The sequence below is a fragment of the Pelmatolapia mariae genome, linkage group LG16_19 (assembly GCF_036321145.2).
Source record: "Pelmatolapia mariae isolate MD_Pm_ZW linkage group LG16_19, Pm_UMD_F_2, whole genome shotgun sequence".
NCBI lineage: Eukaryota > Metazoa > Chordata > Actinopteri > Cichliformes > Cichlidae > Pelmatolapia > Pelmatolapia mariae.
The window spans coordinates 28,449,395-28,566,876 of NC_086241.1; the positions used below are offsets into that span (position 1 = coordinate 28,449,395).

General features: G+C 40.8%; 6 protein-coding genes and 2 pseudogenes across 6 annotated transcripts; 7 read left to right on the top strand and 1 right to left on the bottom strand.

The window, feature by feature from the left end:
* Positions 1-29,523: 29,523 nt before the first annotated feature.
* On the top strand, positions 29,524-30,654 carry LOC134644507 (olfactory receptor 10J4-like). Its single transcript, XM_065469439.1, has 2 exons — positions 29,524-30,311; positions 30,648-30,654. The coding sequence occupies exons 1-2, from the start codon at positions 29,524-29,526 to the stop codon at positions 30,652-30,654; spliced, it is 795 nt and encodes a 264-aa protein (XP_065325511.1).
* Positions 30,655-45,652: 14,998 nt separating this feature from the next.
* Positions 45,653-46,573, bottom strand: LOC134645648 (olfactory receptor 10AG1-like; annotated as a pseudogene).
* A 2,451-nt stretch (positions 46,574-49,024) lies between these two features.
* LOC134644508 (olfactory receptor-like protein OLF4) lies at positions 49,025-49,954 on the top strand. The gene has a single exon (XM_063497595.1). It carries the CDS (start codon positions 49,025-49,027, stop codon positions 49,952-49,954), a length of 930 nt encoding a protein of 309 aa, XP_063353665.1.
* Positions 49,955-53,189: 3,235 nt separating this feature from the next.
* LOC134644509 (olfactory receptor 5F1-like) lies at positions 53,190-54,137 on the top strand. Its single transcript, XM_063497596.1, has one exon. The coding sequence runs from the start codon at positions 53,190-53,192 to the stop codon at positions 54,135-54,137; it is 948 nt and encodes a 315-aa protein (XP_063353666.1).
* Positions 54,138-61,166: 7,029 nt separating this feature from the next.
* Positions 61,167-62,108, top strand: LOC134644510 (olfactory receptor 6N2-like; annotated as a pseudogene).
* Positions 62,109-82,963: 20,855 nt separating this feature from the next.
* On the top strand, positions 82,964-83,887 carry LOC134644511 (olfactory receptor 6N2-like). Its single transcript, XM_063497598.1, has one exon. It carries the CDS (start codon positions 82,964-82,966, stop codon positions 83,885-83,887), a length of 924 nt encoding a protein of 307 aa, XP_063353668.1.
* A 15,587-nt stretch (positions 83,888-99,474) lies between these two features.
* On the top strand, positions 99,475-100,401 carry LOC134644512 (olfactory receptor 4B13-like). The gene has a single exon (XM_063497599.1). It carries the CDS (start codon positions 99,475-99,477, stop codon positions 100,399-100,401), a length of 927 nt encoding a protein of 308 aa, XP_063353669.1.
* A 5,495-nt stretch (positions 100,402-105,896) lies between these two features.
* On the top strand, positions 105,897-106,844 carry LOC134644513 (olfactory receptor-like protein OLF4). Its single transcript, XM_063497600.1, has one exon. It carries the CDS (start codon positions 105,897-105,899, stop codon positions 106,842-106,844), a length of 948 nt encoding a protein of 315 aa, XP_063353670.1.
* The last annotated feature ends 10,638 nt before the right edge of the window (positions 106,845-117,482 follow it).

Sequence of the window (117,482 nt, forward strand, 5' to 3'; positions counted from 1 at the left end):
GTCTGCTTAATGTAAATATCTTGTACTTGTTTGAACACCTTTTAATGTTAAAGTTGGCTTTTGTGCTTTTCATTGTTGGAAAGACACTTTGTTGCACTGAGGTCTGCTTATTGTCAATATCTTGTACTTGTTTGAACACCTTTTAATGTTAAAGTTGGCCTTTGTGCTTTTCAGTGTTTGAAAGACACTTTGTTGCACTGAGGTCTGCTTAATGTAAATATCTTGTACTTGTTTGAACACCTTTTAATGTTAAAGTTGGCTTTTGTGCTTTTCAGTGTTGGAAAGACACTTTGTTGCACTGAGGTCTGCTTATTGTCAATATCTTGTACTTGTTTGAACACCTTTTAATGTTAAAGTTGGCCTTTGTGCTTTTCAGTGTTTGAAAGACACTTTGTTGCACTGAGGTCTGCTAATTGTAAATATCTTGTACTTGTTTGAACACCTTTTAATGTTAAAGTTGGCCTTTGTGCTTTTCAGTGTTGTAGAGACACTTTGTTGCACTGAGGTCTGCTTATTGTCAATATCTTGTACTTGTTTGAACACCTTTTAATGTTAAAGTTGGCCTTTGTGCTTTTCAGTGTTTGAAAGACACTTTGTTGCACTGAGGTCTGCTTATTGTAAATATCTTGTACTTGTTTGAACACCTTTTAATGTTAAAGTTGGCCTTTGTGCTTTTCAGTGTTGGAAAGACACTTTGTTGCACTGAGGTCTGCTTATTGTCAATATCTTGTACTTGTTTTTACACCTTTTAATGTTAAAGTTGGCCTTTGTGCTTTTCAGTGCTGGACAGACACTTTGTTGCACTGAGGTCTGCTTATTGTCAATATCTTGTACTTGTTTGAACACCTTTTAATGTTAAAGTTGGCCCTTGTGCTTTTCAGTATTTGAAAGACACTTTGTTGCACTGAGGTCTGCTTATTGTCAATATCTTGTACTTGTTTTTAAACCTTTTAATGTTAAAGTTGGCCCTTGTGCTTTTCATGTGTTTGAAAGACACTTTGTTGCACTGAGGTCTGCTTATTGTCAATATCTTGTACTTGTTTTTACACCTTTTAATGTTAAAGTTGGCCTTTGTGCTTTTCAGTGTTTGAAAGACACTTTGTTGCACTGAGGTCTGCGTATTGTCAATATCTTGTACTTGTTTTAACACCTTTTAATGTTAAAGTTGGCCTTTGTGCTTTTCAGTGTTGGAAAGACACTTTGTTGCACTGAGGTCTGCTTATTGTCAATATCTTATACTTGTTTTAACACCTTTTAATGTTAAAGTTGGCCTTTGTGCTTTTCAGTGTTTGAAAGACACTTTGTTTCACTTCGGTCTGCTTATTGTCAATATCTTGTACTTGTTTTTACACCTTTTAATGTTAAAGTTGGCCTTTGTGCTTTTCAGTGTTTGAAAGACACTTTGTTGCACTGAGGTCTGCTTATTGTAAATATCTTGTACTTGTTTGAACACCTTTTAATGTTAAAGTTGGCCTTTGTGCTTTTCAGTGTTTGAAAGACACTTTGTTGCACTGAGGTCTGCTTATTGTAAATATCTTGTACTTGTTTGAACACCTTTTAATGTTAAAGTTGGCCTTTGTGCTTTTCAGTGTTGGACAGACACTTTGGTGCACTGAGGTCTGCTTATTGTCAATATCTTGTACTTGTTTGAACACCTTTTAATGTTAACGTTGGCCTTTGTGCTTTTCAGTGTTTGAAAGACACTTTGTTGCACTGCGGTCTGCTTATTGTAAATATCTTGTACTTGTTTGAACACCTTTTAATGTTAACGTTGGCCTTTGTGCTTTTCAGTGTTTGAAAGACACTTTGTTGCACTGCGGTCTGCTTATTGTAAATATCTTGTACTTGTTTGAACACCTTTTAATGTTAACGTTGGCCTTTGTGCTTTTCAGTGTTTGAAAGACACTTTGTTGCACTGAGGTCTGCTTATTGTCAATATCTTGTACTTGTTTGAACACCTTTTAATGTTAAAGTTGGCCTTTGTGCTTTTCAGTTTTGGACAGACACTTTGTTGCACTGAGGTCTGCTTATTGTAAATATCTTGTACTTGTTTTTACACCTTTTAATGTTAAAGTTGGCCTTTGTGCTTTTCAGTGTTTGAAAGACACTTTGTTTCACTTCGGTCTGCTTATTGTCAATATCTTGTACTTGTTTTTACACCTTTTAATGTTAAAGTTGGCCTTTGTGCTTTTCAGTGTTTGAAAGACACTTTGTTGCACTGAGGTCTGCGTATTGTCAATATCTTGTACTTGTTTGAACACCTTTTAATGTTAAAGTTGGCCTTTGTGCTTTTCAGTGTTTGAAAGACACTTTGTTGCACTGAGGTCTGCTTATTGTAAATATCTTGTACTTGTTTGAACACCTTTTAATGTTAAAGTTGGCCTTTGTGCTTTTCAGTGTTTGAAAGACACTTTGTTGCACTGAGGTCTGCTTATTGTAAATATCTTGTACTTGTTTGAACACCTTTTAATGTTAAAGTTGGCCTTTGTGCTTTTCAGTGTTGGACAGACACTTTGGTGCACTGAGGTCTGCTTATTGTCAATATCTTGTACTTGTTTGAACACCTTTTAATGTTAACGTTGGCCTTTGTGCTTTTCAGTGTTTGAAAGACACTTTGTTGCACTGCGGTCTGCTTATTGTAAATATCTTGTACTTGTTTGAACACCTTTTAATGTTAAAGTTGGCCTTTGTGCTTTTCAGTGTTGGAAAGACACTTTGTTGCACTGAGGTCTGCTTATTGTCAATATCTTGTACTTGTTTGAACACCTTTTAATGTTAAAGTTGGCCTTTGTGCTTTTCAGTTTTGGAGAGACACTTTGTTGCACTGAGGTCTGCTTATTGTAAATATCTTGTACTTGTTTGAACACCTTTTAATGTTAAAGTTGGCCTTTGTGCTTTTCAGTGCTGGACAGACACTTTGTTGCACTGAGATCTGCTTATTGTAAATATCTTGTACTTGTTTTTACACCTTTTAATGTTAAAGTTGGCCTTTGTGCTTTTCAGTGCTGGACAGACACTTTGTTGCACTGAGATCTGCTTATTGTAAATATCTTGTACTTGTTTGAACACCTTTTAATGTTAAAGTTGGCCTTTGTGCTTTTCAGTGCTGGACAGACACTTTCTTGCACTGAGGTCAGCTTATTGTCAATATCTTGTACTTGTTTTTACACCTTTTAATTTTAAATTTGGCCTTTGTGCTTTTCAGTGCTGGACAGACACTTTGTTGCACTGAGGTCTGCTTATTGTCAATATCTTGTACTTGTTTGAACACCTTTTAATGTTAAAGTTGGCTTTTGTGCTTTTCAGTGTTTGAAAGACACTTTCTCACACTGAGGTCTGCTTATTGTCAATATCTTGTACTTGTTTTTACACCTTTTAATGTTAAAGTTGGCCTTTGTGCTTTTCAGTGTTTGAAAGACACTTTGTTGCACTGAGGTCTGCGTATTGTCAATATCTTGTACTTGTTTTAACACCTTTTAATGTTAAAGTTGGCCTTTGTGCTTTTCAGTGTTGGAAAGACACTTTGTTGCACTGAGGTCTGCTTATTGTCAATATCTTATACTTGTTTTAACACCTTTTAATGTTAAAGTTGGCCTTTGTGCTTTTCAGTGTTTGAAAGACACTTTGTTTCACTTCGGTCTGCTTATTGTCAATATCTTGTACTTGTTTTTACACCTTTTAATGTTAAAGTTGGCCTTTGTGCTTTTCAGTGTTGGACAGACACTTTGTTGCACTGAGGTCTGCTTATTGTAAATATCTTGTACTTGTTTGAACACCTTTTAATGTTAAAGTTGGCCTTTGTGCTTTTCAGTGTTGGAAAGACACTTTGTTGCACTGAGGTCTGCTTATTGTCAATATCTTGTACTTGTTTTTACACCTTTTAATGTTAAAGTTGGCCTTTGTGCTTTTCAGTTTTGGACAGACACTTTGTTGCACTGAGGTCTGCTTATTGTAAATATCTTGTATTTGTTTGAACACCTTTTAATGTTAAAGTTGGCCTTTGTGCTTTTCAGTTTTGGAGAGACACTTTGTTGCACTGAGGTCTGCTTATTGTAAATATCTTGTACTTGTTTGAACACCTTTTAATGTTAAAGTTGGCCTTTGTGCTTTTCAGTGCTGGACAGACACTTTGTTGCACTGAGATCTGCTTATTGTAAATATCTTGTACTTGTTTTTACACCTTTTAATGTTAAAGTTGGCCTTTGTGCTTTTCAGTGCTGGACAGACACTTTGTTGCACTGAGATCTGCTTATTGTAAATATCTTGTACTTGTTTGAACACCTTTTAATGTTAAAGTTGGCCTTTGTGCTTTTCAGTGCTGGACAGACACTTTCTTGCACTGAGGTCAGCTTATTGTCAATATCTTGTACTTGTTTTTACACCTTTTAATTTTAAATTTGGCCTTTGTGCTTTTCAGTGCTGGACAGACACTTTGTTGCACTGAGGTCTGCTTATTGTCAATATCTTGTACTTGTTTGAACACCTTTTAATGTTAAAGTTGGCTTTTGTGCTTTTCAGTGTTTGAAAGACACTTTCTCACACTGAGGTCTGCTTATTGTCAATATCTTGTACTTGTTTTTACACCTTTTAATGTTAAAGTTGGCCTTTGTGCTTTTCAGTGTTTGAAAGACACTTTGTTGCACTGAGGTCTGCGTATTGTCAATATCTTGTACTTGTTTTAACACCTTTTAATGTTAAAGTTGGCCTTTGTGCTTTTCAGTGTTGGAAAGACACTTTGTTGCACTGAGGTCTGCTTATTGTCAATATCTTATACTTGTTTTAACACCTTTTAATGTTAAAGTTGGCCTTTGTGCTTTTCAGTGTTTGAAAGACACTTTGTTTCACTGAGGTCTGCTTATTGTCAATATCTTGTACTTGTTTTTACACCTTTTAATGTTAAAGTTGGCCTTTGTGCTTTTCAGTGTTGGACAGACACTTTGTTGCACTGAGGTCTGCTTATTGTCAATATCTTGTACTTGTTTGAACACCTTTTAATGTTAAAGTTGGCCTTTGTGCTTTTCAGTTTTGGACAGACACTTTGTTGCACTGAGGTCTGCTTATTGTAAATATCTTGTACTTGTTTGAACACCTTTTAATGTTAAAGTTGGCCTTTGTGCTTTTCAGTTTTGGAGAGACACTTTGTTGCACTGAGGTCTGCTTATTGTCAATATCTTGTACTTGTTTGAACACCTTTTAATTTTAAAGTTGGCCTTTGTGCTTTTCAGTGTTGGACAGACACTTTGTTGCACTGAGGTCTGCTTATTGTCAATATCTTGTACTTGTTTGAACACCTTTTAATGTTAAAGTTGGCCTTTGTGCTTTTCAGTGTTTGAAAGACACTTTGTTGCACTGCGGTCTGCTTATTGTAAATATCTTGTACTTGTTTGAACACCTTTTAATGTTAAAGTTGGCCTTTGTGCTTTTCAGTTTTGGAGAGACACTTTGTTGCACTGAGGTCTGCTTATTGTCAATATCTTGTACTTGTTTGAACACCTTTTAATTTTAAAGTTGGCCTTTGTGCTTTTCAGTGTTGGACAGACACTTTGTTGCACTGAGGTCTGCTTATTGTCAATATCTTGTACTTGTTTGAACACCTTTTAATGTTAAAGTTGGCCTTTGTGCTTTTCAGTGTTTGAAAGACACTTTGTTGCACTGCGGTCTGCTTATTGTAAATATCTTGTACTTGTTTGAACACCTTTTAATGTTAAAGTTGGCCTTTGTGCTTTTCAGTGTTGGAAAGACACTTTGTTGCACTGAGGTCTGCTTATTGTCAATATATTGTACTTGTTTGAACACCTTTTAATGTTAAAGTTGGCCTTTGTGCTTTTCAGTGTTGGAGAGACACTTTGTTGCACTGAGGTCTGCTTATTGTCAATATCTTGTACTTGTTTGAACACCTTTTAATGTTAAAGTTGGCCTTTGTGCTTTTCAGTTTTGGACAGACACTTTGTTGCACTGAGGTCTGCTTATTGTAAATATCTTGTACTTGTTTGAACACCTTTTAATGTTAAAGTTGGCCTTTGTGCTTTTCAGTTTTGGAGAGACACTTTGTTGCACTGAGTTCTGCTTATTGTCAATATCTTGTACTTGTTTTTACTAGAGATGGCACGATACCACTTTTTATGTCCGATACCGATACCGATATCATAAATTTGGATATCTGCCGATACCGATATTAATCCGATATAGTGTGTTTTTTAATCAATAAAACTGTTTTTTTTTAATATCTTGCTGCATTTTGTATAAGTTCATACTCAAGTTTAAATAAACAACAACACTAAAGCTATTCTGTTATACCTGTATGTAAAACATACACTGCATCCAAAATATTTCATAGTTCAGCAATACTGATCAATCTAATAAACTTAAACCTACTCCATCCTTACTAATCTGGTATTTTAAAAAGTACTTAGCAGAAATATTAAGCAACCTAACTAATAGGGTTGCAAACTCCCAGCAAAAAAAAAAAAGGGAACCACCCCCACCCTCCACCTCATGATGCTTAATCGACGTAATCAACTTTAATTTGATGCAGTGTGAAAAAAATGCACAGAAATAAATTATTTTTCAAGAATAATTAAATATATTCAACATCTTTCTTCTACAGAATTGCAGACTGCACAGATGGTACTTTCCCAAAGGAAAAAGTACTATAGCTTACTAGGGTATATTAGACTTAACAGTTACTATATACAGTAATGGACTTCTATACATTTTACATCAGATTAAAACTTTGGGTGTAAGATTCAGATAATTATTTATTAAAAGCTAGACATTTTAAATGAGAATAAGAAAGATAAGTATGTCTTTGTGCCCCCTTTTCCCTGTTAATGCCCTATCGGCCCCCCTGGCTAAACTTTGCTAGATCCGCCCCTGCACAGTTACCAGCTGTCAGCTACGTAGAAAAGGATCCTGGTCTAGAAAGTAATATTAAATAAATTCTAACAACAGCTTATCAAGGTTAAACGTGCTGCTGTTGTTCAGCCGCTGGTTTCCTCTTTCTGGTGCAAAGTGGGCCAAAAACAAAGAAGAGAGACGGACTCGCGACAGAAAAGCCGATCAGCTGATCATTAAGCAGTTTCACGATTGAAGTAGCAGCAAGAGAGGGAGAGAGAAGAGGCTCCATATATCGGTTGTTAAGCTTAACGTAGGTACGCTTTACAAACATTCAGAGATGAACTTACACACTTGCTTTACTTCTCTCTGGGATAAAATCCTCGGAGATGAAATGCTGGATTGCTAGCGAGGCTACAAATAAACACAGCCGCTCTATCACGTGAGCACACTGCTTCGACGTGCTACGGTTACAAGCCGAGTTACGTCGTGTCACAAGTTTTGTGAGGTGCTTTTTTGATATTTAATGGATCGGATTACATTTTTTAATTTCTCGCCGATATCCGATCCAGTAATTTAGGTCAGTATCGGACCGATACCGATACGTAATATCGGATCGGTCCATCTCTAGTTTTTACACCTTTTAATGTTAAAGTTGGCCTTTGTGCTTTTCAGTGTTTGAAAGACACTTTCTCACACTGAGGTCTGCTTATTGTCAATATCTTGTACTTGTTTGAACACCTTTTAATGTTAAATTTGGCCTTTGTGCTTTTCATGTGTTTGAAAGACACTTTGTTGCACTGAGGTCTGCGTATTGTCAATATCTTGTACTTGGTTTTACAGCTTTTAATGTTAAAGTTGACCTTTGTGCTTTTCAGTGTTGGAAAGACACTTTGTTGCACTGAGTTCTGCTTATTGTCAATATCTTGTACTTGTTTTTACACCTTTTAATGTTAAAGTTGGCCTTTGTGCTTTTCAGTGTTTGAAAGACACTTTGTTGCACTGAGGTCTGCGTATTGTCAATATCTTGTACTTGGTTTTACAGCTTTTAATGTTAAAGTTGGCCTTTGTGCTTTTCAGTGTTTGAAAGACACTTTGTTGCACTGAGGTCTGCTTACTGTAAATATCTTGTACTTGTTTGAACACCTTTTAATGTTAAAGTTGGCCTTTGTGCTTTTCAGTGTTGGAAAGACACTTTGTTGCACTGAGGCCTCCTTATTGTCAATATCTTGTACTTGTTTGAACACCTTTTAATGTTAAAGTTGGCCTTTGTGCTTTTCAGTGTTTGAAAGACACTTTGTTGCACTGAGGTCTGCTTACTGTAAATATCTTGTACTTGTTTGAACACCTTTTAATGTTAAAGTTGGCCTTTGTGCTTTTCAGTGTTGGAAAGACACTTTGTTGCACTGAGGCCTCCTTATTGTCAATATCTTGTACTTGTTTGAACACCTTTTAATGTTAAAGTTGGCCTTTGTGCTTTTCAGTGTTTGAAAGACACTTTGTTGCACTGAGGTCTGCTTATTGTAAATATCTTGTACTTGTTTGAACACCTTTTAATGTTAAAGTTGGCCTTTGTGCTTTTCAGTGTTTGAAAGACACTTTGTTGCACTGAGGTCTGCTTATTGTAAATATCTTGTACTTGTTTGAACACCTTTTAATGTTAAAGTTGGCCTTTGTGCTTTTCAGTGTTGGAGAGACACTTTGTTGCACTGAGGTCTGCTTATTGTCAATATCTTGTACTTGTTTGAACACCTTTTAATGTTAAAGTTGGCCTTTGTGCTTTTCAGTGTTGGAGAGACACTTTGTTGCACTGAGGTCTGCTTATTGTAAATATCTTGTACTTGTTTGAACACCTTTTAATGTTAAAGTTGGCCTTTGTGCTTTTCAGTGTTGGAGAGACACTTTGTTGCACTGAGGTCTGCTTATTGTAAATATCTTGTACTTGTTTGAACACCTTTTAATGTTAAAGTTGGCCTTTGTGCTTTTCAGTGTTTGAAAGACACTTTCTCACACTGAGGTCTGCTTATTGTCAATATCTTGTACTTGTTTGAACACCTTTTAATGTTAAAGTTGGCCTTTGTGCTTTTCAGTGTTTGAAAGACACTTTGTTGCACTGCGGTCTGCTTATTGTCAATATCTTGTACTTGTTTGAACACCTTTTAATGTTAAAGTTGGCCTTTGTGCTTTTCAGTGCTGGACAGACACTTTGTTGCACTGAGGTCTGCTTATTGTCAATATCTTGTACTTGTTTGAACACCTTTTAATTTTAAAGTTGGCCTTTGTGCTTTTCAGTGTTGGACAGACACTTTGTTGCACTGAGGTCTGCTTATTGTCAATATCTTGTACTTGTTTGAACACCTTTTAATGTTAAAGTTGGTGTTAAGGTTCAGATATTGAGGAGGTAGACCAAAATAATGACCACTGATCCGGCCGGGTGCAATTAGACGACATTTTAATGAATACACGCAGCATGGAGCCAACACTGTACAGATTCAGTGTTGAACTCCCTTACAATAGTCAGAACCCAATATTTATAGGGGTGAAACAGTACAGCCCCCCCCCTTTCTGTTGCCAGGCAGAAACCAAAACCACAATGACTTTTAACATAGTTTAAAAAGAACATCGTCGCGTCTCCATCCAGGTGCCTTCCTGTTGTCCCCGGACGCTCGCCTTCGCTGTCACTTGTCTCTGGAACATCCTGCACCTGCTTCTTCATCAAACAGTCACATATGCACGCACAATTTTTGCAGTTGCAAGCAAAACATAATTAACTTTTACCTATATAACTGAGTCTATCTACGATGTGTGTGTATGTGGGTGTATGTGTGTGTCAGCTTCTGCTTGCACTTAGACTCTGGTTTCAGTTTCGCTTCTGCAGAAGCATACTCTGCACAAGCCTGTGTCTCCTGTCAAGACCGTGTAGGCCTAAAGTTAGACCTTCTCTTCTATAAAATAATGTGGCCAGGAAGTACGTATTCAGATTATAAATTTAAATCTCAATAATTCCCCCTTTTTGTGTTTCCCTAGAAACACAACACAATTCCTAGTTTTCACCCTATCTGTCCCCTCAAAGGGTTGTATGTTTTCAATGTTTCCTCATTATTTTGTCATAATTACTTCTATCCACAACAAATAAATCAAACAAATAAGCTGTGACCGGTCCTAAATCTACTTCCTTCACCCCCTTTTCACCCAGTTTAGTTTTCTTTCAATCCTACTTTAAACTCTTCCTGACTTCTATTCATATATAGTCTTAAACAGCACTTATTGTAATCTACAACATTCTAACAGTCTTAAAGCACTGCTTTCACGCCCCCGCATATATTTCCTGCTGCTCCCCTTATCTGATCATCAACATCCTGTACTGTCGCAGCGGCATGTAACTCTCATCTAAAATCACCTTTCACAAGAAAAATCATCAGAAACTCCTATTCTACTAAAGGATTTAAGAAAAAACAACCATTCTAATCAACTAGATATAAGCATATAATCAATTACTATGTGTTAACCCTAACTTCATTTTAAACTCACATTTCCTGTGTTATTCCGGTTCTTGGTATAACATTTTATTGCACTTTGCTGCTCCTAATGTAAGGGTACATTCTAATTTATACTTTATCAGACTTAACCAAAATATATAAGCTTTCCCCATTTACGTCTGTTTTAAAACAAAAAACTTGGTCACTTCACCAAGCATTTGTTATTCTGTAACTGCATTTTATATAATAAGACTAATTTAGAGCTGCATGTGTTATCGCAATATTTTACATGTCACACAGTTTAGTTACAAGCAAAACTCCTATTCAAACAGAGACTAAATGGATTTGAGGCCTTTGGCCTGGAATCAATACTGTCATGTGTGGTTATGGACTCTATATGTCTGTAAGCGTGTGCGGCCTTCCATGCTCTGTCATCTTGCACAATAAATTGCTTGGACATCGTGCCAAACAAAGCTTCTGACCTTCAGTTATTGACTTGAGCAACATTTCTTTAATAAGCACAAAATGCAATGTGTATGAAATCATTTCTATGTATGTAATCTTCAATGCTATTCCTTTGGGTCAGTGACACTTTTAACATCGTCATAAAAAGCTCTCCTCTACCCTAGAAATAAATCTATTTAATATCTGTTTCTAAAGCCTACATTATAACAGCTTATTCTACAAATAAAAATAAATCAAACATTTTCTACTCCTAAAATCTTCACTAGTTTTCCCCAAATTATCTAAGCCTATCTTTTATTCCCACAGTTTCCCTTTAAATTTGGTGTACAACTTCTCATGGACACCATTTATCTTCTGAACAGAATTCAGTTCATTTTACTCCTTTAGCTTAGACATAAAAATAACAATTCCTGCCTCAGTTTTACCATATCTAAATTATCACAAAAAACCCCATAATTATAAACTCATCCTAAAACCCATTTCAAATTAAATCCCCCTTTTTATTTGGACTTCACATGTGTGTCCAAATAAAACTCAAAATGCATCACCCAGGCTTAAGAAATTAAAGGGAAAAAAGGTTAGTCATATCATCTCTCTAAACACTCAAACACTACAGCCATCCTCCTCCCAGGTATTTTGCCCTAAAAACCTGTGTTTAAGGAATAAAATCAATCTATTCATTATGTCAAATCTTCTCAAACTCCTTGCTCCATGCAAAGTCTGGATCCTTGGAACTTCCTGGAAACAAAAACCTGTACTTTACATTTCATAACCAACTCTCCCCCTTTATGATCCAATCTGTGTTATAAGAAAGAAACCCCAAAACAGCACAATCATCAAACAAATAGATTATAAAAAATAGCAGCAGAAATATCAGCAAAATACGAATCTAACCCCAGTCAGTAAAACAGAAATTCCCTCAAAGCAACTCAAAAGTCAGCATCCCCCGAATTAAGTCTCCCCCTTGTCCTGCTTATGACAAAAGCAAAACAAAGCCTCCCATCTTCCTGGCATGGTAAATTGGTTGTCCACATTTATTCACCCCCACCTTGGTCCAGTCACTCACATTCACTCACACGCATTCACACATGATGTTTGCTGATATCGAGCCTTCAAATAATCAGATACTCCACATCAGCAAAATGAGCTCAATCATTTGTTTTATTTCGTTGTCCTTTTTAGGAAAATAGTCCTTTAGGCTTTTGACTGGATTGAATCGCTACAATCCTTTTAGACAGAGACTCACAGCCAATCAGGTCCCCACGATGGACTCCTCTTCAGCCAATTACAATCTGAAAAGCCCACCTTACATTTTGTTCTCCCGAGAATTTTGTCAGCGCTGCTCACCCTCTTCCAGGCCTGCTTCAGAACAAAAAATGAGAAAAAGAGAGCTGCTTATTAGCTCATCAAAGTACAAAACAAAATCACCTGACAGGTTTTTTCTAAGTGCACTACTACAAAAACTATGGGCCCTTTTCGACATGTCCATGTTTATTAAAACTCCTTCTATTAAAATAAAAACAGCAACCTCACAAATCTTAACCAATCCCAAATGTCACCCGTTCAACACACCGAAAACCCCGTCAAAAGCTGCACCGTTTTCCACACAACAATGTCTCCCTAGACACTTCACCATACTTAGATTCAGCATAAGATATACACCCATTACAACAACGTATCATCACTACATTATAAATTTCCTGTCCAAATCTGCATCTCTGAACAGACCTGACCACCATAATCAATTATCCTGTTACTTTACCATTATATATTTCGCCCAATAATCCTTCTCAGTCACTGCTCCGTTTGCTCACTGAAAGCCTGAGTCTCACACGCACACAGGAAGTGTCTTCTTCACCACTCACTCCAGCTAATTTGCATACTGAGTCATCTCTCAAGAAGTTACTGTGACAAGAAAAATGCATGTTTAAACCTTATCACATCATTCAATTATTTTCATTTTCTTTCTATACTAATCACTTGCTTTGATCATTCAGTGCAAAAGCACTCCTAACTCACTCTTATAAAAACTACTTTAATCACTGTTCTGTTTGTTTTTTCCATAACTCACTCCCTTGTCATACAGCTTCTTTTGAGTCAACTTCAAGCTTTAATCTATCTTATTAAACATTCACACCATTCTATCACTCATACAATTAGCAAGCTGATTTAATTGCATGTGTTTGTGTCCTTTAGCCAAGTTTAATCACTATCTTTGCATTACTCTTCACAAGCTTGTCTCTATCTTCTTAAGGTTAGTGCATTTTCTGTTTGTATGTATGGTTTTGCATATGTTGCTTTGCAGTATTTCAGACTCCTTCACAATTCTCCAGTTAAACAGTCAGTTTTCTCCTTCCCCGAATTACTAGCCCAAACTTTTCGATTTCCCACCTTAAATAACAGCCCTCCTGGTCTTCAGCCAGGAGTTAGGGCTTGCTTTCAGGTTCCTGGACACCTCATGCTGTGAACAATTCAACCAGAAACTTGCCTTAACATATCCATTGATGTTAACCTATAATTTCTTCCGACCGCTGCTGTGGAGAATTGGTCCAGGTCTGCTTTGCTCCTGAAAATAACAAAACTGAGACATGTTCATTATTATCACGGGTACCTAAAGACCCATTTCTCTCTCTCTGGTCAGAAATACCAACTTATGTCATGTATGTAAGCGTGTTCTTCCTTGCGTTATGGGGTCATGTAAATGCAGTGTAAGCTGTTTCTTCATTGCCTCTTAAATTGTAATCAGCTTTACTTAATGCGTCTTTCCTCTGAGTTCTAGATTCAAACTATCTCACTTCTGCTTCTCTCCAAAAATACTTTCACATGTAACAATTTGTGCATATGTGTTTTCTATTCATTAATGTAGTTGTCAGTTTTTTACTTTCATTATTTTTACCTTTTGTATTGTTTACCTCTTTGTTGTGACGTGGTGGACCTCCCTAAACCATCATAAGTCCAGCCTTCAATTTCAACCCAATCATATCCTATATACTCGCAGTCAAACTTGTCCTGCTTCACCTGACCTTGGTCCCTCTCTTCACAGTGTCCTGTCCGGCCTTCAAAGCTCCAACAAACACAGTCTGTTTCTTCTCTGTTTTGATGTTTCAGTATTCTTCTTTTAAGTTGAGTTCCAGTCTGGCAAAATATCACGTTCAGTGCCTTCGACTCAGTGCCCCCCAGTCCAGTCACACTGCTCTTTACCAGCAACGGGGCATATTGCATCACGTGCTTTCATTCATACTGCTGGACTCATCAGTCGTCGTCAGTGTTAATGCTTTCACTTGCACTGCCTTTTGGCTGCAGTCAATTCTTCCATGATGTTCTGTCGGTCTTCCTCATGAGATTAACTGTCCTTTAAGCTTCTTCTCAGAGTCCGGACAAAGTGACAGGTGAAGCTATCAACTTTTAGCCAAAAAACTGGCCTGTTTTCCCAATTGTGTTGATCTATACTTTTGCTGCTGTACTCAGGGTTCCAGGTTGAAAGAACTCCACCTGTATTAACACACTAAAGCATACAATTAATATCCTTTTCATTTCTTTTCTTTTCTGTGCTTTCTCCACCCAGAGTTTAACTCGTCTCTCTCTCTGGGTTCTCTCTTCACACACTCCGTTCCTTTTATGGGCATGCAGCCCCGGTTACACACACACACACAGGCACACAGAGCCATATTTCCTGTTTCTTCAGACTAATCTAACTCTTTTGTTTTTCATCGTATTTATAGTCTACAGACCCTCTTTAATTCTACTAATCTTAATCTAAAATACACCTTTATTTCCTGCACACTTTTAACTATTCTAACCTCTTTCAGACATCATGAATCGTCTCACACACACTGCCTTTTCTCTCACACTTCCACTTTTTCGCTCACTCTACTATCAACCTCCTGAGTGTTATTATTACCTATTTACTTATTTTATACAAATCACGCACAGTCACTCAAATACTTACATCATTCACACAGTTAAAATCACTCCACATACACTCTCCTAGGAGTATTTTAGACATGCTTTTCATAATCATAAAAGCAAGTCAAAGAAAAACAATTTAAACCTCTAATCATTCTCACAGCACACACATAACTGAACAAATAAAACACACCAGCATTTGTGGCTCAAGATAGGTTACTACTTTAAAATAATATATTGGTCTTAGGTACTGTACAATGCACTCAATCTATATATATCTATCAAAAGTCAGTCAACTCCTATACATCTACAGTAATCAATTCACACTCTATTTATACAATTGTAGTGAGCAAAACCAGCATCTCAGTCACAGGCTTTTGAAAACATCTACAAACAATAGTTATCAAGCTAGATAACACACAAAACCGAAAGCAACCATGTTCCTACACGTCACGGCTCCTCATTTGCATTCTCACACACACACCATCAGTGCACATCCGGCAGTGCACTGCTGACACAGAAACTCCTCTCAGACAAAGATCTCATAGTTTATATTACAGAGACGTCTCACAATTACAACTGCACAGATTTTAGGCCTTTTAAAAACCTATATAATTTTGACAAATTTAAGTTAACGGTCCAACCGATAAAGTCCCAGACTTTTTTGCGTCCACTTCACCAGAACAGACTTCAACTGCTCCGTCCAGATTTTCTAGCCCTAACTTAATTTACCAGTGCCCAAAAAAGCGCAGAAATAGGAGACTTTAACTCCTAGCAGTTTTGAAGGTTCCCAACATTCCTTCCCCGCTGTCGACGGTACTATCCCTACTCGCCGGTAGGTCAAGGGTCAGCGTCCTGCCCAGGCGCAAGCGTTACCAAGGAGAAAAGTGCGCTTCTTAAGGGTCCCAGACTCCTCGTCCTAAAGTAATTTAGAACAATTTGAAACAACAATCTACACCCAAAACAGGATTAAGATTGAGGCAGATCTCCCGTTGTGGACATAGGGGACTCTAACCCACAAAAATGACCATCACACGTAGACCAAATGACCAACGGACTTTAACCCACACAATGACCAAATTCCCTATCACTCTAAGTTCACTTAGCAGTCCAACTGCTTTCTCTTTTCATTCCTTTATTCTCATTACTCAGTACTGTCACTTATACTTCATTATCATTACTTCAACCGGTAAGCCTCATGAAAACTTCACCAAAATCAAAACAGACATTCACCAGTAATTTCAGTGATTAGGCTTTAATTTGACATGCCCAATGTGACACCTTTTGGAAATATATTTCAACAGGCAGTGTCTTACCTTTAAATGCCCCGGGGAATGCCTCCTCACTTTCACCACTGACTAGCGTCTGCCCGTCTAATCACCACGGACCCCGGATCTCTCCGTCTACACCTCCAAAATTCCCCCTCTCACCGGACGATGCCCCCAAATGTTAAGGTTCAGATATTGAGGAGGTAGACCAAAATAATGACCACTGATCCGGCCGGGTGCAATTAGACGACATTTTAATGAATACACGCAGCGTGGAGCCAACACTGTACAGATTCAGTGTTGAACTCCCTTACAATAGTCAGAACCCAATATTTATAGGGGTGAAACAGTACAGCCCCCCCCTTTCTGTTGCCAGGCAGAAACCAAAACCACAATGACTTTTAACATAGTTTAAAAAGAACATCGTCGCGTCTCCATCCAGGTGCCTTCCTGTTGTCCCCGGACGCTCGCCTTCGCTGTCACTTGTCTCTGGAACATCCTGCACCTGCTTCTTCATCAAACAGTCACATATGCACGCACAATTTTTGCAGTTGCAAGCAAAACATAATTAACTTTTACCTATATAACTGAGTCTATCTACGATGTGTGTGTATGTGGGTGTATGTGTGTGTCAGCTTCTGCTTGCACTTAGACTCTGGTTTCAGTTTCGCTTCTGCAGAAGCATACTCTGCACAAGCCTGTGTCTCCTGTCAAGACCGTGTAGGCCTAAAGTTAGACCTTCTCTTCTATAAAATAATGTGGCCAGGAAGTACGTATTCAGATTATAAATTTAAATCTCAATATTGGCTTTTGTGCTGTTACGGCCTCTGGCCTCAGGTGGCCCCGCCTTCCTCCATGCAAATCACAGTGTTCCAGGACTCGCGGGGGATTGGCTGGCCCCGGACCTATGCCCGCCTCAACTACATGCAGATTAGAGTGTGCAAGACCACTCACTCCATTGGCTGCTGCAGGAGCCTTGAACACAACGCACCAATGACACGGCTGCCTGCATTTACCGGGGAATACAAAAGGCTGGAGGTCCTTCACTCAGTGGCTGCTGCTTAGGACTGAACATGCAGTTTGCCCTTCGTCCTTCCCTCGTCAACCTTTGTTGAACTTGTTCATATTGCTGAACTTTGACAAACCTTGGTGCATGCTTGAACTTAGCCTGATTAGAGCTTTGAGCTGCTAGTTGGCTGTGAGTAGAATATTGTGATGCTGGCTCGCCTTAGTTTACTCTTAGCGTTTATTTTGTGTGCCGCCAGCTTGCCTTAGGTAACCTTTAGCTTTTACTCTTGTCTTTTCTGTTGTCTTTATATAATTGTTTGCCCAGCGGTCTGTTGAACAGCCCTGTCGGTTTTCTGTTTAAAGTTTGTTATTAAAACCCTTCTTTACTCAGTTTTGTGTTCGGGGCTTGTGTATGTTACTCCTCCCCTGACGCCTAGCAGAGGGGGTCGTAACATAAGTGGGGGCTCGTCCGGGATCCCTCATAGGGGGTCTTTGTTCCTGGGAGGGGGGTTAAGAAGAGAGGAAAAAAAAAAAAAAAAAAAGGGGGTGTTTGTGTTAGAGGACCTCTATCACTTTAGGCGCTATGTCGGCTGTGTTTTGTTTACAGCACTTTATAGATGCCCCATCTCTTGAGGTTATTAATAGCTGTCGCAAAAATGATTTGCTGCAGATTGTGGATCACTTTCAGCTGCAGGTTTCAAAAACCCTTCGTAAGTGTGACTTAAAAGCTTTGGTGGTGGACAAATTGGTGGGAGCTGGGGTGCTTCAAGCGCCTGTTTCGCCTGTGGTCTCTGGTGTGCCAAGCCAAGCTGCCGTAGTTGAAGAGGGCCAAAATGGTTCTTGTGGGGATGGTGAGGGGGATGAGTGGGGAAAAACGCCGCGCACGTTTCCTCGCTATGATCCACTCTCCTCTGGGAGTTCAGAGGGCAGAGAAGGAGCTCGGCTGAAGGTGCGGCTGGCACGTCTCCAATTGGAGGCTGAGGAGAAGGCCCAGAACAGGCGGGCTCAGTTAGAGCTTGAAATAAGAAGGCTGGAGATAGAGGCAGACAAAGCCATTAAGCTGGGAAAGCTTGAGCTGGAGTCGCAGTCTCAAGCCTCGTCTGTCTCTGCTGACAATTCCGGTCCCACCTCCCCGTCCACTTCTGCTTTTAAAATTGATAAGTGCATTTCTTTAGTGCCCACTTTTAGAGAAACTGAGGTTGATACATACTTTGCAGCATTTGAACGTATCGCTGGGGCATTGCAGTGGCCTAGGGATATTTGGCCTCTTTTGTTACAGTGCAAACTGTCCGGCAAAGCCCAAGAGGTGGTGGCTGCGCTTTCTTTAAAGGACAGTTTAGATTACTCGTGTGTCAAAACAGCTGTTTTGCAGGCATATGAGTTAGTCCCCGAAGCCTATAGGCAGAGGTTTCGCCAGCAAAAGAAATTGCCAACCCAAACTTATGTGGAGTTTGCTAGAGAAAAGGGGATTCTCTTTGATAAGTGGTGTGTTGCTTCAAAAGCAAGTGACTATGATGTCTGCTGCTGTTCTTGCTGATGAGTTCGTGCTCACTCATAAAGCCTCGTTTACTGGCAGTGAGAAGCCACGGGTTAGCACTGTGCAACAGCCCCACACGGCTAAAGTGTCTGGTTCCAGGGAAAACCGTGAATTTTTTTACTGTCACAAAACTGGCCATGTGATTGCTGACTGTTTAGCTTTAAAACGCAAATCGTCAAATGCTCAGCAACCAAAAGGGGTGGGTTTTGTAAAAGCTGAGGCCCATAATGAGGTCCATGGTTGTGGTGGTAAGGTGCCGGACCCCTGTTTTGAACCATTCATTTTTGATGGCTCAGTATCGCTAACAGACAATCCATCTGATTTAAAACCTGTGCGTATTTTAAGGGACACTGGAGGTTCTCAAACTGTCATCCTCGCAAGTGTTTTACCTTTTTCTGCTGACAGTGAATGTGGGTTTAATTCTGTTCTACGGGGGATAGAAATGGGTTACGCTCCCAGACCTGTTCACAGAGTTTTTATAAAATCAGAACTTGTAACAGGATTTTTCCCTGTTGCTGTTTGCCCGGCCTTGCCAATAGAGGGCGTGGCCATGTTGTTGGGCAATGATATTGCAGGAGGGTTAGTGCTCCCTCGTCTGGAGGTTTTAGACAACCCCCTAAATCAGAAGATTTCTGATGTTTCCGTGCACTCTGGGCTGTATCCAGCCTGTGTGATTACTCGAGCACAAGCTCGTAAAGATACTGATGTTGACCTCTCTGATTCGGTGTTGTGGTCCTCATTTTCTGAGGAGAATAATGTACCAACTAACAGAAACAATGTTCTGTCACCCCCAGACTCAGTGAAACCTGAGGAGCCTGATCCATTTCCTAAGGTCTCTTCGTTGCCCTTGACTAGAGACCAGCTGTCAGCAGCTCAATTAGCTGATGAAACACTGCAGAGTTGTTTCAAACATACGGTAAGTGCTGAGCAAGTCAATAAAGAGCAACAAGCCTATTTTGTAGAACATGATGTTCTAATGCGTCAGTGGTCTCCACCAGGTGCAGAAGGTGCAGAATGGAGTAAAGTCAAGCAGACTGTCGTGCCCTCTGTGTACCGGCGGAAAATCCTGGCTCTTGCCCATGAAAGCCAGTGGTCAGGACACTTGGGCATCACAAAAACATACCAGCTACTATTAAAACATTTCTTTTGGCCTGGTATGAAGCGTGATGTTTCTAAATTTTCCCGCAGTTGCCATGTATGCCAGATTGCAGGTAAACCTAACCAGGTCATACCCCCAGCTCCGTTGTGTCCCATTCCTGTAGTGGATCAGCCATTTGACCATGTCATAGTAGACTGTGTGGGTCCACTACCTAGAACAAAATCAGGAAAGCAATACCTTCTCACGATCATGTGTGCAGCTACCCGTTTCCCCGAGGCTGTCCCATTACATAAGGTTACAGCAAAATCAGTTGTTAAGGCGTTGACAACATTCTTTTCAGTGTTTGGCCTGCCAAAGGTCATACAGACTGACCAGGGCTCAAACTTTCAGTCTAGGTTATTCAAACAAGTGGCTAGCACTCTAGGTGTCAAGCATGTCGTGTCCTCTGCTTATCATCCTGAATCGCAAGGTGCGTTAGAGCGGTGGCATCAGACCTTAAAGGCGATGCTACGCAAATACTGCCTGAAGTCTGAAAAGAGCTGGGATGAGGGTGTTCCATTTGTGTTATTTGCTGCCCGTGACGCTGTTCAGGAGTCACTTGGTTTTAGTCCTTCCGAGCTGGTATTTGGCCATAGGCCACGCGGACCCCTCAAAGCTCTGAAAGAGGCATTTTTGAGCCCACATGGGGTTTCCAAAGTAAATGTAAGCAGGTATGTAAAACACTTCCGTGAGCGTTTGAACCAAGCCAACGCTCTGGCTAAACAGCACCTTGCCGTTTCACAGGGAAAGATGAAACGCCATTATGATAAGGCTTCTGTTAAAAGAACCTTTCAGGTGGGTGACCAGGTTCTTGTGCTCTTGCCTGTTCCAGGCTCAGCCTTGTCTGCTAGGTATAGCGGCCCCTTTAAAGTCTGTGAAAAGAGAGGGGAGACTGACTATGTAATTTGCACTCCCGACCGCAGACGCAAATTGACTGACCTACTCAGCCCAAAGGTTGAGTTTATATGGTCATGTGAGTGTCAAGATGCTTTTGAGAGTGCCAAAGCCCTCCTCTGCCACACTCCTGTGTTAGCTGCACCTGATTTGACGCGACCGTTCAAACTTGAGGTTGATGCCTGTGCTGTCGAGGCTGGGGCAGTGCTGTTGCAAGAAGACTTGCAGGGTTTGGACCACCCCGTTTGTTACTTTTCCCGCAAGTTCAATAAAAATCAGTTAAACTACTCCACCATTGAAAAGGAGACCCTGGCTTTGTTGTTGGCTCTTCAGCACTTTCACGTTTACCTGGGGTCCAGCATGTTACCTCTTGTTGTATACACTGACCACAACCCACTCGTGTTCCTTGCTCGCATGTTTAATCATAACCAGCGCCTTATGCGCTGGGCTCTGTTGTTGCAGGAATACAACTTAAGTATTCACCACAAAAAGGGGTCTGAAAATGTTTTAGCTGATGGTCTGTCCCGGTTGTAAACATGTTTTGGTGTGTTTGTTCTTTGTTTTTGTTCGCACTCTGTAATGTCTGCTTCTGCCCAACATAGTTGGTATTTTAAGGGGAGGGGTGTTACGGCCTCTGGCCTCAGGTGGCCCCGCCTTCCTCCATGCAAATCACAGTGTTCCAGGACTCGCAGGGGATTGGCTGGCCCCGGACCTATGCCCGCCTCAACTACATGCAGATTAGAGTGTGCAAGACCACTCACTCCATTGGCTGCTGCAGGAGCCTTGAACACAACGCACCAATGACACGGCTGCCTGCATTTACCGGGGAATACAAAAGGCTGGAGGTCCTTCACTCAGTGGCTGCTGCTTAGGACTGAACATGCAGTTTGCCCTTCGTCCTTCCCTCGTCAACCTTTGTTGAACTTGTTCATATTGCTGAACTTTGACAAACCTTGGTGCATGCTTGAACTTAGCCTGATTAGAGCTTTGAGCTGCTAGTTGGCTGTGAGTAGAATATTGTGATGCTGGCTCGCCTTAGTTTACTCTTAGCGTTTATTTTGTGTGCCGCCAGCTTGCCTTAGGTAACCTTTAGCTTTTACTCTTGTCTTTTCTGTTGTCTTTATATAATAATTGTTTGCCCAGCGGTCTGTTGAACAGCCCTGTCGGTTTTCTGTTTAAAGTTTGTTATTAAAACCCTTCTTTACTCAGTTTTGTGTTCGGGGCTTGTGTATGTTACTCCTCCCCTGACGCATAGCAGAGGGGGTCGTAACAGTGCTTTTCAGTGTTTGAAAGACACTTTGTTGCACTGAGGTCTGCTTATTGTCAATATCTTGTACTTGTTTGAACACCTTTTAATGTTAAAGTTGGCCTTTGTGCTTTTCAGTGTTTAAAAGACACTTTCTGACATTGAGGTCTGCTTATTGTCAATATCTTGTACTTGTTTGAACACCTTTTAATGTTAAAGTTGGCCTTTGTGCTTTTCAATGTTGGAAAGACACTTTGTTGCACTGCGGTCTGCTTATTGTCAATATCTTGTACTTGTTTGAACACCTTTTAATGTTAAAGTTGGCCTTTGTGCTTTTCAATGTTGGAAAGACACTTTGTTGCACTGCGGTCTGCTTATTGTCAATATCTTGTACTTGTTTGAACACCTTTTAATGTTAAAGTTGGCCTTTGTGCTTTTCAGTGTTGGAAAGACACTTTGTTGCACTGAGATCTGCTTATTGTCAATATCTTGTACTTGTTTGAACACCTTTTAATGTTAAAGTTGGCCTTTGTGCTTTTCAGTGTTGGAGAGACACTTTGGCTACGTTCACACTGCAGGCGAAAGCGCATCAAATCCGATTTTTTTCGCCCCTATGCGACCCGTATCCGATCTTGGTATGACAGTGTGAACGGCACAAATCCGATATTTTCAAATCCGATCTGGGTCACTTTCGTATGTGGTACTGAATCCGATACGTATCCGATGTTTTAGAAAGCGACTGCTGTGTGAACGGTCAAGTCGCATTAAATCCGTCTTTTACGTCACTGATACAAGACAGACGCCAATTATCAGTGCCGGAGAAGCGCCCGATAGGACATCGCGAACGATTTCCTACCATCCGGTGAAACTGTTGGGAAGACCACGTTGGAGAAATGTGAAAATTTTATTTTTACTGTATTTTCTGCAGATTCTGACAGAAATCTGCAACAATCCTTTAAAGCACCGCTCCTCTAAAACAGCAAAAAGGATCATTATTAGGTCATCTACATTATTATGTAAATAACAAAATAACTTAAAGCAAAAATCTGGAAACATAAAGTCCGAAGTCTTTATATTAAGGGCAATCAGTCAAACAATACTGTTTGCTCTGGGTCTAAACAGAGCGAGTTGTGTGTGACATCTTCTTTTGCGCATGCGGGCCGCTTTGAGCGTTCACACTAGAGCGCGTTTGATGTCGCATTTTATGTGTAGTGTGAACAAGCAGACAAAAAAATCGGATTTGATCAAAAAATCGGAATTGAGCATTAAGACCTGCAGTGTGAACGTAGCCTTAGTTGCACTGAGGTCTGCTTATTGTCAATATCTTGTACTTGTTTGAACACCTTTTAATGTTAAAGTTGGCCTTTGTGCTTTTCAGTGTTTGAGAGACACTTTCTCATACTGAGGTCTGCTTATTGTTAATATCTTGTACTTGTTTGAACACCTTTTAATGTTAAAGTTGGCCTTTGTGCTTTTCAGTGTTTGAAAGACACTTTCTCACACTGAGGTCTGCTTATTGTTAATATCTTGTACTTGTTTTTACACCTTTTAATGTTAAAGTTGGCCTTTGTGCTTTTCAGTGTTGGAAAGACACTTTGTTTCACTGAGGTCTGCTTATTGTAAATATCTTGTACTTGTTTGAACACCTTTTAATGTTAAAGTTGGCCTTTGCGCTTTTCAGTGTTTGAAAGACACTTTCTCACACTGAGGTCTGCTTATTGTCAATATCTTGTACTTGTTTGAACACCTTTTAATGTTAAAGTTGGCCTTTGTGCCAACTTACCATCGTATTCTGTATCACTTTTTTTGGCCAGGGTTAAAAACTGATGTAACCAAGAACTGCCGTTCTTGCCACATTTGCCAGGTCAGTGGAAACCCAACCAGGTTATTCCTCCCGCTCCATTGCATCCAATCCCGGCTTTAGGGGAACCATTTGAGTACATAATCATTGATTGTGTAGGTCCTCTTCCAAAAACAAAGTCAGGACATCAGTACATCTTGACTTTGATGTACTGATGTCCTGAATTTGTGGTACTACGCACTATCAAAGTCAAAGCATTGGTAAACTTTTTCTCCACTTTCGGTTTGCCAAAATCTGTTCAAACGGACCAAGGGTTTAATTTTATGTCCAAAATATTTGCTCAGGTCTTAAAATTGCTGTGCATCAAGCATCAAAAATCCAGTGCGTAACATCCCGAATCACAGGGTGCGTTTGAGCGTTTCCACCAAACATTAAAAGCCATGATGAGGAAGTTCTGCCTCGAGTCAGGAAGAGAGTGGGACGAGGGTCTGCCACTTCTCCTTCTAGCGGTTAGAGAGAGTGTGCAGGAGTCCACAGGTTTCAGTCCCACTGAGCTGGTGTTTGGACAAACAGTGAGTGGTCCCCTGCGGCTGCTTAAAGAGAAATATCTGTCCGACACAGATATCCCCGAGCAGAACGTTCTAGATTACCAAAGTTGTTTTAGGGAGCGTCTGCATAGACCCTTTACTGACTTACCCGTCCCTGTTTGCTGACACTCCCTCTCGCACTACTGTCCTCGAACATGACATAGATGTAGGTGACCACCCTCCGATCAAACAACACGCTTATCGTGTGAACCCTACCAAACACGCACTTTTTCAGTAAGAAGTTTCCTGCTTGCTGGAAAATGGTCTAGCTGTCCCGAGTTCTCCCGAATGCATGGAGTTCCCCATGCCTTCTTGTGCCGAAGGAAGACAAAACCCCACGTTTTTGTACTGATTTTCGAAAAGTGAACAGTGTGACCAAACCTGACTCCTATCCTCTTCCCCGCATGGAAGACTGTGTTGATAGGGTTGCCTCCGCAAAGTTTGTCACCAAGCTGGATTTATTAAAGGGTTATTGGCAAGTCCCCCTCACTCCACGTGCATCTGAAATTTCTGCTTTTGTCATCCCTGATCACTTTACACCGTCATGCCTTTTGGCCTTCGAAATGCCCCTGCCTTATGCACATTGTGTTAGGTGGTGTCAAAAATTGTGAAGTGTACTTAGATGACATTGTAGCTTATTCAGAGACCTGGTCAGAACACCTTGGAACACTCACTGAAATTTTTGGAAGGTAAAAAAGAGGGATCCCTTACCCTTTATCTTGCCAAATGTGACTTTGGTAAAGCCACTGTGACTTATCTAGGGAAGCCTGTGGGCCAGGGTCAGGTGCACCCCCTTCTGGCCAAAATTCAGGCTATCCTAGATTTCCCTGTGCCTCGCACTAGACGTGAGCTTCGCCGTTTCCTTGGAATGGCCGGCTATTATCGTGGCTTCTGCAAAACGTTTTAACCTTTCACCAGTCTCACAAGTGTGTCAAAACCATTCATGTGGTCGCCCACAAAATTCTAATCAGAGGCTCATGAGATGGTCCCTCTTAGTGCAGGATTTTAATTTGGAGATCCATCACAAAAAAGGAACCGATAATGTAATGGCAGATGCACTGTCGCGTGGTTTTCTCCATTCCTAAGTGCCAAACATCTATAGGGGAGATGTTTGGTCTTGGGAAGGGGGGTGTTACGGACCTGGCCATAATGTGTCTTGGTGGCTGTTTTTTGTTCTGCCTGTCTGTGTCTTTAAGAGTCTATGCGGATGGTGAAAATAACAAAAGCAAGGACAGCACTAAACATAAAAAAGGAGTTGGTACAAAAGATAGACCAAGTTCAAGCACTGATAGCTGAGCGGGGTCAAAGCAGTGTTACTCAAGTTGACAACAGCTGACTTCTTCCCCGGAATTGGGATCGTCCATGGATGGTTCAGTGAGTCTTTTCCTTTTTCCCTGCCGTGTGCATTTGCATTTGGGCCTCTTCTGGATGGAGGTTCCAGGGGGGGAAACTCTGTTTGGTCCAAAAAAGGATATTTGGACTGGTTGGGTAATTTGTGCTGTGGCTTTTTCTTATTTGTGGTAGTTGAAGGAAGTCTTGGTCTTGGATGAGTTTTCTTAAACCAAAATTTCTGTTGTGTTTGGCATGGTTCAGTGGTTGTTGCAGCATTGACAACTGAGTTATGGGTATCTTTGGACCACGGGTATATGAATCCCTTTTTGTAGTCTCTCTCATCTCTCAGGAATTTAGTTCTTTTGAGGTCCTTTATTTCATTTTCATATTCCATTAGTCTTAGATCACTTTCCTCCATTTGTTTCAGTACATCATTCTTGTCTCTTGCCATCACCTCGAGGTGCTGTTCAGTCTGTAATATTTCATTTTGTATCTTACTCTCTTCCTCATTCAAATACCTAATAGTAATAGCCATCAATGCAGTAGTGAAAGCAGGATTGTCCTTACCAAAAGATGGTGGCTTGAGAATACGTAGTCCTCTTGGGATCCTTCCTGATGTAGTTTGATAAGGTGATGGCATGCCATTTGTTACGGAGTATCTTTTGGCGTGCGAAATACAACTTCCTCAGGTGATCTGTTGCTTCCTGATTGGTGTCTTGTTCAAAGAGTGAGGAATTCCTCAAAACTTCTATAGGATTGAAGCAACAGAAAGCTGATGCTCCTTGAATGTCATCATCTCTTGTGGTCAAGTAGGACGTGTTGTAATTCTAATGTTGTTGCTCCATGGTAAGTGTGTCAGCAAAATGAGGACCTTTCCACAAATGTCTTTCCATGTGATGATGTCTTCTTGCTTTTTAATCTAACTACTGCACTGCCTTCTTTTTTATTAAATGCTTTTCTTTGTAATCTTTTTTTTTTGTAATATTCTTTTTATGTATGTCATGCATGTATTATTTTAAGACAGGTGGGGATTATGTGTCCTTACCCCTGTCTTCACCATTAATGACCTAGTCCAGTATTTACTTGGGCGTGACTTAATCAATTAACCAATACTAACCTGTTATATGTCAGCTGGTTTATCCATGAAGATGTGATTGGTTAATTTGATTTTTTTTCTGTTTCCTGTTTTTAATTTAAGCACACTTCTACTATGTGTTACTATGACCCTGAAGAAGGCCACAAGCCAAAACGCGTTGGTCAGTCAATGAAGTTGTTCCTCTTCCTTTCAAGTGTTGCTGGAGTTCCTGCATTGTAATTTTTTCATCCTCTTCACGCACCTTGGAAGTAGGTGAAGTTGTGCCAAAAATTTTTTTTGTGATTTTGTCTGGAAGTAGAAAAGAATAAATGTTTGTATTTAAATTGTAGTTTTTTAGCATATCTGTAAAAAAGTTACCCAAGCTGCTTAAAATATTGACTTTTTTGTGTCACTAACCTTTGCTGCTGTAAGGTCAAATGGGTGCAAGCGTTTTAAATGTTTTTATTTTAACAGGAGTGAATGTAAAGACAAGAGATGTACTACATAAAGCTTTAGCCTGTAGTGTTTCAGTAGTTCCACCCTTTTGCCTCATAAGTGAATTAAAAAAAAATCAAACAAACTCACCTAAATGTCAAAGAAAACAGACGCGTCAATAAGATACAAATTATTTTCCATAAAATAAAAGTATAATCAAGTATAAACTTCCACAGGTGGTGCAAGAAGAAGACACAAATGCAATGACTCTAATGAGAACTTAAACAAGATATAGAATGCAATTAAACCAGAAATGGTTGAATGCAGGAGTCCCTTGAGCAGCAAGAAACAAATCAAGTAAGAGGAAACAAATTCTCAACAGAAATCATGAACACACAAAAGGATGCAAACACACACTCAGACAGAACAAAGGAAGTTCAGAGCTATAAATGCACATATCAATGGAAGTGAATGTAAAAAGGTAAGGAGACACAGTAGATACCAATGAGGATAATGAGCCAATGGAAGCAAAACAAAATGCAAGACACAGGAAACAAATGACTATCAGTGGGAAACAATAACTGAAACAATAATCCTGAGTACAAGATGTATTACAAAAATTTAAAACAGAGTCAAACACTGAGTAAAAAGCTGAATACTCAATTGGCAACAAGGATTGGCAAAATGATAGTCGCAGTGCACTGGGAAAAACTTAACAAGTGAATAAATTTGCCTGCAACTGGAGGTTCACAAGAAGGGGAGGTAAGCTCGGGAAAATCCGGGTGAGCATGTGAGTGATCCAATCCAAAAAAGTTCCAATGGTAAAACAATACCCCTAACCAAGGGAACCCTAAAATGAGAAGAGCAGTAGGTGACTGGAATGTAAAAGGTGAGTGTCTCCCTATGATTTCCAGACGTAACTAGTGTGAGGAGTTCGGTTTGGCGTGTGATATGGGCAAAGATGCGGTCATCAACGCCATAGCTGGAATGGGAGGATTGAGCTCATGTAGTGGAAGGTTCAGTTGTTGCACAAGCCCCGAATCAATGAGATTTTGATCCACCCACGAGTCGACTAAAGCTTATAGTGAATGAGTATTTTACTGCTGCGTTAATCAGGTGCGGCTCCCGCAAGAAATGAGGAATCTCTGCCTGCTGAAACACAGCAGGAAAAAACACTGCCACTCACCCAGACCATGATAACTATTTACCAAATGGAAACCATAAAGAGGCCATTAGGAAAGCTGCCACAGCCATGTACTTGGCAAATCATAAGGAGTCAGCTGAATGGGAAGAACATTTTCTGGGCAATCAACACCTACGCCCTAGCTATGATCAGATACACTGTTGAGATAATAAGTTAGCCAAAGGAGGCGATAGGAGTCACTGACATCAATATAAGGAAAACTCTTTACATACATGGGGGGGTTTAACCCAAGGTCCTGTACCCTGAGACTGTAAGCTAAGAGGAAGGAAGGAGCTGAGGACTAGTGAGTATCAGAAACACAATCCAGGATGAGTCAATGAACATCCATGAGTACATATGGAAGATGGCCATGTGTGCTTAGTGAATACGTCAGGCAGCCAAACCTTAGAAAGAATAGGAGCAAGGAGATGAACCATCATGGAAGGACAGATCCCCGTACAGTATGGACCACCAGCACATAGAAAACATGGCTGACATCCAGAAATCCTACCAGTGGCTGGACAAGGCTGAACCGAAAGACAAAACACAGAGGCATGAATCATGGCAGCACAGCAACGAGCTCTAAGCATAGGATCCATAGAGGCTTAGGTCTACTACCCCAGGCAAAACCCTGGGTGCAGACTGTGCAAAGATGCCCCTGAAACAATCCAGTACATAACAGCAGGTGCAGGTTGGCCGGAAGTATATCAATTAACATTTGTGCAGCAATGTCCTGGAAGTCCAGAGGTCAAAACGGGATACATCCCCCAAGGTAGCTGAAAATGACCAAGCTAAGTGTGGGTCTTCCTGATATAGACAGACAAACTGGTGATATCTATCCAACCAGACGCAATAGTGGTGGACAAGCAGAGGGAGATGACTGTAGTGATAGATATAGCTATATCAAGTGATAACAACATGAGGATGAAGGAACACAATACGCTTGAGACTTATCATAGGCTGAGAAGAGAGCTTGAGAAAATGTTGAGCGTGAAGGCAGTAGTGGTTTCCGTGACTTTTTCGCTTTTATACTAAGCCTATACTAGTTCCGTGGATTTAAAAAAATGCATGGGCAAACACAATGAAGGGCATAAACGTCAATTCGTCAGATTCCCTGAAGTTGTTTACATGTTAGTGGAGAACTTAATGAGTCCCATAGAGGATGGAAGGTTTTCTGATAAAACAAAGCCACAGAGTCAGTCACTTACCTTCTCAGTTCGGTTTTTGAAATATATTAATACAGTACTTTAAGGCTTATCTTTCATTTGTTATTCTTGAATACCATTTATGTAATCAAATTCTATAGTCAGTATACATACTTTTTTTTTTTATTCAATGGATGTTAAATTAAATGTAACATTGTTAACTCTTGGTGGGTTTGCAGAATTGCACAAATACAGATACCTTTATTTTGTGGTTATATTCACGTTATATATTCTGATACTCTGCTTTAATTCCACTATAGTGTGCCTTATTTGGACTCACAAAAACCTTCATGAGCCAATGTACATTTTTATTGCAGCTTTGTTAATCAACTCTGTTCTTTACAGCATGATTATCTATCCGAAGCTCTTATCTGATGTTTTGTCTGAAAAACAGACTATATCGTATCCACTCTGTCTTTTCCAAGGATTTACGTATTATGCCTCAGCTGGGTCAGAGTTTTTACTGTTGGCAGCAATGTCATATGACAGGTATGTGTCTATATGCAAACCCCTGCAATATCCAGTTATTATGAATAGAATAACTATATATGTGTTTCTGATTTTAGCTTGGCTTATACCTGCTTTTGAGACAGCAGTGTCAGTTGTGCTTTATTTTAATGTAAAACTCTGTAGTTTTACTCTGACAGGAATATTTTGTAACAATTCAATTTACAAGCTTCAGTGTGTGCCCTCAGTCGCAATATCTATATATGGTGTGGTCACTTTGATAAATATTGCCCTTCTACCTTTGCTTTTCATACTTTTTACATACATAAGGATTCTTAGAATATCTTACCATTGTTGTAGAGAAACAAGGAGAAAAGCTCTAAAGACATGTTTACCCCACTTGCTGGTGTTAATCAACTTTTCATGTTTTATTGTTTTTGATTCAGTTATAATTAGACTGGATTCCGATCTGTCGAAAACTCTTCGCTTGACATTGACGTTTCAGTCAATTTTATTCCATCCTCTTTTAAATCCAATCATATATGGACTCAAAATGAATGAGATTTTTAAACATATCAAGACATTGTTGTGTCAAGTTTAATAACACTGGTATTACTGCACCATTATCAAATGAATGGCATTTCAGATAATGGAGTACTTTAGCTCTGATTTCACATGCAAGATTGATAGCAAACATAATGGTCATTATACAAAGATAAACAATTTATTAAACTGTTGCTGGTAATCTTTGAAGTCTAAATAGTTCATATGCCTGTGTTTCACATTTTCCTGTCTGTTTTGTCACAGATTATAATTTACTATTGTGTAAATGAATAAAGCTAATTTAGTAAAATTAATCAATTGCTACCAGTCTATTATGCTGACAAGCATTTTTTGTATTGTAACTGACATATCAATGTCAATGAAAGAAAGTTTTTCAAATTCTATAAATTATAACAAAATATTACATATACATATAGCTCGGGTCCTCTACCAGAGGTCTGGGAGCTTGAGGATTCTGCGCAGTATCCTTTCTGTTCCTTGGATTGCGCTCTTCTGGACAGAGATCTTGGATCTCCAAGTGCTCTAATTACTACTGGAACCACTGTTACCTTCACCCTTCACATCTTCTCGAGCTCTTCTCTGAGCCTTTGGTACTTCTTCACCTTCTTGTGTTCCTTCTTTCTGATGTTACTGTCATTCGGTGCCGCCACATCTATCACTACAGCCCCCTTCCTCTGCTTGTCCACCACTATGTCCAGTTGGTTAGCCATCACTATTTTGTCCGTCTGTTTCTGGAAGTCCCACAAGATCTTAGCTCAGCTAATTCTTGACCACCCTAGGGGGAGTCTCTCTATTTTTGACGTCAGGACTTCCAGGCCATACACGGCACAGATGTTTCTGTATAATATGCCGGCCACTTGGTTATGGCATGCTATGTATGCCCTGCCTGCTAGCATTTTGCACCTTCCTGTTATGTGTTGGATTGTCTCAGGTGCATCTTTGCACACCCTGCACCAGGGGTCTTGCCTAGGGTGGTAGGCACACAATTCATACAGCACTTTTGCATATGCCTAAGTGCTTTCTAACGTTTAGACACACTAATATGGTGGTTTTTACTATCATTTTCCTCTAGTTTCATTGATATTTTATTTGTATAATTGTTCCAGGATTCAAAATATATTTTCAAAATGATTATGAGATAAACAGTCTTGGATTTTGAAATCCCTTGTCAACAAATCATTTTGCTGCTAGGAATTTTTCACCTATACCTTAACAAATTTCACTTAATGACTCCAAATCTGAAAACCATTTTCATATAAGTATGTCCTGTTTATTGCTTGTGATGTTACAAGTATTGGACAACTATGATGACAGGACAGGATTTGTGATGCATTTTCAGCAGTTAATAAATTTTGTGGGTGAGCTCCTTAGAAGAATGAAAAAAATAATAACTGTGTGATGGTATAAAAAGTAAACTGACAGCCCACAGGTGATATAAGGATTCTGTAATGAGTGTCATTAGTGAGCATGCATCGGTGCCACCTGCGCTGTGTAAAACAACAGGCCAAGCCTCAGAGGAGTGGCTTGACTACAGCCAGTCTCTAAACAGCTAATTGCTAAGTTAAGACTAGTAAATGTCAAAATGGTCAACAGGTCATTATGTCTTTGGCCCTAGAGAGCAATTAAACTTCAGCTTTGGTACCGTTCAACAACAACAATAAAAATAGTGTCTATAATATCTGTTTACTTTGACTATGTGGCTCATTAAAACAAGTACTAATAAAAAAGTATAAAAAGTTTAACTAATCAAGTAAATCTTACTGCTGTCATCATTGGTCATATAATGTCATTAAATATTATGACAATATTATAAACCTAAAAACCTAAAACAAGCAGTGGAAAGGAGCAGAACTTAAAACCATTGTGTATATTTTTACTGCTAGAAGAAAAGTGGCCTAACTGCATAATTTTGCACTGAGGCAGCAAACCAAAACATGCTGTTTTGGTAAATCTGTCTATAAACAACTGAAAATAATTCATTAGATATTCTTCTGCATGCACATATTTTTTAAAAATACAGTTAATTCAATTTAAACATGAATAAAAATGTTTTTAGTCTTAGCAGTAGCTAGCACTGTGCCATATGCAGATTTGGCACATGAAAGAATTGCCCAAGGTCAAAGGTCAAATCATCTGCTACTCCTCATTTTACTCAACACTGAGGTATTTTGTGTCACAAAATAAGTAAATACATAATAAAGGGACAGTGTAATAACCAAAAATTTGGTTTGCTGCCTAAGAGCAACACCATGCTATAGAGGGCTAACAGTTGACTGTGGAGAATTTGGTAGTGACAAAACTTCATGACTGGACGTGTTGCAAAGGTATCATTCCATCAGCCATGTTGGCATTCCATGAGCTCCTGCTATTGCCCCTGTCTGGGTGTTTGATTTTATACACCTGTGGACATGGAAGTGACTGGAACACCTGAATTCAATGATATGGATGGGTGAGATAATTATTTTGGCAATATGGTGTGTACACTACTAAAAAAAAAAAGACAAAGGAAAAGAAATCATGCTGGATCTCTGTACTGATATGGACTGGATAATGTTTTAGGAAAAGAACACATTTGGTGGAAATGAAAATTATCAATATACAAAGGGCTGAACGCTGACTAATCCATTTTGTCCATTTTGAAAGTTCATTGGCACATTGTAGTAACTCAGGCATGTATACAACTACCACTTGCATGCATGCCTGATAATGTTGACATATACACATAATGAGACGAGGTTTGGTGTCCTGTGGGAAGGAGGTGAGATCTCCTTACATATCTCACCAGGCCACACGCCTCTCACACGCCTGGACAGTATAAGGCTACATTCACACTGCAGGCGAAAGCGCATCAAATCTGATTTTTTTGACCCTATGCGACCCATATCCGATCATGGTATGACAGTGTGAACGGCACAAATCCGATATTTTCAAATCCGATCTGGGTCACTTTGGTATGTGGTACTGAATCCGATACATATCCGATGTTTTAGAAAGCGACTGCTGTTTGAATGGTCATGTCGCATTAAATCCGTCTTTTACGTCACTGACACAAGACAGACACCAATTATCAGCGCCGGAGAAGTGCCCGAGAAGACATCGCGAACGCTTCCTGGCCATCCAGTGTAGATGTTAGTGAAACTGTTGGGAAGACAACGTTGAAGAAACGTGAACATTTTATTTGTACTGTATAATCTGCAGATTCTGATAGAAATCTGCAACTATCCTTTGAAGCACCGCTCCTCTCAGCAATAAGGATAATTATTAGGTTATTTACATTATTATGTAAATAACAAAATAAATTAAAGCAAAAATTGGGAAAGTAAAGTCCGAAGTCTTTATATTAAGGGCCATCAGTCAAACAATATTGTTTGTTCTGGGTCTAAACAGACCGTTGCGTGTGACGTCTTCTTTTGCGCATGCGGGCCGCTTTGAGGGTTCACACTAGAGCGCGTTTGCTGTCGCATTTTATTTGTAGTGTGAACAAGCAGACAAAAAAATTGGATTTGATCAAAAAATCGGAATTGAGCATTAAGACCTGCAGTGTGAACGTAGCCTAAGGTTCAACCTGATGGCATGGGAAGGACTGAAACATAATCTCCCAGAGAGAGGCCTGTTGGATTTAGGTCATGTGAGCGAGGGGGACAGCCAGTAATATCAATTCCTTTATCGTCCTGGAACTGCATGAATACCCTCGCCACATGAGGCCAGACACTGTTGTTCACCCACAGGAACCCAGGACCCACTGCAACAGTGTAGGGTTTGACAATGGGTCCCAGGATTTGATCCCAAAACCTAATGTTAGTTTGTGTGCTGTTGCCAAACCTGTAAAGGTCAGTGAGTACCTCTGTGTATTTACTTCCCCAGACTATCACTGACCCACCACAAAAACAGTCATGCTGAACAATGTTACAGGCAGCATAACATTCTCTATGGTTTTTCCAGAACCTTGCGTGCCTGTTATACGTACTTAAGGTGAACCTGCTCTCATCTGTGAAAAGTCCAGGGCTTTTGGGGGGGTTGTCTCATTGTTGCACTTCTAGTATAACTGCTAACATTATTAACATCAAAGAAACTGAAATTGATTAACAACCTCCTCTGCAACTTAACTGACTAGATCAATATACAAAAAATTTAAATGACTTGATATTTTACTCTGATTAAAAAGTATTTCAGAAATTGAGCAGTGTATTAGATATCATTCTTATTACTCTATTATAATGTATTATAATATAATTGTAATGTACTCTTCATAAGCAGGTGAGGTCACAATTATTTGTCTCCATTTTAAAGTTAAGGTTTTATAAATTTTCCTAGTGTTTTTTTAAAAGAGCAAACATTTTTCAAAGAAACATTTCTAAACCTGAAAGTTTTCTTTAGAAAGCACAAATTATTATTTTTATTCGTGCACAATAACAGAATTATTTCAGACCAGCATGCGGACCGATAAAAACTCAACTTTTGCTGATGAGACATTGTGAAGCCAGTCTGACGTATGCTAAAGACAACCTGGAGAAAAATTATTCAAACTGGAGAGGTGTACAACCCAAAAAGAACACCATCCCCACACTAAAAAAGTGGAGTGAGTATTATGCTGTTTGGTTGATTCAGTGCATCTGGAACTGGGAATCTCATCAAGGTGGAACTAATCATGAAGAAAGAAAGAAATGTGAAAATCTTGATCAGTCGACAGCTGGGTCGTCGCATTGTCTTCCAACATGAAACAACCCAAACATACATCAATCCTGGTGAATAACTACCTGAATGATGAATGCTTTAGCATTCAGGAATTGAATTGACTGGCACTGACTGACTGTAGAAATCACTGAGTTGAATCCCATTGAAAATCTGTGGGATGATCTAAAGGACTAATAATGCTTACCCTAGCAGTTTCTGAGTTTTGTGAAATATTTTGTTTCTGCATGCCAAGTAAGTGTAAGCATCCAAAATAAAATAATGACATATAGAAAAGTTATGTTAAATATTCCCTGGTCTGTTTAGCGGCACTTGGTGTTACAAATACACTCAAGAGGGATGATCAGGATTTCATCAGGAGCTGGTTGTGAGGTGTTAATCACTTCTCATTACCCCATGTATACTGCACGATGCAGAACACACGATTAAGGCAAAACTTGGGGCAATCCCCAAAATAGTCGCACAAGTGAAAAATCGTCTCAAAATGGGCCAGAAAAATCGCACAGTGTATGCCCAGCTTTAGTGGTAAGTTGGTAGCTCAATACTTAGCTGCTCCAGTCAACATGCCAAAGCATTCATGCGCAAGAAAGGGAAACTTGATTGGATTTTACATGATGAATTTGTGAGTATGTGAGACAGAAAACAGATGTTAAAAAAAGTACTTTTATGAATGTGTGTTTGTGAGATGTGGTTTGCTAAGTAAGAACCACTCCATTTACATGCAGGTGACCACAATGCAATAAGACTGGAAACATGCACTGTCAGTCAGCTACATTTAAAAAGTACCCACAACTCAAAGTTTAAATATTATACTGGATATTATCAGTGTTGGGAAGGTTACTTTTAAAATGTATTCCACTACAGATTACAGAATACATGCCCCAAAATGTATTTTGTAACGTATTCCGTTACGTTACTCAATGGGAGTAACGTATTCTGAATACTTTGGATTACTTAATATATTATCATGCTTTTTACAACTACATGAATGTGGTTTATTACTATTACTGAAGGTCCGCGGCTCTGAACCGTAGTAAAGGGACCTCTGGCTAATACGTCGGGTTCCGTGTCGGGCTCGTAGCCGAAAAATAGCTTTACTTTGTTGTCTGGGTCAAGTTTGCTAGCGAGAGACAGAGAGAGGCGTTGAAATGCTGCTCCAACGGAACTTATTTTTTCGGAGGAAAACACGAACACGGTGTACAGTCGAGTCTTAATAGCTTACTTACAGCTGGGGTCCTCAGGCACTCTTCTTGGCTGCAGTGGTTATTATTATATTTACATGCTTCCAGCTCCCATTTCTGCTCGATGACAACTCGTACTTTTCCACTCTCCTTTTTCTCCCTCCTCGCGCTCACAGACACATAACGGGTATGGCAGTCCATTCTCCCTGCAGCACGGACTACACTGCCCATGAGGCTACATTCTTTAGGGCTATGCCTGTAGCATTCTGCCTATTAGCTTAGCACAACAACAACAACAACAACAACAACAAAAAGGCGCTCTCTCACCCAGGAAACACACAGTCGCAGAGAAAGCGCATGTCACCCTGTAACCATGGCAACCGTAATGCTGCCGCCTGGAACAACAGAACATAGCTGTCAAACAAACCCAAACAGTCCTGACCCGCGACAATATGAAACAGGAAAATACCGCCATGTAATCCATTTATTTCAACAAAGTAACTGTATTCTATATACCACCTTTTTAAACGGTAACTGTAACGGAATACAGTTACTCATATTTTGTATTTTAAATACGTAACGGCGGTACATGTATTCCGTTACTCCCCAACACTGGATATTATACTGTTATGTCAGTTGTCAGCAGAAGTGTATGTTGAAAACGCAGAACTTTACAACCTGAAGTCTGTCAGGATAAGAAAGGATCAGATCTTTTCCGGTTTGAGATAAACTTGACAGCAGTTTGTAATGATTCTTTTCTCTTTGTGATTATAGGCGCTACTCTCAGATTCAGACCTCAGCACCACCCAGTGACAAAAGACTGGGTGGTGCTATATGTCCACTCTTTATGTCAAATGCACATTTTTGTAAAATATTTGAATACTTTTGTAATAACCCTAAAATTAACCAATGAAAGAGTGCAAAAGCTAAGCTATTATGTACATATGCTGTAGCTGTTTTACTGAGAAAATTAAAGACAAAAAGTCAAAAGAGATCATACAATCATGTAACTGGTATTTTCTGTGAAGTAATTAACCATGACACAGAGTAACCAAAGAGGGCAATATATATATTTTAAATATATATAGGCTTTAAACAGGGTAAAATATTCTTTTAAGTCACTGAAGTTTGAAAGTGTTTTCATGGTCATTTTTGATTGCCTGATTGAAGGACAATGTGATATAGTCATGCCTGCTGAAACTGAAATAAAGGAATGTTTTTATTTATCTTCCTGATGTGTAAAACTCTAAACTGACCTGCTGTGCTGTGTTGTGTGATTCAGGTCTTTGGGGCATATTGAGCCGAAAGGTAAACTGCAGATACAGCTGAATACCTCAGGATCTTTCAGACTTCCAGAACTCATGTAGAGGGTTTTAAAAGCAGAAACAGATGTATGACAGCACTTCAGAAAACTCTGCTCATACTGATGTGACAATAACTTTAATTTGTATTTTCTGTTAACATCACTAGGGCAATTGGATGGTCTCCATCAGTGACATCTGCCAGGATTTCTGCTGCTACCTCACCTGCTTTTTCCCAACTCCATACCTGATAATGAAAGTTGAATGCTATGTTGAGCTTCTTTGTTAAATATGTTCATGGTTAATACAGCATCTTTCTACTCGTGGTCCTCATGGTCTAAATTAAGTGTGTGTATAGTTTTTACTCACTTGTCAAATTGAGATGCAGTTTTAATGGTAAGTAGATTTTGGTATCATTATTTAAGTCCTTTACCTCTCATTACATCTGAGAGAGTTTTAAAACATCTTAACATCCTAACATCTATACTTAATATCTAGCTTTTTTTTGGAGATTAAGTATCGGAATTTCAGGAGCAGGACCACGCCTCCAAACACACTCCTTCCGGCTGTCATCTATTTAGGTTCCCCCTGTTCTGCAAGCTGATCATTCTCGTTTATGTGCCCCACCGTCCCTCCCTCCTTGTTCTCTATTCTTTAACTTCTTCGCTTCTATTTAGTACATGGGAATCTGCCAGGCCCGGGAGCCATCGCCAGTCCCCTTCGAGGCCTTCCCCAAACTGCAGCTCAATTCATGTCAAAGCATTCACCTTTACCTACTAAAACGCTGTCAAACCTAAAATAAGGATGTGGGCCCAGCCAGTGAATTGGAATTTCAGGAGTGGGACCACGCCTACAAACACGCTCCTTCCGGTTGTCATCTATATAGGTTACCCCTGTTCTGCAAGCTGTTCATTCTCATTTACGTGCCCCACCCTCCCTCCCTCCTTGTTCTCAATTCTTTAACTTCTTCATTTCTATTTAGTACATGGGGATCTGCCAGGCCCGGGAGCCATCGCCAGTCCCCTTTCCCAAACCGCAGCTCAATTCATGTCAAAGCATTCACTTTTACCTACTAAAACCCTTTAAACCTAAAATGAGGATGTGGGCCCAGCTAGTGAAATGTTCAAGTGATACAGAGTGCTACAACAGGGTCTATCTGTATGTGCTTTTGCTAATAGTAGATCATCTTTTTAATCAAAAATACATAGTATAAGTCCAATTAGTATGTTGAATAAGAAATGCAGAGTAAATCAAATTATTCTGATGTCTAGATTTTATGTGTGTAGACATGATTCAGCTTCAAGCTTGGCTGATAAGTGTCATGGTGAACTACCTGTGTTTTTCCACTGTTTCCTAGTGTATCCACCTCTGGGTGGAGTCCTCATCAGTCCACCTACTCAGCTCACCCGATATAGATCGAGGACAATCAGCACAGCAGTATTTAGGACCAAGTCTTCTCCACCAGTTTGTCAGCTAACCTCACATTAGTAACAGGCTGCCTTTGCTTCATGCTCTTTGTTTCTGTGTTGTGCCTCTAGTCATCTCTTGAAGCCATCATCACACTTACCTAAGGCTTGCATTCTAAGGATGTTGGTCACTACGTTAAGACTCTCAATTCTTTACACCTGTCTGCCCCCCTGCCCTTGCACCTCTCTGGATAAACCAGGTTGGACTCTCTCCAATCACCCACCTTCCAGGATGCTCACTTGGCCATTACCTCTCCCCCCTGACCCACACACAATCCACCTGCCAAGTAAGATGCAAACACACAGTTGCAGATTCTGTGTAGCAGTATTTGGGTGGAGTTACTTGGGTCAAATTCTTGCCTACACACCAAACTGACGTACCTGTGATCACACCCGCCTAGACTTTTTATACATGCATTGTGCTGGGCAGAATTAACACCAGTTTGCGTTACAGGATAAATTTGAAAAATTAAAAAAAAACCCATGAATTCTGACCTTGAGGGCAAGGGTCACAGAGATTCAAACTTGTCTGAGACTTTTATTAGATGCAGCTATGGTGTTAATTTGAAAGTCCTTTGTACGTTCTTATATTACTGTGATTACAAGACTTTTGGAAAACTTGATCCTGACTTTGTGCTCCCTCATGTCAAGGCCACTGAAATTCAAACATCTGCAAGATTTTTAGTAAATACTTAATGCACCGATGGTAAAAAATAGAAAATTATAGGTGACTTTTTTCTTCGTCTGTTCTCAAGGTGTTCAGAAAGAAACTTTTATTCACGCCTTTAGGACAAATGACCTGTGATGACATCCACACAGGTATTTATGCCTGCATATATCCCCCTGTTATTACAGCCATCTCTTAGTTAGTTGCTCTTCATTGAGCCAAGCTACAAGGCATGGAAATCTTGTGTTTAACATTGTTCCTCTCCTTCAGGGAATACAAGTTATAGATATAACTGTTTGTTCCCTTTCAGATGATTCACTCGGTGCAACACATATATATGGGACATATATACACACCCCATAGAGCAACCTGTGGTCGCAAATTTTGAAGCCATCCTGATAACCTTCTCCCACCAAGGATGTGATCTTTAGAGCCAATTAAAATCGAGACACTTAAAAAGATGCTCTGGAAAAGAGTAGAATTCTTGGAACAGAGTTTAATACACTGAATCAGTTCAGTTCAGTTCAGTTCATTTTTATTTCAAACATGTGCCTTCACAATCATTTCCAAATATCATTCCATTATTTGTTTGAAAAGGAGTAGGCAGAAGTATTTACTTATTTGTCCCTACCCCCTCAAGTTTTACCTCTCATTCATTTAATTTTCTTTTAGTCTTAAATTAAACAAACAACATATGAAACAAAAGTAAAGCAAAACAAAACAAAACATACTGTTAGGATTCAGAAATTCTTTTATTTCTGCCATTTAATCTGCCTTATGATAATTGCATTAATAACATGTTTTATAGCATTATTTTATCAGTAATATTTCTTACAGGGTTATATTGAAGATGTTTGTCACCATATTGACCTTTCTATTTACAGGTTGTGTTTCTATACACATTGCTTATCTGTGCTTGTTTAGAGTTGGTGTTCCATTCAGGAGGGTTGCAAGCTTCACTGACGCGATGTTCAGGTGATACATGTTGAGGGAGGTTGAGAACATAGCAGGTTAATTGCATGCAGGCTTACATTACACATATTAATCTAGTACTAGGCCTGAGCGAAGGCCCAAGTGTCTTCTGCTTCTTTCTGAGACCTGCGGCAGTTCTGTCTACTTAGTGATTGGTGACGAGGGTCAATAATTTAGCCACTAGAGACCCTGAAGTTTATTACCTTAAAAGGCAAGTGTTATAGAAAAGAGAAGTTATATGTCTGATTATAGCTATTAAAAATGTACAAGATGTACCCATGTCTGTCAACAATGTATTTTTGACCTGTACTTGACGTGTACGTGGGGGCGTACATTTTCTGTCCTATAAAACCCCCATTCAGTGTATTCTTGTCAGAAGAGGACATATGCTGATGCTTCTTCTCCTGTGTAATAAACTCATAGTTTGATTGCACTTTTCTGGAGCCTCCATCATTTGTTGTCTGGTCTGCAGTTGATTGATCTCGCTTCAATACATAAATCAAAAACAAGAAATTAGCAAGCCCCACCACAGTATAGTTTCTTTTATATGAAAAATACAGAATGTGTATATTTGCAGATTCACAAGTTATGGAAAAACAAACAAACCAAAAAAACCAAAAAAGAACCACAACACCATTACCAGCAACATTACCGCCCTGGGTTAACCCCGTTTTCTTCATTCTTATACTTATTTAAAATTTGGTTTTTATATTTTACTTTAAGCTGGTTTATGTTTTTACTTTCTTTTATTTCTTCTGTTAGACTGTTCCATAATTTAACTCCTGCAATTGAGATAGACATAGTTCTTAAAGTTGTTCTAGCACTTTGTATTTTGAAATTCCATTTCCCTCTTAAGTTATACCCACCTTCTCTTTCTATGAACAATTTACAGATTTCTTTTGGAAGCAATTTATTTCTTACTTTATACATTATTTGCGCTGTTTTAAGCTTCACCAAGTCTTGGAATTTAATAACTTGCATTTTGACAAAGAGTGCATTTGTATGGTCCCTGTACCCCACATCATTTATTAATCTAATGGCCCTTTTCTGTATTATAGTTATTGTTTGTGTGTTACTTTTGTATGTGTTTCCCCAGACCTCTACACAGTAGCTCATATATGGCAGTAGTAAAGCACAGTATAAAATGTGCAGTGCTTTCTGATCCAACATATGCTTTGCTTTCCCCAGGACGGCAATGCCCCGTGCCAGTTTCCCCCGAACATAAGTAATGTGTGGCTTCCAACAGAGCTTGTGGTCAATGATCACCCCAAGAAATTTTATTTCATTTACTCTTTCTAAATATACATTGTCAACACATATTTCTATTTTGATGTTTTTCTTTTTGTTTCCAAAAAACATAAATTTGGTTTTATCTAGATTCAATGATAATTTATTTATATCAAACCACTTCTTTAATATCGTTAATCACATGAACAGCAGGGAAAATACATACAGACATTTAGCAAGAGAGTTACATAGCAGAAAGCAAGCAAAGCAAAACCCCGGGGTGTACAGCCTTAAGCACAGACAGTAGAGCAACACAGAAACGGACAGAGAGTAACAGAAGGGGAAAAAAGTGCTGGGGGTGTCCTCTGGTCCTCTAATATACAGGGACCAGTATCCCCGCCCCCTGCTGCTGAGTAAATTTCCCACAGCTGCAGGGGTCAGGTAGCGGCCAAGGTCTTGGCCAAAGGCCAGTCAGGACTCTGACTACCCCTTGCTCTGGCTTATCACAATAGGTCATGACACAGTCAAACATCACACATTAATCCTAATTACTAAATCTTACACAGCAAGTGGCACAATCTTATAATATATAATCTTATAACTACATAGGTTAAATGCTTAAAACACTTCAGTGTAGTTCAAAGTATATGTGTGTGTGTGTGTGTGTGTGTGTGTGTGTGTGTGTGTGTGTGTGTGTGTGTGTGTGTGTGATTATATCGTATGATATTTTATTGTGATGTGTTCAGGATCTCTGTTACAATGTTACTGTTTTGGTTTTGCTGCATGAAAGACGTTGAGTGTGTATTAGGGAAGGTTAGTTACCGGAGAGTAAATTATTCAGGAGAACTCTCCCCTTACATTAACTGCCCTGTTACTGTACCACCTTAATAAACCTCGGTGAAGCAAAATGTCTTGTGCTTAAGACTCCACATGAAAGTTAGAATATATATGTTCAGTGCTCATAGATATATAGTGTATATAGTTACATAGTTATACATATCATACAAAAATCCACCACAAACCACCAAACTGAAGTTGGACCACCAGCACCTTAGAGTGTGGTAGAACCAGCAGAGAGGACAGCATGAGTTGTAACGTCCAAACAATAGAGCTGAACAAAAATATACGGTCATGTCCAACTGCAGCACAAATATCACCTATGGGGACCCATTTAATAAGAGTTCATAAGGTTGCCATTACTCTGGTGAAATGAGTTTTCACCCCATGGGGCAAAGCAAGACCCCTGGTGCTGTACGTCAGTGAGATAACTTCTATAATCCAGTGGGGCAGCCTCTGGCTGGATTAGCGAAGCAGACAAACAACTTGTCACATAAGCACACATTCTGAGTGTGCTCAACGTAGTTACGTAGAACACAGAGAATGCATCCTCCTCTCCTCCACACAACACTCGAAAGGAGGGAAGCAAAAGCTCAGCAGCTCAAATTCCACCACTGCAGGAATGACTTTGGGTAAATAAGCAGTATTTGGGCGAAATACTCATCTCGGGCCATCATGAGAAAACTGCAGGGATGCATGGACAGAGCATGAAAGTCACCCGCTTTCTTTGCAGTAGCCAAAGTGAGAAGCAATGCAGTCTTATATCAAACAAAATTTCATGTTTACCTGCCTCTCAGCAGGTAAACATGAAGGCACCACAGATCTGTGCATGGATGAATCACTTCTCCTCCTACCTGAAGGGGGAGGCAAAAAGATCTACTTGCACCTTGCCAAATAGATCCCAAATCTGGGCCACGATCAAAGGGTGCAACCTCCAACATTGCAACCTCAACTCCCAGGTTCAGATGGCCCAGAGCATGGGTGACTCTTAGAGACACCCATGCACCATAACAGGTTTCTTCTCTGCCTGTTTATGTAAAAGATCACTGTTGAACTGTTGGTCCTGACTAGGAAATGCTGGCCCCTCAGTACCAGACAAAAAAGCTTGAGGGCTAAGAACACTGCTAGCAGCTGTAAGTGACAGATGTGCAGGGTGTGCTGCGCTGTGGTCCAGGTCCCTCTCACTGATGTACAAATGCATAGAGCTCCCCACCCTCTTAGGGAAGCATCTGTGGACACCACCTTGTGAAACAACACCCTCCCAATCCAAGAGCCCTGGTGAAATGCGGCCACTCTGTGCTACGACAAATGTTTGCAACTGGAAAACGAGCATATTTCCAAAACGAGGAAAGAAATCTGCTGAATCTGAATCTGTTAAAGTGGTCACACTGTGCAACTAACTGCAACCAGTTTGTGTGTTTTTTGATGTTTGCACATGTTTGCTCATCGCAGCCCCTGAGTATAAACGCTACATGTAGAAAGTAAAAGTAACAAGTTTACAAAAAAATGGTTAAGTTAAGTATGGATACCTGAATATTCTATTTAAATACAGTAACAAATTATTATACTTTGTAAGGAAGTATTTGTACTTCTTTATGTCCCACCTCTGCTAAATACTGCAACAGAAGGAGGTCAGAGATCAAGTTTTCTGAACATCTTGTGAATGCCAGACGAAAGAAGTTACCTAGGATTTTCAAATCAATACCACAGGTGCATCTACTAAAAATTTCAGACATGTTTGAATGTTCGAGAATGAGGCAATGTAGAATGTTCTAATTGATAGCTTAGTCTCAGATGAATTCAAATCCCACTGACCTTAGCTTCAACGTCAAAGGTCAAGTTTTTTCAAGGATCACCTTGGATTTTCACAATTATGCTAAAAGTGCATCTATTAGGAGGTTGAGTGCTAACACTGCTTCTGTTGGTATTTTTAAATATAGTGATATGATTGCATTTCCCTCAATTTAACAAGTCACAGTAAAATCACCAGCAGTAATCACTAAAATTGGAGCATCAAGGATGCGTAAAAAGTGCCGGGAGGTGTGATCACAGTCACAAAGATTTGGTGTGTGGGCAGGAATTCAACCCAGTAACTTCACCCCAAATCGACATTACACAGATCCTGCCTTGGAATCCGCAAGAGAGCAACCTTCACAAGCACAAAATTATGGCTTGACTTTTGTACAGTGGAAGAAAGTGGAGCCTTATTGTCCATGTCTTATAAATTTTTGCATCGGATTTGATGGTAACCAATGTTTTTGCAGTTTAATCCTTTTGCCTTTATTGAAAATGGACAGTGGAGAGAGAGAGAGAGGGGGGAATACGTTCAGCAAGGGGACACGGGTCAGACTCGGACCTGGACTGCTTTCTGGCCATGTATAATTGGTGACTAGATCACCTACTGAGCTAAGCTGGTGCTTTATGTTCTTCTACACATAGTACAGGTCAGCTGTTACAAACGGTTTTCATGTTCATTCAATGCACTGCTCAATTTTGATGCAGTAATTTTCGCTGGTCTCTGCTCTCTTAGCAGAATGCTGGTCATTACTAAAATGAAATTAGTGCATTGTCAATGGATCACAAGCAGAACTTTCTTTCTCCATCTCTGCATTTTTTCAGTTGTGGCATCTTGATAATCTAGTGGTTACCAAAAAGGCAGTACGATTCCAAACACACACAAACAAAATATTATGCTATAATTCTTCACATTTAACAACTTAACTGTAATAGAGGCATGCAGGTAAGAGTCTGCTTTTTAAAGAAAGTTTTTAAGAAAGTATGAACACAGATACATCTATATTATATAAAGAATATCTCATGGGATAAATACATAATAACACTTTTTGATATGAAAAATTTGTTTTAAGGATCGAGCAACTTATGTATATATATATATCTTTTTACATCACTTTAATTTGCAGAACAACCTCTTTAGGTGTTTAGTAATTTCTTTCATTTTTAATCCATATATGATTGGATTAAATAGTGGATGATATAAAACCACTTGCAAAGTCATTATTAAACCTACAGTCTGTGAAATATTAGATTCCAGTCGAAGTACAATAATATCATATGCACAGAAGAATGAATAGTTGAATAAAACCAGCAGGTGAGGTAAGCAGGTCTGTGCAGCCTTTTTCTTGACTTCTCTACAGCTTTGATAAGATATTACAAGTATCTTTGTGTAAGTGAAAACTATGAAGAGCATAGGAAGAAATGCAACATTGAGCAAAACAATCACACCATAAATAGCCAAAACTATTGAACTCACACAATGAAGTTTGTACACTGAATTATTACAAAATATCCCTTGCAGAGTAAAGTTACACACTTTTCTAGTAGCACTTAGTGATGTTGTTCCTGCAACCTGACAAGCAGGCACAAGCCACGCTAAGACCAAGAAAACAGAGATGGTAGTTTTTTTCATGATTACAGGATATTGCAAAGGTTTGCATATAGACACATATCTGTCATAGGCCATGACTGCCAACAGTAAAAATTATGAACCTCCTGAAGTGTAAAATAAAAAAAATTGAAAGTGGCACATTGTGTGTGATATAATCTGTTTTTCAGATAAAACATCAAACAAAAGCTTTGGGTAGATGGTTGTGCTGCAAAAAATAGAGTTAATCAGCAAAGCTGCAATAAAAATATACATGGGCTCATGAAGGCTTTGATGAAACACAATAAGACAAATAATGGTGGAATTAGAGAAAATTACTAGAGCATATATTGTAAAAATAATCAGAAAATAGACATATCTGTACTTTTCCACCTCTACATATCCATTAAGTGTTATGTAAGTTAAATTTAGTTTGCTCTCCATTTTAAATAGTCAGAAATGTACCTCTAAATTAAACTGCAGATATTCAACCTACCTAAAATATTGAGTGAAGTCTTTATTATCTATATTTGAAATGATCTACAGTTACCTGGGTTTGAATTGCACACATGGAATCCTATCCAGAGTTCTGATGCAGTATTTTTTTGTCACACTGCTTCATCCTTCATTGATTTCAGTGAACGCAGGCATTTACATGACCTTTGTCAATCTCTGGAGAGTTGGTAGGTAGTTAGGCAAATTATTTCATTTGAATCTAATATTGATCATAACACTTTAAGCCAAAAAAGTAGTATTGCTAAATCTTGAGTCTGATTTCATATAAAAATAATGGAATAGATTCCTTTATAGGATTAAAGTTTAATATATAAACATAATAAAGCCCATGGGACTGAGTTGCCCTGACCAGGATATCAATCTGGGCCACTGGATGGCAGCTTTTCCTTATAACTACCCTCCTTCCTGATGCCATTGCCTTTCATTGTACACCAATGTAAGTAACAGAGAGACAGAAACAATTAAATGATAGAAAAGTTATTTTTTTTAAATGTCTACCATAGCAATGAGTGTGGTTTTTTTTGTCTTATTGTTTATTGTAAGTTTACATTTACAGGTACAGAGGCACCTGTAAATGTAATGGCTTCATGGCAGCACAGGGACAAGTTCTGAGCACAAGATCCATCGGGCTGGGGTCCACTGCACAAGGCAAGACCTCAGGTGCAGACAGTGTAAAAATGCCCCTGAGACAATCCAGCACATAACAGCAGAGTGCAAGATGCTAGCAGTGAGGGCATATATGGACCGCCATAACCAAGTGGCTGGCGTAGTATACAGAAACATCTGTGCCGAATATAACCTGGAAGGCCACCTATATTTAGGAAACTTCGTTTTTTGTTTATCTGTGTTATCTTTGTCTGATATTAACATTTGGTTTGATGACCTGAAATATTTAGGTGTGACAAAAATACAAAAAATAGGAAATCAAAAAGGGCCAAACACTTTTTACACCACTATAGTTGCCTGCAAATAGACTTACTGAATCTAATCTCCTAACTCCTGCCATTTTCCATTGTGCAGTCTGCGCTCCTTGCCTGTTTCCTAGTTAACTTTCAAAACTTTTTGCTCGCCCATCTGAACTTTGTCCTGTGTTCCTGTAAGGAGTTCAGAATCGACAGGCGGTTACTCACTTCCTAGAATCCGCTCATTTCCATTTAATTCAGATTTATTGATATTTTGCCAAATTAACAGTTGCCCCATAGTGCTTTATATTGTAAGGTAAAGATAATACAATGCAACAATACATAGAAACAGTCAGGTGACCCCTATGAGCAAGCACTTGGCGACAGTGGGAAGAAAATAAACCCCCTTTAAACAAGAAGAATCAGGCTTATGTAGGGGCAACCATCTGCCATTACCAGTTGGGGTGAGGGGAGGAAGACAGGACAAAAATCATTCTGTAGAAGAGAGACAGAGATTAATAATAACTCTTTAAATGCAGAGTGGTGTACAAGCACATAGTGAGTGAAAAGAGGTGAGTAAAGGAGAAGTGCATCATCTAAAGCCCCCAAAATTCTAGGCCTATTGCAGCACAAAAAGTGAGGATGTTGTGTTACCTGATCCAGCCCTAACTGTATGCTTTGTTCTGTAAGAACTACTCCAATGTTTAACATTGGCAAATGCTAAAGTCAAGTGTGATGGATTGTCAAAAACCAAGTGTAGCCGCTCACATAGACAGAAATCTCTCTAAAAGAGATTGCAGTTATTCACAGTGAGACTTCAGCTGTTTGGAGAAAGGTTGCCTCCTATCAGACGAAATGAGTCATGATACTCATAGTATCCCCAGGCTATTTTAATGTATTTAATAAAAATATTGATTGATTGATTGATTGATTAGTATCACTGTATCTATACAATACAAAATAGTGTGATACTATACTGTATCAGGGGTCTCAAACTCCAGACCTCTAGGGCCGGTGTCCTGAAACTTTTCCATGTGTGCCTGTTGCAACCCACCTGAATACAATTAGGTAGGTAGAAAACCATAATTCAAAGAGTATAACTTAGACAAAAAAACACAAACACTGGGTCACCAGACCCAGGACCGTGACATGACAGAAAAAACACATTACTTGTAGATACTAAAGATTAAAGTAAAAGAGGCTGAACAAATGAGTGACAGACCTTCACAGTACAGTTCCCTGGTGGACAAAGCAAACTGATAAAAACTTTCCACTGGCTGAGATGATTCACTGTGTGCATTTGTTTCGTGAATATACCTCAAGGTATATTTCAAGTTCAAATCACTTTAAATTTATATGACACACAGCATGAGTTGCATGTTGTACGGATTTTGATTGGTTTTTGCTTATGCATTTAACGTGGCTATGTTGCTTTGCATCTGTTTTATAATTTAAACATTTTTTTTCCAAAGCATTAATGGATGAGGTGTTAAATGCTACATATTTAACTTTAGATGGGTATGTTGAAGTTAACAAGTACAGATATGTTTATTTTTTTATTTTCTTTATATTATATAGTTTAATAATCTTCAGTAATTCTACTATTGTGTACATAATCTGGATTCATAAAAACCTTCATGAGCCGATGTACATTTTCATTGCAGCTTTGCTACTGAACTGTCTCCTTTACAGCACAACTATTTACCCAAAACTGCTGATTGACTTTTTATCTGAAAAACAAGTCATAACATATTCAGCCTGTATCTTTCAGTTGTTTATGTTTTACACTCTAGGTGGTTCTGAGTTCTTTCTCTTGGTAGCCATGGCCTATGACAGATATGTGGCTATTTGTAAACCTCTTGAATATCCAACTATCATGAACAAAACCACTGTGAGTATTTTCCTGTTCATAGCTTGGCTTGTACCTGCTTGTCATATTGCAGTCCCAGCAATAGGGAGTGCTGAAGCAACATTGTGTAACATTAATTTAAAGGGAATATTTTGTAATAATGCAATTTACACTCTTCAGTGTGTAAGGTCAAAGTTAAATACTGCATTTGGAGTGGTTAGTTTAATAGATCTTGTAATACTTCCTATGGTCTTTGTAGTTTTCACATACACAAAAATATTTATCGTGTCTTATCAAAGTTGTAAAGAAATTAGAAAAAAAGCTGCTGAGACGTGTTTACCCCACCTGTTAGTTTTAATCAATTTCTCCTGTTTAAGTATCTATGATGTAAGCATAGCTCGAGTGGAGTCAGATTTTCCCAAAACTGCGCGATTGATAATGACATTACAAATAGTGCTCTATCATCCATTGTTTAATCCATTCATTTATGGGCTCAAAATGAAGGAAATTTCTAAACAGCTAAAAAGATTTTTCTGTCATGATAAAATCATTTTATGAAAGCTATGTTCCTGCAATTTGTTCTGTAATTACTCTGCTGCTATTACTGAAAACACTTTTTATTTAATATAATCAAGTGGTCCAAACTGCCATTTGGTAAATGTTCATGTTTACTGCATCTGTGGAAAAGGGGGAATAAGTAAAACATAAAAATGTAATTATAACCAATTTGATCAGGAAAGTGTAACTGCATTTATGAAAATAGGAAGCTTGTATCATTTGCTTTGGGTATAGTAAGGTACATGGTTGTCCAGGTTGACTGTATTGTTTTATAGATAGATAGATAGATAGATAGATAGATAGATAGATAGATAGATAGATAGATAGATAGATAGATAGATAGATAGATAGACTGTTTGATCCAGTGTACAGTCCTTATCGTATTGACTGTATTGGCTTTCCTCTCTGTCTTTCTGTACTCTCAGGGGAAAAGGTTGATTCAGGTTCATTTTGACTTGGCCTTTCCAAGACTTGCATTAACCATTTAGGCCCTTATAAATAAACTAACCTATTGCAAAACCTGTTGTAACAAATCTGACAGTTCTTGGCATAAGCATGTACAAACAAACAACTATTTAAATGCCAAAAGTGCTGCAGAAAAAATAATGTAAAGTATATATATATATATATATATATATATATATATATATATATAGATAGATAGATATAGATATAGATATATAAGACAACATGCATTTTGCAGTATTTTCCCATCAACTGAAATGTCAGCACTCGACAATAACTCTCTTATCACAGTTATCCACAGGCCACTGACCCCAGATAAGTGACTGTGACTCTTCAATTGGCCCCACACCCAGTGCATAAAAACTTAACAAATTTACACCAGGTGCACATATCAACTCAACTGGCCCAATCACTCTGCCCCACCTTGTGGGAATCGCAAGACATACCATACTACGATACCATATTGCAATTTTCTAGCATTTTTAGTATGCTGAGTATTACACAAGTATTCCCATTCTGTTTTCATTTATTTAATAAAATATTGATATTTGGTGTCAATGGATCAATGCAATATTGCTATATAAAATATACTATATATACACAACACTATCTCGATTCCCCCCCCCCCTCCCCTCCCCCCCGAGGTGTCTAAGGCTACGTTCACACTGCAGATGAAAGCACATCAAATCCGACATTTTTGACCCTATGTGACCCATATCCGATCATGGTATGACAGTTTGAACAGCACAAATCTGATATTTTCAAATCCGACCTAGGTCACTTTCGTATGTGGTACTGAATCCGATACATATCTGATGTTTTAGAAAGCGACTGCTGTTTGAATGGTCATGTCGCGTTAAATCAGTCTTTTATGTCACTGACACAAGACAGACGGCAATTATCAGCGATGGACAAGACAAACGAGAAAGCATGGCGGCAGAAACTGGAGACGGAGCGAGTCAATGGACAGAAACTAAGGTTTTGGACTTGATTAGCATATGGGGAGACAATTCTATTCAAGCTAACCTTGAATCCCACTACTCCTGGTTCCAACTCAGTGTCCATATATACCTCTGCATGGAGGTAGCAGCCACTGCTCCAAACAAAGCCATTGTTAAAGCATGGGCTCTCTCTTTTCTCAGTGTCCTTCTTTCTCTAATTAATTTGTAAAAAATTCTGTCGGTTACGACTGTGCAGAAATTGATAGACTGCTGCAACAACATCTACTAGCTCTGTAGCCGCAATTTTTACTTCCGTAAACAGAGCGCGTTGTGTGTGACGTCTTCTTTTGCGCATGCAGGCCGCTTGAGGGCCAGAAACCGTTCACACTAGAGCGCGTTTGCTGTCACATTTATTTGTAGTGTGAACAACCAGACAAAAAAAATCGGATTTGATGAAAAAATCTGAATTGAGCATTAAGGCCTGCAGTGAGGAAAATAGTGGTTTGTACAGCAAACAGTACAAACTTTGGATGTAGCATATTAATGTGTAGATGTGCAAGGCAGGTAGGATTGGACCCAAAAAGCAAGACTCACAAGCAGCACTGAATTCAAACTCAGTTTTATTGCTGGAATTACAGAGCACATGAACTGAGAAAAACACAAGAAACCTAAACTGATTCAAACTAACGAGATAGGACAGCCAGTGGATGAGGGAGATCATGAAACTGGACGGAGGGCGACATAGACAATTTATGCAGGAGGGAATCAGGCAAAGAGGAAGCACCTGGCGAACACAGCTGGCAACGATCTAACAGACGAGACAGGGGGAATAAAAACTGAACATTATGCATACAAGACAGAAGACTATCGAAGTAAAAACAGAATGCACAGGAAACTGAGACGCAGACTGTCGAAACCCAGGGAACAGAGGGAAAAGACAGAGAGGACGAGGAAGCATGGGAAAGAGAGGGCGAGAGAGCGATGGACGACACACACACACACACACACACACACACACACACACACACACACACACACACACACACACACACACACAGACATATAACTTGGGAAACTGGCAACTAAAAGACAAGGGGCTTTACAGGGAGGCACACATAACACAGGAAATTCAGGGCAGGACACAGAGGAAAGACTAAGACAAACAGGACGTGAAAGGGAACAGGCTAAATGAACAAGTGCCTGAGACTAGAAATACAAATTATGAAACTAAGAAGCACAAAAAGACTAACCAATACCAAATAAAGGCTAAAAAAAACAGATCACCACAATAATAAACAAGGTTCAAAAATCCAAAACCCAAAAAGCTGGGTCAACGACCCAGGTACCAATTACAACATTGTTTAATGTTTCACTTGCCACAATACAACAATTTCAGAGCTTCCTTCTAGCCATGATGCCAGCGAGACCTCATCCAACCAGATTCATTCAATATACAACAGAATCGTTCTAGGGTACTAAAATTTTGGTGTTGAAATAGAACACAAGTTATGGCAGCTAAATAAATGAGTAATTTGTAGTATCAACTAAAGCCTCATTATTCAGCCACTTGTGAGGCTGAACAATCACGTTACAGACCTTTACAGTTCAGCTCCCTGGAGGACGAGGTAACCTGATAAAACCTTTCACAGAGTAAGATGATTCACTGTGCACATTTGACTGATGAATGTACTCCAAGATATTTTTCAAGTTCAAATACCTACAAATGAGTGAAGGAAAGACAACACAGGTTGCATATTGGTGCAGTTTTGTTTTGTTATTTGTTATTCTTCATTAACACTGCTTGTTTAATTTTTTTTTTCAAAGCATTAATGGATGAGGTGTTAAATGCTACATATTTAACTTTAGATGGGTATGTTGAAGTTAACAAGTACAGATATGTTTATTTTTTCATTTTCTTTATATTATATAGTTTAATAATCTTCAGTAATTCTACTATTGTGTACATAATCTGGATTCATAAAAACCTTCATGAGCCGATGTACACTTTCATTGCTGCTTTGCTGCTGAACTGTCTCCTTTACAGCACAACTGTTTACCCCAAACTGCTGATTGACTTTTTATCTGAAAAACAAGTCACAACATATTCAGCCTGTCTCTTTCAGTTTTTTATGTTTTACACTTTAGGCAGTTCAGAGTTCTTTCTCTTGGCAGCCATGGCCTATGACAGATATGTGGCTATTTGTAAACCTCTACAATATCAAACTATCATGAGTAAAACCACTGTGAGTATTTTCTTGGCTGTAGCATGGCTTGTACCTGTTTGTCATATTGCAGTCTTAACAGCTGGGAGTGCTGAAGCAACATTGTGTAACTTTAACTTAAAAGGAATATTTTGTAATAATGCAGTTTACACTCTTCAGTGTGTAAAGTCACGATTAATTACTGTATTTGGAGTAGTTGCTTTAATAGATCTTGTAATATTACCTATGCTCTTCATAGTTTTTACATACTCAAACATTTTTATCCTCACTTATCAAAGCTGTAAAGAAGTGAGGAAGAAAGCTGTGGAGACCTGTTTACCCCATTTGTTAGTTTTATTTAGCTTCTCCTGTTTAAGTATCTACGATGTAAGCATAGCTCGAGTAGAATCAGATTTTCCCAAAACTGCGCGATTAATAATGACATTACAAATAGTGCTCTATCATCCATTGCTTAATCCATTCATTTATGGGCTCAAAATGAAGGAAATTTCTAAACAGCTAAAAAATATTTTCTATCATGATAAAATCATTTCATGTATTAACTCTGAATGCTAAGGTGCCACAATTTGTTTTGTAATAATTTTCCTGCCATCATTGAAAATGCTTTTCATTTAACAAAGTCATTCAAACTATTATTCAGAAAAGTACAGGAAAAAATAAAACATGCCATGTTCATCTGTATTTGTAAATAAACTGAACATATATGTTCAATTTATTAATATTATAATATTCTAATATTATATATTATAATATTATTATTATTATATTATTATTAACGTGCATTGAAGTCTGTTGTTAAGCTCAGTAAAATGCTCATGTGAATAGGGTTTAAGACCTATGGTTAATTTACATTAACAGCTTTTGGTGAAGTATTTAAATACAAATATAAATTGCCTTCTTTTATGAAAGGTTCACCAATTCCAAGATAGGTAAGAGGATAGGTAATCAAATAAACTATCAGATTAGTTTTGTCAGACTTTCATATTTTATTTTGGATTTTTATAACATTATTGGTGATTCTTATATTCTATGCTGTGTAATAAAGATTTTCCACTAAAGGAATGGGTGGTAACACTTTATAAAACTGTGATAGCTGCAATAGCTTTATAATAACTACATCTTCCTCCCTTGTCACAAATCATGGGCCAGTTATTGTCATCTATCTTGAATGTGCATAAAACATTTGAAAAAGTACAATCCTAATTCCAAAAAAGTTGGCATATAAGAAAAGAACCCAATAATTTGCAAATTATTTACTGTCATGGCCCTGTGCCTCCCCGGCTAGCCCAGTCTGGCTACAAGTGTTTTTGCCTCTATTGTCCCTTCTCTCTTCCCTCTCGCACCCAGCGCACCACCAGGGCGGAGTTCTCTGTGGGCTCCCGCCCCTGGCTCCCGCACCTGCAAACAATCTCTGGTGATCAGCACTCACACTAGCTCGGTACTTAAGGAGGTGGCTGGAGGTGCCTCATCGCTGGATTATTGTGTAACACTCGTCAGTGTCATTGCAAGTCAAGCTTTCTCTGAGTTTCACTCGTGCCGCAACTTACCTGTTCTCCTTTCCTGTGCCAGACTTCTTGCCAGACTGAGGATCGCCGTTTAGTGAGCCAAAGCCGGAGTCCGAGCTAGCCTGAGCGTCCGTGGAGGATTGTGCATAGCCCATGTGTTCCTTCCCCGTGCCTGTGTTCCTGGAGACCCCCCTTCCCGTGACCCCCCCCCCCCCCAACTTGTATATATTCGCACCTGGTGTCTGTTGTAAATAAATTGTGAACTTTTGAGACGGTCTGCCTCTGAGTCTCTCCTGAGCCTGACAGAATTATCCAGCCACGAAATGGACTCCGCAGACCCCACACCTGCTGCGGCAGCCCCGATCCCTCTAGAGGAAATACTGCAACGTCACGAACAGATGTTAATTCAACTCGGCAGAGAAGTGGCAGCGTTAACTCAGCGGCATCTTCGCAGGTAACTCCCGCTGCCGTCGCTACGCCTGGTGCTGCAGCCGCTCAGGCAGCTGGCGTCATAGCCCCGTTAGCTTCGGCCTTTTCACTAGATAAACTGTTGCCTACACCTGAGCCTTTTTCTGGGGAACTGGGGAAATGTGCGGGATTTTTAACACAATGTACGATGCAGTTCCAACAGTTGCCTAATATGTTCGCTAGCGACGGGGTCAAAATTGCCTTCCTGACCCAGCTGCTTCGTGACCGAGCTTTGACCTGGGCTCAGGCACTGCTGCAGGCCAGCCCCGGAATTTCTTATGATGACTTTCTGGCCCGTTTCAAGGCAGTGTTTGATAAGGGCTCTAGTGCGGAGGCCGCCGGCCACCGTTTAATCAACCTAAAACAAGGTAGGCACAGTATGGCGGACTATTCCATTGATTTTTGGACACTGGCGGTGCAAGCTAAGTGGGACTCTGAGGCTCTAAAAAACGCCCTGTTAAATAATGTCAATGAGGAGCTGAAAGATGAAATTATGATGCGTGAAATCCCTTCCTCTCTGGAGGCGCTTATGTCACTATGCATCCAGGTGGATGACCGCCTACGGACGCGCCGGACCTCACGGAAACAGCTGTTTCGGGAACTTCCAGCGTCGAGAGAAGACCAGTCTGAGTCACGGGAAGCCCGGAGTGCCAGGGAGGAGGAGGGGGAACAACCAATGCAGCTTGGTCGCTCACGGCTCTCACCTGCGGAACGACAGTGCCGCTTTGCAGCGGGTGAGTGTTTATATTGTGGCCGTAAGGGTCATTTCATCTCCGCCTGTCCCGCATTGGCAAAAGGGCGCGCCCACCAGTAATTGAGAGGCTACTGGTGGGCGACCTGTCTGGCAAACACCCTCTTCCACGTTTGTTATTGGCCGCTAGACTCTCTTTTCAGAATGAAGCACATTCACTCTCCGCTCTGGTAGATTCAGGAGCGGAACAAAACTTTATTGATGCCTCACCAGTTGCTAAGCTTCACATTCACACCAAGTCTCTGCCTCACCCCCTCCGGGTGTCAGCTTTATCCGGTCAACGTTTGCCAGACATAACTCTTGTCACCTTACCCATCGCCCTCACCCTCTCTGGCAATCACACGGAGAACATTTGCTTTCGTGTTTTCAAGGCTCCTGTCACCCCCCTCGTGTTAGGCTACCCATGGCTCATGCAACACAATCACATTGATTGGCAAAAGAAGCAGGTTACGGGATGGAGCACTGAATGCCATATGAACTGCCTTCGGGCTGCCATTCCACCTGTGCCTCTCTCCTCCCCAGGGGAGCCCTCTCTGCCTGCAGACCTGTCGTCAGTACCCAGTGGCTATCATGATCTAGCAGCGGTGTTCAGTAAAGATAAAGCTCTATCCCTCCCACCTCACCGGCCTTACGATTGCGCCATTGACCGCCATCGCCTGTCATCATCTCCGGTGGGAGCAGGTTTCTTGCTTGAGGAATGGAAGACGGCGTTCAACACACCCCTTGGGCACTTCGAATATCTGGTGATGCCCTTCGGACTGACCAATGCTCCAGCAGTATTCCAAGCTCTCGTTAACGATGTGCTAAGAGATTTCATTAATCAATGTGCCTTTGTTTATTTGGATGATATTCTGATCTTCTCCAAGTCTCAGGCAGAACACGAGGTCCATGTCCGACAGATCCTTCAACGTCTCCTGGAGAACAGACTGTACGTGAAAGGTGAGAAATGCGAATTCCATGTTGACACTGTGGCTTTTCGAAGATACATCATCGCCCGGGGAGATCTGAAGCCTGACCCGGAGAAGATTCGGGTAGTAGTGGACTGGCCTCGACCCCCCAACCGTCTCCAGCTCCAGCGCTTCCTTGGATTCGCCAATTTCTATCGGCGCTTCATTAGAGACTTCAGTAAGATCGCCTTACCTCTCACCAAACTCACCTCTCCAAAAATCCCCTTTCAGTGGGACCCACCTGCTCAGGAAGCCTTCGATCTCCTGAAAAAGAAGTTTGCCACTGCTCCTATCCTCCGTCAGCCTAACCTCCAGCAGCAGTTCGTGGTTGAGGTGGATGCGTCTGACACTGGGGCTGGGACAGTTCTTTCCCAGATGTTTGAAGGTAAACTTCACCCTTGTGCTTTCTTTTCACGTCGCTTCTCGTCCGCAGAACGCAATTACGACATTGGGGACCGGGAGTTATTGGCAGTTAAGCTTGCCCTAGAGGAGTGGCGGCACTGGCTAGAGGGCGCTGAACAGCCTTTCATCGTATGGACTGACCATAAAAATCTGGAGTACATCCGATCGGCCAAGCGCCTCAACTCACGACAAGCTAGGTGGGCACTCTTTTTCTCTCGATTCAATTTCTCTATCACCTACAGGCCCGGATCCCGTAATGTAAAGCCAGATGCGCTCTCCCGGCTGTTCACCAACACTGAGGAGTGCACTGACCCTGAGCCCATCCTTCCTGCTGCCTGTGTGATCAGAGCTGTCACATGGGAGATCGAAACTCTAGTTCGCCAGGCTCAGGACACTGACCCTGACCCAGGTACAGGGCCCCCTGGCCGGCTGTTCGTCCCTACCTCCGTCCGTGCCCAAGTTCTTCAGTGGGCTCACATCACCCGATTCACCTGCCACCCGGGGATCCAACGCACTATCACCTTTCTTCAACTGTATTTTTGGTGGCCGACTTTGGAGAAAGACGCTAGAGAGTATGTTTCCGCCTGCACCACATGCACTCGGGGCAAACGCCCCAATTGCCCACCATCCGGACTGCTTCAACCTCTGCCCACGCCCTGCCAACCTTGGTCACACATAGCCCTGGATTTCATCACCGGCCTTTCACCTTCTTCGGGTAATTCCACTATTCTAACCATTGTAGATCGTTTTTCTAAAGCTGTCCATTTTGTTGCCCTCCCAAAGCTTCCGTCTGCCTTGGAAACAGCACAGTTACTTACCACCCACGTCTTCTGACTCCATGGTATCCCAGCAGACATCGTCTCGGACAGAGGACCGCAGTTCACTTCCAGAGTGTGAAAGGAATTCTGCACACAGCTTGGGACAAAGGTTAGTCTCTCCTCTGGCTTTCATCCCCAGAGCAATGGACAAGCTGAGAGGACAAACCAGGAACTCGAAGCGGCCCTGCGGTGCATAGTCTCCCACAACCAAACCACCTGGAGTGAGCAGTTACCGTGGATTGAGTATGCCCACAACAGTCTCACCTCATCTGCTACAGGACTATCCCCATTCGATGCCTCCATGGGTTATCAACCACCCCTGTTCCCCGCTATTGAAGCTTAGCACACCGTTCCCTCTGTGCAACATCATCTCCGCAGGTGCTGCCGGGCCTGGCGGGCGACCTGGGCAGCTCTGCTATGAACAAAAGAACGCAACAAGGTTCTTGCTGACCGCCGCCGGATCCCAGCCCCAGAATTTACGGTTGGTCAGAAGGTTTGGCTCTCCACCCGTTTTGTGCCCGTTCGTACAGAATCCAAGAAACTCTCTCCTGCCTTCATTGGTCCATTCGAAATCGAAGCTCTGATCAATCCTGTGTCTGTCCGGTTGAAGCTACCTCGCAATATGCGTATTCATAACGTGTTCGATGTTTCGCAGATCAAACCTGTGCTCTCCAGCCCGTTGTTGAGTCTCTCCTGAGCCTGACAATTTACCACCGATAATTTATTCACAATAGATCATACAGTAACAAACATGTAAAATGCTTAACATGAGATTACTACTTATTTTACAATATATTAGCTCATCCTAAAAAAAGATAGGATGTGAGCAAAAAAATGGCTGGAAAAGCAATCCACCATCCATCCATCCATTTTCTTCCACTTATCCATGGCAGAGTGATGGGGGCAGCAGCCTAAGAAGAGAAGCCCAGACCTTCCTGTCCCCAGCCACCCCCCAGCTTGTCCGGGGGAACAGCAAGGCATTCCCTGGACAGCCAAGAAATATAATCTCTCCAGCATGTCTGCCCCAGGGCCTCCTCCCAGTGGGACATGCCTGGAACACCTCACCCAGGAAGCATCTAGGAGGCAACCTTGTCAGATGCCTGAACCACCTCAGTTGGCTCCTTTCGATGTGAAGGAGCAGTGACTCTACTCTGTGCCCCTCCCAAGATGCTTAAACTCCCCCCCTTAAAGCAGGAACTTGTCCCTGGCACGGAGTGGGCACTCCAACCTTTCCTGGCTAAGGGCCATGGCCTCAGATTTGGAAGTGCTGATTGTCATTCCCACCGCTTCACACTCGGCTGCCAACCATTCCAGTGTGAGCTGGAGGCCATCACCTGATGAAGCAAACAGAACCACATCACCTGCCAAAAGGAGAATTGAGATTTTGAGACCACCCAAATGGGAGCCACTTGGTTATGCCTAGAAATACTGTCCATAAAAATTATGAACAGAAAAAGGGCAAAGGGCAGCCCTGGCGAAGTGCAACACCCACCTCATGGTTCCCTTTACCTCTGGTGCCTACCATATGGTTCAGGGGTTACCACCATGACAGGCACCAACCACCTTCTGGTCGCAGCTCAGTACAGCAGCTTCAGCAATGGAGGTGCTGAACATTGTCCGTTTGGACTCAATGTCTCCGACCTCCCTAGGAATGCTGTTGAAGCTCTGCCAGAGTGAGAGTTGAGGGTCTCTGCCCCTGGCTGCTGCCCAGCACACATTGCACCTGACCCCTACGGCACCTACTGCGCGTGGTGGGACTACAGGAGACGGCACCTCCTGCAGGTGATGAGCTTACAGGCCAAAGGACCCAAAACATGTTAGGTGTGTTTTATCATGATTCATATAATACTGATGACGGATTTTTAGGCTAATAGTTAGGCTAACACACTTACCTCTCATCTTTTTTTTCCTTACAAAACCGATAGATCATCCACTTCTTTTAAGTGTCTCTCAGCACAATTCTTAGCATATTTTGGTTCCTGCAACTGGTCCGTCGGGTTATTGTCTCCCCAGAAACACTTCCCTTGTGCTTTTGGAAATCTGTTTTTTCCTATTTCTGTTTTGTTTTTTCCTATTTCCATTGTCGTTTTTCCTATTTCTGTTTTGTTTTTTCCTATTTCCGTTGTGTTTTGTGTGCTTTTGCAGCGTTTTTCTTATTGCTGGTGTTTTCTTAAGTTGCAGTCCATTTGGCCTCTCAGGGCCACCGTAAATTATCTTAAAGTGCATTAACTATTTTGTCTCCCCACATTGCATTGCAGTGTGCATGATGTAGATCTACATTAAATTGTCTTAGCCTGAACAGAATTACATATTTAAATATAGCACTATATTTGCTGTTATTTTATTATCATTTCTAATTTTTTCTTCTTTTAAATTTGTTTTTCAATTAATACCCATGTATGTATGTAGTAAAAGAGGAGGAGCCAGAAAATGTACCCGTGTAAGTAAGGGCTAACCACTGTCGGCTTATGTCTCCAGAGGTTGAACATGGTAATAGGTCTTTGTGGAGAGTTGAATGAGATATATGGAGCTTGAAGTTTCATTTTCATCATATATTTGGTCTGACTTGAACAGTTCACTTTCTAAAGATGAGCACACACCATGTTTAGGTATCTATGAATAATAATATTTTACATGTACTACATTTAAACATTCTGCCTGTTTAAAATTTTAGTTTATAATATCTGATCTTCATGAATGCTGAAATGAATATAACATATATAACTTTTGGTGGTCACGTGGAAGTGGAGAAATACAGATATATTTATTTTGTAATTATGTTTATGGTATACGTTCTAATAATTTGCAGCAATTCCACTATTGTGTGGGTCATCATAGTTCAAAAAAGCCTTCATGAGCCTATGTACATTTTCATTGCTGCTTTGTTAGTGAACTCTATTCTTTTGAGCACTGTGATCTACCCGAAGCTTTTGATTGACTTCTTATCTGAAAAACAGATTATTTTGTATCACGCCTGTCTTTTTCAAGTATTCATGTTTTATGTTTTAAGCAGTTCAGAATTCTTACTGCTGTCAGCCATGGCTTATGACAGATATGTGTCTATATGTAAACCTCTGCAATATCCAACTATCATGAGAAGAACAACAGTCAGTATTTTCCTGATTTTGTCCTGGTTTTTACCTGCTATTCAGATTGTAGTGCCAGTACTAAGAAATTCTATTACACCACTCTGTAACTTTACTTTGAAAGGTATATTTTGTAACAATTCTGTCAACCATCTTTATTGTGTAACTTCAAAAGCACTATCTATATATGGTATGGTTGTTCTATTTAATGGTGCACTTTTCCCCATGCTTTTTATACTTTTTACATACATAAAGATAATTATAGTTGCCTGTCAGAGTTGTGGAAACGTCAGAAAAAAAGCTGCACAAACCTGTTTGCCTCATGTGCTAGTTCTAATTAACTATTCTTGTTTGGTTACTTATGATATGGTTATAGTTAGACTGGAATCAGAGTTTCCTAAAACTGCACGTTTTATAATGACATTGCAGTTTGTAACATATAACCCTCTTTGTAATCCACTAATATATGGACTAAAAATGAAAGAAATCTCTAAAAACCTCAAAAGGCTGTTCTCCTGAACTAAAGTAAACTATTGTAGACTTTTATAGTCTTTTTTTAAAAATTGTTTTTTAGTGTTTATTTAAGAGGTGTTAAATGATATCTGATCTTTGGTAGGTCTTTAATAAGACCTATCATTTCTGAGAAATATTCTTTTCAGTGTAAAAACTGATAAACTTCTCCAGCTATTCAAAGCATTTGATTCTGTTCAGTAATTTTTGGATTATTCATTAAAAAATATTACTATCATTACTCCTATTCATAATATTGTTTCTTAATATACAGTTTAAGGACATTTGAAATGACTGATTGAATGAAAACCAAAAATATATAGCTTTTTCTCTTTTGTATTATAATATCACAGATTTCTGTGGTCATAGTGTGAGATTCAAAAACTGGGCCTTTTCCTTGTGCAAGAGAGAGCGGATCATTATTTAAAATTCTAAATGAAAGTAAGAAAATAGTAAGATCCTAACTGTCTGATATCACTTTCCTCATATAGATTTCTGAATAAAGAAATGTGTTAATAATTTTATACTGTGATTTCATATTTATTGGTTCTCACGATCAAATCCAAAAGCTGAGACTATGTATGAAGATAACTGAAAATATGGAAGACGTAGTTTGACATGAGGATGAGTACATAAGGAAGTGAGAGAATTAACATGCTCAGGTTTTTGTATCTGCATTGCAGCCCTCTGTAAATGAAATAGGGTTCAGAATGCATATTGAAAACATATAGATTGACAACTTCAAATCACCAAAAAATTGTGGGTCTGAGTAAAGTATATATTTTCCATTTGATTTATATTTAGGTTTATGTGATTCAGAATTTCATTATGTGGTGTGACTATTGCAAAATGAGCAGTTTTTATGGAGATATAATCAGGGCTCTAGACTAACTTTTTGCCATGGGTGCACCGGTGCGCCTAAAGTTAGGTGCACCGGCACAAAAGTTAGGCGCACTCAACTTTTTCAACCGCATCGCTTAACACCGGAGTTTTACATGTGCACTTTTTTGGGGGGGAAGTTGCAGTCCATACAGACAATATTCATTTCTAAATTATTAACTAACAATCTTGTGCTTAAAGTGCTTTGTCAATATTGTAGAAAATGTTATTGTAGAAAACTTAATCATCATCTCGGCCTCCTCTGACGACCTGTTTGCTGTTGCATGCTGCTGAAAGGCAGTGGGGAGAGGGGACACTTGGGCAGTGCATTTATTGCAGCATATAATGTGTTTTCTGGATACACTGTGCTTTTTCAGCATTCAAAGATTGATGGCACCGTGTCAGACCACTGGCTATGAATTTCAGACAGATCAGGCCTTAACTTAACAAAAAAGTTATCAATAGTTCTTTTCATCTTTTCTTATTACCCACAGCTACATCCACTTCTGTCGGGCGTAGGCTGCTCACTAGGGCTGGGTATCATCACTGATTTCTATATTCCATTCGATTTCGGTTCTTAAACTGATTCGATTCAATTTAGCCTCAGACAGTCAGAAATATTATAATTCTGATCATTTATCAGTACTGATACACGTGAGACTTCATCAGAATTGTGAACATCACAGCAGATGCCTTTGTGTCAAAGTAACTGACAATAAAACACAGAAAAACATCAAGGAGATTTTTCTGGCCTGGCTTTTTATAGCAGATAACCTTAAAAATATTCTGCAATTTTGCACAATTTTAAAAAGTTTACATTTCTTCAGTATTGAACAGCAGAAAATAGGCTTTCTTGTCCGAGGTCATTTAAGTGAAAAAAAGAAAAAGAAAAGAAAAAGACAGCGGCCGACAGCGCTGTAAACAACGGTAGACTGGTGGGTAATAAGCGAATGGATAATGCAGAAAACAGAGATTTGAGATGGGAAACTGTTCTTGAAGTACACAGAGAAAGAGCGAGCTGTGCATCGTGATGGAAGCAAAACAGCAAAACTCAGAGGGAATGCATGACGATGTTTATCAAATGTGAAGGGTAGTTTGCTGCTTCTTTTGCTGCTGGCTCGGTGAATTTTGGTTGGAGAGAGACAAAACCTGCAGCTCAGAATCAGCGCAAAAAGACGTAAACACAGCGCGGACCAGATGCATCAGAATCGGTGAGCCCCGAGGGTGTGTCCATTTACGTGCCGTCGGGTGAGAAAGCCGAGAAAGACAAAGCTGATTCTGATGCGTCGGGTCCGCTCTGTGTTTACGTCTTTGTGTGGAATCCGTGTACCTGCTCTCATTTGCTGTTTGGTGGTTGTTGAAATAGTTTTGTGAGCTGTAATCTGAGAAACTGGCGTTTCTGGCAAAACACAGTTATATTTAAAAGTCAATTCAGGATTTAATGAATTGATATCGCTTTATTCAAGCTACTCACCTCCCTCTATCCACCTGCACTTTCAACTGGACCACGGCCAATCAAAGAGGTCCCGCCCCTGACTATCTCTGATTGGTTTAGTCCACGATAGGGACATAATGTGTGTCTGTTGTTGACCACACGGAGAGTTGCAGAGATTTTTTATTTTTTTTTGTTACCCGAACAGTTGGTCGCACCGGTGCGACCAAATACTTTTTTTAGTCGCACCATTGAAAAATTTGGTCGCATTTGCGACCAAATTGGTCGCACTCTAGAGGCCTGATAATGGTCAAATCTTGTAACGCTTAAGAGTAGTTTAAAGGATTTTGTTTTAATTACCTCACATGAAAGTAAAAATTTGAATTAAATACATTTTATAGTATAGCCAGTAAATATATTTTACTGAATTTCTAAATTCACATAATCAAATACAGGAAAAAAAGTCTAAAAATAACTATAATAAAAATAATTTTCTAAATGAATGTTAGATATATTCCAGTATTACACTTAGAGCTGGGCGATAGAACGATAACGATATGTATTGCGAAATAACTTTTTCTCGATAGAAAAATTAAACTATTCTACTACTCTCTCTTGTCCTCTTAAAAAAAAGAAGAACGGCCAATCCAAATTAAGTAGCGCAGAGCCGAACCAATCACAGCCGCACCGTCACGTCACGTGACTTGTTACGTACAGCACAAGTGCCAAGCCGCACATGTGTATTTGTTTGGGAAGCAGCTGCCAAGCGCCGTGCCGCCCGGTTAATGGAGGAAATGAGTTTGCCAACTAGAGAAAAATCAACCGAGAGCGTGACCGAAGGTTACCGAAGAGAAAACAGATGATGGTTCCAATGCCGGAGAGATTGTCGAACGGAAGGGCCATAGAAGTTCCGTAGTGTGAAGGTATTTCGGCTATTTGAAGTCTGACAAAAAACAGAGTAGCGCGCACTGTAAATTGTGCCGAAAGCAAGTCTGGAAATACAATAAACCGGTGCATGCTCAATCTCTGACTGAAAGCGCTAATTCGTCATTCGGCTTTTGTCAGACTAAAGTAACTGTTAAAACTGTTTGAAAAGCTAAGCTATACAACAAAGAGAGATTGAGAATTTCCTTTTAGTTCTCAGTTTATTTGATATTGACAAAAGTTAGTGAATTTTGTCTGTTCTTCTGTAAAACAAACTAAGATTTATTTTTAGAATTAATATTTTGTTTCTAAGTGGAATTGACAATTTAGTAGTCTGTTTTGTTTGTTCTATTTTGAAACTTAAATGCTTTAGTGGCTGCCTTTTGTGTACTTTGCAATATTTGCCTTTATTTATCTGAAAAAGTCTCATGTTCCTTAAGTACATCTACCCTGTTGAACTTATTATGGGAAATAAATATTTAAATCAAAACAAGCTGCTGATTATTTCACATTTTACTTGTGAGCAACGGCACATTTAAATCTTACAAATATAGTTATTTGACTTATATCGTGATATATATCGTTATCGCCTGAAATGAAAAAAACATATCGTGATATGAAAAAATCTTATATCACCCAGCTCTAATTACACTATTAATTAGTGTACCTGTGTACCACAGACCTCTAAGCTGGGAGTAGTACTTAGAAGACCATCTCTTCACTTAGATGTTTTAGCTAATAATAGACTAATAGGCAACCTTACTGTTATATCAAAAAATGTCGTAATTGTAAAAAATAGTTGTAAAATATGTAACTGTTCATCGTCAGAGAAATGGCTTATTTGAACTGTTTCAGTCATGTTTCAGAGCTCATCACAAGACAGAAACAGCTTTAGTGAAGGTTACAAATTATTTTCTAATGGCCTCTGACAGTCAACTCATCTCTGTGGTTGTCCTGCTTTACCTCAATGCAGTAAATTTAAATTTCACACACCAAGGTTATCACTCATAAATGAGGAGCAGGACTCATCATTACTCATCACCAAATAATTTTCCAATATTAAATAACGCTCTTTCGATCAGTGCTCTTTTTATGTAATTGGTCTACAACTAGTTTCATTTTTTATTTTTTTCCACTGATGAATTGATGGTTTTTTAGATTTATTCCTGTAGGGCTGTAAAATTTTGGAAGCCAAACAAAGGTTATATATCCTTGTGTAAGGTTATATTGTGTGCGCTTGTGTGTTTTTGTGTGTGTGTGTGTGTGTGTGTGTGTGTGTGTGTGGTCTTAGAAGAAAAAAGTAAGTTCCAACTGTATTATGCAATTTTACTTCAGGATTAGGTGACAGAAATTAAGTTGACAGTCCATAGGTGATATAAGGCTACTGTAATGAGTATCATTAGTGAGCTTGCATCCCACCTGCACTGTGTAAAACAACAGGCCAAGCCTCAGAGGAGTGGCCTGACTACAGCCAGTCTCTAAACAACTAATTATCTCACAGTAGCTACTATGATGGACTTTTGGGATGTTCTCCCATGTATCACTGTCATTAGCAGGATCTGTGAACCTGATCTAATGTAGTATATCACAACAAATATTCAGTATACCTTTGGGTCTTCACACCAGAGAGAAAAGAGAGACGGAGATAATTTATTATTTCAATGGCCTCCACAATGTGTCACTAAGTTGTAACTATCACAGACGTAACTGTCAAAAGGATAAAGTGGTCAACAAGTCATTTTGTCTTTTGGCCTAAGAGAGCAATTAAACTTGCCTTGTATTAAAAAGTTTGGTATTAATTATCAGAAACAGGAGCTTTAAAGAGTAGCCTTCAAAGCGTACCTGACTATGGTGTAAACTAGTATAGTGGCTTTTAAATAAACAAGATGTGATTCAAGTACAGATTTTGAACAAGTTTTACCTTCTGAAGTCAAAGTCATCACATGTGCTAACCCTAACCCTCCCCCATACCCAGCAACAACCATTGCTAGCAGACTGTGCTCTGCAATAGCCAACTAAAATGAATACTTGAATCCCGAATATGTATTGAGATGACACTCAGTACACTCAAATATAACACTAAACGTGAATAGGAACAATTTTGCTTTTGTATTATTCCACTTAGTTTAAAAGTGTCATTATCACATAATGATACAATATCTAAAAAATCTTAGTGTTATTTACAGTAAGATGTGTCCACGACATGTTTTGATGCCTCATTATGTTGGCTTCAATCTATTAATTTGGTGGAGTTAATCAAACTGTCAAAGTTACTGACAGCGGAGAATCAGCGAGGTTCCTTCTTTCTACTGGTTCATCTTAAATTGGCCATGCGATCATCAGATATTATCCCAGAGGGTAAATGAGTATTGTGCTGTTTATTAATTACACCCATTGTTTTTACACAGTGCACCATTTTCAGAGAGCCAAAAAGTATTTGGAGAAACTGTCCTGTCCTGTCCAGTGTTTTTGAGTTTTCTTATATTTTGATATTCATTGTTTATGTTTAAGTCTCATTTAGATTTCCTGATTCTCACTATTGCTGCTTCACGCTCGGCTGCAAACCGCTCCAGTGCAAGCTGGAGGCCATTACCTAATAAAGCAAACAGAACCACATCATCTCAAGAGGGTAAAGAGCTGGTCCGCGACTGGGATGAGTTTCCTGGGGAGGCTAAGGAGTGTGATCCTCCTATTGTTGGAGCACACCCTCCTGGGGTTGGGGGCTATGGTTCCCCACACCCTCCATCAGATAGTTGTAATAACTTAAAAGTTAAAATAAATAAATATCAAGTTGACCAGTTTGGCAAAGCCATAATGATCCACTTGGAAAAATATATCCATTGGGCATCTTTCTTGGCCTTCAGACAACAATTCTGATTGATTCAGTGCTGAACGGGACAGGCAAAAAAAAAAAAAAAAATAGCAACATACCGTTGTGTTGACAAGACATAAAGCAAGACATAGTTCCTGGGTGGAAACTCAAGGCAGTGTTGTCTATGCAGAAACATGACAATAAAAATAAGATTCTAATTAAAACTTTTTTCCATGTTGATTACGTAATCTTCCTAATCTTTCCTGTGCTAAACTTTGTCTGCCTGTGTCTGTGTCCCTGTGTCCCTGCCCCTATCCCTGAGATCACTCTATTCAATAAACGTTTCACTGTTTGGAATTTTCAGTCTATTGTGTCTGCTTTTGGGTCCAACCTCCACACTTGGCTGCACAGCCTTGATAATATAATCTGGCAAGGAATAAACCAAGCGGACCCAACACGCACCATAATTTTTAAACAGGCTCTCCAGGTCCTAGATAAGAAATGGCAAACTATCATTGATAAGCAGGAGGAACTACTCGCTTTAGTTCAAGAGATGTATTCTAGTGTAACCCCTTGCCTCTGCATAGGATCCACCAGCTATGGCCCAATCCCACTCTGACTCACGTAAAGCCACCACCCAGTTATTTCCCAATGTGAACTTCATGGTTTCCGCCACAGTATTATGTGATGCTGTTTTTCACACACCTGAAACATTCTCCTGTAAGTCAGGACGATGTTGGGGGTTTCTGTCTTTCCCCAGTGATGCCTCTAAGCTGTTCCATGTAAGCAATTTATTAAGGGAAAGAGCACTGGCATGGGCTGAGGCTTGTTAAGGTTTTGTTCATTTCTACCTCTCCATATGATGTTTTCCTGAAGGGCATTTGCTCATCCTGTGTCTGAGATTCAGTTCAGCCAAAAAATTGCTTAATCTCCACCAGGGAAACTGCTGAGTAGGGATGGGTATCGTTTAGGTTTCATCCGATACCGGTGCCAAACCGGTACTTTTGAAACGGTGCCGGTGCTTAAACGGTGCTCGAACCGGTGCTTAAAGAATGGAGAACACAAAATTGGTCCAAAAACCTCTCATATTTAGCTGTTTTTTTGTAAAAAGATAACAATGTTAGCCTTTTCTGCTTCGGCTTTAAAAAAAAAACGCTATGCGTCGCCAGGTGTTTCATCGGATTCGAGGTGTTACCTCCTTTGCACAGTATCACAGTATTAGCTTAAAGCACTTGTTGCAGACTGCTGAGTTTGCATCTTTTGCTGTGAAGTACAGCTGGACTGGCCATTGGGCATACCGGGCATTTGCCCGGTGGGCCACTGGCGATTTTTTGTTTTTATGGGCCGATGGATTTTTTTTTTTTTTTTAGGAAGGGTATATATAATGAAAGGTGTTGGATTGGCCAATTGGTCATGATCGACTCTGGGCTGGACCAATTACAGCCGAGGAGGCCGGATGCACCCTCCCCCTTGTTTAGCAATCTTATAGACGAACTAAAGAAAATGGAGAACAAAAAAAGGAAAGGAGGTGTTTATGAAAATATCACTAAATCTGTCATTTATTAATTTTAATATTAATTAATGATCATGTCTCACCTCTAGTGTTCTTGGTCTTAATTTAAGACATTTTAAGGCATTTTCAACTCCTCACTGCAGGCATGTCATGTGCCTGCCTGCTTCAAGTCCTCTACCATAATCCCTGTCCCCAAGAAACCTAGGATTACTGGACTAAATGACTACAGACCTGTGGCTCTGACATCTGTGGTCATGAAGTCATTTGAGCGCCTGGTTCTCTCCTACCTCAAGACCCTCACGGCCCCCCTCCTGGACCCCCTGCAGTTTGCATACAGAGCCAACAGGTCTGTAGACGACGCTATCAACATGGCTCTACACTTCATCCTGCAGCATCTGGACTCCCCAGGAACCTACGCCAGGATCCTGTTTGTGGACTTCAGCTCTGCCTTCAACACTATCCTTCCAGACCATCTCCAAGGCAAGCTTTCCCAGATGAATGTGCCTGATCCCATCTGCTGGTGGATCACTGACTTCCTGACGGACAGGAAGCAGCATGTGAGGCTGGGAAAGAATGTCTCGGACTCCCGGACCATCAGCACCGGCTCCCCTCAGGGCTGTGTTCTTTCTCCTCTGCTCTTCTCCCTGTACACCAACTGCTGCACCTCCACCCACCAGTCTGTCAAGCTAATCAAGTTTGCGGATGACACCACCGTTATTGGACTCATCTCGGATGGGGATGAGTCTGCCTACAAGAAGGAGGTTGAACGTCTGGTGTCCTGGTGCAGCCACAACAACCTGGTGCTGAATGCCCAGAAGACAGTGGAGATTATTGTGGACTTCAGGAAGCACACAGCCCCACTCCCCCCCATCATCCTGACTGACACCCTCATCACCTCTGTGGACTCATTCCGCTTCCTGGGTACCACCATCACCCAGGACCTGAAGTGGGAGCCCACCATCACCTCCGTCATTAAGAAAGCCCAGCAGAGGATGTACTTCCTGAGGCAGCTGAAGAAATTCAACCTGCCAACACGGACGATGATGCAATTCTACACCGCAATCATCGAGTCCATCCTCACTTCCTCCATCACCGTGTGGTACGCTGGAGCCACTATCAGGGACAAACAGAGACTGCAGCGTGTTGTGCGCTCTGCTAAGAAGGTGATTGGCTGCAGACTCCCATCTCTGCAGGACCTGTACACCTCCAGGACACTGGGGCGTGCAGCTCGGATCACAGCTGACCCTTCTCACCCTGGACACAGTCTGTTTGACCTGCTCCCCTCAGGCAGGAGGCTCCGGTCCATTCGCACCAGAACCTCTCGCCACAAGAACAGTTTCTTCCCCTCTGCTGTTGGACTCATGAACAATAACCATATGACTGTTCCCACCACTAACACATGACCCTACACTGTGTTCACTGCATCTCATTCCATGTTTGGCACTGATCACCACCTGCACTCATGTATATATCTATCTACTTAGCACTTTTAATTCTTTAATTCTTATTTTTATGTCTATTTAAGTGTTATCTGACAGTAGGTTTGCACTAAGTACCGCAGCAATTTCCTAATGTTGTAAACCTGCTCAACATTTGGCAATAAAACCCCTTCTGATTCTGATTCTAAGGGTTTTCCTATAGCGATTGACAGATCACGTGACTTTCGCGCATTGCATGCCGGGAACTCGAGGCAAAACAATCCAAGTACCGCATCAAATGCAAGCATTTGCAGCACCGCCAAACGTTCATTCTCCGGTTCCAATACCTTCTTGGTTTTTCTTTGCCGCACAAAAAAGGAATGTACAAAACTAAGGAGAACAATGCCGGTCCGTACAAAGACAGACTCGACAGACTGGACAAAAGACATCAGCATGCTGCCCAACTTTCACCACGCTCAGATTTATAATTATATGGTTCTTGGAGTGAGTGCATACACTCATGAAGTTTTTAGTAACTTCAGGTCACTGCAACAAGCCCAGGTACAGTTTACCGACGGATGGGTACAGGACCTTGAAATGCACCGTGTAGAACGAAAGACCATCGTACAAACAAAGGTAAGTTTACCAGTCTCACAAATCGTCGTCATAAATACACATTCGTTAACCGTTTATTAATATAACCTTTGAGCTCAACGGTAATTAATTAGTAGTGGAAACAATTTCTGGTACGCATTACAGAAATGTAGCAGTGACAATTATATTGTATGTTGTAATCGCACTGGGCAATTAGTGATACAAAACAACTGTTTTATCCTGTGAATAAAAGTATATGTTTTTGTCAATGTACCGTGGTAATAACAAAAGCGAAACGCAATATTCTGTCAGGACAATTCACTATTTATGCACAATAAATAAAGGAGCATAGCACGACAATTTCTGTTCAGCGCCAGACTTGCTTGTAACCTATATCACCAATTATGTTAAGAAAAATGACATATTAACTACTACAAAACACTGACCTTTGTGGGAATGCTTGGAGCAGACTAACATGTGAGCTGGAGTGTTCTGAGACGTTATATTTGGTATATCCAGACCATCCGTCGGCTCTTACATCGGAAACATGTCTTAAAAAATTTCTCTTCAACGACGTAATCTGATAAAAAAAAAACGATCTCTTTACCCGTCGGCTTCCTGTGGCTGTCATGCGACCGGCTATTGCAGTTAATAATACAACAGCTTCTTGCCATTTTTTGGGTTTCTTTTTATCGCTGTGTAACTGAGTTCAATTGAAAGCCTGCGTGCGCTAGTACCTCTTGCCTCAAGTTCCCAGAATCCTTTGCGGTTTTACCCCTGAATGACGTCACATTTTCAATCTCTATCATGGTGGGCCGGTCTCTAGTCAAAATGCCCGGGCCGATTTTTTGTCCCAGTCCAGCCCTGCTGCGAAGTACAGCCAGACTTTTGACCGCTTCGCCTTGGGCATTTTTAATCTGTAGCTCTGCTCTAAAAGAACGTACGTACCTGGGCCCGCCTACTATCCTCGGAAACGTAAAATGATTGGCTAGAATTGGCTCAGGAAAAAAAGCACCGAAATAAAGCACCGAAATGTGCGCTGCTTTTCGGTCTGGTTACTACCGTTTATGTCAGATGGCACTGGACACCGGTACCCATCCCTACTGCTGAGTAGGTGAGTTTTTAGCTGAGTTTCACACCAATGCCACTGAGGCAGGCTGGCCAGATTATGCTTTACACAGTATTTCTCCAGGCTTTATATTTGAGGAGCTAATCTCTCTCCCGTCACAATCAACAACTGGCTGGGAGACAGGGAGTCAGAAAAGAGTTCTAAGACCTTGAGATGATTCTTTCAGCCCGTCTGCCCCAACTATCTCATCTCCAGCTATTGTTTCAGTTTCAGTGTCCTCCTGTTCTTCTTCGGAGCTGCAGCACATACAAATCGGGCATTTGCGCTTGACTCCAGAGGAGAGAGAGAATTTCCGTGCTTGGGTTTGTTTCTTTTGCACTTTCTGCTCTCCTTGATCCCATGCTGAACAGAACCTCATTGATTACAAATTACTCGATCAGGTAGGCCTCTGACTCTATGGAACCTTCCATTTCTACCACTGGACAAACAGATGTTTGCCAGTATTACGCAGCGGACTGAGCCCATTTGTTTAGTCTCCTCTGGTAGCCACTGCGAATCCATCTCCTTCTTCACCTTCTTCTCTCCTGACAAACCCCTCATCTTAGGTTATTCCTGGCTGGAAAAACATAACCTCCATATGGTCTGGTCTGGTGTTACGACCCGGCTCGTAATGACCGTAACCAGCGCAGGACGTCCCGCGACTTCCCACGCCCAAACAGACACAGCCACAGCGTTAGATTCTTAACAATAATTTATTTACAATAATGGCATAATGGGGGGAGTATATACTTCGGGGTGAGCCAAGGCCAAAACAATAAACAAAACTCAACCTATGCTTCGGTTCCCCTCTAACCTATCCACGGAAAAGAAAACAAAGGAATAACACAGACTGACCTCCCTGGTCTAAAAAACACAGGAGAAAAGAAGGCATCTCAAAATAATCGGCAGCTCACCCCTACTTACTCCGCACCTCACACACATGCCCGACTTTATACTAAAAGACTGTAGCTGCGGCCGCGCCGTCAGGGCCAGAGGCAGGTGCATGGGAAGTCTGCCACACATCCCACCAGTGCAGCTCTTCAGTCGCCCTTTTGTAGCTCACGGCCACCGCAGGAACCAGTCACATCAGGCCGGTCATCAGGTCCACCAATCACAGCCGAGTCCCTGCACAGGTGAATTTACATACACACGTCACACAACAGAGAAACCAACAGCACACGTAACACCCCCCACCATAAGAATTAAATAATCCCTTGCTTATTTAATTCACATCTAGTTATACTGCTCTAGATAAGGCATCAGCGAAGACATTATCAAGGCCCTTTTTATGACTGATCTGAAGGTTGAAGTCTTGTAACAGAAGGGGCCAGCGCATGAGTCGCTGATTGGAATTTTGCATCCGCGAAAGAAACACAAGTGGGTTGTGATCTGTGAAAACCTGAACGGGCACGGAGCTAGACCCCAGGTAGACCTCGAAGTGTTGCAGGGCTAGCAACAATGCAAGCGCTTCCTTCTCGATGGTGCTGTAGTTTTTTTGGTGCTGATTGAATTTCCTCGAAAAATAGCAGATCGGACGGTCCACTCCGTGTTGATCTGCCTGCAGCAGAACCGCACCCGCTGCGGTTGCGCTGGCATCCACCTCCAACTTAAACGGAGAGTCAAAGTTAGGGGCTGCTAAAACTGGAGCACTGCACAGTAAAGCTTTCACTGACTCAAAAGCAGTTTGGCATGCCGCAGTCCAAGTGAAGGATTTGGTCGGGCTGACTAGGTCAGTCAGGGGGGCGACCACGGAGGCAAAGTTTTTACAGAATCCGCGGTAGTAACCACACATCCCCAGGAAGCGGCGTAACGCCCTCCTTGTTTGTGGGACCGGGTACTCGATAATAGCCTCCACCTTTGCGGTTACGGGGCATACTTTCCCGTGACCCACCTGCTTTCCGAGGTAGGTGATGGTGGCTTTCCCAAACTCACATTTAGTCAGGTTTACAGTGAGCGATGCTTCCTCGAAACGCCTGAAAACAGTGGAGAGAGTTTGGAGATGACTGCTCCAGGAAGTAGAATAAATGACCACATCATCTAAGTAGGCGTCACAGTTTGGGACCCCGGCCAGAACCTTGGCCATCAGGCGCTGAAAGGTCGCCGGCGCATTACGCAAGCCAAAAGGCATCACGGTATACTGAAGGAAGTGATCGGGGGTAACGAATGCAGAGATCTCAGACGCTCTTGCCGATAAAGGGACCTGCCAATATCCCTTCAATAAATCCAATTTGGTCACATAAGTAGCGGACCCCACCCGATCAACACAATCATCCATCCTAGGTAACGGGAAAGAGTCGGCTTTAGTGGCTGCATTCACCTTTCGATAATCTGTGCAGAATCGAGGAGTGTTGTCTGATTTGGGCACTAACACGCATGGTGAGCTCCACGCGCTAGCACTAGGAACGGCCAAGCCATGCTCTAGGAGATAATTAACTTCTCTCTGCATTATCTCCCTTTTCAGTGGGTTCACCCGGTACGCATGTTGTTTAATTGGTTTATGCCCCTCCACATCAATGTCATGACATAACACAGTCGTTTGGCGCGGGTGATCAGAGAAAAGCGACAAGTTGTTCCTTATCAGAGTTATGATGTCAGTCTGAGCAGCTTCAGGTAATTCGGCAACAAATGATTCAAGATCATTTAAAACCACTGAGTTCTTCAGCCCACTACCTAAGACATCTTCCTTCCCAGATAACCCATCATCCGATGGTTTGTAAGCGGAGAGGGTGGCAACAGCGCACACCGAGGGCACTGTTGTATTCTGCTTGCGAGGATGGAACAGTTTCAAGGTGTTCACATGGCAAACCCTGGTTTTTCGCCGCCGATTCGGAGTGCGTATCACATAATGGCTGTTGTCGAGTTTACGTTCAACACTGTAAGGACCAGTGAACTGCGTAGATAAACTGGACCCCACTACAGGCAATAACAACAGCACCTTCTCCCCTGGTTGAAAACTTCTGTCTACAGCTTTCTTGTCAAAACGAGTTTTCATTTTGGTTTGCACTTGCTTTAGGTTTTCCCCGGCTAATTTCCACGCCAGGCGAAGCCTGTCTCGAAGCTGGCTTACGTAGTCATGTACACTACACGGCTCCTCCGGAGCCTCCGACAACCATTTTTCCCTCAAAAGTCGGAGAGGGCCTCGGACTACATGTCCGAAAACCAACTCCGCGGGGCTAAAACCCAGCGACTCCTGTCTAGCCTCCCTAATGGCAAATAACAGTAAGGGCAACCCCTCATCCCATTCTTTACCAGACTCCAAACAAAACTTACGTAGCATAACTTTAAGGGTTTGATGGAACCTTTCCAAAGCCCCTTGACTTTCGGGGTGGTATGGACTGGATGTAACATGCTTAGCATGTAGTACATCAACAACCTGCGCAAAAACTCTGGACATGAAGTTGGTGCCTTGGTCCGTTTGAATAATTTTCGGCAACCCAAACACAGAAAAGAATCTGATCATAGCTTTAATGACCGCTTTGGCTTTCACAGTACGCAGCGGAATGGCTTCCGGAAATCTCGTTGCTGAGCACATTATAGTAAGAATGTACTGATTACCGGCTTTTGTTCTCGGCAACGGTCCCACACAATCCAGTATTACCTTCTCAAAAGGTTCACTCATCACTGGAATAGGTGATAACGGCGCAGGTGGAATGGGTTTGTTAGGTTTGCCCACCAACTGGCAGGTGGCACAAGACCGACAGTAAGCAGCCACATGTTTCTTTAAGCCAGGCCAAAAGAAATTACGCAGCACTCGGTAATAAGTTTTATTCACTCCGAGATGCCCAGCCATGCCGGCATCATGTGCTAAACTTAGCACCTGATCACGATGTTGAGATGGTACCACCACCTGTGTAACACTTGATGTGCCACTCTGATCAGAGGACCACCGCCTCATTAACACGCCATCCTGCAGAAAAAAACGGGGAAGGCTGCTTTCCTCAGCCGTGGCAACGGCTGCAAAACAGGGATTCAAAGACCTGTCATTTTCCTGAGCACTTATCAATGCTTCTTTATTCATATCTCCGCTCAACGCCGGTGTTAAATTTAGCACACTGCATTTATCCCCCACACTGTCTTTCACCCCAACACAAGGTTTTTGCTCCCCAGCCACAAACGTATCTGCGATATTAATGACATCCGCAAACTTGCGCGCTTGCGCCCGTGTAACAGCGCAAACGGGAAAAACTGTCGCTTTTGACTCGGTAACATCTGAGGCAGCCACAGGGGTATCCGTCACCTCAGGCGGTGGAAACACTTTTCCCCCAGCCAGATCGTTGCCCAAAATAAATGACACACCTTTAAACGGTAACTGTCGTCTTATGGCAACCTTCACAGGCCCAGTTGTGATAGGTGAGTGTAAATATACTCGGTGGAGGGGCGCCCGAAGAACATTCATCTCAATCCCCCACACTAACACATCCGTGTGGCAGGCAGTTTTATCCGACAGTGGTAACACATCGTCTAACATAAAAGATTGATGCGCCCCGGTGTCTCGGAGAATAGTAATGGGAACCCTGTCCTCTTTCCCTGCCACCGAAACGAAGCCGTGGGAAAGGAAAGGTTTAAAACGTGAATCTTCCTCCATTTCTGGGTCACACCGCTGCACCTGTTCAGGACAGGTAGGTGGGGAGACTACTTTAATGAACCCCACGGGTCCCTTAGACCCCCTGCGCTGCTCTTTCCTCCGCAGCGCAGGACAACTGGCGATCAGGTGACCAGACTCACGGCAATAAAAACATTCCCGCCTGTCAGTTTCCTCCTGCCTCGCCCTTTGGGTCTGTTTAGGGAATTTCTGTCTCTTTTCCTGTACCCCTCCCACTTCTCGTGCCGTCCCGGGCGAAAAAACAACTTTATGTGTGAGGATGAACTCATCCGCTAAAACCGCTGCTTTTGCTAGGGACGTCACCTTCTGCTCATTTAAATACACTACCAGCTGACCCGGGAGACACTTTTTAAATTCTTCTAAAAGAACCAACTCCTTCAATCCCTCAACATCCTTCACACTGCTGGCTTGCATCCAGCGTTCAAACAAGCGCTGTTTCTCTCGGGCAAACTCCACAAAGGTTTGTTCGGCGGTCTTTTCACTCTTACGAAATTTCTGTCGATAAGCCTCAGGAACTAATTCATACGCGTGCATAATTGATTTCTTCACAATATCATATTGGAGGCTGTCGTTAACGGAAAGGCTAGTACATACTTCCTGAGCCTTGCCGATTAACTTACACTGAAGTAGCAGCGCCCAAAACTCCTTAGGCCAACTCAAAGCAGCTGCTATACGCTCAAAAGCGCTAAAATAGGAATCAACCTCAGCCTCCCGAAACGGAGGCACTAGTCTAACGTGTTTGGTGATGTCAAAACCTGGTGGAGAAACTGTGGATGCGTCAGGGTGACCTGAGACGGGCGTGGAGGCAGCGGCCACAGGTGTTAAGACAACGGCGGGCTTGCGCTCCAGCTCCAGAGCTCTAACACGGAGGTGCATAGCCTGCACTTCAAGCTCCTTAGCACGCACCTCCGCCTCCCTAATACGGAGGGTCAAACGGAGGTCCGCCGCAGCAGACCCCACTGCCTGAGGCTCCACCTCAGCTACATCAGACTCCACCTCAGCCGCGTCCGACTCCACCTCAGCCGCGTCCGACTCCACCTCAGCCGGGGGAACATTAGCCGGCCGTTTGGCATCCGGCTCCGGTCCAGGCACCGGAGCCACCTCCACGCCGCCCCCGCCAGGCTGCTTTACAGCTGCCTTCAGGGGAGGGAGAATGCCCCGCTCCACCAAACCTGCACACAAGGCAGCCCTCACCTCTGCTTTACGGGCATTGTAAGATACTTTAATATCAAAAAAACTCGCCACAATAAGCAAATCCGCCTTTCGACACACCTCTATCTTATCCCAGGAAGGGGAGGTGACAAAATCATCTAACGAGAACTCCATCCTCCCATACACACACACACACACACACCCCCACACACAAAAGAAAAGCCGACCAAACAAACCACAGACCACAAAACGGGACAAAGGGACGAGCCCCCAAAATTGTTACGACCCGGCTCGTAATGACCGTAACCAGCGCAGGACGTCCCGCGACTTCCCACGCCCAAACAGACACAGCCACAGCGTTAGATTCTTAACAATAATTTATTTACAATAATGGCATAATGGGGGGAGTATATACTTCGGGGTGAGCCAAGGCCAAAACAATAAACAAAACTCAACCTATGCTTCGGTTCCCCTCTAACCTATCCACGGAAAAGAAAACAAAGGAATAACACAGACTGACCTCCCTGGTCTAAAAAACACAGGAGAAAAGAAGGCATCTCAAAATAATCGGCAGCTCACCCCTACTTACTCCGCACCTCACACACATGCCCGACTTTATACTAAAAGACTGTAGCTGCGGCCGCGCCGTCAGGGCCAGAGGCAGGTGCATGGGAAGTCTGCCACACATCCCACCAGTGCAGCTCTTCAGTCGCCCTTTTGTAGCTCACGGCCACCGCAGGAACCAGTCACATCAGGCCGGTCATCAGGTCCACCAATCACAGCCGAGTCCCTGCACAGGTGAATTTACATACACACGTCACACAACAGAGAAACCAACAGCACACGTAACATCTGGCAATAAAATAAATAGCTGGAGTCTGTTTTGTTTAGCCAACTCTGTACAATCTGCACTACCCCCCAGCTCTAAGGGCTCCGGTTCGATTCACTCCCCCCGCGCTGATTGGCTGAGGAAGAAGTAGCCATGGTAAACCAATCACATGACCTATATTTAGTGTGTAGTGTAACCAATAGTTTTGTTTTGTTTTTTTGTATGTTATAACAATGAGGCGACTGCTGAATGTCGCACTTGCTGCCAAAACGCCACCAAAGGCAGACTGCAGTGTAAACGCTGTCTCCAGGTGAAAAACAGGAGGAGTGATACACCGTCTACAGTAGGGCTGGGTATCGTCACTGATTTCTAGAATCGATTCGATTCCGATTCACAAGGTCCCGAATCGATTCGATCCACGATTCGATTCAATTCGATTTGATTCTGGGAAATTTTGACAGTCAGAAATATTATAATTCAGATCAGTACATTTACATATTTTTGTATCTATAAAAAGGAAGCTGACACACGCAAGACTTTATCAAAGGTGTAAGCGTCACAGCAGATGCCTTTGTGTCAAAGTAGCTGAAGATAAAACACAGAAAAACATGAAGGTGATTTTTCCTGGCCTGGGATTTTATAAAAAAATATTCTGCAGTACATCAAAAACGAAAGAAAACCATTAATCAACATATGAATGTTGATTGGAAGTTCCAGTGGTTTTATTAGAGACACAGCTAAGCGTTTTGCATTTTGCATAATTTTAAAAAGTTTGAATTTGTTCAGTATTGAACGGCAGAAATTAGGTTTCCTTTTCGGAAGTATGTAAAACGAGAAAAAAAAAAAAAACAGCGTCCGACAGCGCTGTAAACAACAGTAGACTTGTGCATAACAAGCAAGCGAATAATGCAGAAAACAGATTTTAAACGGGAAACTGTTCTTGAAGTACAGAGAGAGAGAGAGAGAGAGCTGTGCATGACGTGTGATTTTATCGTGGTGGAAGCAAAACAGTAAACGTCAGAGGGAATTCATGACGATGTTTATGTGAAGTGTAGTTTGGATCTTCTTTTGCTGCTGGTTCGGTCAATATTGTTTGGAGAGAGATAAAACTAACAGCTTTAGAATCAGCGCAAAACGGCGTGAAAACAAAGCGTGGACCCGCCGACAGATCAGAATCAGCGAGCTCTCGGCTTTCAGCCCCGATCGTGTCTGTGCCGTCAGGTGAAAAAGGCGACATCTCACTGATTCTGATCCGCGGGTCTGCGCTTTGTGTTTACGTCTTTGTGCAGAATCCGTGTTCCTGCTCTCATTTACTGTCTTAGCTGTTTGGTGGTTGTTGAAATTTTGTGAGGTTTCACCTGAGATTCTGGCATTTCGGGCAAAATAAATTTATATTAAAAAATTTTAATGAATCGATTTCACGTTATCCAAGCCAGAATCGATTTTAATCGATAAATCGATTATAAAAACCCACCCCTAGTCTACAGGTATTAGGCTAGTGATGGCTCCTTTATCTTATAGTGAACAGAAATAATTTTTTGGAGTGAAACAAATAATTTATGTGGCATCTTATTTGATGCAGAATGTCTGATTGTTCTGTAAATAGTTTGAAATGGTTAGTTAAAAAAAATGCCTTGGCTGCATTTTTAGGTGCATAACTACAAAAAACTTTGTGGTTTGCAAAACTTGTGCATAGGTTTTAAAAATTTACCATTTATATTTGCATTTCAGGTTATGAAAATGATTTGATAATGTTTGTGTTTGTTACAGTGAAAAATACAACTTTTTTCTTTTTTCTACTCTGGATTTATGTTTTTTGTCTGATTTTTGATTTTGTATTAATACAGTATGTTAAAATAAAAAAATAAAGTAAATTCAAACATGTGAGGTTGAAAGGAATGATACCAAACAAGGCAAGGTAAATCGTTTTTAAAGGTGGAATGTAGAGGTAAAATCAAAAGTAGTCAATAACGACCAATTATACCTCAGTTACTAACTCCATCCATCCATCCATTCGCTTCTGCTTATCCTTTTCAGGGTCGCGGGGGGCGCTGGAGCCTATCCGTGCTGTATAGGGCGAGAGGCGGGGTACACCCTGGACAGGTCACCAGTCTGTTGCAGGGCTAACACACAGAGACAGACAACCATTCGCGCTCAAATTCACTCCCACATTCACACCTATGGGCAATTTGGATTAATCAATTAACCTAACCCCACAAACTGCTGTGGTTAGCACTGTGGCCTCACAGCAAGAAGGTCCTGAGTTCAATTCCACCATCAAGCCGGGGTTTTTCTGTGTGGAGTTTGCATGTTCTCCCCGTGTTTGCGTGGGTTCCCTCCAGGTACTCTGGCTTCCTCCCACAGTCCGAAGACATGCAGTTACTAACTCAATTACTTTATTCAAGAAGTAACTAGTTACTATAACTAGTTATTTTTTCAAAGTAACTTGCCCAACATTACCCCTAGGTCACTTCAGGTATTAGGTCGACACCCTAATGCTCCGACTGTCTTGAAGGCTCTAATTAATGATGTATTAAGAGACTTAAAAATTAATATTTTTATCAATATTTTGCTTACCTGGATGACATATTCCCTGAATAGCATGTCATCCATGTCTGCAGTGTCCTGCAATAGCTTCTGGAGAACAGATTGGGTTTAAAGGCTGAAAAATGTGAATTACACTCTTCCCCTGTGACTTTTTTGGACTACATTCTGGCAAAGACGGCAAGTGAAGACTGATCCAGCGAATGTGCTGGCTGTGACCCAGTGGCCTACTCCCAGCCTAGTCGACAACTGTTGCAGTACATCCTTGGCTTCCTTAGTTTCTACCATAGGTTCATTTACAACTATAGCCAGGTAACTGCACCCTTTACACCACTCACTTCCAGTAGAGTCCCCTTTGTCTGGTCTGCAGAAGCACCAGTAGCCTTTACCAAGCTTAAGGAGCACCTGACACTAAACTGCAATTTGAATTTAACTTATTTAAATTCAGTTTCTGATGGCACAAAGTTCTACCCATAGTTAGTATCTTGCCCAAGGATAATTGGCATGCAGACTGGAGAAGCCAGAGCAGAGATAAGCCTGAGATAAGCTCAGGTTTATCTCTATTTGAGGCTTCTGTAATATCACCCATCAATCTTGATTGCCGATGAGGCCTTGCTCAAGGGCACTGAACAGAATAAGAAATATGCAGACCTTCATCGCTCCCTCGTTCCAGTCTACACCCCGGATAAAGAAATTCCTGTAAAGTCCTTGTCTCGCAAGCATGCTCCTACATCAGATCTTATGAAATCAGCTCTGTGATTAGCGCTTCAGCACTTAAGTTACCTGCCACTCTTTGCATCCATCCTAAATTCCACATTTCTCAAGTTAAACCAGTTCAATCTACTCCATTGTGTAAGATTTAATATCTCAGCTAAAAAGATTCCTGCAGTGCTAAGTAAAAGAAAGTGAAAAAGGTGAGATGAACCTCCAGTGTTCAGCTCCTTGGAGGCTTAATTTGTCTGATAAAAACCTTCCACAAACTGTAACTGCTCACTGTTTGCATGATGGTGCATTTTTCAGTATTTTCCATTTATTCACCTTGTGCAATTTGTTTAATGAAACATATTGTAGTTTTTTAAAACATCAATGGATGAAGAATTAAATGTTACCTATATAACTTTTGATGGACATGTGGAAATTAACAAATACAGATTTGTTTATTTTTTTATTATGTTCACATTATATATTCTAATAACTTGCAGTAACTCTATTATTATATACCTCATTTTGATCCATAAAAATCTCCATGAACCTATGTACACTTTTATTGCAGCATTGCTACTGAACGTTGTTATTTACGCCACAACTATTTACCCAAAACTCCTGATTGACTTTTTATCTGAAAAACAAATCATATCATATTCAGCATGTCTCTTTCAGTTTTTCATAATTTATTCTCTAGGTTGTTCTGAGTTCTTTCTCTTGGCAGCCATGGCCTATGACAGATATGTGGCAATATGTAAACCTCTACAATATCCAACCATCATGACAAAAAGCACTGTGAGTATTTTCTTGGTCATAGCTTGGCTTGTGCCTGCTTCTAATATTGCAGTCCAAGCAATAGGAATGGCTAAAAGTAAACTGTGTTCCTTTCATTTAAAATCAATATTTTGTAACAATACAATTTACACTCTTCAGTGTGTAAGATCAAGGTTAGTTACTGTATTTGGTATAGTTAGTTATTTAGATCTCGTAGTATTTCCTATACTTTTTATAGTTTTCACATACACAAAAATATTTATAGTCACTTATCGCAGTTGTAAAGAAATTAAGAAAAAAGCAGCAGAGACCTGTTTACCCCACATGTTAGTTTTGATTACTTTTTCCTGTTTAGGTATCTATGATGTAATCATGGCTCGAATAGAAACAGATTTTCCAAAAACTGCACGCTTAATAATGACATTACAACTAGCTTTCTATCATCCTTTATTTAATCCATTCATATATGGGCTTAAAATGAAGGAAATTTCTAAACATCTAAAAAGGTTGTTTTGTCCGCCGCTGTCATAAATTTAATTTGTAGAATTTAAACCTGTTAATAGCTGATAACATTTTTCTGGATGCATGTTCATTGTAAATATGCCATAGTTTAAATCTGTTTTACGATCATACTACTTATTTTTTTCTTTTATTTTTTTTATATACTTACATAAACGCTAGAGTGGAAACTTTACTAAAAATTATATTCATGCTGGCAGGTACTATGTTAATGTCCTGACTCATAAGAGTGCTTTTTTTTTTTAGGTATTCAAGTCTTTCATTTTCTGAAGGTATTATCTCACTGACTGGCACTGTGGTGGACCAAGTTCCCATCACTATTTTAAGAGATACCTATGACACAATGTGGTGCAGTGCCTTTTCTGACCAGATTTCCTATGGTTCAGATTTGTTGGTGTGGGGAATAAAATAGTGCCACTGATACCAATCATTTGAGTTTGGCTATAGAGTGCAGCTTATTAAAGCTCTCCAACGCAACTATGATTACCTGTTTGTCTGCTGCCCAGAAAAAAATCAATGTGACCCAGCCGTGTCATACATACTCAGTGATGGTATTTTACTGAAATACAAAGAAAAGATTCCCCAGAATCTGGAATGGAGTGTGATGTGGACACTCAGGTGGTGGTGCCAAAAGAGTACCGTCTTCAGGTTTTGCATGTGATCACCATCTGCCTGGCTATTTAGGAATTAGGTAAACTTATGACAGAGTGCTCTACTATTTTTAATTTACACAAGTCATGTCAGAGCTGGCTATTAAGCAGTGAGTGTCCAGTGCCTATCACCCACAAGGTCAGGATGTGGTGACGAGATTCCACAAGACTTTGAAATCTATACATCGAAAATATAGTGTCGAGTCTAAAGCAGAGTGAGATAAGGGTCTGTCATTGTTGGGTTTTAGCCCAGCTGAAGTTGGTTTTGGACACACTGTGTGTGGGCTACTGAAGATGCTGCTGGAGTGTTGCTTGTAGAAGAGCCCAGATCGGTCCATAATGTGTTAGACTGTATAAATTCATTTAGGGAAAGGCTGTACACTGCGTGTGAGCTGACACATAGTTTCCTCTCTGATGCACAGTCTAAAATGAAGGAAACGTATAATTTTTTGAGGCAGGAGAATGTGTTCTAGTTCTCCTCCCCATGGTTGGTTTCGGTCCTTGTTTGTGTGATCCTTAACGAGGTAAAGCGCCAATTCAGTGACACCGATTACCTGAATAAAACAGCTAATAGGAAGAAAATGTAGAATGTGATTGGCGTATCAATGTTGAAGAAATATGTTGATTATGGAAAGAGTCACATCAATACACCTGTGACTCAGCCTCCATGTGACTGTGGTGTCACCCACTTACAGACCTGAGGCAGGTGGGTTGTGTGTGCAATCTGTTCCAGGTTTCTGTGTGAGTATGACATATTTAAACGTTTTGGAAGACCCCGAGACTCATTTATCCTATTTAGATAAGCTAGTCGTGCTTTTTGGTGAAAAATCCACAGTTCTCAAGCATGACATACATGTTGGTGACCACCAGCCCATTAAACAGCATGCCTACTTTTTAATCTACTGAAGTGGGCTGTTATGGAAAAAAGAGGTGGAATACCTTTACCAGTCATTACCAAACTGGATTCCTTTCCACTTCTGGGCATAGATGATTGAATGGATAGAGCAGGGGTAGGCAACCTTTCTGATGGCGAGTGCCATTTAAAATTTCCTCAGAAGTCAGTGTGCCATATGATTGCATTAGCAATAAATTTAATAACGCTCTATATGAACAGTTACACAATATATAGAACCACTCTATAGAATTATACTTGTTTGCAGATGTTGGCAGCTATCAGTGAATAGTTATCAGCTATTTTGAAACAAAAAAAGACACCTTTTATCCATAACAAGAACTCCATAACAACAAATGAACTGTACAACAGAAAATACAAATGCTATTTATGGTCTCCTCACAACAATGACAAGAAAAATAAACTAAGCCAATATGGCATGTTTGTTAATACAGAGACACACATGTTAATGTGATCTCAGGTCTCCCACTAAGAGACACAGGTCTCCGAGTGTCCAGCATTCAGACGGCTACCTGAGGACACTCATATGAGAGAAAATCTGCTCACACAGATATGTAGAGCCAAATACTGTCAATAAGGCCTCTGCAATGTTCTGAAGACAGTTAAACTTGTCAGGTAGTGATGTCCAGCAGGTGAAAATGCAAGCTCCATGAACACGCATATCTATGGATTCCAGCTGCTTCGATGTTGCATTAACTGGCATTAACTCAGCCAGTTAATGCCAGTTAATGCGAGACAAATCCAGCTGCTTATTAAAGATTTCTGGTTTGATCAGAAAATAAAACATTGGTCCATACACCTGAAAGTCCCAAAAATGCATTGTGTCTCGAGTCTACGGATGTATCCGTGTATTTCCGTGGTGCTGATGCTGTGCTGAGCGGAAAGCTCCTGAAGCTTTTGAAGTGTCGGAATGTGGAAAGCTAACAACGTCCCTCTTACCAGTAGGCTAAGTTATTTTTTAGCCAATTACAAGTTGAATCTGATAGTTGGGGTTGTTAGCTAAGATACCGTCATTAAGAAGCGGCACAACTAATGTGTCTATGCGAGCTGATTTGCGATGTGCACCGCTGGCACGGCCATTTATTTTTTGATGCACCTTCTCAGATTAATTCACTGCGTATCGTGCCCAGGGCTGGACTGGGACAAAAAAACAGCCCGGGCATTTTGACTAAAGACCGGCCCACCGGGTATTAAAGCCATAAAGCCTTTGAATGAAAACAAATGCTGTTGTGACAGTGATGTACACTGTCTTGTTGGTATATGTATGATTTCTATACATTTTATGTCAGATAAAAACTTTGGTTGTAAGCTTCAGATAATTATTTAATAACAGCCAGACATTTGAAATGAGAATAAGAAAGTATTTCTTTATGCCCCCCTTTCCCTGTTAATGCCCTACCTGGCCCCCCTGGCAAAACTTTGCTAGATCCACCCCTGCACAGTTACCAGCTGTCAGCTACTTAGAAAAAGATATTGGTGTTATTTGTCTCTCAGAAACAGTTCATAACTTCCCTTCAACTCCTTCATGTCACCTAAAAGGTAAACCTGTTTCTCCATCACCTGTTCAGCTCTGATGATTCAGTAAGGACATCTCCTGGTTTCATCTTCATGTTTCCCTCTCACCAGATATACAAACCGATATCATGACCAGCAGGTTTTACAGCTGTGGCTCCAGCAAACATCAGTTGATACTAGAAATTAATATTAAATAAATTCTAACAACAGCTGATAAAGCTTAAACGTGCTGCTGTTGTTTAGCGCGACATCCTCTTTCTGGCGCAAAGTGGGCGATAAACAAACAAGAGAGACGGGACTTGCATCAGAAAAGCCGATCAGCTGATCATTGATCAGTTTCATGATTAAAGTAGCAACAGGAGAGAGAGGGGAGAGAATGAGAGGAGAAAAAGAGGCAGCTGTACAGCGTAACGACAGAATAAATCCACCTTTGTGTCTTTTTCCATCCCAGACAAACTGTGTCCCTTCTCACCTCAACACGAAACACGTAATAATTTCTCTGAATGCGGGACGATTCAGTCTTTTAACAGGACGGTTGGCAACTCTACTAACTAACCTTATGAATAAAATAAAGTTCACTATTAGTAACATCATAGCACCCACCCAGCTGTATAGAAACTCCGTCATGCTAGCTAGTACGCAGTACGAGTTATTGTAACTGACTGTAAAAAGTCAGCACAACGAAAATAAACTCCACCTAAACTTGGTTTATATCTGACCCAGATAGACTGCAGGTCATAACTTCTTACCTGAAGTTCAGTTCACCTGCCACTCGGACCGGCGGCTGCCTCGGGTCTCTCCTCCTCCTGCCTCCCCTCTCCCTCATCCACCTGCTGGCCCTCACCACTTGTTAATTTTACTGAATCTCTGGAAGCTCCGCCATAGCCACCACCAAACAACTGAGTTATTTTTACACACCGGCCAGCATCTGGCCAATCCACCACCTTTCATTATTTATACCATTGAAAAAAAATAAAATAAATAAATAAATCATCGGGCCACCGAGCAAATACCCGGTATACCCGATGGCCAGTCCAGCTATGGTCGTGCCATCAGTTAACCCTTCACGTGCCAGCTGTGGCACGCGTGCCTAGGGTTGCCGACCCCTGCTATAAAGCGTGCAGTTTTAGGGAAATCTGATTCCACACGAGCTATGGTTACATCATAGACACCAAAACAGGAAAAGCTCGCTAAAACCAGTATGTGGGGTAAACCGGTCTCTCCAGCTTTTTTCTTAATTTCTATACGACTGTGATAAGAGACTATAAATATTTTTGTGTATGTGAAAACTATAAAAAGAAGAGGAAGTATCACAAATTCAAAATAACTATTCCGAATACAGTAACTAACCTTGATCTTACACACTGAAGAGTGTAAATTGTATTGTTACAAAATATTGATTTTAAATTAAGGAAACATTCCTAGCCATTCTTAGCCATTCCTATTGCTTGGACTGCAATACTAGAAGCAGGTACAAGCCAAACTATGACCAGGAAAATACTCACAGTGCTTTTTCTCATGATGGTTGGATATTGTAGAGGTTTGCATATAGCCACATATCTGTCATAGACCATGGCTGCCAAGAGAACAAACTCTGAAGAACCCAGAGAATAAATTATGAAAAACTGAAAGAGACATGCTGAATATGATATGATTTGTTTTTCAGATAAAAAGTCAATCAGGAGTTTTGGGTAAATAGTTGTGCTGTAAAGAACACAGTTCAGTAGCAAAGCTGCAGTGAAAATGTGCATAGGTTTGTGGAGATTTTTATGAATACAAATGATGTATAAAATTATACAGTTACTGCAAATTATTACAATATATACTTTGAACATAATAAAAAAATAAACATATCTGTATTTGTTAATTTCCACATGTCCATCAAAAGTCATATAGGTAACATTTAACTCATCATCCACTGATGTCTTGAAAAAGCAGACATTGTATGACTAATCACATAACTAGAATAAATTAAAAATACTAAAAATGCAATATAATTTAACCTGGCTTGCGTGCTGTTATAACTGAGAGTCTGTTTAATGTGTAACACACTCTATGAATATGTGAATCAGCAAAACCTACACAGTGACCAGTCACTGTCTGTGGAAAGTTTTTATCAGGTAGCTTAAGCCTCCAAGGAGCGGAATCTCTTTTGCATGACACTGCAGCCCTTTACATAGTCTGATATTAGTTGCCACATTTTAAAACAGCTAACGTCTACACTGTCTGAACAGTGATTAAATATTTGTGCAGGCATTACTTATGTTCATAAGGCAACCCAGCTGGACCAGATATACATTATTCTTATCCTTGCATTGTTTGTTATTTACTATATTATATTAATTATATTAATATATTATATTAGTAGTATATGATATATTATATTAATATACCCTCCCTCCTCTATCCATGATTGGTCACAAAAAACTAAATACGAAAAAAAAAATCAAGAAACACTTTAAAAGCACATCAGCTCTCAATGTGAATGATGGATATCTATACATCTATACGGACTGGATATTTTAGGATTTAGGATTGAAAGTATGAATTTACCAGGCTAAAAAGATTTGCTTAATTTTCCTAGTAGCAACTCAAAATAGTACTCGGCAGTATGTACGCCCCCATGTCCTTATATGCAACTTGAAAAAATCAGGGCATGGTCCTAATGAGACATTGCCAGATCTTTTTCAGGACATAACTAAACTCCTGGATACTCTGAAGTGCAAACTGGCAGTGTCTGATGAACTCAAACACAATGTCTCAGACAGTTTAAAATGAAGATTTTTTTGGCTTAGCTCAGTGGGTGACCAGATGCCATATGACCGGAGAGTGGCCGACCAGGGTTTGAGTCTGACCTGTAGCCTTTCCCCTCTCTTTCTCTCCCTTCTCTCCTATCTCTTTCTTTACTATATCTGTCAAATAAAGGCTAAAGGCAAAAAATAATCATTAAAAAAATAGCATTTCTTCCGCTCAAGAAATGCTAAACAAAACATATACATGAGATGTATGCATCTTCCACAATAATACTTGCCCCGTTAAAATGATGCATATTTAGGTTAAAATCTTGCAATACTAAGGATCAGCACATGAGACCCTGATTATTTGGGACAGGAACACCAGAGCAGTGTGGTCAGTATCTTAACTGCAGTGCGGCTGGAAACAACATACACATGGAATTGTTGCATTGCTAAAAGTAACACTAGGGTTTCTTTCTCAGTTGTGCTGTAATTCATTTGATATTTATTGAATTTCTTTGAAAAGTAGCGCACTGGGTTGTCGACACCCACCCTCCTGCAGGAGTATAGCACCTCCTGCACTCCCATTGACTCTATTTTATAAGCACAAACAAAATCAGAGCCAGATAGCACCGGGGCACTGCACAGAAGTGCTTTGCATGAATGAAATGAGTCCTGACCAGAGATGTAATCCGATTACTTTTTTCAAGTAACGAGTAAAGTAAGGGATTACTATTGCAAAAACGGTAATTAGATTACCGTTACTTTCCCGTAAGCACGCTGCGTTACTGCGTTACTAAAACTGTGATTTTTTTGCGAGAGTGTCTCATGACAATGACGTAAGCGAGTGCGATGTTTGTGGCAACAGCTGTGTGCAGATCAACAATGAATAATATATTGAGTGCGGGATAGAGTATGAAATCTTATTTTTACAGCGAAAAAAACCCCTAAACTTCCAAGCAAGCACAGAGTGCGCTACGACGTAATGGGAAATTCACAGAGAAACTCGTGGATTCTTCCACTGACCGCTGCAGCACACCTGCACCAGGGCAAACATCCGCCTGCCCCACTCCGGCTTTACAGGTGAAAATAGAGGACCGCTAGTCTTTGATTTTATTTATTTTCTGCTGTGTTTTACTTGCATCTATTTGAAAGACTGAGTGTAAATACAAAAAAATATTTTATTTTATGTGCTGGAATGTGCAGAAAATAGGTTTAAATGTTAAACAAATTTCTTCCAGTCAGAGAATGAATTGAATTGAAAGCCTTTATCGTCAATATACATGGTATAACGAAATTGGAAACAGCTCTATAAAAGTGCGCACATGCTTATAGCACATTATAAAAACTATACAATAATTTAACTATACACTTACTATAAATATAAATATAAATACACAGTACAGTGCTGACACAGAGACAGACAGGCAGAGAATTGATATTTCAGTGCAGATAACTTTTGTGCAAGTTTTGAGTATGGTGATAGCTTTTGGGGAAGAAGCTATCCCTGAGTCTGTTTGTTCTGGCCCTTATGGATCTATAGCGCCTGCCAGAGGGCATTAGGTTGAAAAGATGGTAACCGGAGATCCCGCTGGTCTCGCTATCCTGTCCGGAATGTTGTGTGTGCGTTGAAAGTCGCTGGTGATTGTCATCTTTGTTTGGAAACCGATGTCCAATATCTCCAGACGACTATAACATCCAGTTTTGTAGATAGATGCCCGTAAAATGTACGATAAGCACATTAGACATACAAAAAGGCACATATAGGGAGAGCTGCAGTAAGCCGCTTCGTCTGTGCGCACCGCCATCTTGAAACCAGCATATAATAAAAATTTTGCTTGATGCATAAAGTTAAAAGATTAAAACTAATAAAACAAGTTTTAAAGAGAGACTTTTCCATTATTGATGATTACATTTTGTATGATGGATTGTTAGCAGAGACGGGTCTTCCAGCCGAATCTGCATGAATATTGAAGATATTTATTATTTAGACGGAGGAATAATCACACGTGGGGCATCGGCTTTTTACCAGAACATTCACACCAATGTGACTTTGTTTATTGCTTTATCACCTATTCAGGTTGTAAATCGTTTTTTTTAAAAAGTAACTAAGTAACTAAGTAATTAATTACTTTTGAAAATAAGTAATCAGTAAAATAACGGGATTACTTTTGGGGGGAAGTAATCAGTAATTAGTTACTGATTACTTTGTTCAAGTAACTTGACCAACACTGGTCCTGACATTCAAAGGTCCACACAAAAGGGTTGGCAGGACTTAACAAATCGGCCAAAAGAAAAACTGCAGTCTTGCAAAAACCGCAGTAGTAGCCACACATACACAGATATTGGTGGAGGTGGCGCCATATCTTTGGAGCAGGAAAGTCTAAAATGGTGTGAACCTTGGCCAAAAAAATGCGCACTTGCCCTGCCGTACTTGTTTTCCTAGATAGGTGACCACAGCCTCTCCAAACTCATTTTAAAAGTTTTGAGTTCAAGTAAGCACCCTCCAACCTGGCACACCTTTCCACAAAGTGTCCAAGTGGTCTGACCATGTTGATAAATAAACCACAATAGCATCTAACTAAGCCTTGAAATTGCTGACACCAGTGAGTACTGTATTCATCAGCCTTTGGAAAGTAGTAAAAGTATTGCTCAACCCAAATGGAATTACACTATATTTCAGGAAGTGGTCCTGTATCACAGAAGCAGAGATTTTAGATGCAGAATGGGAAAGAGGCACCTGCCACTAACCTTTCAGGAGATTTAGTTTTGTGATAAATTGGCTGACCATACTCTATCCCAGGGGTCAGCAACCCTAGGCACGCGTGCCACAGCTGGCACGCGAAGGGTTAACTGATGGCACAACCATAGCTGGACTGGCCATCGCGCATACCGGGTATTTGCTCGGTGGCCCGATGATTTATTTATTTATTTATTTTTAGTAATGGTATAAATAATGAAAGGTGGTGGATTGGCCAGATGCTGGCCGGTGTGTAAAAATAACTCAGTTGTTTGGTGGTGGCTATGGCGGAGCATCCAGAGATTCAGTAAAATTAACAAGTGGTGAGGGCCAGCAGGTGGATGAGGGAGAGGGGAGGCAGGAGGAGGAGAGACCCGAGGCAGCCGCCGGTCCGAGTGGCAGGTGAACTGAACTTCAGGTAAGAAGTTATGACCTGCAGTCTATCTGGGTCAGATATAAACCAAGTTTAGGTGGAGTTTATTTTCGTTGTGCTGACTTTTTACAGTCAGTTACAATAACTCGTACTGCGTACTAGCTAGCATGACAGAGTTTCTATACAGCTGGGTGGGTGCTATGATGTTATTGATAGTGAACTTTATTTTATTCATAAGGTTAGTTAGTAGAGTTGCCAACCGTCCTGTTAAAAGACTGAATCGTCCCGCATTCAGAGAAATTATTACGCGTTTCGTGTTGAGCTGAGAAGGGACACAGTTTGTCTGGGATGGAAAAAGACACAAAGGTGGATTTATTCTGTCGTTACGCTGTACAGCTGCCTCTTTTTCTCCTCTCATTCTCTCCCCTCTCTCTCCTGTTGCTACTTTAATCATGAAACTGATCAATGATCAGCTGATCGGCTTTTCTGATGCAAGTCCCGTCTCTCTTGTTTGTTTATCGCCCACTTTGCGCCAGAAAGAGGATGTCACACTAAACAACAGCAGCACGTTTAAGCTTTATCAGCTGTTGTTAGAATTTATTTAATATTAATTTCTAGTATCAACTGATGTTTGCTGGAGCCACAGCTGTAAAACCTGCTGGTCATGATATCGGTTTGTATATCTGGTGAGAGGGAAACATGAAGATGAAACCAGGAGATGTCCTTACTGAATCATCAGAGCTGAACAGGTGATGGAGAAACAGGTTTACCTTTTAGGTGACATGAAGGAGTTGAAGGGAAGTTATGAACTGTTTCTGAGAGACAAATAACACCAATATCTTTTTCTAAGTAGCTGACAGCTGGTAACTGTGCAGGGGTGGATCTAGCAAAGTTTTGCCAGGGGGGCCAGGTAGGGCATTAACAGGGAAAGGGGGGCATAAAGAAATACTTTCTTATTCTCATTTCAAATATCTGGCTGTTATTAAATAATTATCTGAAGCTTACAACCAAAGTTTTTATCTGACATAAAATGTATAGAAATCATACATATACCAACAAGACAGTGTACATCACTGTCACAACAGCATTTGTTTTCATTCAAAGGCTTTATGGCTTTAATACCCGGTGGGCCGGTCTTTAGTCAAAATGCCCGGGCTGTTTTTTTGTCCCAGTCCAGCCCTGGGCACGATACGCAGTGAATTAATCTGAGAAGGTGCATCAAAAAATAAATGGCCGTGCCAGCGGTGCACATCGCAAATCAGCTCGCATAGACACATTAGTTGTGCCGCTTCTTAATGACGGTATCTTAGCTAACAACCCCAACTATCAGATTCAACTTGTAATTGGCTAAAAATAACTTAGCCTACTGGTAAGAGAGACGTTGTTAGCTTTCCACATTCCGACACTTCAAAAGCTTCAGGAGCTGTCCGCTCAGCACAGCATCAGCACCACGGAAATACACGGATACATCCGTAGACTCGAGACACAATGCATTTTTGGGACTTTCAGGTGTATGGACCAATGTTTTATTTTCTGATCAAACCAGAAATCTTTAATAAGCAGCTGGATTTGTCTCGCATTAACTGGCTGAGTTAATGCCAGTTAATGCAACATCGAAGCAGCTGGAATCCATAGATATGCGTGTTCATGGAGCTTGCATTTTCACCTGCTGGACATCACTACCTGACAAGTTTAACTGTCTTCAGAACATTGCAGAGGCCTTATTGACAGTATTTGGCTCTACATATCTGTGTGAGCAGATTTTCTCTCACATGAGTGTCCTCAGGTAGCCGTCTGAATGCTGGACACTCGGAGACCTGTGTCTCTTAGTGGGAGACCTGAGATCACATTAACATGTGTGTCTCTGTATTAACAGACATGCCATATTGGCTTAGTTTATTTTTCTTGTCATTGTTGTGAGGAGACCATAAATAGCATTTGTATTTTCTGTTGTACAGTTCATTTGTTGTTATGGAGTTCTTGTTATGGATAAAAGGTGTCTTTTTTTGTTTCAAAATAGCTGATAACTATTCACTGATAGCTGCCAACATCTGCGAACAAGTATAATTCTATAGAGTGGTTCTATATATTGTGTAACTGTTCATATAGAGCGTTATTAAATTTATTGCTAATGCAATCATATGGCACACTGACTTCTGAGGAAATTTTAAATGGCACTCGCCATCAGAAAGGTTGCCTACCCCTGCTTTATAGTGTCATTACAGCTAGCTTTCTATCAACCTTTATTTAATCCATTAATATATGGGCTTAAAATGAAGGAAATTTCTAAAAATCTAAAAAGCTTGTTTTGTCCAACAAAAATTATTTGATGCATCAATAAATTGCTAATTTCAGAAAATATCTTTATTAAATATTATAAACTCATGAAATTGATTTGGTCCACATAATTTACAAATTTTTTTGAATAAAGTAATCAGTGAATTTAAAATGTTTTTACTGTTTATGATTGCTTAGGGTGCATGTCTATTAGGGCTGTGCGATATGACCAAAATCTCATATCCCGATATAAGAATTCTATCATCCCGATAACGATACAAATCACAAAAATGTAGCATTTTCTGTAAATTCTGTGAATCTCGGGCAGCTCGTCTTGCGGGAAGTGTTTCCACCTGCGCGTCACGTAGCTGGAGTCGAGTGTTTTAACCGATGCATGAAACTATACATTTTTAGACATAAGTTGTAACGGCCGCCGTTTTCTTTGTGAGTATTTATTACACGGCGTGCTGCGGGGAAAAGCCTGTTCTAACGTTTTAGTCTAAGGTTTATTTTTTAACACCTGGCGGCTCTTTTTTACTTCTCATCCGTAAATAATCTGCTCTTTCACGTGATTCAGTTTATTTTGAAAAGTCTCAACAGGATCTTGAGTTTTATTGTGAAAGGTTTATGTGGAACATAAACAAGCGGACACGCGATGCTGTTACCGTCATTGTTGCTAACCACAACGCATAAAAACAGGCGCTTGTCTGTCCGTAGTGTGGTTATATAAAATATAAGAGAAAGAGAGAACTTTAAGAAATTCATATAGCCACTACAGTGACCGTCAAAACGATGAAAAAATAAATAAATAAAATAAACAGTTTATTTTGCGACACCACGAAACAAACGATAGCGTAAAATGAAACGATAGACGTTTTTATATCGTCATCTGATATATATCGTTATATCGAACAGCCCTATGTCTATTGTAACATAAATATTGTAGGATTATTGTAACATAAATGTTATAGTTTAAATGTTATAGTTACAGTTAAAATACTGTTTTTTAGACTGCTGCACAGCACAAGAACTCAAGAGTAAAAAATTTACTACTGGAATTGATAATTTTTTTTTACTAATTCAACATGAATTAAACTAATGCTGACATATACTATGTTCAGTCTCCAAGAGAGTTTTCTTCATCCGTTAATTTTATACATTGTTAATTCTTACTTTTCTTTCAAAATAAATTCGCGAAATGTATAACGTTTCCAGCTGTACTTTTGTGAAAACAAAATTAAATCTTTCCTCTCTGAGCTTTTCTTTTAAGAAATTGCATATTGAGTATGGACAAATGTCGTGTGGGTTATGACACAATTTACAAATAACAAAATAAACCGTTTTATTGTTAAACATACATAGCTTTGTGAAGAAATCAAACAAATCAAACAAACCTGCCTGAGGCCTGTTTGAAACTAGAACCTTGATGCTGTGACAGTGATAACATTACACCAGTAGTACACTAGTAATGCAGGGGAGTGTAAAAAGAAGAGGGCGACTTGATTGCATTTCATAAAAATATTTCTCTTTTTTCTCGAATATGTGTACGAGAGGTGATGAAGACTAAATAGCAGCCCAAGCAGAGAAGCCCAGACCTCCTTCTCCCCAGCCACCTCCTCCAGCTTGTCCTGGGGAACGCCAAGGCGTTCCCACGCCAGCCGAGAGATATAATCTCTCCAGTGTGTCCTGGGTCTGCCCCGCAGCCTCCTCCCGGTAAGATGCCCGGAAAACCTCACCCAGGAGGCATTGTCAGATGCCTGAACCACCTCAACTGGCCCCTTTCGATGTGGAGAAGCACCGGCTCTACTCTGAGCCCTTCCTGAATGGCCGAACCTTTCACCCGATCTCTAAGGGAGAAGCCAGCCACCCTTTGGAGAAAGCCCGTTTCCGCTGCTTTCCGCGATCTCATTCTTTCGGTCACTACCCACAGCTCGTGACCGTAGGTGAGGGTAGGGACATAGATCGACTTGTAAATTGAGAGCTTTGCTTTTACACTTAGCTCTCGCTTCACCACAGTGGCCGCATCGCTGCGGCCCCTGCTTCTCCTGTTACTCGTGAACAAGACCCCGGGATACTTAAACTCCTCCACTTGGGGCAGGAACTTGGAACAGAATCGGTGACAAAGGGCAGCCCTGGCGGAGCCCATCACCCACCAGGATCGAGTCCGACTTATTTTTTATTTTTTTATTTTTTTATTTTATTTTTTCGAGTCCGACTTATTGCCGGCTATGCGGCCCAAGCTCTTGCAACGGTTGTTTAATGGACTGAATGGCCCATAGCAATGGGCCAGACACCCCATACATACAGACACCCCCCCACCCCACTGGACGCTAGGGCGTCCAGGAGCAGCCAGGAGCAGTAGACGCTCCAATTCCCGGCTACCTAGACTAGAAATTGGGAAATGGACTGTTCCTCTCTGATGGGAAAAGAACCTGACTTAGTGCACGAGTTTGAGAGGTACTAGCTAGATGTAGTATGGGTCACCTCAATGCATGGCTTGTGCTGTGGAACCAATCCCCTGAAGAGGGTGGGTATCCTTGTTTCCAGTTGGCTTGCTGCCTCAAAGTTGGGGTTTCATCCTCACTTTTCTCTTCCTGATTTTTCTGTTTTATGTCACAATTAAACCTGGGTTTTTGGTTGCGGAACATATGCACTGTCCTGGGTAGGGATGGGTATTGATAAGATTTTCACGATTCCAACTCCATTTTCGATTCTGTTTAAAGATTCGATTCTTTATCGATTCTCTTATCGATTCTCTTATCGATTCTCTTATCGATTCTCTTATCGATTCTTATTTTTATAAAAGGAGAACACTAAGGTCGATTAGCTTAGAACTTTGTTTTATATCTTCTCTTTGAACAAGATAGAAATTTAAGAGTAACATGGCCTTACAAACCCAACAGTGAGATCTTAAGAGATCCACAGCCTACGGCTCTTCGATGAGGTGTCACAGGGTCCCCAGGAAAAAAAATTGTAAATGTAAAATAATAAAATAAATATTCTTCTGTAGCAATAACAAAGTATAACATAAATTATTCTGTAGCAATTACACAAGAATATCCAGTAATGTCCCTGCCTACAATTAAACACATTCACTTACCGAAAATCGGGGGCATCTGCTGTGGCAAATGGGTGCAAGCCTTTTACCACAAACTTAGTCACTGCTCGGTGACATTTGTCTGTCCTGGCCTGAAAGGAGACGCTACCGGTAGACTGCAGCGAGAACTGCCAGCATCTGAGCCAGCCAGACTCTGTCTGTCTCTCTCATTATGGTCACCTAAATGCAGCGCACAGTAATGGCAGGTTTTGTAATAAGGGAGATCGCGCTAACATAATATGCACTGTTAGTTGATTATTTACCTGCCGCATTAACGGGAGAGGACGTGCAAATGTTACTGCTGCTGCTGGGTTGAGATTCATGAGTCCGGAGCGGAATTAAAAACACGACATTCATTTAAGGTCATCGTGTGTTTTGTGAGCAAATGCTTTTGCATATTCGTAGTGTTTCCTCCCTTAAATGAAATATCTACTTTGCAAGTATTACAAGTTGCCCTGTTGTCATCCGTTCTCGTAAAGTATAACCAAACTTTTGAGCGTTTGAGCCGCTTAGGCGCCATGTTTCCTGCCAGGTAAATGACGCTTCGCAACGTGGTGATGTTATTCGGGGCGACTGGAATCGATAAGGGAATCGTTTGCAAAAATGGCAAACAATTCCAAGGAATTGAAACAGTGGGAACAACAAGAGCCGGGTTTCGATACCCATCCCTAGTCCTGGAATGGGCATCTATGGGTATGCACCAGCTAATGTAGTCACTCACAGTCTCTTTGTATTCATAGTTTTTGCCTGTGGGGCCTCTTTGAAACTGCTCCAGTGCTTTCGCACTTTCAGTTCAGGTAGGGCTTTGTCTTTAGCCTTTTGTTGTAAACTGATTTGAGCCGGATTGCTAGGTGATCAGACTTTCCAAAGTGGGATTTTGGTTCAGCTGAAAAGGGATTTCTGATGTTGCTGTAGCAGTGGTCCAATGTTTTATTTCCCCTGATGGGGAAAGCCATAAACTGATAGAATTTAGGCCTGTTTTTCCAGAGATTGTAATGTTAGAAAATGCTACAACTGATAGTGTAAGTTGGAAAGATTGCGTAACAAAAACTTTATTCAATTAAGAGGGTGTGAAAAAAGGTGTGACGAACTTTCAGAGGAGGCTTAAGCCACCTGATAAAAACCTTCGACACACTCTGACTGCTCACTGTGTAAGTCTGATGATGATGATGACGATGTCTTTAAATTAAAATGACACAACCCAGGGTGCTTGGTGGTGCAGTTTTGAGTCGTCTTTTTTCCACCTATACTGGTCATGTTTCCCTCTTTATATGATAAAACACAGTTTTTAAATAATTAATGGATGAAAAAATAAATGTTACCTATATAACTCTTGATGGTTTTGTAGAAATTGACAAGTATAGATATGTTTATTTTTACATTATGTTCATAGTATATATTCTAATAATCTGCTGTAATTCTACGATTTTGTATCTCATTTGTATTCATCAAAATCTCCATGAGCCTATGTACATTTTCATTGTAGCTTTGCTGTTTAATTGTGCTCTTTACTCTACAGCTGTTTACCCTAAATATCTCATTGACTTTTTATCTGAAAAACAGGTCATATCCTATTCGGCATGTCTTTTTCAGTATTTTCTGTTTTACAGTCTAGCTTGCTCAGAGTTTTTCCTCTTGGTAGCCATGGCCTATGACAGATATGTGGCTATATGCAAACCTCTTCAATATCCAACCATCATGAGAAAAAAGACTGTGAGTATTTTCCTGTTCATAGCTTGGCTTGTGCCTGCTTTTCATATTACAATCCAAGCAATAGGGAGTGCTAAAGCTAAATTGTGTTCCTTTTATTTAAATGAAACATTTTGTAACAATAGAATTTATACTCTTCAGTGTGTAAGATCAGAATTTATTGCTGTCTTTGGTTTGGTTTGTATGGTAAATCTTGGAATACTCCCTCTGTTATTCATACTTTACACATACACAAAAATATTCTTAATGTCTTATCGAAGTTGTAAAGAAATTAGGAAGAAAGCTGCAGAGACCTGTTTACCCCACCTTACAGTTTTAATTAGCTTTTCCTGTTTAGGTTGCTATGATGTAGTTATAGCCCGAGTGGAATCAGATTTTCCAAAAACTGCACGCTTAATAATGACATTACAACTAGCTTTGTATCATCCTTTGTTTAATCCATTTGTATATGGGCTTAAAATGAAGGAAATTTCTAAACACCTGAAAAGGTTGTTTTCTCCACCCCCCAAAATTTGATGCATTAATTCTGAATTGTTAAGATTCTTAAGCTGTTTTAAAAATAGTTTTATTCAATATTAAAGTCCTGAACTTGATTTGTTCTCTGTTTTTTGCATCATTGTTATAAATTTAATCTGCAGAATTTAAACCTGTTTTTACCTGTTTTTTGATCACGATTTCTCTGGTACATGTTTATTGTAACATAAATATGTTATGCTTTATATTTTGAATTACAAGAACTCAAGAGTGAAAAATCTACTAATTCCAGTAGTATAAATTAAACTGACAGGTATTATGTTAAATCTCCAAGAGAATTTTCTTTATCAGTTAACTGTATACAGCAATATTCTTACTGTAACTCAAACTAAATAAGCATTGTGTGGCGTTTCAAGATGTTTTTGTGTAGAAAATATACTACCACTAAATAAGAACTGTTTTATGTTTGATGACACAATTTACAAATAACAAAAGTTATTTCTTCATGGTATTTTCAGTGTTTTTACATGCTATTTAGCAATCAATACTTTCAGCATCTGTAGAGCACAAACAGTTTGCTGCAGGTTTATTTGGATTTAAGATTCCTTAAGAGTTAAGAGCATTAGCCATAGAGATCCATGTGAATAAGCCAAACTAAGTTTGACATTTCATTCCCACCTCTTCATCTTCAGCCAATTAAGAATTAACCTTTAACTTAGCCTAACTTGTACTGTATTTTGGACTTACAGGCCACACAGGCCTCATGTAGGTTTGAAACCAAAATCTTGATGCTTTGACAGTGTTAACAATGCACTACAAGTACACTAGTAGAATAAGGGGAATGCAGAAAGGAAAGAGTAATCTCCCTTAGTAAGGCCAAGGCCTCCAGTAGTGAGGCCAAAATGATTTCAATACCGAATACTAAGGTGCACTGATTTGATTGAATACACTACAAAGACATGATATCTATGTGTATGTTAAAACTGATAAACTTCATTGTAGTTTTTCAAATCTTCTTTCACAGTTAGCGGAGAAGCTGACTGTGTAGAAGTGAGAAGGAGGACACAAGTGCTGACACAGAAAGAGTAAACATTATTCTAGGCTGATAAAACAGTTTTAAAAAGGCAAATACCAAACTAAACCATAACCTAAACTGGGAGAGCTAAGTCTAAACATAAAAAAAAAAAAACCTGCAATGTGAACGTGAACATAGAAACCTGACATGAGAGACTTGAAACATGAAAACCTGCCATGAATTTATAAACCTGGAAATATGGCAAGACATGGATACAAAGCAGACAAACAGATAAGGAATGAATCAAAACGCACAGACAAAATACACATAGGAGGAGATCAGGGGAAGTGGAAACACGTGGGAAACAGCTGATACGAATGAACATAATAACACCACAGGGGATGTGAAACTAAACACAATGCACATGGAAACACCAGAGTCTTCACAATAAAGCCGGCACAACCCTGCTCATGGCCAGCTGGGTCGTCATCCATCGCTCTGGAGCAGCACATGGACCTCCGTCTCCCCACACGGTTCCTCCACCGCTCCCGGCTGGAGCAGCCTTTCATACGGCGGCTCATCCCCCTCCAGCAGGCACGGGCCCTCTCGCCCCTCATCCACTTCTGGCTGGAGCTGCCCTTCCACCACTCCACCGCTCCCGACAGAAGTAGCCCTTCACCCAGCTGTTCCCCCTCTTCCGGCCAGCGCGGACCCCCGTACGCCTCGTCCACCACCTCTGGCTGCCGAGGTGCCCCACACGGCTCCTCCACCGCTTCCCCACAACCAGGTTCCACCGGTGGGGTTAGCGGCAGCGGTGTCGACTACGCCTGGAGCAGAATCGCAGCTCCGCGATTTGCCCCAAATGGCGCTCAGCCAGGTCCCGCAAATATTGCTGCTGGCGGCGTGCCCCCGCCGCCTTTTCCTGCTGGATGGCTGCCATTTCGGCCACCATCTGGGCCAGCTCCCCCCTTTCCTGGCTCTGGCTTGTGCCCCATCGTGCTGCGTCCTGGGATTTTGGCACCACTGTGGTGTGATTGAGACATGGCAGGTCCAGAGGTTGTTATTCAGAGCCATCTTTATTCATTCTGCGGCTGCAGCTCTCGGCTGGCGTCCGCACATACATCACACCACAATACACAACTGGTTGCCACTCTCCCCAACCCCTGATTCCCCATGTATTAACATGGCCGGCGTGATGATGGATGCCGTGCACGTGCATCCGCACGGCACCGCCGACCACGCATCACTGCAATGACAGATTAAGACAATCAGACTTAACATGACAAGGAAGACTAAAACACAGGGGGTGATGACACAAAGGGATATAAGAAGCAGAACTAAAACAGCAACCTAGTGAAAATGGAATGAGCTGAACTTAAACATAAACCATCAAAAATATCCAAACTCTGAGCACTGAGTCAAATGACCCAGGATCGTGACATCATCACTCATTTCGAATTTGATGCCAGCAACACGTTCCCAAAAAGCTGGGACAGGGGCAACATTAGACTGGGAAAGTTGAGGAATGTTCAAGAAACACCTGTTTTGAACATTCCACAGGTGAACAGGTCAATTGGAAACGGGTGTTTGTCATGACTGGGTATAAAATGACCTTCGATCTCTAAGGTAGCACTGCATTAAAAACCGACATCATTCTTTAAAGGATATTACCACGTGGGCTCAGGAATAGTTTCAGAAAACCATTGTTAGTTAACACAGTTTGTCTAACAGGTGCAAGTTACACCTCTACCATACAAACAACACCCAGAAATGTCGTCGGCTTCTCTGGGCCTGAGCTCATCTGAGATGGACTGACAAAAAGTGGAAAAGCGTGCTGTGGTCTGACGAGTTCACATTTCAAATTGTTTTTGGAAATCGTGGATGTTGTGTCCTCCGGGGCAAAGAGGAAAATAACCATCCGGATTGTTATCGGCACAAAGTTCAAAAGCCAGCATCTGTGATGGTATGGGGTGTGTTTTTGCCCATGGCATAGGTAACTTGCACATTTGTGAAGGTACCAATAATGCTTTTGGAGCAACATATGCTCCCATCCAAGCAAGGTCTATTTCAGGGACATCCCTGCTTACTTCAGAAGGTTACAATACGACAACTGAGACCCAGGACTGTTGAGCAACTGAAATTGTACATCAAGCAAGAATGGGAAAAAATTCCACCTGTTCAGCTTCAACAATTAGTGTCCTCTGTTCCCAAACACTTATTGGTGTTGTTAAAAGAAAAGGTGACATAACACAGTGGTAAACATGCCCCTGTCCCAGCTTTTTTGGAATGTGTTGAAGGCATCAAATTCAAAATGAGTGAAGATTTGCAAACAACAATAAAGTTTATCAGGTTGAACATCAGATAACTAGTCTTTGTAGTGTATTCAGCTGAATATACTCGAGGTTGAAAAGGATTTGCAAATCATTATATTCTGTTTTTATTTAAGTTATACACAACATCCCAACTTCATTGGAATTGGCGTTGTACATCGCCAGAGCTTATTGAGAATGTCCAAGCTAAGATCCTGAAGGAATTGCAAATAGAAACAAACAAACTATTGGCTGTTAACCAACAGACATAGTAATCTTCTCGTCGTGTTCGGGTCAAATCTGACCGATTTAAGACTTAATACACTCATAAATATTGTCTCAAGGCCTTATTGTCTCAAAGCCTTATGATATCCTCCACACTATGCACTTGAACATATAAAAGTGATGATTACCTCTTTCATTGAATTTTGAGTGTTTTAATCAACCTTGTTACACCTGTGGTGTTCCCAGTCAAAAGTGATGGCCATAGAATATGAATGGGAATGTACGCATTCACTCACTCACTCACTGACTGAACGACCCACTGAGTGACCCACTGAACAACCAAATGAATTACCCATTGAACAACCCACTGAACGACCCACTGAACTGAATTTGGTGGTTAAAAATGTTTTTTGTGTTAATTTAAAGAGCAGTTAAAACAGACCAGTGAATTTTGACCGGGAACACTAAAGTAAGGGGCAGGAGGTGAACATGACCGGCGGGTGGAAAGGCAAAGTAAAAAGCCTGTAGTGACAGATGTAGCTATATCAAGTGATAGCAACATCAGGAAAAAGGAAGACTAAAGCTTGAGAAATACCAAAGGCAGAGCTGGAAAAGATAGGGAGAGTGAAGGCAGCTATTATAAAAGCTGGAGCTCCACAGGCTAGAGTACAATGGGAACAGTAGTAAGCAGCATTTGAAACAATGAACCAACCCTGGCAGAAAAGAGCAGTGAAACTGAACTAGATTACGCCTAGTGACCTGCAATAGCAAATGCACTTTCTGAGCTGAGGATGAAGACTGTGCCTGGACTCAAGATAGTGATCAACCAAGATGCTATTTTCCCACATTTGCAGATGTGAACAGTGCCCTATGTATCATCTCTACTGCCAGCGTCACTGAAACCAATGAGCTAATATTCGTCACTTCCACAGTCATCCTAGAAGCACTTGGGTCAAGCATGCGAGTAGAGTAAGCCCCCCATGGAGAAGAAGGCTGTAAGCTAAAATCAGGGAATCCTAGATGAATGTACACCAGTTAACTCAGGTGCAGAAAGCAGGTCATGAGAGACAGGTCCGGGATCAAAAAGAGGTACGACAAGATGTTCATAACTGAGGCTCTTGAAACCACCAAATAATGGTTCACAGCTCGTTCTGCTAGGGTGAAGAGAAACTCCAGAAAAGCAGAGACAGACTACAAGAAAGCCTATGGCTCAATTTCCCAAACATACTGGATACTGGAATGTACAAGACTAATAGTGGACTAATTGCATTGATCAGTACCTTAGGCAGGCATGAGAATAGTCCTCCACGGTGAATTCGAAACTTTGTAAAAGATTTTGGAGATTGTAGTTAGTGAACTGGAACGTCATGCTGTTTATGTGGACAATGTACTTGCACAATCATTATTTTATTGAACATCTCTTTGTAGACTGAATGACCATTAACTTGACAAAATATGGGTTTACCTGTGTAAAAGCAACACACACTGGACATTTGTGGACCAGAGTCAGATGCAGCCAGTACAAGCAAAAGTGCTGAGTATGGAACTCTTCACTGTGACAAAAAACATAAAAGTAGCTGATGCATTTCCAAGGTATGTGTGGTCAGTACAGCACTGAAATAAAACACAAGGTATAGCAGATCATCATAAATGCCCACAGTGAACTCATTGGCTGGACACATCAATTGTACACACCTTGTACAGTCAACCAGAAGAGGCTGAGCAATGCCATTTTAGACCTCCTCCTCTCTAGAGAATGAATCAACCTGATAAAAACCTTCTCAAGACTCATATAATTCATTATGTATATGTGGTTCGTGAATGATAAAGATATAATTCAAGTTCAGATATCTTTATGAACAGGACACACAACACAGGGTTTAAGTTACTGTAATTTTGTTTAGTTTGGTTTGTTTGTTTTTTTTGTTTTTTTAATGTAGTCTGGTTATTCAGTTTATTTTTTTATTAAATAGTCTTTGAAGACAATAATGGATCAAGAGTTAAATTTTACATATGTAACTCTGGATTGGTATGTGGACATTAACAAGTACAGATATGTTTACTTTTTTATTATGTTTGCATTATATACTCTAATAATCTGTGCCAATTCTACTATTGTGTACATAATCTGGATTCATAAAAACCTTCATGAGCCTATGTACATTTTCATTGCTGCTTTGCTACTTAACTCTGTTCTTTACAGCACAACTATTTACCCAAAACTCCTGATTGACTTTTTATCTGAAAAACAAGTCACAACATATTCAGCCTGTCTCTTTCAGTTTTTTATGTTTTACACTCTAGGTGGTTCAGAGTTCTTTGTCCTGGCTGCCATGGCCTATGACAGATATGTGGCCATATGTAAACCTCTACAATATCATATTATCATGAGAAAAAGCACTGTGAGTATTTTCCTGATCATAGCTTGGCTTGTACCTGCTTGTCATATTGCTGTCCAAGCAATAGGGAGTGCTAACATTAAACTGTGTGACTTTAATATAAAAGGAATATTTTGTAACAATGCAGTTTACACTCTTCTGTGTGAAAGATCAAGATTAATTACCATTTTTGGTGTGGTTGCTTTACTAGATCTTGCAGTACTTCCTATGCTCTTCATCGTTTTCACATACACAAAAATATTTATAGTCTCTTATCAAAGTTGTAAAGAAATTCAGAAGAAAGCTGCAGAGACTTGTTTACCCCATCTTTTAGTTTTAATCAGTGCCTCTGTGTTTTTTGTGTATGATGTAAGCATAGCTCGGGTGGAAACAAATTTTCCAAAAACTGTACGCATAGTAATGACATTACAAGTAGTTCTGTATCATCCTATTTTTAATCCATTCATCTATGGACTCAAAATGAAAAAAATTTCAAAACACCTGAAAAGGTGCTTTCTCAGGCCACAATCAATCCTTGTATTAAAAGTAAATGCCTAGTACAACATTGCTGTCATTTTTTGGCTGCAGTTACTTAAAACACATTTCATATGAAAACATGAAATCATCCAAACTATCATGTTTATATATTTTATGTATGAACAAGAAATGCAAGAAAATGTAAAGTTTAAAACATATCACTGTTGTGTTTTTGAAGAGATGGCACTGGCATTTATTTATTTAGTTTCCGGATATTAATATTAATAGTGATATGTGTTGATAGCATCTTGTATTTTTATTGTTAGAGTCGACTGAATTAATCGAAAAATTCTTAACATACACACCAAAACTATTTATTCTAATTATTTATGAGGTTTTTCATTAGTATATTTAGGACTAATAAATAATACTTTACTTTGGAAGCAAATTTTATAACTGAACAAATCACTGGATATTTAACATGGAAACTGTGTATGTGCCAGTCTTCAGTCAGATCCAAGGTAGCTCAGATGAGTAGGTGCCCTTCAGAAGTACATTTATGTTTCATATTAGCTGCTATTGAAATCATCACACATGAATAATTGTTGAATCGGTGAATTACTATTTCTAAAACAATGGAAAAACCAATATGCATTTGGTGTAAGCAGATACAGGCTCTGTGTTGTTTTATGTGCTAATATCAACAGCAGTTCAGTGATGTTGAATTTACAATAAACCTGTTGCCAACATGAAAAATGACATAAACATAAACAGTGTTGGGGAGTAACAGAATACGCGTACCGGCGTTACATATTGAAAATACAAAATATGAGTAACTGTATTCCGTTAAAGTTACCATTTAAATAGGTGATAATTAGGAGACAGTTACTTTGTTGAAATAAATGGATTACATGGCAGTCTTTTCCTGCTTCACATTTTAGGCTATCCCCTCTCCAATTTTGGTAATTCCACGCATTCCTGGAAACCGAAACAAAAGACAAAATAAGAGGCTCTAATGAACTTAGAACTTTTCATTGTCACTGTGTAGTTTCTTGCACAGTGAGATTGGGCAGAGGGACCACAGAGGTGCAAAAGTAGAAAAGAAAAAAGCAATATATGTATGTATGTATATATTTATATATTATCTGTGTGTGTGTGTGTGTGTAAACTATATAAATTGTGTATGTGTAGAAACACTGAAACAGAAACATCGTTGAGCCATATACAAGGCCAGTTATATATTATAATAAATAAATAAGGGTTGGCGTGCACCACACACTCTCAATTGTGGCTCGACAGAAGGACATTAGTATGTCAGTCTGCATCTTGTTCCATCTCAGAACCCTCAGGAAATGGAGGCACTGCTGGGCTTTCTTCACTCGGACTGATGTTTTTGTGGACCAAAATAGGTCCTCAGATATATGGGTACTGAGGAACTTAAAGGAGGGCACTCTATCCACATTTTTATAGAGAGAGGAGGGGGATCAGTTCTTGTCTTGTGGAAGTCCATGACCACTTCCTTGGTTTTCTTGGTGTTTAGGGTAAGGGTATTGTAGTTACACCATTCTTTCAGACAGTGGACCTCATCTCTGTAGGCGGTGTCGTCATCGTTGGTGATGAGCCCCATCAGAGTGGTATCATCTGCAAATTTGATGGTGATGTTGCAGGGATGTCAGGGGGTGCAGTCTCTGGTGTAGATGTAAGTGTACTGTTAATGTTCATGGCGTCAGTTACACGATGGACCCATAGCCAACATAACAGAGCCAGCAGTGCACGGGCAGGAATTCGTTTCTTGCTTAGAAATTCAGACACCTCTTGATATTTAAAGAAGAAAGGGATGGGCGAAATCTGATTGTTTAACACAAACTCTGTTTGCCAGCAACCAAGCTGCTCTCAGCATCAAAAGACTCCACCTCCAACCTAAATAAATATCAGGAAGTAAGCTCATTTTTAAAAACTAAAGTTAGCCTACTATAGTTACCTTGTTTTAGTTGTTATAGCTACCTAGACTGCAGACTGGTAAACTTGATGGAGAGCATGAACAACCTGCTAGCTGCAAATAATTATTTGTAGTTTGCAGCTACTTATTTGCAGCTTTAAGCGGCTGCGCGCGCTCCCGCGGACGGCAATCACTTTCTGGCAGACAATCACTTTTTGGCACAACAACTGCACGGACACAGTCGGGGCTGAAAGCCGACAGCTCGCTGATTCTGATGAGCTGTCGGGCGTGAACACAAAGCGCGGACCCGCGCTTTGTGTTCACGCCCTTTTTGCGCTGATTCTAAAGCTGTTAGTTTTATCTCTCTCCAAACAATATTGACCGAACCAGCAACAAAAGAAGATCCAAACTACACTTCACATAAACATTGTCATGAAATCACTCTGACTTTTACTGTTTTGCTTCCACCACGATAAAATCACACTTCATGCACAGCTCTCTCTCTCTCTCTCTCTGTACTTCAAGAACAGTTTCCCGTTTAAAAATCTGTTTTCTGCATTATTCGCTTGCTTGTTACGCACAAGTCTACCGTTGTTTACAGCGCTGTCGGCCGCTGTTTTTTTTTTTTTCGTTTTACATACTTCCGAAAAGAAAACCTAATTTCTGCCGTTCAATACTGAACAAATTTAAACTTTTTAAAATTATGCAAAATGCAAAACGCTTAGCCGTGTCTCTAATAAAACCGCTGTAACGTCAGAGGTAACGTTCATATGTTGATTAATGGTTTTCTTTCGTTTTTGATGTACTGCAGAATATTTTTATAAAATCCCAGGCCAGGAAAACCACCTTCATGTTTTTCTGTGTTTTATCTTCAGCTACTTTGACAGGAAGGCATCTGCTGTGACGCTTACACCTTTGATAAAGTCTTGCGTGTGTCAGCTTCCTTTTTATAGATACAAAAATATGTAAATATGTAAATGTACTGATCTGAATTTCTGACTGTCAAAATTTCCCAGAATCAAATCGAATTTAATTGAATCGAATCGAGTCGAATTGAATCGAATCGTGGATCGAATCGATTCGGGACCTTGTGAATCGGAAACGAATCGATTCCCTAGTTAATTATTAGAGTTGCCAACCGTCCCCTAAAAAACGGAATCGTCTCGCATTCAGAGAAAATATTACGCGTTTCGTACTGAGGTGAACAGGAACGCGATTTGTCCCGTACTTCAGCTACAATGAAAAAGACACAAAGCTGGAGTTATTCTGTGTCTTTGCTGCACAGCTGCCTCTTCTCCTCTCATTCTCTCCCCCTCCCTCTCCTGTTGCTACTTCAATCATAAAACTGATCAGTGATCAGCTGAATGGCTTTTCTCTCTTGTTTATCACCCACTTTGCGCCAGAAAGAGGAAGTCGCGCTAAACAACAGCAGCACGTTTAAGCTTGATCAGCTGTTGTTAGAATTTATTTAATATTATTTTTCTAGTATCAGCTGATGTTTGCTTGAGCCACAGCTGTAAAAGCTGCTGGTCATGATATCGGTTTGGATATCTGGTGAGAGGGAAACATGCAGATGAAACCAGGAGATGTCCTTACTGAATCATCACAGCTGAACAGGTGATGGAGAAACAGGTTTACCTTTTAGGTGACATGAATGAGTTGAAGGGAAGTTATGAACTGTTTCTGAGAGACAAATAACACCAGGATCCTTTTCTGTGTAGCTGACGGCTGGTAACTGTGCAGGGGCGGGTCTAGCAAAGTGTTGCCAGGGGGCCAGGTAGGGCATTAACAGGGAGAGGGGGGCACAAAGAAATACTTTTCTTTCTTATTCTCATTTAAAATGTCTAGCTTTTAAAAAATAATTATCTGAGTCTTACAACAAACGATTGATAGATTGATACATATATACTAGGGGTGCAACGATACACAAAATTCACGGTTCGGTTCGGTACTTTGGTGTCACGGTTCGATATTTTTTCGATACAAAAAATGTTCACGCCTTTTTAATTTGTCATTTATTAAAATTATAAATATATATTTTAACTCAAAAGTACAGTTTTTAAATTTAATGTTGCTGAAATAACAAAATAATAAAAAAAAAAAATAAATCTATCTGATCGAGAAATCACTCATCTTTGGAAAAGAGAGTTTACTACAGAGAAATGGCTCTTTCCAAAATAAAAGCTATACTATACTCTTCTTCTGGGGTATACTCTCAGCAGCATATTAAACATATCAGGTCCCCATAAGGAGAATCATGTGCTAACGGCTGTCTAAATGACTCGGGTAAAGTTTGTAGCATGCGTGCTTGTTGTTTTTGTCTGCCTCCACTTGTCTTTGCACTAGGATGATGTCGGCGTAAATGTGCAGTCATATTCGTTGTGTTCCCACTAGTGCTGTCAGTGTTAATCTCGTTAAAATGACATTAACGCCATAACGTGGCAAATCTCCGTTAACGAGTTACCGCGGATCGCCCCGTGCGTGGGGCTGGACGGCGTCAACACGTTAACAAGCTAACTGCGCTAATAATAATAATGCATTGGATTTATATAGCGCTTTTCAAGGCACCCAAAGCGCTTTACAATGACATTATTCATTCACGCTCACATTCACACACTGGTGGAGGCAAGCTACGGTTGTAGCCACAGCTGCCCTGGGGCAGACTGACAGAAGCGAGGCTGCCATATCGCGCCAATTGAGCATTGCGTGGCACATCCGACATACTGTTTTACTTTTGTCCATGACGCGCTTACCATCAGGGTTATGCTTCACATGAAAACCAAGATAGTTCCAAACGCCAGATCTGAATGAGGGTGGGGGAGGTTCAGTTTTGGGTAGCGTGGAGGCAGTTGCCATGTTGCAACGAGCTTAACTTCTGTCTTGCTAGCTTGCGCTGCGGTCAGTGGATCTGCACTCGACAGTGCAGCCTAGGCGGAGTAGTTGAACGCAGATCCACTGAGCGCTCAACACAGACAGCATCGTCAGAAGAAAAGTTGATAAAATAAATAAAAAATTTTGTATTGTTCAATACATATGCGTACCGAACCGAAAGCACTGTATCGAACGGTTCAATATCGATACGAGTATTGTTGCACCCCTAATATATACCATCAAGACAGTGTACATCACTGTCACAACAGTGTTTGTTTTCATTCAGAGGCTTTATGATTTTTCCTTTAATGGTGGGCCGGTCTCTAATCAAAATGCCCGGGACGATTTTTTGTCCCAGTCCAGCCCTGTATGCAGCTCATCTGCAGTCTGGTGTTACCTACATCTTCCTATTCAGAAGGCAGAATTTCCGAGTTCTGAGTACAATCGAAAGCACCACGACTGCAGTTTTTGTGTTGGATGTAAAAAGCACACATGACGCTGTGACGTAGGCTAGAATCATGGCGGCGGTCAACGACGGTCCAGGCGTGGGATTTCTCTCGTGGAAATATGCACATTATCTTTTCCTTTCTATTGGTAGGTGGCACAGTGCACTTGTGGCAAGTAAGCAAGCTAGAAGACTGGCAATCTTGCTGGGTATCCAGTTACAGAAGCAACACATTAACAAGAGAATTCTGAGTAAAACCAAAGTTACTTTCCCTAGTAACTAGTTACTTTGAAAGCAACGAGTAACTTGAAGTAACTGAGTTACTTTTGATAGTTACATTACTAGTTACTTCTAAGTTACTAATTTAAAGTAACTTACAAAAACACTGGTGGTGTGTAGTCTTCAGTTATAATAATAAATCACACAACAATAGTATGTAGTTATAAAAAGCATGACAATATATTAAGTAATCCAAAGTATTCAGAATATACACACATTCTGTAACTTAATGGAATACGTTACAAACTACATTTTGGGGCATGTATTCTGTAATACGTAGTGGAATACATTTTAAGTAACTTAAGTAACCTTCCCAACACTGAACATAAATGTAAAGTAATTTTCTAGCCTGCATCACTACAATGCTAAAACCTTGACGTTAAAACAAAGAAGCTTTCTGAAAAATGTGCGTAACTATTTCCAGTTATTTATTGGCATATTTACATGTTAAAGGAACACTTAGGTAAAAAGTTATATGTTATATGCTGATAAAGTTTGCTTTTCAATCCATCCATCTTCTTCCACTTATCTGGGTCATGGGGCAAGCAGCCTAAGCAGAGAAGCCCAGATCTCCTTCTACCTGGCCACGTCCTCCAGCTTGTCCGGGGAAACAACAAGGCGTTCCCTGGACAGCCAAGAGACAAAATCACTCCAGCATGTCCTGGGTCTACCATAGGGCCTCCTCCTCATAGTGGGACATGCCTGTCATAGTTCGCGCTGGCAAACCGTGAGTGTGTGTTGAAGTAGGACCCAAAATGCAGGACTCTTCAATGCAAGCAGTGCGTTTATTTACAGTGACGTAACTAATATACAACAATACATGCCCATGCGTGCCCGACTTCCACTCCGTGTCTTCTCCCAGTGTTTGTGCTCCGTGTGTCCGCTCCCTCGTGCCCGTGTAGTCCGTGCCTGCCGCCCTCTCATTCCCGCAGTCCTCCTGGGAAAACAGAGGCAGCCGTTAGTACCATCAATTTCACTGGTAAGCTCACACTCACAAACTGACAAGCTGGAGAACTGATGGGAAATCTCACACAATGATCCAGCGTCGGAGAGAGCTCCTCTGACGAGGCTTGATCAGCTGCAGGTGTGATCATTTCCTCAGGTGTGGCCAGCCTCCAGACAGGACACACCCACCAGGCCTGCCTGAAACCCAGTGTTCAGCCACACCCATACGCACACCCACTTGCCTATACATACCAGAATGAAGAACACAAGAACAGCAGCACAGTGCAGCAAACATACATAAAATAAAACGAGTCCACAACTGCTCGAGGGCCCTGGGTTGCCCAGACCCAGGTCACTGACAATGCCGGAACACCTCACTCAGGAGGCCTCTTTGTCAGATGCCCGAATCATCTCAACTGGCTCCTTTCAATGTGGAGGAGCAGCGGCTCCACTCTGAACCCCTTCTAGATAGGCAAAGTTCTCACCCTATCTCTAAGGGAGAGGCCAGCCACCCTTTAGAGCAGACCTTCCCAAAGTGTGGGGCCCGCCCCCTAGGGGGGCACGGTATGAAAATGGGAAAAAAAACAAAAAACAAAAAAACAACGCTTGGACACTGCTAGCACGGGGCGCTCACAGAAACGCAAAGCAGGAGATGAAGCATCGCTGAATATGTTTCCAAACCAACTTCATTCTAAGCCAAAGACTAGAAAATCTGGTGAAGCATATCTGCCCTTTGGTTTCACCTGCACAAGTACCAAGGTATGTCTCCCCTGCAGAATTGGTTTTCCCTGCGTCAGGAGCACGTGCTGGGCTGTTCAAATGACGGACAAACAGTATCCCACATTCTTGATTTTTAGTTCACAAACACTTCTTGTAATGACTAACTACTCCTGACATTTTGGAGATGTTAGCTCTTTATACAGTAAAGTTACAGCGGGATACAAATAATATCAGGCTGATCCTGCCACGATTTGTTCCCCCGGTTCAAATCACGGACAATCAGTATCCCACAGTTGTTTATGTTTTTGAACCCATTTTGCACAGAGAGGCACTTTTTGAAAAATGCATTGATAGCAATGCTGAATATTATTACACAGGAAAAAAAAAACAACTACACGTAAAATAATTACACCGTGACACCTCTGCCTTTCTAAATAGAGGGACAGTAACTGCATCAGAATCAGAAGAAGCTTTATTTGTCACATGCAGGTTGCCCTGCGGTGAAATGGGACCCCCCCCCCCCCCGACCTTACATACACAACACAGACATTACATGGGGATACAGGTCGGAGATTGGCAGCGTTGGAGAGAAAAAAACATTGAAATGTACATCACAATGGGAAAGTACAAGAGGAAAAAAAGAGACCCCTTCTCATGCTGTGCTTCCATGGTAGGACAGCACGAGAACAGGAAACAAAAAACTCGTCTGCACAAAAAAGCACATAAATGTCCACAGCACAACATTGTGAAGACATAACAAGCCATAGGGTTGGGTGTTGGGTGAGGAGTAATATGAAGCGAACCCAGCAGCCGGCTCGCACGTCGCTATCTTCCCAGCGCCACACGTAGACCCGCCGTGTTCCCCCACAGGAAATAAGCATCGAAGGCGTTTGGAAAGGGAAGGGGGATGAGTGTTTGCTTATCAGTGCAAGTATATGTGTGTGCGTGTCCATAGTTCAGCGGAGACAGTGTCCTTCGCCCTGCCAGGCTAAGTAAACAGTCTACCAGCCAACCCAGGTGGCCTTGCATGGAATGGGAAGGAACAGTCTCAACACACTCGTTATCAGGGAGTTTTTGTTCGGCTCCAGCCTTGAGCACAGCTGACGCCGGAGGGGTAGCCGCATTGTGATGGCGATTTTGTTTTCCGACAACTCATAAGAATTTCGAGCTGTTTTTAGCACTCCGACACTGGTCTCTCCATCTCCCGTTGTATAGCTGCCAGCTTCTCCATGATGTTGTTTACCTTTAATTCCGTGGTCTTGTCACTCTTTTGCTCACAGAGCAGATTCTGAGACCTCACGACTGCAGCCAACTGATCCGTGATGTATTCCAGCTTCCGCCCATAGGTGTTGATTTGAGCAGATTCTTCCCTGATGTGTCCCAATATCCGCTCAGAGATGTTGTTCTGAATATTCACTGCAGCCGCAATCGCCTCCAAGCTCTTAACCATGCTGCCGTCCGTGAGCCCTTTCTGAGAAGCCGCACCTCGTCCCGTCAATTCAATCTCAGCGGGCAGCTTTGTGGGGGTTAGAACAGCCGGTTCCGCTTTTATTCTCCGATAAGCCAGGGCCAAGCCAGCTCCGATCAGCAAGAACCCTGTTATCATGGTTCCGAATAGGTAGATATCTTCAGCGTCCTCGATCGACAGTCCCGCCAGGCACACGATCCTCCATTTCTGCCACCCGTCCATCGTGTATCCAGCTGGGAAAGTCCCTCCAGGGCACTCAGGCTCTCCCGAGCCTAGACTTCTCGTTGAGAAAAGGGTGTCAATAGCATTCAGAGACCAGTTGATCAAATCCATAGTTCTCTTTAGGTTTTAGACACAGACTGTGAGAGTACACGCTTACATAGACACAGAGACATGTGTATATGTAAGCGTGTAAAACCTGAAGATAGTCAGATTAACAGTAACAGTATTTTGTCTCTATCTATCATTCTGCAATTCATCTCATGTAAACATTAACGTGGCGCACAGCGTGATGTGAATAAAGGCACATACCTTTGATGTTGCATGACGAACTCTGTATTCCTCGTCCACACCTAAACGCAAAAAAGGAGTTTTAAAAAATTTCCGTTTTCGGTGATTCGAAACGCCGTTTACGTGTGGATGAAACAGCTGCATTTTCAAAAATACCCGTGTAGGTGTGGACGTAGCGTAAAAGAGTTTGTAGTTTATTTTATTACTACCTGTAATTTATTGCCGATTACTTGTATTTGCTTAATTGTTTACTAAATGTTTGAGGTGTGAAATAAACCGCAATGGAGCAAAATATGTGTGTGTGTGGTTGGAGGATGTGTTTGTGCGTGCGTGTGTGTGTGCGTGTGTGCGTGCGTGTGTGCGCACGCGCGGGGGGGGGGGGCGCAAATATTTTTCTTGTAAAACAAAGGGGGGCCTAGCAAAAACAGTTTGGGAACCACTGCTTTAGAGGATGCTCATTTCTGCCACTTGTATCTGCGATCTCGTTCTTTCATCATTGCAGCTGCAGCACCAATCCATCTGTTGGTCTCCCTGTCCCTCCTCCCAACATTTATGAAGAAGACCTCGACATACTTATACTCCTCTAGTTTGAGCAGGAACTCATCCTTTTCCGTCTGAGTGCTATGTCCTCAGATTTGGAGGTGCTTACTCTCATTCCTACTGCTTCACACTCCACTGCAAACCATCCCTGTGAGAGCTGGAGGCCATCACCCGATAAAGCCAACAGAACTACATGATCTGCAAAAAGCAGAGATGAGATTCTGAGACCAATTCTGTTTTATTTTATATAGTGCCAAAACACAGCGACTAGTCACCTCAAATTGTTTTATATCGTAACTGCCTCGTAATCTGCCTCTCTTCTAGAAACCATTGTGCCTGGTTTGCTCAACAGCAGGGGATGGGTTCCCCTTCTTCGGTCGTCATGGTGCGTTCCGCCACTCCCCTACGGCGGAGACAGAGTCCTCATTGTTGTCATACCACATCCCAGCTTGTTGATGCGGCTTCATTGGGAGCTGTCTCAGCCAATTTGGTGAATTCACTCCCAAAGGACTTCAGGTTAGTGACTGTTTTCCAGACCTATCAGGAGTGTTGAGACTGCAGACAGTGTTATTGATTCAACAGGGGGTAATGAGTTAGAGATTCTCAATTTTCCTAAGAATGAAAGTGTTCCGACTAATACATCTGGGAAGAGGGATGATACAGCTAGCATTTCCAGGTCAGGTGTTTGTTCCAGTGCAGCTGCTACTGAAGAGGTGTGTTCAGAGCCAGATCATTGTGGTGTCACCGAAGCAGAGCTTTGTTCTCAGGCTGCTATGCACGAGCCTGCCCATATTTAAACTGTGTTTCTTAAATATTTTTTCAAATCCATGTTTTCATTCAAGGGGGAGAGTGGGGAGAGGAATGTGTGTGAGTCCAAAAGTAAGGGCAAATTCATTTTTAGTTGCCAAGTCAGAACTTAAGTTGGTGCATAGGAATAAGAAAATTTCTGAGGAACTAAACAGTGGTATGGCAGTGGTAAGGCTATTACTCTCAACCCTCAAC

Excerpts from the sequence above, each read along its gene's own strand:
- LOC134644507 (XM_065469439.1), top strand. The coding sequence starts at position 29,524 with ATGGATGTTAAATTAAATGTAACATTGTTAACTCTTGGTGGGTTTGCA.
- LOC134644508 (XM_063497595.1), top strand. The coding sequence starts at position 49,025 with ATGGATGAGGTGTTAAATGCTACATATTTAACTTTAGATGGGTATGTT.
- LOC134644509 (XM_063497596.1), top strand. The coding sequence starts at position 53,190 with ATGGATGAGGTGTTAAATGCTACATATTTAACTTTAGATGGGTATGTT.
- LOC134644511 (XM_063497598.1), top strand. The coding sequence starts at position 82,964 with ATGGATGAAGAATTAAATGTTACCTATATAACTTTTGATGGACATGTG.
- LOC134644512 (XM_063497599.1), top strand. The coding sequence starts at position 99,475 with ATGGATGAAAAAATAAATGTTACCTATATAACTCTTGATGGTTTTGTA.
- LOC134644513 (XM_063497600.1), top strand. The coding sequence starts at position 105,897 with ATGGATCAAGAGTTAAATTTTACATATGTAACTCTGGATTGGTATGTG.